The sequence below is a fragment of the Dendrobates tinctorius genome, unplaced genomic scaffold, assembly GCF_039654945.1.
Source record: "Dendrobates tinctorius isolate UK_male_01 unplaced genomic scaffold, ASM3965494v1 ptg000129l, whole genome shotgun sequence".
NCBI lineage: Eukaryota > Metazoa > Chordata > Amphibia > Anura > Dendrobatidae > Dendrobates > Dendrobates tinctorius.
The window spans coordinates 7,945,664-8,089,842 of NW_027361797.1; positions in this window are offsets into that span (position 1 = coordinate 7,945,664).

The following is a 144,179-nucleotide window of genomic DNA, read 5'->3' on the forward strand; positions in this document are numbered from 1 at the left end:
GTGTGTGTGAGCGGCGCAAACAACATTAATGAAACTTATTAATGGTGAACCACAAATGTTAATTTATTTTTTATCACAAAAAAAAAACTAAAAATTATTTTTTACGGCGTTTGGGGGCAGATGGTTTCAATTTGGGGGTGTGCAGGGAATATGCAACACTTGCAGTTGAAGACGGTGTTTGAGGGGAAGGGGCAACAAAACTTGTGGGGGAAGGTAGTCCAGTTAAGGGAATTAAACTTGGAACACTTGTAGGAGAGGAAATCTGTTCAGTTACATTAGTTGTAATGGCATGTCGCCGTAGGCTTGTGTGCCTGGACCGACTTTGGCCCAATGCCCGCCTTGATTGATTTCGCCTTGAAGTAGGGGCAAATATGGAATGTAGGTCCCCCGTCTGCTGGTATGGCTGCTGCTGCTGAGGTGGCGGCTGCTGCAGAGGCGGCGGCTGCTGCTGAGGTGGCGGCTGCTGCTGAGGTGGCGGCTGCTGCTGAGGTGGCTGCTGCTGCTGAGGTGGTTGCTGCTGCTGCTGAGGTGGCGGCTGCTGCTGAGGTGGCTGCTGCTGCTGAGGTGGCGGCTGCTGCTGAGGTGGCTGCTGCTGCTGAGTTGGCTGCTGCTGCTGAGGTGGCTGATGCTGCTCTTCGTTGTCAGTGCTCGTCCTTGCAGGAGGACTGGTGGCGGCAGTGATGGCCCAGGTTTGCAGAGTGGTGGTGGCAGGGCTACTACATGTTGTTGTAGCGGCAGGGCTGTTCCATGTTTGCCTAGTGGTGGCTGAGCTCCACGCATGCATGGGATTGGCGGTGGTGCTCCAGACAGGAGCAGCGCTTGCCATGGTGGTGTCGGTGAAGTGACCAGCTGCACTCAGACTTGTGGTGGTGTAACGGTGGGTGTCCTGGCTTTGAATAGAGGTGTCCGTGCAGTGGTATGCAGCACAAGTCGGTAGTGAGGTGAAGCGAGTCAATGGTGGCACAGGTGGAAAGGACACCACTGACTGCTGACCGTACCGATTATGCTGCATAGCCTGCAAGAAAGCATTGTTGCAGGCCTGCAGCACATTCAGCTGTTGATCAGGACTAAGGTGTTCCGCCATGCCCTTTTCAATCTTACTAAAAAAATGGTGTGCTGGTCTGTTGAGGTCGGCCTCCAGACGGTCAAGGCGCTGTTCTACAGAATTGAAGCGGTGTTCAAAGTGGTTAAAACCACGTTCCATGAGTGCAAAACCGCTTTCAACTCTGTCGGACAGTGACTTGAGGCTGGAATTAAATGTCTCGCTCAAATGCATAAACTCGGGCAAGACATTCCTGTCCAAGGCCCTCTGCCGCTGGCGGGTAGTGCCCGCATAACCAGTGGCAGAGACCAGGGACAGGGGAACACCTGATGGCCCAGCTTCCTGGTCACCAGCTGTGTGTGTGGCTGACCTGCAAGGTGCTTCCTGGCTGTCGGATGGCTGGGACGGGTCAGAGGACGTCCGAGGAAGGACCGCTCCAGGGCCAGGTTGCAGGGTGCTGCTCCAGGTGCTGTGGAAGAAAGGAAAATCATTACTACCATGCCTTTACAAGAAGCATCAGCTGTGGATTAGAAAAACACAGATTAATAAAAATAAAAACCCAAAATGTATAATACTTACGATCTTGTGGCAAGGACCGGTCTTAGGAACTGCAACGCGTGATAGTGACGGTATCTAGTTCTGGTCCTTGATGCAGATCCACTGCGAACCTGGCCCTCAGCACGAACATCACTGTTGAAGCGGTCCTTGATCGAACACCAACGTGTTCGGACTTTGTCCACTGTTGATAAAAAAAAACAGTGCCGTCAAGGACAACAGTCACTGCGGCACAATGTAGCAATACAATACTCAAAGCAGTCACTGTAGACCCCGATGACACTGTTGGGTTTCCTGCTAGAATACGCCAAGCACGAAACCCAACAGTGCCGTCAAGGACAACAGTCACTGCGGCACAATGTAGCAATACAATACTCAAAGCAGTCACTGTAGACACCGATGACACTGTTGGGTTTCCTGCTAGAATACGCCTAGCACGAAACCCAACAGTGCCGTCAAGGACAACAGTCACTGCGGCACAATGTAGCAATACAATACTCAAAGCAGTCACTGTAGACCCCGATGAAACTGTTGGGTTTCCTGCTAGAATACGCCTAGCACGAAACCCAACAGTGCCGTCAAGGACAACAGTCACTGCGGCACAATGTAGCAATACAATACTCAAAGCAGTCACTGTAGACCCCGATGAAACTGTTGGGTTTCCTGCTAGAATACGCCTAGCACGAAACCCAACAGTGCCGTCAAGGACAACAGTCACTGCGGCACAATGTAGCAATACAATACTCAAAGCAGTCACTGTAGACCCCGATGACACTGTTGGGTTTCCTGCTAGAATACGCCTAGCACGAAACCCAACAGTGCCGTCAAGGACAACAGTCACTGCGGCACAATCTAGCAATACAATACTCAAAGCAGTCACTGTAGACCCCGATGAAACTGTTGGGTTTCATGCTAGAATACGCCTAGCACGAAACCCAACAGTGCCGTCAAGGACAACAGTCACTGCGGCACAATGTAGCAATACAATACTCAAAGCAGTCACTGTAGACCCCGATGACACTGTTGGGTTTCCTGCTAGAATACGCCTAGCACGAAACCCAACAGTGCCGTCAAGGACAACAGTCACTGCGGCACAATGTAGCAATACAATACTCAAAGCAGTCACTGTAGACCCCGATGACACTGTTGGGTTTCCTGCTAGAATACGCCTAGCACGAAACCCAACAGTGCCGTCAAGGACAACAGTCACTGCGGCACAATGTAGCAATACAATACTCAAAGCAGTCACTGTAGACACCGATGACACTGTTGGGTTTCCTGCTAGAATACGCCTAGCACGAAACACAACAGTGCCGTCAAGGACAACAGTCACTGCGGCACAATGTAGCAATACAATACTCAAAGCAGTCACTGTAGACCCCGATGACACTGTTGGGTTTCCTGCTAGAATACGCCTAGCACGAAACCCAACAGTGCCGTCAAGGACAACAGTCACTGCGGCACAATGTAGCAATACAATACTCAAAGCAGTCACTGTAGACCCCGATGACACTGTTGGGTTTCCTGCTAGAGTACGCCTAGCACGAAACCCAACAGTGCCGTCAAGGACAACAGTCACTGCGGCACAATACAGAGCAGGGAAATACTCACTAAACGCCTTTTTGGAGGATGCTGTGGCGCTGTCCCAGCCATCCATCAACGCTGCGGCCACCTCATTCCATAGCCGCCGGGTCACCACATTGTCCTTGTACAGCCGGTCACGGCTGTCCCACAACGGCGAACGCTCCTGGACCAGGCTGATGAGCTGCTCATTATCCAGGTAGACGTCTTCATCCCGTTGTGGAACCTAGACAAAACACATTCATTAGAATAATCAAATTTAAATTGAATAAAAAGTTACAAAAAAAGAAACAAAAAAATGAGTAAAAATAGAAGATAAAAAATAAAGAACATTACAAATCATTTGATACTTACATTCCGTATCACCACCGGGACTTGGCTTCGCTGCTCCTGCTCTTCGCCCTCACTAGTGCCGTCCACAGATGATGATGACGATGTCTTAAGAAAGTTGAAAAAAACGTAAGAGATTTGGAGAAGCAGCAGATATACTTACCAGATGCACGAAAATAATCACCTCGCGGTCTGCTTGCGCCAATTCCTGCCGCGATGGGGAATACTCTGATTCTGAAGACATACTGCATGTAAAAATAATAAAAATCATTAGTACATACATAATTTAAAAGGACAGGCATATAATGTAATATACTCACATTCTTCGCTGATATAATGGGTTCTTGGTTGACTGTCTGCTCTTCAATCTCTCAGTGTAGTAGTGGCAGAGTTTTGGCAGGCACCTCCTTTATATAGCCTTTTTTTTTTTGACTTTAGAAGATTCTAACTAGGATAAAAAGTGGACACCACCCAAAAAACGCAGCGCTAAAAAATCGCATACCTGCGCATCCATAGGCTATAATGGCCATTTTTAGCGCAAAACGTGCGCATACGTGCGCATGCGCTTTTTTCCAGGGCCAAAAAATGCAACATGCAGCGTCTGGAAAATACCAACGCACACCCCAAAAAAACGCAGCGCATGAAAATCGCATACATGCGCTTACAAGCGCGCATGTATGCGCACCCATGTTAAATATAGGGGAAAAATCGCATGCGCACGTATGCGTTTTTTTCCAGCGCTAAAAAACGCAAATGTGAAACCAGCCTTAGACAGTTCTTTGGACTTCTTTCATTTCTCCATGCTCAATGTGGTACACACAAGGACACAGGACAGAGGTTGAGTCAACTTTAATCCATGTCAACTGTCTGCAAATGTGATTTAGTTATTGCCAACACCTGGTAGGTGCCACAGGTAAGTTACAGGTGCTGTTAATTACACAAATTAGAGAAGCATCACATGATTTTTCGAACAGTGCCAAGACTTTTGTCCACCCTCTTTTATATGTTTGGTGTGGAATTATATCCAATTTGGCTTTAGGACAATTCTTTTTGTGTTTTTTCATTTAAGACAAATTAAATGAAGATAATAATACCAAAGAATTTGTGTTTGCAATCATTTTCAGGAAGAAACTGAGTATTATCTGACAGAATTGCAGGGGTGTCAATACTTTTGGCCACAACTGTAGTATATATGTAGTATGCATGTTGCATGTAGTATATATGTAGTATATATGTATGTTGCATGCATGTAGTATATATGTAGTATGTATGTTGCATGCATGTAGTATATATGTAGTATGTATGTTGCATGCATGTAGTATATATGTAGTATGTATGTAGCATGTATGTAGTATGCATGTTGCATGCATGTGGTATATATGTTGTATGTATGTAGTATGTATGTAGTATGTATGTTGCATGCATGTAGTATGTATGTAGTATGTATGTTGCATGCATGTAGTATGTATGTTGCATGCATGTAGTATGTATGTAGTATGTTTTTTTTTTTTTTTTTACATTCAACATATTAGGCGGATGATGGGACTATTACTGTCCCATCATTGGCTGATGTGTCAATCACCGTCATGGTAGCAGGCATCGCCCGATGGGACTTGTAGTCCCATCGGATGATCCTGCACAGACCCCCGCAGCCTGCACAGACCCCTGGACAGTCGGTACAGACCACCGGCAGGCCGGCACAGCCCCCCAGCAGGCCGGTACAGACCCCCACAGCCTGCACAGACCCCCAGACAGTCGGTACAGACCACCGGCAGGCCGGCACAGCCCCCCCGGCAGGCTGGTACAAACCCAAGGCAGTCCGCACAGACCCCCGGGCAGTCCGCACAGACCCCCGGCAGGCCGGCACAGAACCCCGGAAGGTCTGTACACACCCCCAAGAGGCTTTACAAGGACAGAAAAGGGTTTTTCTTATTCCGATACCAGAAGTCCCATAGACTTGAATGGGACTTCCGGTATCGGAATCGGCGATACCCGATACTTTTTTCGCATCGGGCCGATACCATCCGATCCGATATTTTAGGATGGTATCGCTCAACACTAATTACCAGTAAAAGGTAAAGAAACTGCACCTCTCTGTGTCTTTCTCTCATTTATCTGCACCCCAACGTTTACAGCCATTTTTACTATTTATTTAACATCTTTGCCCTGGGACTACAGTCCTACCTGTGGAGGACTACAACATCATAGCTGTGCCCAACAACCATCCCAGAGAAGCAACACCGCAGCGCTGGTCACCTCTGACTAGAATACCACAGGTGGCGTCACGTATTTCACCATCTAATAACTTTATTTTCATTTTCACCACATAAAAACCACACAACTTTCCCCTAATTTATTACTGGACGCCTCTGGGCCACGGACCGGGTCACCGCCACCCTGACACCGCCCCCATGGAAGTCGATGAGCCCGGTACCGAGTACCCCCAGGCCCCGCAGGGCGCTCCATATATAGCATCCAGTAATCTTTAAGAGATTCTCTGATGAAGGTCCTATGCTGGACCAAAAACGTGTTTAGAATCTAAACTTCACGTGGATGCAAAATAAATTTATTTAAAAAAAATATTGAGTGCCACGTTCATTATCGTTTTTGGAACGGGCTGGATACCCTACTTGTGCACCTACAAGAGACTATATATTTGAGTGCCTTGTTGTTTCTACCATTTTGGAGCACTATTCTTGTAGTTTACGTATCCAAAAGAGGGCAGGTGAACCTTTAGAGGACGATCTAGTTTCTTATGTTCATTCTTATTCTCTTAAGGTTTTTGATTAGATAAGTATTGAAGTATTGAGTATACTAATATAAATCAATTAATCAGATGTTTCTGATAAATTAACCCCTTAATGACAGCCAATATGTCTTTTAACTGACCTGATATATAAGAGAATATCATCCCCATACAGGTGACAATCCAGCAGCTGTCGGCTGTACACTATAGCTGACAACTTGCTATATAAAAAATGATCTGTGTTGTCACAGTCCATATCTGTTTAACCCCTTAGTTGCTGCTGTCAAAAGTGACTACATCCAATAAATGGTTAATAGATTGTGGGGGCTTCCGCTTTAATCTAATTGACACACTGAGATCATGATTATGTGGTCCTGATGTTTGCCATAGCAGTTCATGGCCAAATAACGGCCTTAGAGTCTCCCCGCTATAGCGGTCAGTTCAGAAGATAGCGACATTTAGGTGGTAAACAAACACTTTTTCACTCCTGCTATGCCACTTTTCATTAATTCCTGAAAATCATCTGAAGGGTTAATAAACTACCTAACAGCAGTTTTCAGTATGTCGAGGGGTGCTGCTTTTAAAATGGTGTCACGTTGGAGGTTTTTCCAATATATAGGACCCTCAAAGTCATTTCAAACCTGTATAGGTCCGCAAAAAAATAAATTTTGTAAATTTCCTTGAAAAAATGAAAAATTACTGCTACAATTTTAAACCTCCTAAAAGGCTAACAAAATAAACTAGCATTTTAAAAATAGCACTGATGTAAGACAGACATGTGGGAAATGTTATTTATTAATGTTTGTGTTTGGTATGGATATTTGGATTAAAGGAATAATCATTCAAAGTTTGAAAATTGCAATTTTTTTTTACATTTTTGTCAAGTTTCTGATATTTTTGTAAATAAAAACAAAACATATGAACCTAAATTTAGCATTATCATAAATTATAATGTGCCACGAAAAAACATTCTCAAAATCACTGGGATTTGTTGTAGCATTCCAGAGTTATCACCGCATAATGTGACACTGGTCAGAATTTAAAAAATTGGCCCTGTCACTAAGGGGTTAAATATTTTAATATATTCACATAACAAGCCACAAAATGTTAATTGCTTATTGTTTTACCAAAAAATTGCAAAATATTTCTTCAGCTGATTGAATTTGTTGAGCATGCCACCTTAATGTTATTCCTTATTGTCTGAGAAGCAATCTGCTCTTTATTACAGATGTAAGCTATATTTAAATGACTGCATCACTTCGAAAATTGAAATAAGCTTTAAAATAAGAATCTTGGTTTACTTGATGCTTTACTAATTTAAAACAACAGATGTATTTCCATTTGTGATTTTCAACAAATCTGTCTGATGCACATATACAGTACTTCTGTCTATATTAGCAATGACTGTAAAAGTTTTCTTTAAATGTCAACAATATTTTATCAAGATCATTTTTTTGTTTTTTTGACTTTACAAAAGGTGAGGTGTTGACACTGATATTTCTCATTTTTTCTCAAGTCTGCATTACATTTTTGATTGAAGAATAAGAGCATATAGGTTGGTCTTAAAGTAATGTTTCCTTTTTATTTGCATGTTAGCTATAACAGATACAGAGAGCATATTACCACGGTTGAATAGAGCTAAATTTCAGCTACAAAATGTAATTTTTCCACATAGTGACCACCCTTGGTCATGCATTTGCATCCCTCTTATAAATCTGAACCTGCAGAAGAATGCCACTTTTTTACACCTGCATTGACACTTGCATCCCAGTGAAAAATATTGCTCATGTTTAGTACATCTTTGACTAGCTGAAACAGCAGTTTGGAGGCATGTGGTGCCCCCGGTGGAAGCCATAAGCGAGTGTCATGAGTCCAACACCCTGGCACTTTACAGATAAAACGAGAGTTCTGTGTGTAGGTGTATGATGGCAGTGTTGCTATTGGTACCTTCACTTTCAGACCAGTCCCATTGCACTTCTAACCAGGTCCATTAAACTTCAAGACAAGGACACCAGGTAAGTTCTTAAAAACAATGCCCTCTTTACTTGGCAACACACGAAAGCACACAAGGCAGCAGGCAGCACATTTTACTCCTTCTGTATCATACAGAGGTGTGCTCTTAACAATTTTTGGTGACTGCACTTTACATGTGGATGGAAACAAACAGTGAAAATGAGATAAGCCACCATCTTCCTGATGCAGGGACACATGGGTCAATACGTTATGCTGTGAACCCTGCACCCAAACAGGCCGCAGGTAGAGATGGGTGGATCCCTGGATGTCCAGGTCTGACGGTTTCGACCAAACAGTTAAAAAAAGTTCGGGTACCAGAACAGTACCTGGACCCCATTCACTTGAATGGGGGCCCAAACATCAAGTGTTTGCCACATTGTGATGTGCATGGCAGTGATGAAAACACTGCATCTGATCAGTGGTAAAATCATTACCGCTGGTCAGACAGCCATGGTTAACATGCTGTCAAATGACAGCATGAGCATGCAGCTGTGATTGGAGGTAAAAACTTTACCTCTGGCCACTGATGTCGACTGATGGAACTATTGCTCCCATCAGCAGACCCCTGCTGCTGCTAATAACAGCGAAAGCAGATGGCCGCTGATGGGATATTCATCAGTGGCCGCCTGCACTTTAAGTATGTTTTTTCATTTTAAATAAAATACTTTATTCTTGCTGTGTGTTTAATTACAATATAACTATAGGATCAGTAATGGAGAGGTGTCTTATAGACACCTCTCCATTTCTAAGCCATGGGCTTGATGTCACTGGACAATACAAAGGTGACATCAACTCCACAAATATGAACCCCACTTGCCACCACCCAGGGGTGTGGGATGAACCCTGCATAGCACTAGAACTGGTGCATCAAATAGATGTGCCTTTTCTGGGAGGCTGCAGGCTGCTTTTTTTAGGCTGTGGGGCTATATTTATGATCCCTTACCAGCCTGAGAATACCAGCCTCCAGCTGTCTGCTTTAGCTCGGCAGGTTGTGATAAATGGGGGTACCATATATCATTTTTAAAAAGTAATTATTTAAATAATTTAAAAAAATTGTGTGGGGACCCCTCTATTCTTGATAGCCAACTTTGCTAAAGCTGACAGCTGAGGGTTGCAGCCCACAGCTGTCAGTTTTGCCTGACTGGTTATTAAAAATACAGGGGAACGCATGCTGTTTTTTTATTTTAATTATTTACAGTGGGGAAAAAAGTATTTAGTCAGCCACAAATTGTGCAAGTTTTCGCAGTTAAAAAAATGAGAGAGGCCTGTAATTGACATCATAGGTAGACCACAACTATGAGAGTCAAAATGAGAATATAAATGACAAGAGTCCTGCAAATGGATCTGCTTATTTCTTATGATAATCTATTGTTTGCACCTTAATGTCTAGCCACTTATCATTATTTATACTTAAAGCACCCTTAATTTCATGGTGCTGTAATTGTAAAAGGGTCTTATATACATATAATACTGTACACATACAAAGTACAGTAAAGAAACAGTGATAGACTGGCACAAAGGAGGAGACCACACTACCATCACAGTTTACAAAGTACAGAGTACAGGGGATTATGACAGCAGGTAGATAATGGAAAATACGGTTACTATTGACCATGACATAAAAGGAGTAACATAGCTGACACACAACAAGAATAGCCCAAGCTTAGAGTCTGGGCATTTATCTTAAAAAAAGTATATGTATGACAGATTGTTCTAACCCTCTGCGTTGCAGCCAAGAGGAAGTCAACAAATGATTATTCAAATTCAGTTGCAATGCTCATCTCCAACAGGTCTTTGTAAACCATATCTCTCGCAAACTACTATAAATCTACAAGTTATTGAAGAGACACATTGAGGTACATGGTATTGTTAAAATAAAATTGTATATTTATCTAGCGGTGATCTTTAAATTATCAAGGCTATAGTTCTTCTAATTCTTTCTCAGCACACTCAAATCATAATTTTTCTTATTCTGACCCTTATTTTATTACATTGCACATTACAGAGTGTGCAGGTTTTATGCTCTCTTGGCCCATTTTCATTTTTGTAATTTTTAAAATGTAAAAGATGAAAATATATTTTTCACTTGCCTAAATTACAAAGGAAACGTGTCATCTTTAACTTTAGTCCTTTTAGAGATCATTTCAACTACAACTTGCTTAACTGTTCACAATAACAGCATTTTTGACCATCGGTGCCCAAACTCTTACATGTCACTGTATGTATATGTATATTAAAAAAAAATACTGTATGTTTGCCATAAACAAATGCATTTGACAGTACATTATGATCTGCATTTGCTAAAGCATGTTTAATATCTCTAAGTCTTAATTTATTATGTATCTCAGAATTGTGCATCACTTCTCAGAGCTTTGTGATTAATGTCCTGTGAAATGTTTTGATTTAATGCTGTACCTTTCTCGGAATTCTATTAACGTAAATAAACAAAATATAGTAGTGGTTCCACTTTTGATTATTGAGAGAAAAATAAGTGTAAAAATATCACAATAAATCAAATATTAGTCAAAGTGGGAGATATCTTCTGCACAAAACAATTCTCAAAAATGTGCAGTTTTAATCTTCATGTAAGACTCCAATGATGAAGATTTAATCATAACTTTGAAATATGCCCTATAGTGCAGAGATAAAGCACTTAAAGCAAAACTACAAGAAATAATTGGCTAGTTGTAGTTAACGTTTAAAGGGATTGCGTGATTTGTACAATGCATTTTTTTGTTAGAAGGGTGCAACGAAAAAAAGCTGATCAAAGATTGTTTTGCTGGAGGAACACCCAGGAAGGAAGTCAGTAGCAAGTATTTAATTACCCTATAGAACTAATCAATGTAAAGTAATGCATTAAATGATGTGATTTGAAAGTAAAAATAGTTTATTCAATGGCCGGTCTTGCCAGGTCCACCATTAAGGAAGGCACCCTAAGTAGAGTTTATGTATTATTTATAAAGGTTCTGAGAAACCTTCCTCACATCAATTAAAACAATGTCTGAGTAAGGTATCTACAAATTGTTTTTCTAAACCAGATAAACCTTTGATCAATATTCTTCTGTTCTATTTCATAGTAGCTATACTTGAGAAAAGTCCACAACTCCCAGGACCGAAACGCCGCTGTATGGGCAACTAGCCAGATGGGCTAATAAATAGCACTTTGACTGGATTTCTTTTGGTGTGCTGCTTTCATCTTGAGGACTATTTTTGAGGTTTGGTATATGCCTGGAAGGCTTGCAGCCGCATTGTTTAATCTTTGTGCTGCTTTTTCCTTTTTTCATATATATATATATATATATATATATATATATATATATATATATATATACTAGCTGAAGAGCCCAGCGTTGCCTGGGCATAGTAACCAGCTGTGGTTAGTTATAACAAATTATAATGATTATATAATAGGCAAAATTATTTGGTGAATTGGAACGCGCGGGGTTAAAATTTTGCCTCACAACATAGCCTATGACGCTCTCGAGGTCCAGATGTGTGACTGTGCAAAACTTTTTGGCTGTAGCTGTGAAGGTGCAGTTGCCAATCCCGGACATACACACATACATACATACATACACACCCACATGGTGCTTTATATATTAGACTAGGTGAATAGCCCGGCGTTGCCTGGGCATAGTAACCAACTGTGGTTAGTTATAACAAATTATAATGATTATATTGCATATAAAAACATTTCACATCATATATTCAACACTACAGATTTGCAACACAAATTAACTAAACGATTACCCAAGTATTGATAGTATTTTATTTTCCACTTTTCAAGAGCCGTTTGATAAACAACATGTGTATCTGTGTATCTAGTCCTATCCTGTGTGATACTGACTGCTGAGCCATGTATCTAATCCTATTCTGTGTGATACTGTCTGCTGAGCAGTGTATCTAATACTATTCTGTGTGATACTGAGTACTGAGCTGTGTATCTAATCCTAGCCTGTGTGAAACTGTCTGTTGAGCCATGTATCTATTCCTATCCTGTGTGATACTGTCTGTTGAGCCATGTATCTATTCCTATCCTGTGTGATACTGACTGCTGAGCCATGTGACTAATCCTCTCCTGTGTGATACTGACTGCTGAGCCGTGTATCTAATCCTATCCTGTGTGATACTGTCTGCTGAGCCGTGTATCTAATACTATTCTGTGTGATACTGTGTGCTGAGCCATGTATCTATTCCTATCCTATGTAATACTGTCTGCTGAGCCGTGTATCTAATACTATTCTGTGTGATACTGTGTGCTGAGCTGTGTATCTAATCCTCTCCTGTGATACTGTCTGCTGAGCCATGTATCTATTCCTATCCTGTGTGATACTGACTTCTGAGCTGTGTATCTAATCCTTTCCTGTGTGATACTGACTGCTGAGCTGTGTACCTAATCCTATCCTGTGTGATACTGACTGCTGAGCCATGTGTCTAATCCTCTCCTGTGTGATACTGACTGCTGAGCCGTGTATCTAATCCTATCCTGTGTGATACTGGGCTCCCCCTGCAGTCTGTATCAGAGGGTGGTCTGTGTTGGCACGGTAATAAATTGTGTTATTTCCAGCTTTACAGAAGGATGATAGCACCATAGAAATGATAAGAATAATAGGCAAAATTGTTTGGTGAATTGGAATGTGCGGGGTTAAAATTTCTCCTCACAACATAGCCTATAACGCTCTCGGTGTCTGGACGTGTGACTGTGAAAAATTTTGTGGCTGTAGCTGCGATGGTGCTGATTCCAATCCCGGACATACACACATACATACATACATACATACATTGAGCTTTATATATTAGATATATATACTGTATATAAATATATATATTCCACATCTCTTTATATCTTTTGTTCCAATATTTCAGTTGTTGAATCCAGGAATAAAATAACTGTTTGTGTGTCTTTTTTTCTTAGTTGAGAGCATTTACAAGGCTATTACTGTAAGTTCTATATCTCTATTTCACCTCCTCTAGACAATCATTTAAAAAAGGGCAAATGTGCTGTAAATGGATATTCATTTTAACAAGGTCACTATTTTTTATGTTGAACAATCTAGTTAGTTGGATTTACATATTTTCCTCCAACATAAAGAGGAATAAATGACTTATATTTTTAATGTAAATTGTACGTGAGCAGCATACTTAATATCAAGTGGCAGACAAAGCATTTTTTTCCAGTATCAGGCAAATGTTTATTATTGGCCCTTCAAAATTCTGGAGGAGAATTTTCCACTAAAAGAAAATTAAGGAACGACTGAAGAAGGAATGCTAGCTTATAAGGGTTGAGCAGAGGTTGACTAGATTCCAAAAATATCTGAGCAGCTGCTTACCTTCTTTTCATTATTATTTTTATCATCTTTTCAGTTTGCATTGGTTGAGATGTTCCCCTTTTTAACTGGAGTGAGAAGTTAAAACAATGAGAACATTGCTGTCATGATCCCAGTGTGGGTTGGACCTGCACGCTTGGGGTTAATGTCTGGAACCAGTGCTGGTGGACCTGCACTTCTGGGGTTAAATGTTATGATCTCAGTGCAGGCTCTTACCTGCACACCTGGGGCTTATTATTGTGGCCTCTCCTAGGTTCTGGGAAAGCTTTTTATAGCCTCAGGAAGCTCCAATCCCCCCTCAGTTATACTTTCGCCCTTGGCAGAGTGTGTTGACCCCTGAGTGTGTTTGTGCTGTGTTCTTGTTTGCCTGATACTTTGGTTTCGACTCGGTCTGTTCTCTGGATACTGCTTGTTGGATTCTGCTTGGTACCTTCTATGTCTGTTTGGCTTTGACCGCTGCCTGGCCCCGACTATCCATTCTGTCTCATCCCTGGTACTTTACTGCTATCTCTGTGTATGACCCCCGTTTGTCTGACCTGAGCATTCCTGTAGTTGTGTCCTGCCGATCTCTGGCAGCAGGACACTAAGCCCTGCCCCTTGCAGTCACATGACCGTAGGTCCTTCACTGCTTGCCAACTTCAGCATCTCCCAGTCCTGTTTGCCTGAGCTTCCCGGCCGTATCTGACTCCAGGCCCCCCTGCAGTGTGGGTGAGTCCCTGCTCAGTGGTGGCTGCACGCCGGCGCTGACAGGACCGTGACATTATAACTGACCATTAAGTTTTTTGGATTTTTTTTGTGCAGAGAATTATGGATCCCATGCAGTCTCTGACTGAACAGATGAAAAATCTAAGTCAGATGTTTCAGGGTTTATATCTAGAGAAGCAATCTCTTGCTCGTTCTCAACAGCAGGTTTCTGAGACAGTGCGGGGGGCTTTATCTGCTGGGTCTCTGGGGGCTGGGGCGAGTGATGTTGTTCTGGTGTCCCCGGAACACCTGTTAAACTGCCTGACTTCTTTTCTGGGAACAAAAAGGAGTTCAGGATCTTCATGGAGGGTTGCAAACTTTTTTTTAGTTTGAGACCATGTTCCTCTGGGGACGAAAGCCAGAAGGTAGAAGTCATTATGTCCTTATTAAGAGGGTCCTCACAAGCTTGGGCTTTTTCCCTTCCTCCCACTGCCCCTGAGAGAGTGTCAGTGAATGCATTTTTTGAGGCCCTCGGGCACATATATGATGAGCCGGACCGAGTACGATTGGCAGAGGACACGGTGATGAGTGTCTGTCAGGGGAAACACTCGGCTGAGTGGTTTTGTGCTGAATTCCACCGCTGGGCCACAGAGGTCTCTTGGGACGACGCCACGCTTCGAGGACTCTTTCGCAGAGGCTTGTCCGAAAGGCTGCAGGATGCCTTGGCATTACATCCCCCACCTAACTCTCTCGAGGACGCCATGACCCAGGCCATCCGGAGGGACCGCAGGTTGCGGGCCAGGGGGGTGATGCTGGTGGAGACTTCATTGTTCACCAGTGGAAAAGAGACTGTCTCTGAGCTCATGGATGTGGCCGCTCTCTCCCTGAAGGATAAGGAGAGAAAACGCCGGAGGGTAAAGCAGTTATGCTTCTACTGCGGTAAAACAGGACATTGGAAAAAGGAGTGTCCTGATTGCCAATCCTCGACCGGGTCAGCGGGAGATGACTAGGTCTGGGTAGTCAGCGGGGAGACTACTCAGACCCTCAGGTACCCTTTTCCTCATTTTCTAAGGTTTTGCTTCATGTGGAACTGTTAGTGGACGGTTGTTCTTTTTCCTCTACAGCCTTCGTGGAATGTGGATCATCCATTAATCTTATTGACTCCCAATTGGTCACACGCTGCAAGATAGGGACAGCTAGGCTCAAGGTTCCGATCAAGGTGGTGGCAATTAACTCTTCCCCCCTCACTAAAGAGGGAATTCTCTTTATGCCTGATTTGTTTTCGCTCAGAGTGGGCGGTACTCATGTGGAAAACTTAAGTTGTTTGGTTCTGGACAATCTACCAGCAGGGTTGGTGTTGGGCATGCCCTGGTTACAATGCCATAACCCAGTTATACAACCAGTTATTAACTGGAAAATGGGGGAGATTGTTCATTGGGGGTTTAATGATTCTAAGTTATGTGATAAATCTGCACTGCTAGTTGAACCTGTTAAATCGGTGTCTGTGTCATCTGTCGAGCTGGAAGGTATTCCAGAGTACATGAAAGACTTCGAAGATGTATTCTCTGAAAGCGAGGCCAAGACTTTGCCACCACATAGACCCTTTGACTGCGCTATCGAGCTAGTCCTGGGGCTAAATTGCCTAAAGCCCATCTGTTTAATTTATCTGGCCCTGAGTGCTTAGCTATGAAAGATTACTTTGCTGATTGTCTTCGCAAGGGACACATACGTCCCTCAGTCTCACCTGTGGCAGCAGGTTTTTTTTCTAAAGAAAAAGTTGGCGGTTTACATCCCTGTCTCGATTTTCGTGAGCTTAATAAGATTACGGTACGGAATACGTACCCCCTTCCGTTGATTTCCGATTTGTGAAACCAACTCTCAGGGGAAAAATGGTTCTCTAAACTGGATCTTCGGGGGCATATAATTTGCTAAGGGTCCGGGAGGGGGATGAATGGAAAACGGCGTTCCTCACGTCCGAGGGAATGTTTGAAAATTTAGTCATGCCGTTTGGTCTTACCAATGCCCCCGCCATATTTCAGAATTTCATTAACGTAGTATTCTCGGATCTCATTGGTCGTTTTGTTGTTATCTACTTAGATGATATTTTGATATACTCCTTCGACAGTCATTCTCATCTGAAACATGTACGAACCATTCTCCAAAGACTTACGGAAAATCATCTGTTTGCCAAATTGGAGAAGTGTTTTTTTTTTGTCCAGGAATTGTATTTTTTTGGGTTTAATTTAGTCCTATGAGGGTTTTCGCATGGACCCCAAGAAGGTGCAGGCCATTGTGGATTGGGTGTAACCCTGAGCTCTTAAGTGTCTTCATCGCTTCTTGGGGTTCACCAATTATTACCGCAAATTTATTTGGGGGTTTTCTCAGGTGGTCAAACCACTCACAGATCTAACATGCAAAGGTGCAGATGTGAGAAATTGGTCCTCGCTCGCAAAAAAAGAGGCCTTTGTGACTCTGAAAAAATGCTTTATGTCTGCTTCTGTGTTAGTACAGCCAGATCCGTCCAAACCATTTGTTGTGGAGGTGGACATCTCCGAGGTGGGGGTGGGGGCATTGTTGTCCCAAGGGCCTGCCACTCTCACCAACCTCAGGCCATGTGCTTTCTTTTCCAGGAAGTTCTCTGCTGCTGAAATAAATTACAATGTAGGCAATAGAGAGCTTCTTGCGGTCAAGTTGGCGTTGGAGGAGTGGAGGCACTTTTTGGAGGGGGCCAGTCACCGGGTTACTGTGATCACCGATCAAAAAATTTGTCATACATTGAGTCTGTTAAATGACTAACGCCCAGACAGGCTCATTGGTCACTTTTTTCCCCGTTTTCAGTTTACTATTACATTTCGTCAAGGGTCAAAGATTGTCAAGGCTGACACCTTATCTTTATCTCGCAGTTTTCATCCTGTGTCTTCCCGAGCCATCGTCCTCCATTCTTCACCCTGGGGTTGTGTTAGCAGGGATCTTGTCTGAATTGGAACAGGAGATTGAGGGGGTCCAGTCACTGGCTCCTGCGGCCAAGCCAGGGGGCAAGTTGTTAGTCCCAGAGCAACTTCGCCTCAAACTCTTGCAGGAGTTCCATGAATCCAAGCTGAGTGCTCACCCTGGTAAATCAGCAATGCGTCTGGTGGTGGCTAGGATCTTTTGGTGGCCTACCCTTGGTTCTGACATAAAAAAATTCATTTCTGGTTTTGGGGTCTGCGCTTGTTCTAAAAGCTCTCATAGCCGGCCGGCGGGGGGAGCTGATGCCCTTGGCAGTTCCCGAAAACCGTGGACCCACCTGTCCATGGATTTTGTTACCAATCTTCCTTCATCCAGGGGTAATATGGTGGTATGGGTAGTGGTGGACAGATTTTCAAAGCAGGCTCATTTTGTTCCCCTGTCCGCACTACCTTCAGCTGAGACTCTATCCAGATTGTTTGTGCAGCATGTGGTCCGGTTGCATGGGGTACCCCAGAATATGGTGTCTGATCGTGGTGTGCAGTTTGTGGCTAAGTTTTGGCGTGCTTTCTGCAAAAAATTAGGGATGTCTCTGTCCTTTTCATCTGCATACCATCCTGAGAGCAATGGTCAGACGGAACGCACTAATCAGCCTCTGGAACAGATCCTCAGATGTCTGACTTCTGCTAGACAGAATGACTGGTGTGATGTACTGCCATTGACTGAATTTGCCTTCAATAGTCGGGTGAGTCAATTCACGGGTATGTCTCCTTTCTTGATCAACTATGGGTTCAGTCCTCATTTTGGTGAGTTTTCTTGTCTGGATTTGGGGTGTCCCGGGGCTGAGGGCTCTGTTCAGCGATTAAAAAATATGTGGGCAGAAGTCCAGCGGAATAAATCTAGGTCTCAAGGCAGGTATAAGTTTTTCGCGGACAGGAAATGAGCACCTTCTCCCACGTTTCAGGTTGGATAGAAAGTTTGGCTCTCCACGCGAAACATTAAGTTGAAGATTCTTTCAGCCAAGTTAGAATCCAAATTCATTGGCCCGTACAAGATTGTGGAAAAAATCAATCCAGTGGTGTACAGGCTGTGCCTTCCACCCTCTTTCAAGATCCCTAACGTCTTCCATAGATCTCTACTGAAACCTTTTGAAGCAGTCCGGGGAGAGCCCGAGTCCGCTGCTCCTCTGGTTTTGGTTGAGGGGCATGTGGAATATGAGATTGATCATATCGTAGATTCCAGGTTGGCACGGGGGTCAGTACAGTACCTGGTTCATTGGAAGGGGTATGGGCAGGAGGACAGGTCCTGGGTGCCGGACCGGTTGATGCATGGGGATCGCCTGGTTCGGGCTTTCCATGCTAGGTACCCGGGCAAGCCTGGGGGTCCAGAGGCCCCCCATTGAGAGGGGGTACTGTCATGATCCCAGTGCGGGTTGGACACGCACGCTTGGCGTTAATGTCTGGAACCAGAGCTGGTGGACCTGTACTTCTGGGGTTAAATGTTATGATCTCAGTGCAGGCTCTTACCTGCACACCTGGGGCTTATTGTTGTGGCCTCTCCTTCGTTCTGGGAAAGCTTTTTATAGCCTCAGGAAGCTCCAATCCCCGTCAGCTATACTTTCGCCCTTGGCAGAGTGTGTTGACCCCTGAGTGTGTTTGTGCTGTGTTCTTGTTTGCCTGATACTTTGGTTTCAACTTGGTCTGTTCTCTGGATACTGCTTGTTGGATTCTGCTTGGTACCTTCTATGTCTGTTTGGCTTTGAGCACTGCCTGGCCCCGACTATCCGTTCTGTCTCATCCCTGGTACTTTACTGCTATCTCTGTGTATGACCCCCGTTTGTCTGACCTGAGCATTCCTGTAGTTGTGTCCTGCCGATCTCTGGCAGCAGGACGCTAAGCCCACCCCTTGCAGTCACATGACCATAGGTCCTTCACTGCTTGCTAACTTCAGCGTCTCCCGGTCCTGTTTGCATGAGCTTAACGGCGGTATCTGACCCCAGGCCCCCCTGCAGTGTGGGTGAGGCCCTGCTCAGCGGTGGCTGCACGCCGGCGCTGACAGGACCATGACAATTGCAAGATGTGAATAAATCTGCCGAAATTAGATTTTGGCAGGTTTATACAAATTCAGCAGGCAAGTTCAAATTGAATGAATTTGGTGCAAAATAACCCCTTGACCCCAAAGGGTGGCTTGCATGTTAATGACCAGGCTAATTTTTACAATTCTGACCACTTTCCCTTTATGAGGTAATAACTCTGGAACGCTTCAATGGATCCCGGTGATTCTGACAATGTTTTCTTGTGACATATTGTGCTTCATGATAGTGGTAAAATTTCTTTGATATTATTTGTGTTTATTTGTGAAAAAAATGGAAATTTGGTGAAAATTTAGAAAATTTTGCAATTTTCCAACTTTGAATTTTCATGCCCTTAAATCACAGAGATATGTCACATAAAATACTTAATAAATAACATTTCCAACATCTTTACTTTACATCAGGACATTTTTGGAACCAAAATTTTCATAGAATCGTAGAGTTGGAAGGGACCTCCTGGGCCATCTGGTCCAACCCCCTGCTCAAAGCAGGATTCGCTAAATCATCCCAGTCAGATGTCTGTCCAGCCTCTGTTTGAAGACTTACATTGAAGGAGAACTCACTGCTTCTCGTGGCAGCCTGTTCCACTCATTGATCACTCTATTACTGTCAAAAAGTTTTTTCTAATATCTAATCTGTGTCTCCTCCCATTCAGTTTCATCCCATTGCGTCTAGTCTTTCCTTGTGCAAATGAGAATAAAGATGATCCTTCTACAATGTGACAGCCCTTTAGATATTTGTAGACAGCTATTAATTCTCCTCTCAGTCTTCTCTTTTGCAAAATAAACATTCCCAAATCCTGCAACCTTTCCTCATAAGACAGGGTTTGCAGACCGGTCACTATTCTGGTCGCTCTTTTCTGATCTTGCTCCTGTTTGTTGATGTCTTTTTTATAATGTGGTGCCCAAAACTGGACACAATATTCCAGATGAGGTCTGACCAAAGAGGAGTAGAGGGCAATAATGACTTCACATGATCTAGACTGTATGCTTCTGTTAATACATCCTAGAATTGCATTTGAATTTTTTGCTGCTGCATCACACTGTTGACTCATATTCAGTCTGTGATCTATTAGTATACCCAAGTCTTTTTCACATGTGCTGTTGCTTAGCCCTATTCCTCCCATTCTGTATATGCTTTTTTCATTTTTTTTGCCCAGATGTAGTACTTTGCATTTTTTCCTGTTAAAAACGATTCTGTTAGTTGCTGCCCACTGCTCCAGTTTATTTATATCTTTTTGAATCCTCTCTCTCTTCTCTAGTATTAGCTTTCCCTCCTAGCTTTGTGTCATCAGCAAATTTAATCAGTTTACCCTCAATTCCTTCATATATATCGTTGATAAAGATGTTGAACAATACAGGGCCCAGGACAGAGCCCTGTGGTAGCCCACTTGAGTCATTCTTCCAATTGGATGTGCAGCCATTTACGAACACTCTTTAGGTCTGATCACTAAGCCAGTTATGAATCCACCTAACAGTTGCCTTGTCCATTCCATACTTAGTCATTTTTTCAATAAGGATTGTATGAGATACTTTGTCAAATGCTTTGCTGAAGTCAAGATATACTATACCTACAGCATTTCATTGATCCACCCAATCAGTGATTCCATCATAGAAGGAAATAAAGTTAGTCTGACATGACTTATTAGTTACAAACCCATGCTGACTCTGTTTAATCACTTCATTCTTATCCAGGTACTGACATACATGTTGTTTAATAATTTGTTCAAAGATCTTTCCTGGTATAGAAGTCAGACTCACCGGCCTATAGTTGCCTGGGTCCACCTTCTTCCCCTTTTTGAAGATAGGAACAACATTTGCTCTTCTCCAGTCTTTTGGGACTTCTCCTGTTCTCCAAGAATTTTCAAAGATAATGGAGAGGGGTTCAAAAATTTCTTCTGCTATCTCCTTCAGTACTCTGGGGTGTAATTCATCTGGACCTGGAGAATTGAATTCATTTAGGTTAGCTAAGTGTTTCCTCACTATCTTTCTGTTTATAGATATCCTGGATTCTTTTATTCCCTTAATAGGACAGTGAAGAACAGTTGATGTTACATTTCCTTTCTGAGAGAAACAGATGCAAAATAGGAATTTAAAAGTTCAGCCTTCTCAACATCCTGTCTTACCATTTCATCATTTTCATCCTGTAAAAATCCTATAGCATCTTTGACTTTTCTTTTACTTTTGACATATCCCCAAAATCCTTTATTATTGCTTTTGACATCTCTTGCAAGCCTCAATTCATTGTCAGCTTTAGTAATCTGATTTGTGCCCTGCAGGTTCTGCAGACATCATTATATTCTTCTTTAGATATGCCTCCCTCTTTCCATTTTATAAACATTTCGTTCTTCCTTTTTTAGCATGTGCTTAAGTTCTGTGTTCATCCATCCTGGTTTCCTTAAATGCTTCATATTCTTCTCTCTTTTTGGAATTGTTAACAATTGTGCTTTGAGAATTTCATTTTTCAAGATTTCCCATCCTTCCTGGACATTTTTGTCTTTAAGGATATCCAGCCATTGGATCCTTCCAATTCTCTTACTGAATCCCTTAAAATCTGCCTTTCTGAAATCTAACCTTGAAGTCTGAGTCTTCACAGGTCTTCCTCCTCTAGTTACCCAAAATTCTAAAATAGCATGGTCGCTACCTCCTAGGGTCCCAGCCACTTTTACCTCCTCAACCATTTCCTCCCTGTTTATAAGGATTAGATCCAAGGTAGCAGTTCCCCTTTGTTTTCTCCCCTAACTTTTGGAAGATAAAGTTGTCAGCAAGAGAGGATAAGAATTTCCTTGACCTGTTAGTTTTGCCTGAGAGAGATTCCCAACAAATGTCTGGATAGTTGAAATCTCCCATGACAACTATGTCATATTTTTTGGAGAACTTGGCCATTTGATGCATAAAGAGTTCATCCATATCTTCAGCTTGCACAGGTGGCCTGTAGTAAATGCCTACAATGGTGTCCTTTCCATTGTTCTCCTTGTATTCTTATCCAGTTTCCACAGAACTCCCAGTCTCTGAAGCTTCAATCTCTGTGCAGATATACGCGTTTCTAACATACAATGCAACATCTCTTCCTCGTTTATCAAGTCTGTTTCTTGCAAATAAGCTGTATCCTTCTAGTCTTATATTCCAATCATGTTTATTGTCCCACCAAGTTTCAGTGATTCCAATGACATCATATTTCTTTTCCTGCGTTAGTAGTTCCAATTCTCCTTGTTTGTTGCCCATGCTTTCTGCATTAGTATAGAAACATTTTAGTTTGTGATTGTTTTCTCTTTCTCCAATATTTTTATTATTTAGATTCTTTTGTCTTTGTTCTTCCTTTCCACTTCTAATAGCAGAGTTCTCAATAGCATTTGTCAGGTGTATGGCTTTTTATGGTCCTTTGCTTCCCTTCCCACGTTGTTCTAGTTTAAAGCTCTCCTTACAAGTGTAGCAAGGCGACTTCCAAATACTTGTTTTCCAGTCTTCGTAAGGTGCACCCCTATCTCTAGCAAGTAGTCCATCGTATAGGTAATTGACTCCGTGATCCAGAAATCCAAATAGTTGCTGACGGCACCATCGACGTAGCCAGTTGTTCACCTGCAGAATCTTATTCCACCTCCTTGTTCCATGGCCATCCACTGGGAGGCTGGAAGAGAAGACCACCTACGCTCCCAGTTCTTTCACTTTCTTGCCTAAGTTTTCAAAGTCTCTGCAGATGGTTTCCAGGTCGTTTCTTGCGGTGTCATTTGTCCCCACATGTAGTAGCAGGAATGGATAGTCATCTGTAGGTCTGAAGAGTCCTGATATCCTGTCAGACACATCTTTAATTTTTGCACCTGGAAGACAGCACATTTCTCTTGAAGTTATATCCGGTCTGCAGATAGCGGCCTCTGTTCCTCTCAACAGGGAATCCCCCATGACCACCACTCTCCGTTTCTTCTTCACAACTTTTTTCTTTCTCCATCCAGGAGGACTCTGAGGGCATACAAGGTTGCTGTTTGTGGGCAAAATCTTATCCTGATGTATTTCTTCATCGTTTTCCTGCGTGAGAGCCTGGTACTGGTTCCTGAGAGGTATGGGTGCTGACTGCCTCCTGATCCTCCTGCTTCTCTGGGTCACATGTCTCCATTCCTCTGTTTCTTCAGGTGCACTTCGAATTTCTTCTCTTTCTGTAACATGAAGAGATAATTCTGCTCTGTCTAAGAACTCTTCACCTTCCTTAATGATCTTCAACGTAGCTCACCTCTCTTCGAGATTTTGCAACTTTTCCTCCAACAGGGACACAAGCTTGCATTTGTGGCATGTGAAGTTTGGCTTTTCCACTGGTAAGTCTGTGAACATGTAGCAAGAAATGCAGCTCACCAAATGGCTCCTGGCCTCTTCCATATTGAGATTTCTTAAAAACGATGAAAGATGAGACAAAATTTGGCGCAAGGTTTTCCGATTTCCTCTTTTCAGCTGTAACGGCCAAAACCCAGTGATCGTTGAGCTCTCGGAGACTCTTCACTTATCCCAGAAGGCACTGTGAATATGCAAATGATCTCCTCAGGACTCTTCCCCTGGCGGGGCGTTTATACCATTCCGCGTGTGGTTAAATTGATAAAGCAGTTTTATTCTTCGGGTTAGTACGATTACAGCAATACCTCATTTATTTTTTTTATGTTTTGGCGGTTTAATGCAATAGAAACTATTATATACAAAGAATAATATTTTTGTATTGCTTTATTTTGAGAGCTATAACTTTTTTATTTTTCGGGTGATGGAGCTGTATGGGGGCTTGTTTTTTACAGGACAAGATGACGTTTTCAGTGGTGCCATGTTTACTTATATCTGTCTTTTTGATTGCGTGTTATTCCACTTTTGTTTGGCAGCATGATGATAAAGCATTGTTTTTTGCCTTTTTTTATGTTGTTCACTAAAGGGGTTAACTAGTGGTACAGTATTATAGGTCGGGTCATTACAGATGCAGCAATACCAAATATGTGTACTTTTATTGTTTAGATTTTTTTCATTCAAATATTTATTTAGTGATAGAATGAATATAGATTTTTTTATTATTTTTAATATTTTTACAATTATTTAACTTTTTTCACTTTATTCTAACTTTTACACTTTATCCCACTATGGGTCAATCATTGTTTGCTGGCTGATTGCTTTTATAGCATGCAGAAGAAGCAGCATCTGCAAGCTATAGAAGCTGTTAGCACTGCACTTACTGCACTGACCTGAGAGACTTCCTGATCATACACTGCGTATGACCGGGAAGTTTCTCAGCTCTGATAACCCAGATGTCGTCATGATGACATCGGGTTACCATGGCAGCGATCGGGACCCCGCGTCACGTCGCGGAGTCTCCGATCCAAAGGCAAGGGGGCTGTCAGCCCTCTGCCTGCTCCCTGAATTCTGTGATTGCATTCAATCACAGTATTTCAGGGGTTAAAGTGCTTGGAGCAGTCTGTGGGAATCAGCTGACACCCAGCCGTGATCCGTCGCACACCACCCGTGTGCGTGGAAGATCACTGAGACGTACTATTCTGTCCATGGTCAAATTGGCCCAGGACACATGGACGGAATAGTACATCTGATGTCAGAAAGGGGTTAAATCAAATCCTCCAGGAATGGTTGGAAAATAAAAAATATGTTATGCTCACCTCTCTTTTACCCTCTGTATAACTCTACCACTAACCATGGTCCTCTGATTGGCTCCTCTTTCTTCTCTATTCATCTGCCTTTTTTCAGCCCCACATAATTGGTGTCAAAGACATTCATTGTATGCCATGTGACCACATTTGGAGCAATGCATGTCATTAACATGCATTGCATCCTACATGATGGCATTGGGCAAAGTACAGAATGAGAGAGGCACAACAAGCTTTGTGAAGGCTTATTTTTTGTGGGGCATTTTTATTAGTACCATTATGGGATAGATGTGACTTTTTAATCTCTTGTTACAGCCTTTTTTATGGAATTGCCATGGCCAAAAAACGTAACTCTTGCATTCTTGAATTTTTTCTGTTTACAATGTATACTGATTGGATAATTGCTTTTATAGTTTGATAGATTGGACATTTCTGAGCGTAATACTACCATATATGTATTTTCTTTATATCTTTATTTTCAATGGGGAAAAACGGGGAGATTTAAACTTTTAGGGTTTTTTCATATTTTTTAAAACACTTTTTTTTATCTTTTTACTTATTGCTAGTCCCTTTTGTGTACTTGAATATGCAATTGTCTGATCATTTGTGCTATATAGAGTGATGCAACAGCATCGCTGCATATAGCAGAAATTGCAATTTCCTTTGAAGCCTGGCTACACGCAAGGTTTCAAAGGAGCTCATTAATGACAGGCACGGGGTCACTAGCTGACCACTGGCTGTCATGACAACCCATAAGAAACCCATGATCATGTCACTGGCACACTGATGGGCCGATTAAGTTACGCATGCACGTCGGCACATGTTAAATGCCGCTGTCCGAGATTGACAGCGGCATTTAGCAAATAAACATTTGAGCCTGGAGCACTGCTTCACCCATGATTGTTAGAGGCAGGTCCTGGCTCTAATACACAGCCATCACCTATTGAGTATGGGATGGGCTCGACATACACCCACTTTCGACATGCTCTTTACATGTACAGCGGTACAGCGGATGTTGTGAAGGGGTTACAGCTTGAATCTGAATGAATGTTATATTCAGCCTGAATTAATTTTATGGTATTTTCTGATGAAATTGAATTAATTATGGAATTTGATGTTCAGAATTTATTTTAGTGTCTAGTCTGAGATATGAATTTATTTTAATGTCCCATCCACTGCACATCTCTTTATCAGGTACAGACATTAGCAGAATTGTATGAAAACTTGTTCAAAGGAAAGTGAAGTACTTGACTATGGCAGTTAGTTAGATTTCAAGTTAATTTTTGGAGTTTTTTTTAATTAAGTTTGTGATTGGAATGAATATGGTCAATTACTCCAATATTTTGGCAGCAGTTTTGTTACATTTCCTCCAGCTTCAATGCAGAGAATGCAGGATAGATGATAAATGTATGATTGCTTGGGATTCCTTTACCCCTAAAACTTATGTGAACAATATATTATTGATTGCAAACCAAACATGCATCATCATGGAACAAGAAAATATACAGACTCAAAGCCAGAATTCAAAGCCATACATCGAGTGGTAATGGGTGAATATCACACACTTTTCTATTCGACATATAACAAAGCAGAATGGTGCAACACTTTCTACAGCTTATATGCAATGTATTAAATAACAGATGAGAAAAGGAAAAGGGTGTGATTTCATATAGGGTATTACAGCAGATCAATTGGAATCAGTTTATCTAAAATCCTGAGATCAATTTGTCCCAAAATACAATCTGCAATATTTTGTGAGAAACTCTGACACCATATTATCTCAGGAGATAATGAGATTAAGGCATCTGAGATCAATCTGTAATGCTAATTAAATTCTAAAGGTACTGTCACACTTAGCGATGCACCAGCGATCCCGACCAGCGATATGACGCGGTCAGGATCACTGGTGCATCGCTAAGTGGTCGCCAGTGAGCTGCCACTCAGGCAGATCTCACCAGCGACATCGCAGGGGTCGGGGGTCGCTACTTACCTGTCACACTAGGCGATCCTGACGTCCTCCCGCCCGGCTCCACGCTCGTCGCTTGTCTCTCCACAGGAAGCGCCGCAGGAAGCTGACGACGAGAAACAGTTCTGGACGTTCTCGCGCGATCAGCGATAACCAGCGGGGGAGCGGGTCTTAGGTAAGTATCAGACATAGCGATATCGCTAGCAATATCGCTATAATGTCACAAGTTATAGCGATATTGCTAGCGACATCGCTAAGTGTGACAGTCCCTTAAGAGCACACTGGTTGTTTGAAAAGGGGGCTGGTGCTTGAAATTATTGTCCTCTTTTGATTCCCATAGTTACCTCCAATGAAACATGTACTCATCATTACTTGGCCTAAAAGGGCTTCACAGGCAAGGACATTGCTATTTTTGTAAGATCGCCCTTAAATAAACTATTTATTGGATTATCAACAACATAAATGCAAGAGGTTCCGTTGCTGTGATGTGTGTTCAAGAAAGTCCAGCAAGTGCCTAGATTGCCTCCTAAAGTGAATTCAGCTACAGGATTGAATCATCAACAGTGCAGAGTGTGTTCAGGAATGGCAGCAGGCAGATGCCAGTGCATTTGCACTTATAGTAAAGTGAAGGCTTTTTGAGGGCTTTTGAGGCTTGCCTGTTGTCAAATAGAGCAGCAAATAAGCCTTTTGTTTTCTATGTTGAAGACCATTGTTTGGAACCTCTGGAAAATAATTGTCTACAGAGGAAAAGTTGTGTGCTTTCATGAGTCTTGTGTTCTGCCACCAGTAAAGAATATTGAAACTATTCATGTATCGGATTGCTTTTCTGTGATGAGTGATCACTAAAATGCTCGGGTACTAGTTATTCGAGCTGAGCAAATTGTAATGCTCGTGTGCTCGACCTGAGTAACAATTATAATGGAAGTCAATAGGAAGTGCAAGCATTTTTCCATCAGCCCCCTCCCCGGAGGTCTGGAGGGGATCTAAAAATTGCTGAAAACGATGTATAACGTGCTGAAATGGCATGGCAACAGCATGGGGAAGACCCCTGGAAGCATCTCTGAATGCCAGGTCGGTGCTGAGAATAATATTGTTAGAGTATTACACCACTTTTACCTACTGACAATAAAACATACAAAATGGCACTTAAAATGGATTTAACTAGAAACAATGTTAAGAAACATCCTTTCCAGGATAATGAAATGTAAATAAGACAAAATAAATAAGAGACAAAAAATGCTCACGTGCAGTGTTTTTGCCTCGTTTTTGCCCATCTGCATTGCTTTCAATGGTCAAAAAACCATTCAACACAAAATATAATTTTATCATTTTAATACCTTATGTGACTATGTGATGTGTGAGACATGATTAAATACATTGAAAATCACAATTATTTTTGTTTTGTAGGGCCATCAGCCGGTCATCACTGTGTCCATGCATGGGCTGTGTTTAAAAATGTGGTGACAGCATGCAGTATAGTTGTAGGGGGTACTTTATTCTGTTGATAAATTAAATAATTTAAATAGGTGGTCAAAACTAAAATGTGACCTTTCTGCAAAAGTTAAAAAAATTAACACCATCATGTGCCTAACAACAGAGGATGGGACAAGGAAAGCTAAGGAGATCCACATCCCAAAAGCAAACACCTGTAACAGGCCACTGCATTCAGGTGGTGGATGTAATAATATAATAATAATAATAAATTTTATTTCTATAGCGCCGACATATTCCACAGCACTCTACATTTCGGAGGGGATTTGTACAGAGAATAGACATTACAGCACAACAATAATCACATAGATTATAACAAATACCAAGAGGAAAGAGGGCCCTACTCGCAAGCTTACAATCTATGAGGAAAAAAACAGGATTCACCTGATGAAGGCTAATTTTATGTATAGCCGAAACGCGTTGTGTTTTTATGTCAAGCAATAAACTGGATATTCCGTGAAATATTCGGAGTAATTAATGAATCATCTGGAAGCGCTCCTTGACAAACTGGAAATCCTTTTCTGCATTCTCTGACGAATCTCCTACAAGGTAGTTCGTTCCACCTGTTTTGAGCTGCAGGCCAGCAGATCCAGACGATTACTCCAGTACCCAAACACAGGGTTATACACTGAGCAAGAAGACACCAAAAAGGTGAGAAGAATTTTTTATTTCTATCTAATATAATTAAAACTCTGCACTTAGATCTGCACCCCCCTTCTTTTCTGGATATTCCTTGAAATACTCGGAGTAATTAATGAATCAGCCGGAAGCGCTCCTTGACAAACTGGAAATCTTCCTCTGCAAGCAAAAAAATTTTTATTTTTTTCTTACAAAGTAAAATTTTCAAAATTTAAAAAAAATCCCAGTGCTTACAGACCTCAAATACTGCAAAGAAAAAAGGTTCATGATCATTTAGAAACAACAATACTAATGTTTTAACTCAGGAAGAGTTCAGAAATCAATATTTTGTGGAATAACCATGATATTTAATCACAGCTTTCATACGTCTTGGCATGCTTTCCACCAGTCTTTCACACTGCTTCTGGTGCAAAAATTTAAGCAGTTCGTCTTTGTTTGATGGCTTGTGACTATCCATCTTCCTCTTGATTACATTCCAGAGGTTTTCAATGGGGTTCAGGTCTGGAGAATGGGCTGACCATGACACGCCGCTCTCACCTGGTGGCGGGACCTCGCACCCGAAGTCACCACTTCTGATGTGTCCACTCTGGGGGTCCCGTCAGGTGCGCACGTGCACCTCTCGTACTTAGTTCCATGACTGCACAACGTTGCTAGTGCGCATGTGCACTCTTCTCAGTTCTAGCTGCAGCCTTGTTCTCTCTATGGTCCTGGAGGATCTGACCCAGAAGTCCCTGTGCTCCTGCCCTATATTAGGCTACCTCTTCCTATGGGAGGTGCCTGATTATTGTTGTGCTTCCTGGCTTGGTCTGCTTTGTCCTTGCCTGGCTGTGCACTGTATTCGGGTCCTCTGCCTTGCGCTCTTTTCCTGTACTCTGCCTTGTGCTCTGTTCCTGTATTCTGCTCTGCCGTGCTTCCAGCACACGCTTTGCCCCTGCACTGTGTTCTTTCGTGCCTCTTGGCACACGCTCTGCTCTCTGCTCTGTCGTGCCTCCTGGCACACCTTCTGCCTAATCTTGCACTCAGTCATGCTTCTCTGCACGCGCTCTGTCTAACCATGTACCCTGCGTGCTCCTTTGCACGTGCCCTGCTTTGCCCGCAATCCGGCGTGCTTGTCATTGCGCGCCATATGTGCTCCCATGAACTCGCCTTGCACTTTCCAGTATCTAGCACACTCCCATGTACGCGCCTTGTATTGTCCTGTACTCTCTGTGCTTCTGTACACTCGCCCTGTACTGTCCTGTATCCTGTGTGTCCCTGTGTCCACGCTTTGCACATTACCTGTTTCTAGACACATTCACTCGTGTCTCCTGTGAGCCGGCCACCTGGTACCAGCAGTCGTGGTACCTCACCCCCTTGGGCTTGCCCCTGACGCTCCCTGTATGGAGGGTGGTCCTCACTAGGTCAGCTTGCCCTAGGTAGGTTGGTGCCACGACCAAGAGGGTCCACTCCAGGAGTCATCACAACAGGTTTTTGATGTGGTGGTCTCTTAATATTTTCCAGAGCTGTAATTGTTTAATCTTTATGTGAATAGCAAACCTGTTGTTGATGCAAAAAAGTGCATTTTTTTACTTTCCTAGTGGAATAGTCTTACCTGTTTTTGCTCCCTAAATAAAGGATAATTTTTGAACACTTGTTAAAAAGCTATTTCTTCTTTATTTAGCCATGAAAAATGCTCTTAATAATATGCAACGAGGATCATTTTTGCATCACAAAGTGTGAAAATCAGATTGCTTCTTCTGTTTACATCATCTGTGCATAAATCAGCATTTTCCCTAAAAAAAGAACAATTTTTACAATTTCAGCAACCTAAAAAGTCAGTAAATGCAATGTGTTATTAATTTGACTTGGTTACCATTGTATTCCAACCATTTTCCTCTAGGAAGACTGTTGAGGATACTGCAGCATTAATAAGGCTGTGTTTTCAATAAAAGTATTAGAAATGATTGAATACAGTCCTAGGAGACCTCTGAGTATTATTCATATATTTTATGGGTAATTAGAATCTTTGCAACATTGAGTTTTGCTTCCAATTAATTTACTGCAAATCAATTTTTTGGGGGAAAATTTGTCGAAGCTCCAACAAAAATGTTTACCATATACATTACCTTTCATTCTCAACCCTCCAGACAAAACAAACATGGTAGCAGGACAGTTTTTCTGCACGAGGTTCACGGTTTAATGAATTAGCAATAGAAGTTAAACTGCTAGACATTCGTTAAGCTATTAAATGATTTTTGCACTTATCTTTTATGTCTGTATGTTTTATCTGCTTGTGCGACCTGTGATAAGATCTGAAGTAGTTCTAAATTTACAGAAAGGTTCATTAATATTATTCTTTTATTACTGAAATCTGCATCTTAAATTATGTAGATAATTGTGTATCTCAGTGGGATATATTTCTTCTCAGAACTTGTACTACAGGTGGTCACTTAATGTGCTACAAATGAATTTAAAAGGAAGTCATCTAATTATCATTAGTGAATATAAAATCCTTTTGATTATTCATAAACATAATAATTTGAGAAATTCAAAAATAGTCTATTAAACAAATTACATTACTTATAAAAACACTATAAAAGGACGTAACTCATTCTAACAAATGTCCAAAATGTGATCTTGGCTTTCTTAAATTTTATTTAGGTATATAATTACTGGGAGAACATTAAAAAAAAGTAGATTGGACAAGTTATGATGCTCATAATGGTGGTGCTAATTGTATATTTGTCACAAAGAATACTGAGACGGATATTATTTGAAGAAAAAGGTAACAAACTAAACTTTTGTAGGGTAGACTGATGAGTGCAATGTTTTCGCTGCCAACCTACTGAAACAAAGATACATTTGAAAAATTGCACAATAATATTAATGTTATATTGTAAGTTCTATATTTTGTCAAGAGAGAAGATAGTTGTTTAAAAGGGTCCATTTTGTTAATAAGTTGTTAACCAATAAACTGACATTAGGCATGTTATTCATATTTAAACTTCTGTACATCAGTTCTGTCCTTTGATAGGTTCTTTACTTCACATGGTAGCTCGGAAAACAAACCTAGCATAATCACCATTACCAAAATCTGACAGTAGAATCTGAGAAGTGAACTTAGAACATGGCTTCAGCATTTTTTTCTTTTCAATGCTGGAGTGGCACTTTAAACGTAAGTCCCCTGCCCTGGTCATATGCTCGCCCTCTGATATCTTCACTGTTTTTTGGCAATGCTTTTGTCCCACGGTGCCATCTTGTGACTGTAACTTTTGACTGTCGAGAACTCAGAAGCTACATCACAAACTCTCAATAGAAGTCTGTGAGAGCCAGAATGAGGCCAGAACAAGGCTCTTGTAAAATTGTTTTGAAAAGTGACATCCACACTGCTCCATGAAACACTGGAGCTGCAGGCAATTCACTTTTCGCAGGAGACTGATGGGAGCAGAGGCGAAAACAAATGAAAATGGGAAGGTGCGTATGGGACAGAGAACAAGGGACTTACATTTAAAGCACCACTCTAGCAGTGCAATAAAAAAATGCTGGAGTGGTGCTTTAAAGAAGATTTTATCTTCTTAATATTATGCTATCATATTATATAGCAATGTGTTCTTACAATTGCTCATTTTGCCCTTCTAGCCAGTAAATTCTTCTCTTATCTGTGCTCTATGAAGAAACAGGATGTCTTTTTTCCAAGCAAAAATCATTCTCACTGAATCTCTTGACCCAGCTGCGTTCTCCTCCCTTACACCAGAGACTTTTGAAGTGACTTATGACTCATTCAGGGAAAATTTACCTACTGTTTATACATAGAGCTTAGAAGGATTCAGCTAGTCAGTTTTTAATCATGGGATGTCATTGAAATAATGGAAAACAGAAGAATTAACTGTGTAAAAGAGCAAAATGAGCAATTGCAAGTACACAGTGCCACATAATATGATGATTGCAATATAGTAAGAGGATAAACACTTTGATGGGAGAGCTTCTTTAAGATAAGATACAAAAAACAATCAGAGTTTAATCAATATTGTGGTCAAGCAAAAGGTCAGGGTAATGTTGAGTTTATTCTTTACAGAAAACTAGGAAAAGGTTGGTGCTGGCAATTGACAAACTAAGTGTTAAGGTTAAAGATTATGAAGTGTTTTGAAACTCAAATTTGCAGGTTTTGTCAAATTTCCCCCCCAAAAAAAAAAATTCTAAATTTTACACAAATCTGAAAATCTGAATAAATTAAAAACCAGTTGAAACTGCCACTACAATAAAATTCAACATGAAGTTCAGGAGAAAATACTGAGCCTTGGGAGCTGCTGATTGGTGAAGTCCAGATGTATGCAAAGTGGGTGGAGCAGCATGTAGTCTAATTCATTAAAATTAGTCCAAAATTTAAAGAGAACCTGTCGGCAGGATTGTGCTTGATAACCTACAGACAGTGTCAGGTCGCAACCATTATAGTGATTAAGATGATACCTCTGTTGATGAAATCCATCTTGTGGTTGTTGTTTAATATTTATTTTCAATTTTGAGTTAATGATATGCTCGTGCTCCTTTGCGGTCTGTGGAGGAGCTTCATTTGGTGCTTTGATTAGGTATTCATAATGCAGACTGCTGACAGGTCACTGATTCCTCAGTGACCTGCCCCCTAGTTTACATAATGAATTATTATATGCATTTAAAAAAAATACATATAACCATGATATATGTATCTCATCTCATCCATATTGTGCATTTAATTATTCTTTTTGATGGTATCCATAAATTCTTTAAAAAAAATCAATTTGAAAATTGTGCTGGCCATGATTGCGCGGCAGCAGCTATCGGCGATCTGACAGCTGCTACTGCGCTGGTGCCGGCGGCACCATCTTGCTAGAGAGAAAAAAATTGCCTCTTCCAAGATGGACTGCGCAGTAGCATCAGATCGCTGATCATTAAAGATGAGCGACTTTGCCTTTTTTCGGGTCGAGTTGGGTTTCATGAAACCCGACTTTCGCAAAAGTCAGGTCGAACGAAATCGGCCGATTATCGTGAAAAGTCAAAGGCCGACTGAAACACGAAACCCAATGCAAATCAATGGGGAAGAAAAGTTGGCAGTGAGTGGAGGACAGGAAACACACCTACAGTGCCCATTTTAATGCCAAAAGCATCAATTCTTATTACTAGTGTTGAGCATTCTGATACTGCAAATATCGGGTGTCGGCCGATATTCGCAGTATTGGAATTCCGATACTGAGTTCCGATACTTTTAGCATATCGAATACCGGAATCGGAAGTTCCCATAATGCTATGAGCTAGTTTGATTTGATTCAGCAAATGACAATCCTCAGAAGTGTGGGCACATCCTGTTAGGCATGTAGGCATGTTAACTAATGGCATGGCTGTGATTGGCTGCTGAAATGATGTCATGATGCACTATAAAAGCCGCCGCCGCCGCCATTTCGGGTTCACTTTGCTGTGAATTCAGTTAGCGACAGGATGCTGTTCAAGACTCGGAGGGACAGTTAGAGATAGCGATTTTCCAAATAATATTGTGATTTACCCAGGCTACATTATCAATTAGTGTAGCTTTCTTTTGCCTTGCAGCGCTGTTCACAGCTGTCTGCAAGGTCTGTGTGAGTGCAGCTCACACTGTGTAGTGTGTCCTGCAGCCACGTCTGGTTGTGGGCCGCTCAGCGTGCGTCACTGTATCATACATATTTTTCTTTTATTGCTGCAAATTTTCCATTCATTCTCCTATTAGTGTGCATCCATCCCTATCCATATCCATTGGTTGCAAACACTATAGGAATAGACAGCGGAGCCTTTCTGCAGCCTTTCAGTGCTAGTGCCCAGTTATCTGCACTGTTCCCGGCTGTCTGAGAGGTCTCTGTGTGTGAGTGCAGCTCACGCTGTAGTGTGTCCTGCAGCCACGTCTGGTTGTAGGCAGCTCAGCGTGCGTCCCTGCCTCACACATATTTTTCTTTTATTGCAGCTCATTTTTCATGAATTCTTCTATTAGTGTGCATCCATCCGTATCCGTATACATTGGTTGGTTGCAAACACTATATAGGAGTAGATAGATGAGCTTTTTTTCTGGCTTGTGCATTGCAGCCGCAACCAGATTAGTATTAGCCTATTTTTTGGAGCCTCATCTATTGCATTGTAGGTTACATTCCTGCATTGTAATAGCTCCAAAAAGTTTGTGATACTATCGCTTTCACATCTTTGGTCACATCCTTTTTGAAAAAACAAAAAACAAAATAAAGTTCACCAAACACTCCACTTGACAGTTGTGTAGGCCACATTAGCTCATATTAGAGTGTAGTCCACACACTTTATAAATTTAGTGTTTCTTATACCTGTTAGCAGCTGTTCAGGAAAAAGCACACTAAGCCCCCCCTTTGTACTTTTCTGCCTATCTTTATCAGTCTACCAAGATGAAGAAGGCAGGGAGTAAGGCACGTGGTCGTGGGCGTGGAGTTGCAGCAGGGAGAGGATGTGGGGATTCAGCAGGGAGAGGACATGGGGATTCTGTGCCTGCTGCGGGCACCAGTGAGTCAGCATCCCCCAGCTTTACCAGGCAACAGTCCTTTATGCGCAGCTTTGTAGGACCTCGCCGTACCCCACTGCTGCGGGACGAACAAATTGAAGCCGTTGTCGGATGGATGGCAGCTAACGCATCGACTTCAATGACTTCCACATCCTCTCAGGGCCAGAGCACTGAAGAGCAACCATCTGTCTCTTCACCACCTGCCAAATTGCCCAGGCAGTCAGAGAGCCCTAGACAGGAGCCACCTCAGTCTCTACTTCTGTTCTCTGAATCTGTTGGCTTGGAAAAAGGGGCCAAGCAGCATTCAAGAATGTGAAGAAGAGGGAGTATGCAGTGATGCGCAACTGCTTTGTCCCTCTGAATCTGAAGAGGCGGGTGGGCCAGTGTCTATGGTCAGCACACCTCAGTACGCATCAGATGATGAGACTCAGGAGCCACTTTCTGCTGCGTACGGTGCTGGCGAGACTACCGAGGAGAAGCAGGTGTTTGAAGAGGGGAGTGTAGATGATGAGGTCCTTGACCCATCATGGCGTGAGGAACAGGAAGGTGGTGGGAGCAGCTCTGAGAAAGAGATTCCCCGAACGGCCAAAACAGGAGGGAGAGGGAGGGGCAGACTTGGTTGCCTGTAGCCTCCACTTCGGCACCCGTTAGGAGCATTCCTCTTCCAAAAGCCAAAACGGGCGCTCCCAAGACTTGCAGTGTGTGGTTCTTTTTTGACACAGTTGCAGATGACATTTGCTTTGTCAAATGCAAGCTGTGTCACCAGAAAGTCAAAAGAGGGAAAAGTGTCAGCAACCTCAATACCACAAATACGTGGAAACATGTGCGGACCAAGCACGTGGTGGAGTTACAAAGACAAACTGAAGACGTAGGTCAACCTACAGCACCACCTACCACCTCTTCAGCTCATGTTGTAGCCTCTTCCTCCAGCTCACACACAGCTAGTTCGGCTTCCTAACAGGATCGCCATGGAAGAACCTCTGGCACTGTTGTCCAGAGACCCAGTGACATTCCACAGACAGCACCACGTTCCCGTTCATCCTCACGCTCCCAGGCCACTCTACACCCATCAGTAGAACAGGCATGTGAGAAAAGGCGGGCATACTTGGCAAACCATCCCCGAGCACAGGCTCTGAATGCTGACATTGCCAAACTACTGGCCATTGAAATGCTCTCATTCAGGCAGGTGGAGACAGACACGTTCCGGAACTTCATGGCATTGGCAGTCCCACAATACACCGTGCCCAGCCGCTTTTATTTCAGCAGGCAAGCCGTCCCTGCCCTGCAAAAGCATGTGGAGGGAAAAATTAAACATGCGCTACTAAACGCCGTCAGTAGCAAGGTCCACCTGACCACCGATGCGTGGACCAGTAACCATGGACAGGGACGATACCTTTCCCTCACTGCCCATTGGGTCAATGTTGTGGAGCCGGGTACAGATCTTGAGAGTGGTGCTGTACGTGTTCTGCCAACTCCAAGGATTGCAGGAATCCAGTCTGTACACATTGACTCCTCCTCATACTCAAGTTCCTCAGAATCAGCGCAGCAGGAGCCTGTTATGACCGATATGAGCACAGCCGTGGCCAAACGTCAACAGGCCATACTGAAATTAATTTCTTTGAAGAATCGAAGCCACACAGTGCAAGAGCTCTGGAATGCCATCAAGCAGGAGAGCGACGTGTGGTTTGTGCCAGCGAATCTCCAGCCAGGCTTGGTAGTGTGTGTCAATGGCCAAAATCTGGTGGCAGCTCTGGGCCTAGGCAACCTCACTCACATCCCATGTCTGGCACATGTGCTCAACTTGGTCGTGCAGAGCTTTCTGAGGGACTATCCGGATCTTGATGCACTGCTGCACAAAGTCTGCATAGAGTGCGCTCACTTGCGGCGTTCCAGCATGGCAAGATCGCGCATTGCTGCTCTGCAGCACCGATTACGCCTTCCGGAACATCGCATCATATGTGACCTACCCACCAGGTGGAATTGAATGTTACATATGTTGGAGCGGTTGTGTGAGCAGCAGGCAGCAGTAATTGAGTACCAGCTGCATCAGGCGCAAACAAGTCGCACTGTGCGCCTGTCACACTTCAGCAACACTGAGTGGGCCTCTATGAAGGACATCTGCCTCGTTTTGCGTGCCTTCGATGATTCCATGCGGATGGCGAGTGTAGATGATGCTCTAGTCAGCATGACTGTCCCCCTTATCTGCCTGCTTCAAAAAACACTGCAAGCACTAAGGGAGGAGGTTTTGGAAGAGGTGGAGGATGAGGAGTCACAAATGCCATCTGCTTCTGGACAATCTGCGCTACGTGGTTCCTCACAAAGGCCTAGGCATGGGACACTTTGTGAGGAGGATGAGGAGGAGTCAATGGAGGACGAAGACATCTCTCCAGAGGAGGGAGGTACACAATGCTCTAGTCAGAATGTACAGCGAGGTTGGGGTGATGCAGAGCAGGCAGAGATGACGCCTCAAGCAGGGGACAGCATTTCTTTGGCAGTTGGGAGTCTGCAGCACATGGTTGATTTCATGCTGCAGTGCCTGAGAAACGACCGCCGCATAGTCCACATTCTCAACATGGCTGATTATTGGGTGTACACCCTAGTAGATCCTCGCTACTGGGACAACTTACAAAGCCTCATAACACCGTTGAACTGAGAGCGTAAAATGCGGGAGTACCAAGAGTCACTGGTGCATTCCATCATGTTCTCCATTCCACCCGAGAGCAGTGCTGCTAGTGCTTTACAAAGCAGCTCTGTGCGCCAAGGCAGTGAAGAAAGCTCTGCACAAAGAGGGAGCAGAAGCAGCGCCTCAGCACAAGGCAAGACCAGTATGGCCCAAATGTGGCAAAATTTTGTGTGCCCGCCACAAATGTCTACACCATCACACATGGCTCCAGTCAGCAGGAGGCAACGTTTCCGTCAGATGGTGACAGACTACATGTCTTGCCCTGTCAGTGTACTCCCAGTCGGCTCTTCCCCCTTCAAGTTTTGTGTCTCTAAGCTGGATACATGGCCAGAGCTTAGCCAGTATGCATTGGAGGTGCTGGGTTGCTCTGCTGCCAGTGTATTATCGGAACGCGTCTTTAGTGCCACAGGTGGTGTACTAACAGACCGTTGAATGCGACTATCCTCTAATAACGTTGACCGGCTTACGTTTCTAAAAATGAACAAGGCCTGGATCTCGCCAGAATTTGCCAGTCCTCTTCCAGAATAAATAATTGGTTGGCAATAGTATCCAGGTCTCCTGTTGTGTTCATATTTCTACCACCTGAACTGCAATCCCTGGGCTCCAACACCGCCAGTTGTTGCTCAGAAGTGCCGTCTGCACAGAGAAAAACACATGCTGCAGTGTTAGTGTGGTTCAGTAACACTAGCTGCTCCCCTGCTGTGTGTCCGGCAATGTCTACTGCTGCCTCCACATTCACACTACTACTGATTTCAAACTTGCTCCAATTAGGCCTCTGGCTCCACTCTGTCTCTAGTATTTCCCCTGGCCTCCAACACTGCCAGTTGCTGCTCAGAAGTGCCGTCTGCACAATCAACACTTGTTCCTGTGTTACTGGGGCTCAGTAACGTCAGCTGATCCCCTGATGTGTGTCCGGCAATGTCTACTGCTCTGTCCACATTCCCACTACTAGTAGACAGAGTGGAGCCAGAGGCCTAATTGGAGCACATTTAGAATCAGTAGTATTCTACAACAGATATTAAACTTGATGAAATTAGGCCTCAGCCTACACCCTGATTGACCCTGGGCTCCAACATCGCCAGTTGTTGCTCGGAAGTGCCGTCTGCACAGAGAAAAACACATGCTCCAGTGTTAGTGGGGTTCAGTAACGCTAGCTGCTCCCCTGCTGTGTGTACGGCAAAGTCTCCTGCTGCCTCTACATTCAAATTACATCACATATAAAACTTGCTGCAATTAGGCCTCAGCCTGCTCCATGATTGATCCTGGGCTCCAACATCGCCAGTTGTTGCTCAGAAGTGCCGTCCGCACAGAAAACAACACTAGCTCCTGTGTTATTGGGGTTCAGTAACGCCAGCTGCTCCCCTGCTGTGTGTATGGCAAAGTCTTCTGCTGCCTCTACATTCAAACTACATCACATATAAAACTTGCTGCAATTAGGCCTCAGCCTGCTCCATGATTGATCCTGGGCTCCAACATAGCCAGTTGTTGCTCAGAAGTGCCGTCCGCACAGAAAACAACACTAGCTCCTGTGTTCGTGGGGTTCAGTAACGCCAGCTGCTCCCCTGCTGTGTGTACGGCAAAGTCTCTTGCTGCCTCCACATTCAAACTACCTCATATTTTACACTTGCTCCAAGTAGGCCTCAGGCTACACCATGATTGATCCTGGGCTCCAACATCACCAGCTGTTACTCGGAAGTGCCGTCCGCACAGAAAACAACACTAGCTCCTGTGTTAGTGGGGTTCAGTAATGCCAGCTGCTCCCCTGCTTTGTCTACGGCAAAGTCTCCTGCTGCCTCCACATTCAAACTACCTCAGATTTTACACTTGCTCCAAGTAGGCCTCAGCCTGCTCAATGATTGATCCTGGGATCCAACATCGCCAGTTGTTGCTCAGAAGTGTCATCTGCACAGAAAAAAACTCTAGCTCCTGTGTTAGTGGGGTTCAGTAACGCCAGCTGCTCCCCTGCTATGTGTTCGGCAAAGTCTCCTGCTGCCTCCACATTCAAACTACATCCGATGTTACACTTGCTCCAAGTAGGTCTCAGCCTACACCATGATTGATCCTGGGCTTCAACACAGCCAGTTGTTGCTCAGAAGTGCCGTCTGCACAGAAAAAAACACTAGCTCCTGTGTTAGTATGGTTCAGTAATGCCAGCTGCTCCCCTGCTGTGTGTACGGCAAAGTCTCCTGCTGCCTCTACATTAAAACTACATCACATATAAAACTTGCTGCAATTAGGCCTCAGCCTGCTCCATGATTGATCCTGGGCTCCAATATCGCCAGTTGCTCCTCGGAAGTGCCATCCGCACAGAAAACAACACTAGCTCATGTGTTAGTGGGGTTCAGTAATGCCAGCTGCTCCCCTGCTGTGTGTACGGCAAAGTCTCCTGCTCCCTCCACATTCAAACTACATCCGATTTTACACTTGCTCCAAGTAGGCCTCAGCCTACACCATGATTGATCCTGGACTCCAACATCGCCAGTTGTTGCTCGGAAGTGCCATCCGCACAGAAAACAACACTAGCTTTTGTGTTAGTGGGGTTCAGTAATGCCAGCTGCTCCCCTGCTGTGTGTGCGGCAAAGTCTCCTGCTGCCTCCACATTCAAACTACCTAAGATTTTACACTTGCTCCAAGTAGACCTCAGCCTGCTCCATGATTGATCCTGGGCTCCAACATCGCCAGTTGTTGTTCAGAAGTGCCGTCTGCACAGAAAAATACACTAGCTCCTGTGTTAGTGGGGTTCAGTAACGCCAGCTGCTCCCCTGCTGTGTGTTCGGCAAAGTCTGCTGCTGCCTCCACATTCAAACTACATCCGATTTTACACTTGCTCCAAGTAGGTCTCAGCCTACACCATGATTGATCCTGGGCTTTAACACAGCCAGTTGTTGCTCAGGAGTACCGTCTGCACAGAAAAAACACTAGCTGTACACAGTGTAGGGGTCATTTTTGTCAATCTCAGTATTTATTGCCACAGTCAGAAAGTAACTCTCACTTGGTCAGTTTGGATTAGACCAGAATATAAAAAGCAGTAAATGGGTAATGTATCACAAGCGTAGAGCTGTATACACTAGTGTTGGGGTAATTTTTAAATGTACATCTAAATTGCAGGAGTAACCCACAGACTGTCACACACTCAGGATGGATCACACCACAATGTAACAAGAAGATCCGCAAGAAATAATCACATATGTGGGACAATGTTCCTGGTGTCAATGATACACTTATACACTTAGAGTGGTGGGTGGAGGAGGACTTCCTGGCAGAAAGGGTACAGTATCACCAGATACCAGGTATATATAGCATAGTTTAAACATTAAAAATGTATGTCTATATATTCAGGAGTAGTGTTGAGCCACCCCGCTAGTGTTCCAGTTTGTTTTGGTTCGTCGAACATGAGGCAATTTCGTCGAATGTTTGTCGAACGTTCGACGATCAACGTCGAACACCATTGAAAACAATGGTAGGCAAACACAAACACATACAGACACAAAGAAAACAATTACAAAACACCTTAAAAGGTGTTCCAAAGCAGACAAAATGCTCAGAATACAAATATAACATATGGAAAACGGCAACTACATATAGAAAAGAGGTGGAGGAGTAAAAGGAGGAGGAGGAGACACAGATATAGGAATGTCATGCCCTTATGAAGTCAAGAAAGGCTGGAATAAAAATGTAAAATACCAAAAAACAGTAAAAATCTGAAATCGAAGACGATCATATACCGTCGGACTTCCCACCATAAATTAGTCCAACTGTCGATCGGGCGGCATTATTCCCACGAACCTCCAAACAGCATGCATGAAGGCAAAGTGTTTGGTTTCCGGGGGCAGTATGGTTGCAAAGCTGAACCTTAAAGGAATGTCCAGAAGGGCACCACCAGGAGTGGAGCCTGCGGCTTAATTTGACTCCACCCGGGAAACCTCAACCATGCCAGTTACAGAAAAGATTGACAGATTGCAAGCTTTGTCAATTCTGTGGATGGTGGTGGATGTCCGTTTTTAGTTGTGCTAGTGATTTGTCAGCTTAATTCCGTTAACGAACGAGACTCCGGCATGCCCCCCCGCGGTACGCGTCAAGCTTACTAGAGGGACTCGTGAGGATCTGGCATGCGAGATCGATCAATAACAGGTCTGTCATGCCCTTACATGTCCAGGGCTGCATGCGCGCTACACTGAAAGGTTCAGCGTGAGTCGCTTACAGGTGCAGATAACCCGCTGAACCCCGTTGGTGATGGGGATCTGGGATTCCTATTCTTCCCCGCGAACGAGGATTTCCCAGTAAGTGCAGGTCAACCTGAATTCCGGAATTAGGCCTAACCGGCATTCCAGAAAAAATGAAAAAATTAAGTGTCCAAACCACAGGTGCTGTAGCTTGCTTAACAGCTGGGCTCCTCTGCTGAGTAGCACGCAGTTCTTACATAAACAGGTGGCGTAGCTTGGTTCACGGGTGGGCAACTCTGCTGAGTAGCAGACAGTGCGTACCTAGACAGGCGGCATAGCTAGGTTCACAGGTGGGATCCTCTGCTGAGCAGTAGACACCGGTACTAGTCCCAAAGTATTCACTGGGCTAAATGGAGTTAAAAAATCGTTCTTACATAAACAGGCGGCACAGCTTGGTTCACGGGTGGGCTCCTCTGATGAGTAGCAAACACAGTTACTAGGCCCAAAGTATTAACTGTGCTAAATGCAGTCAAAAACTGGTTCTTTCATAAACAGGCGGCATAGCTAGGTTCACTGGTGGGCTCCTCTGCTGAGTAGCAGACAGTGCTACAAGGCCCAAAAGGATTTTCTGGACAAGATGCGGTAAAAAATAAATAGAAACACACACGGTGTATCTCCTTGACAGGTGTACTACACCGCTTGCTACCACACCGCTACTAGGCCATGAAACAGTGTATTAACATTGAAAACCATTATTAATGTGAAAATGAAGTTACGCTTTTGGTGAACGAACCGTTCTCGAACGGAACCTCGAACAGCCGAATTTTAAGCAAAATTGCAAAATGTTCGAGTTCGACGAATGGCTCGAACACTGCCCAAAACAGCTGGAATTTTAACTTGGTGAACAGGTCAACTCGAACACCGTTCATCTCTAATCAGGAGGCAGACTCAGACATTCTCAGGCCCAGTATGGATTCGACAAGATTGTAGAAAGTTGAGAAAGGGTACAGTATCACTGGATAACAGGTATATATGTAGCATAGTTTAAACATTAAAAACCTATTTCTATATATCAGGAGGCAGACTCAGACAGTCTCAGGCCCAGTATGGATTCGACGTGATTGTAGTAAGTTGAGAAAGGGTACAGTATCACTGGATAGCAGGTATATATAGCATAGTTTAAACATTAAAAATCTGCATGTATATTTCCGGAGTCCGACAAAGACACTCACAGCCTTAGTATGGATTAGACAAGAATCAAAAAGTAGAAAAAGGGTTATGTATACAAAGCGTACACAAGTATACACTGTTGGGGTATTTTTCAATCTTCATATATATTTCAGTCTCCGTAAGACAGTCCTGACTCTCCGCAAGAGGAAACGAGATGGATACAAGTACCGTCGGAAAGTCGACTGATTGCAGAAATTTTGGAATTACTATTAGTAATCATGGTAAAAACTAGCGGGAGAATTCTCAGAGGCGATGCTGATCCTCAATTACTATGTCTGTGGAGACAGCGAAAACAGTTCTTGTGAAGAAAGGTTTGCTGTATCTCAGTACCCTGGAACCCATCACCGTTACTCATCTCCATCAAATTGTGATCACAGGGACAGATGTAGGCATTGTCCTCACTGCCTATAATGATCTGTCAGGTAACTTTGGAGTGCAAAAGACACAAGCCAAAGACCGTAGGCGATTCTATTGGATTGGCATGAGAGGACACATTTAAAAATTTTGGCAGGAATGTCACACGTCTGTGAGTTGGAAAACCGTGAAAGCTGATGATAAACCACCACTGCATCTCATTGTGAGTCTACGTCTATAACAAATGAAAGCCATTGATCATCTGAAGATAGAGCCCAGCAGGACAGGGCATAGCTACGTCTTAACCATCATCTATCATTTCACCAAATTTGTATTGGCAGTCCCAGTGAAGTATTTAACATGCCAGGATACACAGTGGTGGAGCAGGGAGAGGTAAGTATTGCAAGTGCTGGTGCCCTGAGCAAGCAGGGGGGGCCCACTCGTTGGCGGCAGTACTGGCACAGGGCCCCTCATAGTACGCCGGTGTGTCTGACGGCTGGTGTGCACCCCCATCGCCAGAGACACTTGATTCTACTATGAGGGACCTTGTGCCAGTGCCATTGTCAAAGAGTGTGCCCACCCACCTGTTCAGGGCAATGGCACTCGCACGGGTGCGTGCGCCAGGTGGTGACCCCGGCCCTGTGGGAAGAGTCAGCCCAGTTAGGGAGGTGGAAAAAAAGGCATATGTTGATGTTGGACATTCAGCAGCTGCAAATGGAGTAATTGGAGAAGTCCGCGGAAGAGGAGGACAAAAGCAAGCCATTTTTCTGGCAACCTACGTGTCAGCAGGGGAGGGTGGGACAAAACCCTTTGAAACCCATGCATGGTTCATTTTAATGAAGGTTAGATCATCAACATTTTGGGTCGACAGACAGGTCCTTTTTTCTGTCAGGATTGATTCAGCAGCACTGAAAACTCGTTCAGATAACACACTAGCAGCAGGGCAAGCGAGCTCCTGTAAGTCATATTGTGCCAATTCAGGCTAGGTGTCAAGTTTACTGGCCCAATAGTCAAAGGGGAATGACCGGTGAGGGAGAACATCGATATGGGAGGAGAAGTAATTTGTTACCATTGTTGACAACTGCTGTCTCGTGTCACTTTCAACCGATGCAGTATTACCAGTCATGTGAGCGGTACTTGAAAAATCAGTCCACAACATGGTCATGAAACCCCTGTGTCCAACACCACTTCGGCTGTGTGCACCACGAACACCTCTTCCATGTTGCCCCCTACGGCTTGTTGGAAAATTATCACCGCCGCTGTGTGCTGGGAATGCCTCAAAAAAACGGTTTACCAGAGTTGCTTGTTTGTTAGCCAATATTAGCTCTAGGTTCTCCTGTGGCATGATGTTTTGGAATTAGCCATTATAGCGTGGATCCAGGATGCTGGCCAACCAGTAGTCGTCATCGTTCATCATTTTGACAATGCGGGGGTCCCTTTTTAGGATCTGCAAGGCATAATCAGACATGTGGGCCAATGTTCCAGGTGTCAATGATGCACTGCGAGTGCTGGGTGGAGGAGCACTTTCTGGCAAATCAACATCCCTCCAGTCACGCACAAACCCTGTACCTGACCTTGCCATGCCAACTTTTTTTCTTGCCCCCTGAGAAGCATTCTCCTCCCCAAAATAATCATCCCCATTATCCTCCTCCTCCTCCTCTTCCTCTTCTTCCTCCACCTCGTCCACGAGACTTCCCTGAGCAGACAATGGCTGACTGTCATGAAGGCTTCCCTCATCCTCTTCCTCCTCGGCTGCAGACGCCTGCTCCTTAATGTGTGTCAAAGTTTTCATGAGCAGACACATAAGTGGGGTGCTCATGCTTATGATAGCATCGTCTGCGCTTACCAGCCGTGTGCATTCCTCAAAACACTGAAGGACTTTGTAGAGGTCTTTCAGCTTCGACCACTGCACACTAGACAACTCCATGTCTGCCTGCACACTGCCAGCCCATGTATCCTTCCACAAATGAATTACAGCCTGCCTCTGTTCGCACAGCCTCTGAACCATGTGCAGGGTGGAGTTCCACCTTCTTGCAAGGTCGATAACTAGGCGTTGCTTGGGAAGGTGGAGCAATCGCTGCAGCTTCTGCATACAACTGGAGTGTACGGGCGACCGGCAGATGTGCGAGCACAGTCTTCACACCTTATGGAGCAGGGCTGTTAACTCCGGATAATTATTGAGGAAGCACTTCCCCACCAGGTTCAAGGTGTGAGCCAGGCAAGGTATGTGTCTGAGTTTTGAAAGGGCTATGGCTGCCACAAAATTCCGGCCGTTATCACTAACTACCTTGCCTGCCTCAAGATGTAGACTGCCCTGCCATTACTCAGTTTGTCGCTGCAAGTAGTCGGCCAGTACCTCTGCGGTGTTTGTTGTCACCCAAACACATCATCTTCAACACAGCCTGCTGACGCTTACCACTAGCTGTTCGACAGTGGGACACCTCGTGTGCAACACTGGCAGCTGTGGATGGAGTGCTCGTGCGACTGCGCTCTGTGGACGAGCTTTCACTTCTGGAGGAGGAGGGTCGAACGCCTACAGCCAACTGTTTCCTATACTGTGGACTAGGCAGCACTGTCCCACCGCCGCTGTCCCCTGTGGACCCTACATCCACCACATTAACCCAGTGCGCAGTGATTGACACGTAACGGCCCTGGCCATGCCTACTGGACCATGCATCTGTTGTGAGGTGCACCTTTCCACTCACTGATTGCTTGAGTGCATGACCAATGCGGTCTTTCACATGCACGTGGAGGGCTGGGATGGCTTTTCACGAAAAGAAGTGCCGACTGGGTAGGTCATAGCGTGGTACTGCGTAGGCCATGATCTCGCGTAAAGCTTTGCTTTCAAGCAACTGGTAGGGCATCATCTCTAACGAGATTAGTTTGGCAATATGCGTTCAAAGCCAGTGTACGCGTATGAGAGGATGAGTGCTTTCTTGTCCTACTCAGAGTCTCCTGTAGGGTGAGCTGGACTTGAGAGCTGCATATGGTTGAACTAGCGGTTGACATGGCGGACTGAGAGAGGGTTGGTGATGGTGATGGTGTTGGTGGTGTTGCTGATGGCCTAGATTCAGTCTTTCGCAGCAATAACATTGTGATTCCATGACTGCTTCGCCCTTGCGACGACACCGCGACATTTGCTGCTGGTGGTGTGCTAACTGGTGGGCTTACAGTGGGGGAAGCGTTGTATCATTGCTGACTACCTTCATTCGGAGCAGGTGCACATGTGGTACGTGAGGTTTGGTAGTCCGTCCACGCTTGCAAGTGCATGGTGGTTAAATGTCTAAGCATGCAACTGGTATTCAAATTTCTCAGATTTTTCCCTCGGCAAAAGGTCTTTGCGCACTTCTTACAGATAACTTTTGCTTGATCATTAGGATTTTGTTCAGAAAAGTGCCACACTGCACTCTTCCTACTATGGAAGACATTTTGAGACCTTGCACGCTGTGCTAATTTGACTGTCTGGCCAAGCTGTCCTGCAACCCTTTTGGTTTTTGTAACACGTTTTTGGACTGCTACGGTCCTGCCAGATAACAGCTGTTGCGATGTCGTTGCCTGCTGCGGATCCTCCTCCTCCTCTTTTGAGCTATTGGCAGCGGCACCCTCTTCCCCCAATGGATGCCAATCTGGGTCAACAACTGGGTCATCCATCACCTCCTCTTCAATTTCATGTGCACCTTCCTCTGTGTCACCATGTAAGGTGGTATAGCATGCGGGAAGGGGCACCTGAGTTTCGTCAGGGTCTGATTCTGCCTCAGTACACTGCGAGGACAATGTAGTGCTCTGAGTGAATGTACCAGCAGAAAAATCTAGCAGTGGCTGTGCATCAGTTCACTCCATGTCAGATTCATCTTCGACTGGGGAATTCACGATTTGACTTGCTAACCCAGACATGGTATGTGAAAAGAGCTCCATGGAGTAATCGGTAGTGTGGCCTGCCACATCCTTCACTTTTGGTAGGGGTGAAGGACACAAGGAAAGGTATGATGTAGCGATCGAAACGCGTCGCTTATGTCGCTCCTGTGTGAGCTAATGCAGTCTTGGAGCCTAATTCGTCCATTATCCATGTTGGAATAAATTTGGAAACTTGATTCTTGTATAGAGCTGGATTTTCTTCATTTCTTCATTGAATTGACCATTGCAGGATGGTGTTCCGTGCTCCTACCTAGTCGGTGAGCTGGCTTTACAATTTTATGTGACCGGAGAAATTACACCTCAATGTATCAGGCTGAAATTGGATGGTGTATGACAAGGTGGAGGGTGTCTATAGGATTGGTGAGAATTTGGATCTCACTAGAGATTTGATGACGCTAAACTATTGTCTCAGGCACAGGAAGGATTACACCTCAATGTATCATGCTGAAATTGGATGGTGTATGACAAGGTGGAGGGTGTCTATAGGATTGGTGAGAATTTGGATCTCACTAGAGATTTGAGGATGCTGAACTATTGTCTCAGGCCCTGGAGAGATTACACCACAATGTAACAGGCTGAAATTGGATGGTGTATGACAAGGTGGAGGGTGTCTATAGGATTGGTGAGAATTTGGATCTCACTAGAGATTTGAGGACACTGAACTATTGTCTCAGGCCCTGGAGAGATTACACCTCAATGTAACAGGCAGAAATTGGATGGTGTATGACAAGGTGGAGGGTGTCTATAGGATTGGTGAGAATTTGGATCTCACTAGAGATTTGAGGACGCTGAACTATTATCTCAGGCCCTGGAGAGATTACACCTCAATGTAAAAGGCTGAAATTGGATGGTGTATGACAAGGTGGAGGGTGTCTCTAGGATTGGTGAGAATTTGGATCTCACTAGAGATTTGAGGACGCTGACAATGATGCTCTCAGTCCAAGTATGGAAGCAGGCAGCCTAATAAGCAAGACTGCTGCACACACAAAAGGGTGGAAAAATGAACGCTTGGTAACTGTGCAGAAAAGAGGAAGAAAAGTATTTTTGCTTTTAAAAAAGCAGTTTGAATAGCAGTTTGCAAACAGCAATGCAGCTATCAGGGAGCCTTGTAAGGCAACTTAATAACCAACAGAGCTGATGCACAAAAATAGAGCCTCCCCTGTCACTGCACACAAAGTGTTGTGTTGTAAGTGGAAATCGCTAACATCAGAAGCAGTTTTTTGGTTCTTCTTCCCTGCCTAACGCTCTCCCTATAGAATCAGATTCAGCAGCAGCTCTCCCTATGCTAAGATCGGCAGAAGTAAAATGGCAGCCGGCGTGCACGCCCTTTTATAGCCCCTGTGACGCCACACAAAGCAAGCCAATCACTTGCATGCCCTTCTCAAAGATGGTGGTGACCGATGCCCATGTCATCGCGTTGCCCACAGTGTGCGTCCTCCATCATTGCCTGAAAAAGGGCGCTGGAAGCATCTTTTGAAACGCAACTTTGGCGCTTTGGTCGCCGACCTCGTGGCCGACCTCACGTTATGGTCGGGTTTCATTTCATGAAACCGGACTTCAGTGAAAGTCGCCGACTTTTGAATATGACCGACCCGTTTTGCTCAACTCTAGCCACCATCTCGCAATTTAAATTTCAGGTCATAGAACACGTCCCTATGCCAAGATGGGGAGGTGACCAGATACGCAGTCTAAAAAAATGTGAGGCCTACTGGATCCATGAACTTCAAACTCTCTCTCCTAAAGGCCTCAATAGGGACTATGATCTCCTCTCATTCATCTAGATGTCCCCCCTTTTTTTATCCATTACTCTAGTTCACACATTTGGTTCTCAGGATATTGTTATAGTGGAGGTGTTTTACATCTGCTAGTCTTTTCAGCTTTGTGATCCGTTTAATCTCTATTTTATATATTTGGTTTACCAAAATTATCTAAAATATCTAATTGTTTTAGTTTTTTGCCCCATTGAATGCCTATTCAATATGGCGGTGGAATGCAAACGTCACATCCACTTACACACTTTTGATATGTGCGCCCAATAGTCCCTTCCCTTACCAACTCTAGTAGAGTCCCAATGCGTCCTCCCCATCTGACAAGCGGAGGTTGGCGCGTCGGTGTAGGAGTGACTTGTAAACTATCTAGGTAAGTCTTTAATCCTCCTTTCCAGGGTTTAATTTAATTACTATGGGGCCGCAACCATTTGACCACTGGGCAGTATACCACACTAGCCATTGCCACTAATGTATATAGATTACCATCTTCTTATATAGGGAGGTATTACCTACCATTACACATTTTAAGCTATATACTGACCTTTATTTAGCATATTTAGCCCTGATACCTTTGGGTTATATTCCTCTTCAGCCAATGCCATTAATGACATATACTACCATGATTCTGAGAATAACAGCTCATCACTACATATGTTGAGCTATATACTGTTTTATATATTTCTTACAGGTTTAACATATCTCAATTGGGCAGTATTAACCCGTTCATAACTGTCTTATTATACAGGTAAAATATTTTAGACTTTTAGCTTCTCAAATTGGAGTCGCCAGTGAGTAACACTTTTGTAACATATACTGAGAAATGTACCATTTTTTCACTACTTACAGGCTTTACCTGCATCTATTTTGGGCTTACATAACCCATTCGTGTCCTCTTTAATCTAGAGGTACAATACTTTTATTGTCCTTTAACATACTCATCCTTAGCTATTTATATATCTAAAAGTGGCTTACAACTGGCACATTCTCTTTACTTTATAGGCACATATAGCCTTACATCACCCCCTCATTCAAGCAGTCGAGTAGGTACCTCAACCCATCCCCTCTACCCTCTTTCCATCCCGTGTTATGAGATTTCTTGTCTTACCCTTCCTAATTTTATTAGGATGACTATGATTTTGTTTTTCATTTCATTATTCTTATATTTTGACACTTTGCTGTCAGACTGGCGAAGGTCCAAGTGGGACTGAAAGTCTCCTGTTATTTTGAGTGACTGCAATAAAAAACGTACTGAATTCCTCTATTAAGTTGAGTGCCAAGTTTTTTGTTACTATACTTTAGGCCTGGAAACCTACTTGTGCATCACAGTTGTGCTATGATATATTTCTTATCATGCTCCACTATATTAGGCCTAATTATTTGAAAGTGGAAATCTGGCCTTCTGATTTGTCACTGAAAAACAATTTTAGCACTTATGATTTTGAGTAGCTAATTGGACCTCATGGCTGCACCACTATATTAGGCCTAATGATTTTTAAGTGGAAATCTGGCCTTCTGATTTGTCACTGAAAAACAATTTTAGCACTTATGATTTTGAGCAGCTAATTGGACCTCATGGCTGCACCATTATATTAGGCCTAATGATTTTTAAGTGGAAATCTGGCCTTCTGATTTGACACTGAAGCACAGTTTTAGCACAAACGATTTGGAGTAGCAAATGGGGCCTCCGGAAACTGCCACACAGTTTTTGTACAATCTACTTCAATGCTGGAAGATCGATTTCACACAGCACAGGATCCTATCTATCTCACTGACAAGTTCACTTTTGGCACCAGGATTAGTGCATGAGCGACCTCTCTGCACTGTGACACTGAACAAATGGTGCCAACAAAACAAGATGTCCGCTTTTTATATGGCCAGGGATGTGTGACTTCGGCAGCCAATCACAGAAGACTGTCAGGAAAATATGCGTTATTGCAGAACTTCCTGCTGCATCGCCTCGGTTTGTGAAGAACATACTGCCTCTCCCCCATTACATTTGTTTAGTGTAGCATTGATATTAATAATAATAATAATAATACTTTATTTTTTATATAGCGCTAACATATTCCGCAGCGCTTTACAGTTTGCACATATTTTCATCACTGTCCCTGATGGGGCTCACAATCTAAATTCCCTATCAGTATGTTTTTTTGGAGTGTGGGAGGAAACCGGAGCGCCCGGAGGAAACCCACGCAAACACGGGGAGAACATACAAACTCCTTGCAGATGTTGTCCTTGGTGGGACTCGAACCCAGGACTCCAGCGCTGCAAGGCTGCAGCGCTAACCACTGAGCCACCGTGCTGCCCTATTCTCATGCTGCAGTCCTTCCCCCAGTCTGCCTGTGTAATTCTACCCCCCTCTTCCCCCTCCCTTCCTCACAGCAGCTGGCCAACACTTATGACTGGTTAGAAGCAGTTCTTCCTGCCAAGGACCCACATTTTTCTCTGTCTATTCAAAATCGAATTTAATAACACAGAATAATCATAGCGGCAGGACAAATATATTTCCAGAATCGGTGTAATTAAAGCTATTCACAGCAGCGTTTTGTAGCTTATGTTGATGCCAGAAGCCAAGAAAGGGATTTCTGCTCGCCCGCACCACCCAGACATGTCATGTCTGGTCTTGAATGAAAGATAATGTCATAATAAGAAAAATGATACCCCTATTGTCTCTTTCCAAGGTTTCCACCCAGAGTTATGACAAATAGAAGTTTCTATGAACTTTTTAAAAGGAGGCGTATATCCTCTAGCTCAGCCTCCCCAGTGAGGTCAGCAAGGGAAAGGTATACAGTGGGGAAAAAAAGTATTTAGTCAGTCAGCAATAGTGCAAGTTCCACCACTTAAAAAGATGAGAGGCGTCTGTAATTTACATCATAGGTAGACCTCAACTATGGGAGACAAACTGAGAAAAAAAAATCCAGAAAATCACATTGTCTGTTTTTTTTTCATTTTATTTGCATATTATGGTGGAAAATAAGTATTTGGTCAGAAACAAGCAATCAAGATTTCTGGCTCTCACAGACCTGTAACTTCTTCTTTAAGAGGCTCCTCTTTCCTCCACTCATTACCTGTAGTATTGGCACCTGTTTAAACTTGTTATCAGTATAAAAAGACACCTGTGCACACCCTCAAACAGTCTGACTCCAAACTCCACTATGGTGAAGACCAAAGAGCTGTCAAAGGACACCAGAAACAAAATTGTAGCCCTGCACCAGGCTGGGAAGACTGAATCTGCAATAGCCAACCAGCTTGGAGTGAAGAAATCAACTGTGGGAGCAATAATTAGAAAATGGAAGACATACAAGACCACTGATAATCTCCCTCGATCTGGTGCTCCACGCAAATTGAAGATGAAACGTGGCTGGGTCTTTCAACATGACAATGATCCAAAGCACACCACCAGGGCAACGAAGGAGTGGCTTCGTAAGAAGCATTTCAAGGTCCTGGAGTGGCCTAGCCAGTCTCCAGATCTCAACCCTATAGAAAACCTTTGGCGGGAGTTGAAAGTCCGTGTTGCCAAGCGAAAAGCCAAAAACATCACTGCTCTAGAGGAGATCTGCATGGAGGAATGGGCCAACATACCAACAACAGTGTTTGGCAACCTTGTGAAGACTTACAGAAAACGTTTGACCTCTGTCATTGCCAACAAAGGATATATCACAAAGTATTGAGATGAAATTTTGTTTCTGACCAAATACTTATTTTCCACCATAATATGCAAATAAAATGAAAAAAAAAACAGACAATGTGATTTTCTGGATTTTTTTTTCTCAGTTTGTCTCCCATAGTTGAGGTCTACCTATGATGTAAATTACAGACGCCTCTCATCTTTTTAAGTGGTGGAACTTGCACTATTGCTGACTGACTAAATACTTTTTTTCCCCACTGTAAATCTATGATGCTTGTTTAGGAAGTTGTCTTTTGCCTGGAGAATCAGCTACAGCCAGCTGTGCATTTGTACCCTTCATTCTGGGAAGATTCTCCTCCTCCCTCATCCACACGGCATACCAATGACTGAGATGTGTAAGTTCTTATTTTAATCCATTTTATTTCTAAATATCTGTATATAATGTATTTTGTCTCTTTTGTAACATGTTTTGCATCTTTGTAAACACTGTCTATATTTTCTGGAGTATATCTATAAAATTTACTAGTTTTGTTTTCCTTGCTCTATGACCGGACAGCCACATCCTCCGCGCTAAATAGCGCAACACTGTGGGTTGGCTCCTGACCCGATATTGGTTTAAATGTCAAGCGAGGAGCTGCTGGTAGCAAAGTGTTCTGGGGGGATTTGAGAGACCCTGGCAGTGACGGAATGGAAGTTTATGTTTGTATTTCCGGCCTGACACTGGGAATATACATACTGCCCTCACTGCAGTGTGCCCAATAGCCAGTACCCGGCAAGGCAGCCATTCTGGTGACTACTTATTCTAGGTGCAGTTCACTGACTGATCTGAGGGTAATGGGGGTGCCAGAGAGCTGCAAGTTCCTAACTGGAGCTAGAAAGTGGAATAATCATGAAATTCCTGTAACACTCGCAATCTTAGGTAAACAGGCACAAATAATTTGCACCCTGGAGTAGCGGAATGAGCCAATGACTGGACTTTAGGGATATTCTCTTCCAGTTCTGAGGTTACCATAGAAACCACAATATCTTGAGGAATAATGGAAGATGGAGGTTCTGGAGGAGAAAATAAATCGAGACTACGAGATAATGCATCAGCTTTCACATTCTAAAACCCCGGCCTGATCGTAATAGAAAAATTAAACCCAGTAAAAAAAACAAGGACCCTCTGGTCTGACTAGGAGTTAACATTTTAGCTGGTTCAATGTAAGCTAGATTCTTGTGATCAGTGGCCATAGTAACTGGATAAACCGCCCCTCCAAAAAACATCTCCATTTCTCAAAAGCCAATTTGACAGCAAGTAACTCACAATTTCCAAAATCATAATTTATTTCCGCAGATGAAAATTTTTTGAGAAAAAAGCACATGGATGCAGGTTAATCACAGTTTGGGACCCCTGCGATAACACTGCCCCTACTCCAACCTCTGAGGCATCCACCTTCACAATGAATGGTTCTTGGAGATCAGGTTGTATCACAATGGAAGCAGATATGAAACAATCTTTAGATTTTTTAAAGATTTTATTTAGAAAGCCCCTTATGTGTAATGTCAGTAAGAGGTTTAGTAACGTGAGAAAAACCCTTGATACATTTTTTATAATAGTTATTGAATGCCAGAAATGCTGCAAATCCTTTTGATCAGAAGGTTAAATCCAATCAATTATGGCCTTCTCAGGGTGCATATTAAACCCTACTGCTGACAAGATAAACCCCATAAACCCCAGGAATTAAATTTCCTGAACAGAAAACTCACATTTCTCAAATTTAGCAAATAAAGAGTTCTCCATCAACTTTTGTAACACAACACGGTCATGTTCCTGGTGAGAAAACTAGAATATCATCCAGGTAAATCACAACATATCTTTCATTGCAATTAGAGAAAATATTATTCATAAAATGTTGAAAAACAGCAGGTGCATTGGATAATCGAAATGACACGGCAAGGCTTTGATATAGACTCTGATGTTAAAAACGCCATTTTCCGCTCATCATCCTTCCTGATGGTTATCAAATTGTAAGCCTCTGTAAGATCAAGTTTAGAAAAAACCCTGGCCCCCAGAAGTAGATGATATATAGTGCAAGTTTTCCCACATACAAAGAATGGAGAGGTCTGTAATTTTTAATGTAGGTACACTTCAATTTTGAGAGCCAGAATCTTAAATTAAAATCCAGAAAATCACATTGTATGATTTTTACTTAATTTGCATTTTATTGCATATAGCAAGTATTTGATACAATAGAGAAACAGAACTTAATATTTGATACAGAAACATTTGTTTACAATTACAAAGATCAGATGTTTCCTGTAGTTCTTGATCAAGTTTGCACACACTGTAGCAGGGATTTTGTCCCATGGCTCAATACAGCTCTTCTCCGGAACTTTCAGGTTTTGGGGCTGTCACTTTGCAACATTGAATTTCAACTCCCTCCAAAAAAATTCTATTGGATTCAGGTCTGGAGACTGGTTAGGCCACTCCAAGACCTTGAGATGCTTTTTATGGAGCCACTCCTTAGATGCACTGGCTGTGTGCTTTGGGTCATCGTCATTTCTATTTTCAAGACTCTTTCTGAGGAAAGGAGTTTGTTGGCCAAAATCTTGCGATACATGACTCCATCCATCTTCCCTTCAATACAGTGCAGTCGTCATGTCCACTTAGCAGAAAAGCACCCCCAAGCTTGATGCTTACCTCACCATGCTTCGCAGTTGGAACAATGTGCTTGGAGTTGTACTCATCTTTCTTCTTCCAGCCCATAATTCTGGGCTGATACCTGCCCTTTCTTATAAACATCCTTACCTGATGAGGTGAGATCTTGCATGGCAACCCAGACAAAGCAAGGTTGAGTCATTTTGTGTTTCTACCATTTTCTAATAATTGTGCCAACAGTTGTGGCATTCTCACAAAGCTGCTTGCCTATTGTCCTTGTAGTCCATCCAAGTCCTTTCAAGGTCTACAATTTTGCAATTTTGCATCTGTTGTACTTAGACAGCTCTTTGGTCATGGCCATGGTGGAGATGTTGGAGTGTGATTGATTGAGTGTGTGGACATGTCTCTTTTATACAGGTAATGAATTTTCAACAGCTGCAATTAATACAGGTAATGAGTGCTGAGTATAGGAGGGCTTCTAAAACAAAAACTAACAGGTTTGTGAGAGCAGACCCCAGCAGACCTTTCAAACTAGTGGAGCATATTTGTACAGTTTTTAGACATTTCTTGCAACAACTGGGGCTTCATTTAACAATCTCCTTCTGACACATCTGACAAAGTGCCTCAATGGACTGTCAGCATCCTAAGCTTACCATTGCCTTTTCTCTATAGTTGCTCACCAAGAGCCGGGTGCCATAGGTGGGGGAAGCCAGCCCTGAAAGCACCGAAGTCGCAGCTGCTATAATCCTGGCAAGTCAGCGGAAGGGTAAGACTCTGTAGTTTTGCACCATCTTGGGTATTTTGCTGGGATTGTTTTATATATCATTGTCTGTTTGGTAAATGTTCGGGTGGTAGATGTCACTCCTACGCTACTGCTGATGAATCCACAATGATTTCCAACAGATAAAATTTATTCATAAAGCAGGATTACAGGGTCAACGCGTATCGAGGCCACTCAGGACCTTTTCATCAGGACAGAAACCTCTTCATCAGGACAACCCTCTTCATCAGGACAATCGTTTTGCATTGTTTGGTCCTTCTAGTAACTGATGTCCTTGCAGCAGCTGATATTTAAGTTAAGTTATGCCAGTTACATGTTGCTTTGTAGCAACTATATAATGTGAGTGGATTTCTATCCTTGCCACCTTTTTGTTACCAATTAAGACCCTATTTTGCTTTCTTTATTTCCCAGTTTTGTTGTTTGCATTGTCTGTTTGGTGGTTCCATAAATTATTGTCTCCCTGTTTTACCTTCACCCTGTGTTGTCAGAGTAGCATTCTGCCTATTGGAAAGGAGTGCAGGTGTTCAGTAGGATGAGCCCTTGTCCATGTGGTCTCAGACCAGCGGATGAGAGTACCCACTGACGTCATGTCTCCACAGGGTCTTTCTAAACTAACTGGCCCTAACACCAACTTCAGAACCAGTCCTGAATCAATAAAGTTAGCAACAGTCCCACAGTCAATGAATGCCTATGTAACTAATGCATGTTTCTCAAAGGATATCACAGTGTTTATCAGTACTTTATCAGAGAAAGAAAAAGATACCTGGGAGTCTGGGTGACCTGCTGGGCCATCTCCCAAACTCAGATGATCTCCCAATGGTTTGCTAGCCTGAGGATGAGTTGGGCAATTTTTGAGAAAATATCCAGAGTGACCACAGTACAGAGTCCAAGATCTTGTTTATGTGTTTTCTCCACAACATGAAGACTGGTAAGTTTAACCTCAAATGGCTCCATGTCTGGTAAATAGATCTGTTTCAGAGAAGTAGAATGGGCAGCCTACTGTTCACCATGTCTATCACGGATTCTGCTGTCCATTCATATGGTCTGGTTTGGTTTCCACAGGAGAACAAAGGGCATCATGAAGGACCAGAGCATCCTTAAGTGTTTCAGAAAGTCCTTTGTGCAACTGGCACCTGAGAGCTGCATTGTTCCACAGAACTTAAGTGGACCACTACCGGAACTCATTACAGTAATCCTTGGCTTTGCTACCCACCTGTGCCAGGTTCATGATCTTAGCCTAAGCTACCTAGATTCTGTTGGGTTTGTCATATATCAGATGTAAACTGTCAAAAAAGGTGTCAACAGAAAACAGTGAAGGAGCTTGTAGGGACAATGAAAATCCCCAGGTCTTAGGACCATTTCTTTATAGGGACATGATTTTTCCCACCTGCTGGAACTCTTCCCCTGATAACCGGGGGCACAGGGTAAAAAATAACCTATAGCTCTCCCTGAAAACCTTAAACTGGTCGTTCTCTCCTGAAAATTTATCTGGGAGAACTATTACATGTTCGATAAAGACCACATGTACATCAGAGGGTACTGACGTCACAGCCACTGCCAGCAGTGGAGGGATATAGGAGGACAACATCAAATTAGTTATCTGACCCTGCAACTGACATTGTGATGACGTCAGACTCTGGAATTCCTTAGCCAGATACTGAGTCATCTGCATCAAATTCGCCACCTGGTGCAGTGTGCGTGAACAGTCACCATTCTGGCGTAAAAAACACAAGCTGACCAGACGTAATCTGATATAAGTCACTATTCACAGACTAGCCGTGAGACAAAGTAGTCAAGAGGTTCAAGGTCAAAAGCCAGGAAGGTACATAAAACACAGAAGAAAGAGACAAAGGCATAGTCAGGTAATGTTCCAAATACCAGGAGGATATCAGATAATAGCAGATGGGATTAAACAGACAGAGGGGTTAAACTGAATGTACATCTGGCAGGGTTCTGGGAGTAACAGCTAAGTTAAGTAGCCTGGCAATCACCTGGGATAATGAATACCTGGAGACAGCCTCTCAGTCTCAGATTGGATGGCCGAGCTGTCAATCAACACACTGACAACTCAGCATGCCCCTGCACCAGACTGGACGATGGAGCTATCTATCAAAGTAATGACAGCTTCAGCACATGCTTGTACCGACTGGATGGCTGAGCAGTTAGTAACTGCATCCCAAACACAATGAGGGGTTGACCCATGACATCTACCTGCTGCTTTCACTGCCTTCACCCTTAAGGCTGTGTGCACACGTTGCATTTTTTTTGGGTTTTCGCGGCGTTTTTCCGCTGCTGAATTGCCGCGAAAATGGAAAGAAAATGCATCCCATGCAATCCTATAGGATTCTGCAATGCTGTGCTAATGCTGCAAATTTTTCCACTGCCGAATTACATAGCAAAAAAAATATGCAGCAGGCTCATTCTTTTTGCGGAATCGCGGCGATAATGCACCCATAGGAATGCATTGATCAGCTTACTTTCCGCATATGGCTATGCCCGCCATGTGCAAAGTAAGCGGATCATGTGGGGATGGTACCCAGGGCCTGGAGGAGAGGAGACTCTCTCTTGCGAGCATGACGTCATCTCAGGTCCTTCTCGCAAAACATTACTGGGACCGGAAGATGCCGGGAGCGCCGCAGAGCAGATTGGGGGCCGTCGGAAGATGAGAATAACAATATTTTGTTTTTTTTATTATTAGAACATCCTATCACATTTCCAAGCGATGCTTGAAATTTCTTGGAATGCGCAAGCATTCCGCAAGTGAAAAACGCTTGCAAAACGTTTGTCTTTCGCGGGAAAAATACGTGCGAATTCGTATATGTTTTACCCGCGGCGGCAGTTGCGGAAATTTCCGCAGCATTTCTGCACGTGTGCACATAGCCTAATGGTCCTTGTTTTAGACCCCTCAGATAGACTGTGCTACAGCATGTAATGTGATATTAGCAAGACATTGGTGAAACATGCACGGCTGACATTGAGCTCAATCTCTGACTAATGTAATCTGCAGCAGTGTGTGAAATTACATTAGGCATACTTTTTCTTTTTGTGATGCTCACAAAACAAATTGCAAATTGTTGAAATTAACTAAGAAGTCAATTTGCAGTAGATCAATTCTCTGATCTCTACTCATCTTTAATTATGATGAATGTCACATTGTAGGAACTTCCGATTATGATGTACTGCAGTATGCCACTTATTAGGCACAAAATAATGGTCTAATGTTACCAACTAAAAGGTGGTATAAAAAAGGAAAGCCTTTTGTGTGCTAAATGAAATAACATCCACCATAGTGATAGATTTAGTGTTTTAACTCATTGGCTCATCTAAATTTATACTGTTTAAATGTTAGACAGTACTAGTTAAACTGCTCCATTATACTTTGTAATCTATATGTCCACAATAAGGAAGTTATGAGTTGTAGTCAACATCAATAAATAGCAAAGCCCATTTGGAAACATATCTGGAATGCTTTACTAGGAAAGTACGCCATAATTCTTTCACTAAAACATCCTGCAGCAACCTAACTCAAGGCTGCTTGAGCAAGTACTGTTTGCACTGTCCTAATTACTGTTTGTTTCATTTCTGAAAAATCATAGTCTGTATATAGCAATGCTGTATCTGGATCAATGCCTAATTAACATCACATTTACGCTTTTTCAGATGTCTGTTTTTAACATCTGTGATCTGTTCATGTACATTTTTTACTTTGCAGATCATGTGTTTGCAAAAAAAGTCATGGAGACATGTCCGTTTTTATCCAAATCATGGATCAAAATCACTTTTGCAAGTGTATAAGTTGATTAAAAATTCCTGAGCACACATTGACATCCATCATCTAGTTTTCATTCCAGTTATACTAAGGGTATCTGCGCACGTTACAGATTTGCTTGTGTAAAAATATGCGCAGATTCTGCATCTCTTGGCAGAAAACGCAGTTGAAAATCTGAATGGTTTTGATCCATTTTTGGTATGGATTTGATGCAGATTTTCAGGTGGTTTTCTCTGCGGATTTTTCTGTGCATTTGTAAGCTAAATAAAGATAACTTATTTAATTAAAAATAAAATTGTGATGTCATTTCCTTGTCCAACCTCTTTTTGTTTCATTCTCCACTTTGGAAAGATGAGCACAGAGATGAGCACACAGCAGCCATTACAGCTCCGCAGGCCCTATAGAAACATGCTTTTAGGATTGGTGTTGAGGGAACCCAGCCTTATTTGTGGGGGGCCCCTGACTGGCCAGCAGGTGTTAAGGTGTTGCATCTCTTTTTTCCTTCCAGGTGCAGTGAAAGGGTTAAAAGTAAAGTCTTGTATTACTTGGTGGTAGGTGCTCATTGGCTGAGAATTGTCCTTCCGGTGCTGGTTCCTCCCATTCCAAGGGGTATAAATTGTGGAGTTTGAGGGAGCCCAGCCTCTTTGACTGGAAGGATCGAGAGCTGAGCTACCTGGTGGTGAGGCAAGGATGGCAGACTTAGAAGCAGCGATTCGCGATAGGATTAGCAGGGAGGGAGTGGGGTGGATCGCGGCGCTGATGCAGGAGCCGCGGGCCGTGCAGGAAGGAGAGGCGGGTCCGCTGGTGGCTAATAAAGCTCCGGGCAGCCTACGGTTGGGGCACGGGCCACGCCCCCCCAAGCGATGGAGCCCGGCTTCTTCTTTGCAGCTGGGTCAGGCACGCGACACAGCCGCAGCTGTGAATAGCGCAGTAAATTTGAATTCTGAGGGGAAAAAGGGGCAGTTTGCGGCCCCGCCCCCTAGAAGTACAGGGAATAAAAGGAGCGGGAAAGTGTCCAAGCGAGGCCACCCTGCGTTACGGCCCCAGTTTATAAAACGGACCAAAGGTACTGAGATGGTGATAGCTACTAGTGGGCACAGTGGGGGAGAGGTATTGGCAGTGTTGATTTCTATGGATTCTGCCACACTAGGGTGTGGCCCATCTTAATTGTCTGTGGCCGAATTGGATGTCTGGGAGAGATGGTACGTGCACGGAGAAAAGAATACACAAGACAAGGTGTATCATGTCAAATGATTCTTCTCTATCTTTAATCCGAGATGTACAGTTTTTATAACAGAAATCGAGCTGTCTCATTGTGTTACAACATAGGTTCTTTTCCAAATTACTGTTTACCCCAAATAGCAAATTAGTAATGATCTCTTATGTCCTATATCTGCTACATAATCATTATGCACATAAGTATCGCTTTCTAGCCCGGTCCACCCTAGTCCACCCAGTCCACCCAGTTTCGCTGAAGCCTAGGTGGGTTATACAATACAGAAATAATTCTCAGAAAATCAGAAGCATCTTAAAGCTACATGATTCTTAAAGCTATATGATTCTAATATTTGAGCAAAGCATCCATATAGTGGTACAATTTTTGATTCTTGTATATATTCATATGACATATATTCTCCCCTTAACAGTCCCTCCTTTGGATATATGCAAAATCAAAATTTCTAATCTCGTCAAACCTATCGATCTGTCCTCCCGGCCTACCTATGTCAGCAATGCTGGAACCTAACTAACTAATCTTCACCGTATATACGAGACGACCCATCTCTAGTAGATGGACCCCCTCCTAACGGACTTTGCACAGGAGGAAGTCAGATCCTGGACTCTCCCTCGTTGGTTTGCTTCAGGCAGGCATATTCCAGAGGTGGTGCTCACATGATTTCATAGGGACATCTTTCATAAAGGGGATCTTCAAAATCGGCATGCATGGTCATCACTGTGGTTTCCATAGTTTTCATCATCATCTTCTTAAGGCATGGAGCTAAGCAGCATAGAATTAAGGCAAAAATAATTAAAACACATAAAATAGCTATTCCAAACTTTGTGAGTGCGCTTTGCCAGCCATCCCACCACCCAAACCAGGTATCCCATTGATCATGTACTCCAGAGTTTCGTGCTAACTCTTCTGATAGGTCAGTGGGGCCTTTAAGTGCTCTTGATATACTTCCGGTGGGGGCAGTATAATTGGGTATATGCGTGCAGCAGCTGGAGCCTATCATTTTGCAGACTCCGCCTTTTTCTGCTAGGATCATATCTAGGGCCGTCCTGTTCTGGAAGGCCATGATGGATGTGGGGCCCAACTGTTCAATAAGTCCCCGTATAGCATCTCTAGTAAAATTAACAAACCTCTGCTGATTATAGCATAAGTAATTTATCCATTTTACATTCTTGTTTACCCCAATCATGGGAATAATTGATTCAAAACCAGCTGCTATCTCATTTCTGGCTTTAAACTCATTAGGTACCCCCTGTGGAACCCCAATGGAATCTATGTAAATATGGGGGTGAAAAGAACCTTGGAGTTCCCTTTTTACCCTTTTTGGAAGATGCTTTTCATGGAGTACTTGATCCCAGCCGGGTAGATCAAATATATGGAAGGGCCTTAGGCGCTTTTATCATGGTACACTATCCTTTTTCATGGAACAGTGAGTCTTGGCCTGATTGTCATGTCCCCACATAACCAATATACATCGGGCAATTGGTAAATTTGGCCTACTAACAAGGAGTCGTTATATAGGCTACCTTCTTGGACCTGAATGACTTGATAATTAGAGTAATTAGATGGTAGGTTGTTCACCTGTCTACCAGAGGCATCTCGTTGGAAGCAGGTATAGTTACCTGGGTAAGGGGTGATCCCATGACCAGTTGGTTCGGTATTTTGGTGAGGTGGGTATAGGTGGGCTATGGATTGGCATTTCTGTGAATCACCTGATTGATTATTCATGTATAGAGAGAGAGTACACAGGAATCCCTTCTCATCTACCCAGGGGTTAATTGGGAAACGTACTGTGCCTAAATGGGGTCTGGCAGTGGTGCAAGCTAAACATGAGGAGCGATTTGCATTAGTGGCAGTATATCTCACCCACTCGAGCCAGATATTGGAGTCAGAAAACCCTGTTTCTATGGCAAGTTCTTCTTCATATGTCAAATCTAATAGGAACTTGGCTCCTGGTACTGGTTCATCTATCTCTTCAGTTGATGATCTGGATTCAAGGTTTCTCAATCGGAATTTACCCATTTTGTCACCCTCCCCGGCTCTACCAGCTTTTGTACTTGAGCCTAGTACATATAACCCTTGGTCATTCTCTGAGGGGTTGTCAATAGTAAGGTAGAGAATTATGCATCCCTCCCTGGAGCAGTGCGTGGCAGGGATGGGCAGGCCTGGAAAGGCTCTCTGGCCTTTAGAAGGGGCTTTGGTCAGGGTCATGCGGGATAATAGACTGGCTCCCCACTTGTCCCTTCTAAGGCTGGGATTGGTCGATAACCCCAATCGTGTTCACCGGTGTTCCATCCAACAAGTGCCCAATCCTCACAGTTTGACCCTTCCCCCCTTTCAGCTGTGGTGACACAGATGAATTGAGTGCCTAACCAAATATCGAACTGTCCCATGGGGCCTGGGCAGTCTACTATGAGGCAATAGTCAAATTGATATGTTACCCTGGGGGTGGAAACATTATACCAGAAAGTCACCATACCCTCCTCATGAGTGATTGTCCCTTGGAGGCTGACTACTGGTTGAAATAATTAAAGGATAAGTATCAGGCGGACGAAGAGTGGCAGTCGCCACTGGCCTCTGGATCTGGGACCTTCTTGCAGTGTGAAGCGTGGATCCATGTTGGCTTGCCTTCAAGCTTAACAGCTGTGGTAGTAGTCAGCAGGACCTGGTACGGGCCGTCGTATCTGGGTTCCAGGGTACGTCGGTTGAATCTCTTAGTGAGGATCCAATCACCGGGCTGGATCTGGTGGGTTCCTTCTAAGTCCTGTGGATCTGGGATGGATGAAAAAACTCGAGAATGTATTTTAGTTAAGTGCTTGGTTAATTCAATCACAAACTTAGTCAAAGTGTCATACTGCATAGACAACTGTTGTGGGAAATACAGTCCTAGTCTTGGAGCACTACCAAACAGGATCTCGTATGGACTAAGCTTGGTGGGACCAGCTGGTGTATGTCTGATACTGAACAGTACAAGGGGAAGACTCTCATGCCATGGTCTCCCTGTCTCCTGTGCAGCCTTTAGCATTTTACACTTCAGTGTTCCATTCATCCTCTCAACCTTGCCACTGCTCTGCGGGTGATATGGAGTATGTAGGGCCAACTCGGTCCCGAGGGCCTCCCATATCTCCTTTGTGAGATTGGCTGTGAATGTGGGCCCTTGATCACTTTCTATGGTCTCTGGGAGCCCATACCTGCACACTATCTTGGAGAGAAGCTTCCTAGCAGTGGTCTTTGCCGATTGGTTCTTGATCGGGAAAGCTTCTGGCCATCCCGAGAATATGTCTATCACCACTAAGGCATACTCAAAACCCCCTGAGTGTGGCATTTGTATGTGATCTACCTGTATGCGCTGGAAAGGGTACAGGGGTCTGGGTGTGCATTTCTGGGGTGTCTTTTCTGTTTTCCCTGGATTGCATCGGGCACAGATAAGACATCCTTTTGTGATGTTGGCGGCTACTGTTGAAAAGCCTGGTGCATGGTAGTACTGGCAAACAAGGTTGTGCATCTTGACTTTGGACTGGTGAGTTGTGCCATGGGCCCATTTGGCCACCATAGGGTAGAGGACTCTTGGTAGGCAGGGCTTTCCATTGGTCCTTCTCTTCTTTGGATGCTTGTTTCTGGAGTGTGGAGAGTGTCTTATCCCAGGGTTCCTTCTTTTCCTCTGCTTCTGAGTCCTTGAGAGAGAAAAGATGAGCTGCTTCTGTATCCAGTGGTAGTAAAGCTGCTTCTTTTGCTGTGACATCAGCCAGTCTGTTGCCCACTGCTTCTTTTGAAGTTCCTCCAGTGTGTGCTTTTACTTTTACCACCGCAACTCTTTCTGGCATCAATAAAGACTCCATTAATTCTTGTATGGCTTTGTGGTGTCCGACAGGCATTCCATTGGATGTGATGAAGTCTCTTGCCCTCCAGATTGGTCCATAGTCATGACAAACACCATGAGCGTACCGTGAGTCAGTGTATATTATGGCTGTGCATTGGGCAGACATCTTGCATGCTTCTGTCAAGGCTCGCAGTTCTGTTTCCTGGGCAGAGACGGATGGGGGTAATGGTTGTGCTAGTAGCACAGTATCTTTTATGACTACTGCCATACTCGTGTGAAACCGGCCTTCTTGGTCTGCATACCGTGATCCATCCACAAAGAGCGTCAGGTCAGGATTTTCCAAAGGCATGTCAGTGACTGAGTCAAAACCGGAGGTTTCCTGTCTCATCAGAGCGAGACAATCATGCTGGGCCATTTCAGAGTCGACTACCACTTCCACTGATGTGTCAGAGATGTGGTCTTCACCCTCTTCTCCCCCTGGCAGGGGTAGGAGAGTAGCTGGGTTAACGATAGCACACCTGGAGATGGTAACGTTGTCTGGAAGCAAAAGGGAGCATTGGAGAGGTAAGTGAGGGGCTGCAGACAGGTGCTTTGGCTGTGTCTGAGCCAGGATGGCAGTAATGTCATGAGGTGCCATGATCTTCAGTTGGTAACCCAGTATGACATCAAATGTCTTGTCCAGGAGTAGGTGGGTTGCAAACACAGCTCTCATGCAAGTTGGGGCCCCACGGGCCACTGGGTCCAGTCTGGCAGAGTAATACCCAAGAGGGCGTTGTCTACCTCCATGGAGCTGCATCAGGGCTCCAGTTGCATGGCCTTCTTTCTCCATGACGAACAGGCAGAATAGCTTGTTGTAGTCTGGTAGTCCTAGGGCCGGTGAGGATGTGATGGCAGTCTTTAGCATGTAGAATCCATCAATGCCTTCCTTGGTCAGGCTCAAGGGATCTACCTTGAGGCAGTCATACAGAAGTTGCATGTGCAGAGAGGCATCAAGGATCCAGGGACGGCAGTAGGAGACAAGGCCATGGAAGGTCTGCAGCTGTGGGGGCTGGGTTGGCAGGGGTATATTCTGCACAGCTGCTTTCCTGTCCTCAGTCAGGTGTTTGGTTTGGTGGGAAATGCAGTGTCCCAAAAATACAACTTTCTCCTTGCAGAACTGTAGTTTGTCCTTCGATGACTTGCATTCATTATGTGCCAGGAACTGTAGTAAGGAGATGGACTCTGTCTGAGCTTCTGTCAGAGTGTTATCACAGAGGAGGAGGTCATCCACATATTGTAGGAGAATGACCGTGGGATGTGTCATCTTCCAGGGGTCCAAGACAGTCATCATGGCTTGGGTGAACATAGAGGGGCTGTTTTGTGCCCCTAGAGGCTTCACAGTCCAGGCATATTGCCGATCCTCATGTGTGAAAGCAAACAGATACTAGCAATCAGGATGTAGGGGCACACTGAAAAAGGCATTTGCTAGGTCAATCACTGTGAACCACTTGGAGGTGGGTGGGATTGAGGAAAGCAGTGTGTGTGGATTAGGCACAATTGGTGTGTTCAGTACTGTGGCTTCATTGATAGCGCGTAAATCATGTACCATGCGGAACTTAGTAGGTTGTCCCTTAGGTGTTTTCTTCTTTACTGGAAAGAGAGGAGTATTGCAGGGTGACTTGGTGGGTGTGATGGCTCCATTTTCTATGTAGATTTTCAGTTGCTGTGAAATAGCAACAGATTGTGAGATGGAGAGCGGATACTGTGGTTTCCTGGGCAACAGTGCTCCTGGTTTCAATTCTACCTTTACGGGGGGAACCTTGAGTCTGCCAATGTCTTCTTGGCCTCATGCCCATAGCGAATCTGGGATCATTGCCATAAATTCAGGTTCTACCTGATCCATGGGCACGCCCTGGTCATTGCACTGCAGAGAGAAAAAAGCATATAATTCTGCTGAGTGATCATAAGAAAATGGAGTCCTAAGAGTCACTGTCCCGCCTTCGTGAAACAGAATATTAGCTGGAAATTTTGACAGCAGATCTGACCCTAGCAGATTGACGGGGCAGGTGGATGAGACTACTAATTGGGACAACATGGTTTGTGTTGGCTGGAGGCTTACATGGAGGGGTCTGGTCATTGGTGTGTACCGAGTATTTCCATCCACCCCCACACAAGGCACTACTTCATCTGTGAGACAGTCTGGGTCTGGTAAGTCAATGTTCCTAATTACACTTCTGGCTGCACCGGTATCCACCAGGAAATTGAGGGGTCTGCCCTCAACCTCTAACTGGATAGTAGGTGTTGGTCCACTCGGTTGTTTTGTGGAGTGCATGAGTAATGGGGTGGTCCCTGGGTGTGCTGTCGCTGTTCTGGCCCTCTCCTGAGTGGAGCTGATCTGCAGTTCCTTTTTAGGTGTCCTACTTTCCCACAGTTGAAGCAGGCACCCTTAGGTCTCTGTGGTCTGAGGTTGCCCTGGGACGGGTCCTGAAACAACAGAAGGGTAGTACGGGGTTTAGCTGGCTGATTTAACTCTAATCCTTTTGCTACTGTATGTAGTACTTCTGATTCTAGCCTGCGGTATTTTGGCCTGGTGGTCTGTGTACTGGTTCTCTGAGACCCTGCACAAAGGCCTGCACGCAAATTTGGTGGTGGACTTTGTCCAGGAGATCAAATCCTAAATCAGTAAACATTTGGTTTAACCTGTGGTAATATTTTTCCATGGATTCGCCTTTCTCTTGCATTGTATCATGAAAGGAAGTGGCTTGATCTATTTGACAGTCCTTGGCCCAGAGCTGGAGCTTTTCTAGGAAGTCCTCCCCAGATGGTAAGGAGTGATAATACTCAGGCATTCCACTTATGGGTCTCAGAGCTGGTTCCATTACGGGCCAAAATGAATCAACTGCTTTGATCTCAACCAACCCAATCAAATCTATCCATGAGGCTGCATGGGTTTTGTGTATGTGACTCATTTTCCTATAGAAAGGCATATGATGCCCTTCTGGGTCAGGTAAGCTGTTAACTAGAGTGGCAGCTTCCTGTGGTTTCCAGCTCACATATCGGGTGCTGCGTCTGGAAGGAATTAAAATGTAATTGGTGGGAGCTATATGCCTAGTTTGGCGTGGGTAGAAACCATCTATATATTCAGACCTATCTGGGGGACTGCTATCTACGTACATAGGCAAAGACCTCCTTCCTAAATTGCCTGACGCTGCTATACTGCTGCTTGTGTCTGCATCCTGCGGTAAAGATGTGGTTGTGGGGAAACAGGTTTCTAGTTTTTCCTCCTTATCCTCTCCCTCAGTTTCACTGTGCTCACCATTTGTATATATGCCAGTATGCCAGATACTGCAGGAGCTAAAATGGCTGCTGGATGATGTGTGCCCTTACATGAAATGGCTACTGGTATAGGTGTGGGTGTAACTGTGGGTGTGGCCTGCCTCAAGACAGCCTCTGGGACATGGGGTGTGCCATCTGCATTAAGGACTGGGTAGAAGGAAGTAGATTTGTGTGGGCGCGGTACCCCACAAACGGCACATGTGTCCCTCCAATCTGGGTTCTGATTTTGGCAGACTGCACATGTCCACCCCTCTGGGGAATACGGAGGTGGTTTGTGCAGTGCAGGTGCAGCTGCCAAAGCCAGAGTCATTTTATCAAGAGGTGGCTTATACGTTTATTCACCAGTGGCAGAATCACATTCTTCAACCCACATCTGTCTCTTAATTTCTCTCGCTGTCCTATACCACGCCTCATAATCCCTCAAAATATTATTATCCCGTAACAGTCCTTTCTTAGTGATTAACATACTTTTCCATTCTATCTCATCAAGTCTCCCTCCTCGGGTTGTAGACCCCGTAAGTTTCAGGAGGAGCTTCGCATTTTTAACATACTGTTTGCCTTCTCTTTGTGCCACTACCTCTTGAGCAGAAAAATAATTAGTCTTAGACTCGCTGTGACCCATGTTTATAACTTAATTTTCAACCACTGTATTTTTAACAGAAATCTCATAAACTTTTAGATTGCCGTTATTATAAATACACCTGAAGGGTTACTGTGCATGTGTGTATATTATAAAACAACTTATTACACTCTATATAATATAATATTATACCCTCCGGACTGAATACAGATAGTTTAGTGTGATTGTTAAACACTTTGAATTCAGGAAATGCAGCTGAAGTAGCAGTCTAACCAGTATAACCAGTATGGCAGTATATTGAGTATGAGAGCTGCGGACAGGCGTGTCTCAATAATACATCAATTCTACAAAACATGAAAACCATTATGAATAGCAATACAATAATCAATGTATTCCTTATCTCTTTCACTGTTCTTTTTTACCAAGGCAACTAGAGCTTTTTTTTTGTCACTTTAGCTGTAGTAAATAGTGGTAATCAACTTTAGATGGGTGGTTGATATTTCAGCAGAGGGGGGGAAATAGTTATCAGTTATCGCCTCTTTCCTTAAAACTATATATGCCATGTCATTAATGTCACCGGGCCCAGTTTATACCGTGGGCGTATGGCCGGACGTGAGCACCTATATGTGTATATATATATATATAACTTCTTCGACCGTCTAAGGTCGGAACCAGGGTGATTACCCCATGAAAACACCCCTTTTGCACTCTGCTCTGTATTTCTCTAGTAGCCCTAGTGCAGTATGAAATAGCTTTTAACAGATACTAGACAGAGTCTAAACACACCCTCCAAATTGGTTAGACCGGACAATCCACACAGATACAGACAATTAAGGAATTATATATCTGACCGGGTCCACAGGCTCAGGACTTTCAAATGTGGTCAGTTAAGGGTTCAAAGAAGACAGCCAACTATCTCCTCCCAGCCGGACGTGAATACAGAAGGGTTGGTAAGATGATATATTTTCTCACCTGGTCTCGAGCTGCAGCCTCGTCCCGCTGAAAAGACGTCTGTCCTGGGGGAGATTTTGTTGCGGCTGTGATCGTCTGGTATCGTCCTGAGCCCCGCTGTTTGAGCGCTACCTGTTGATTTCTATGGATTCTGCCACACTAGGGTGTGGCCCATCTTAATTGTCTGTGGCCGAATTGAATCTCTGGGAGAGATGGTACGTGCACAGAGAAAAGAATACACAAGACAAGGTGTATCATGTCAAATGATTCTTCTCTATCTTTAATCCGAGATGTACAGTTTTTATAACAGAAATCGAGCTGTCTCATTGTGTTACAACATGGGTTCTTTTCCAAATTACTGTTTACCCCAAATAGCAAATTAGTATTGATCTCATATGTCCTATATCTGCTACATAATCATTATGCACATAAGTATCGCTTTCTAGCCCGGGCCACCCTAGTCCACCCAGTCCACCCAGTTTCGCTGAAGCCTAGGTGGGTTATACAATACATAAATAATTCTCAGAAATTAAGAAGCACCTTAAAGCTACATGATTCTTAAAGCTATATGATTCTAATATTTGAGCAAAGCGTCCATATAGTGGTACAATTTTTGATTCTTGTATATATTCATATATTCATATGCCATATATTCTCCCCTTAACAGCGGCAGCTCACGAAACACGGCATAAGGTGGCTAATAAAGTCATTAGAATGGGGGATACTCATAGTGCCAGTTCATCAGCTAGTGATGAAGGCAGGCACAGGGAAGCAGGTGATGGACAGCAAGGGGCCATACAGCAACAAGGCAGAGGCCAGTTGTTAGGGGATGGTGTTAGGAGGGGAGAAAAAGAAAATAATCAGCAGCCGGTCCCTACGCCTCTCATTGTGGACGCAGTGCTATCGCAGCCTGGCCCTACACAAATGCCACTAAATGTGCAGACGAATTTGCCCCCTTTGCCTAGGGCTTTGCAGGCTTTTTTACTCCCTCCAGAAATGGTGGCAGCCGGTTCTGGAATTACCTCACAGGTAGCCGGGGCGGTGTTGTCACTGGCACGGAATCAGTAACAGTCGGGTGTAAACATAGAGGATATGACAACCAATTTATCTTTGTTCAGCAATTTGGGAGCATGGGCTATATCACAGCAGCAGGGTCTGCTTTCGGCCTCCTCAGGGGGTGTAGTTCCTTCATCCTCAGCTCCTATGGGAATTTCTGTTGAACCTCTAAGTCGCAGGGGTGAAGTGAGAAGATGTAGCAGAGCGTCGTCCTCCTCCTCTGATTCAGGAAAAGGGAATGTTAGATGTCATAGTCGGCACAGCCATCGTAGGAAGAGGAGATCTGTGTCCAGGTGCAGTCACCAGTCAAGGTCTTCTTGGCATCTTCATCTGGTTCGCGAGGAAGGAGTCGTGCATCAACTCGTCATTCAGCTGATATACAAAGGGAGCAGCAGGGAGTGCACAGTGAAGTGGTTGAAGTTCCATCGGGAATTCCGGTTACAGAGGTATTGAGCGGTGAGTTTAATTATACGGGAGCCTGGGGGGTGGAGGTGACAGATTCATGATGATGGATAACTTGAGGAGCATTTTGGGGGTGAAATATTGGTTGTGAACCCTAAAATAATATCTCAATTTAAAGGTTCCAATCCTTCTCTTCCTGATGCAAGATCTGATATTCACAGGGGTGCATTTTACTGTGTGGTAGCCCCTTTGGGTTCGCATTTGGAACAGGAGACCTTGGAAGAAATTTGGGCAAATGAATATGTAGATATTTGGACTCTTGTTTCTACAGAGCAAAATACAGTTGATCATGAGCGGCGACAAAATGACAGGGTTTTTGAACACCGGCAGAAAGTGGCAAAAACTATTAATTGGCTGCAAGCTTTCTTTGTTTTAGGCAGTGTTATGGGAAGAAAGCACTCCAAGCTTTGTTGTGAATTGTTTTTATATATGAATACAATTTATAATTCATATAAGAAGCATGGCGGGACAGCGTGGTGGAGGTATGATGAAGATTTTTGTCGGAGACTTGCCATTAACCCGCAGTTGGGTTGGGGGGTTAAAGCCATGGATTCATGGTTACAGCTCATGATGTCGCAGAGGAGTAGTCAGTCCTTTCATTACGGGGCCCCTAGCCAGCAGTAAGACTCGGGGCCAATTGGAGTGTGGAGACCAGGTACCTGCTGGCTGTTTAACAATGGTCATTGCAGGTTCTATGAATTGTGCAAATATAAGCACGAGTGTTCAACTTGTGGAGGTTCGCATGCAGTCCCAAAGTGTCTGCGGAGTAACACAAAAGGTGGTGTTGGCAGAAGAGCAGCATAGCATGAAATTAAGGACTCTGGTGAAAATTAGCGTGATGGAGCCATGGTTAAGCAGGTACCCCAATGAAGTGGCTGCAGTGCAGTTGAGAGTAGGTTTCAAGTATGGTTTTTTCATTCCTTTCAAGTTTTCCAAAGTTTCATCGTTTTCGTCAAATTTGAAATCAGCAAGGAAGCTTCCTTTAGTTTTGTTATCAAAAATAAAAAAGGAGGTGTCTCTGGGTCGTATGGAGGGGCCATTTAATTCCCCCCCTTTTTTCTAACTTCAGGGTGTCCCCTTTGTGTATTGTTCCCAAAAAGGAGCCTGGGGAATTCAGGCACATTAATCAATTGTCGCAGCCCAAAGGCTCGTCAGTAAATGATGGGATTAGTGCTGAGGAATCATCAGTGGTATATGCTTCTTGTGATGGAGCGATAGTTTTGGTACGTCAGGCAGGGCATGGGGCATTATTTGCCAAATCAGACATTGCATCGACCTTTCGCCTGCTAATTGTTCACCCGGATGGTCATCATTTATTGGGATGCTGTGTAGATGGAAAATATTATTATTAGAGTTGAGCAAAAAAAGTCGCCGACTTTCGCTAAAGTCGGGTTTCGCCGATCAAAACCCGACCATAGCGTGAGGTCAGCCATGCGGTCGCTGACCCGAGCGCCAAAGTCGCGTTTCCCATAATGCTTCCAGCGCCTTTTCTCAGCCAATGATCAAGGACGCACACTGTGGGCAATGCGATGACATGGGCAGCGGCCACCACCATCTTAGAGAATGGCATTCAAGTGATTGGCTTGCTTTGTGTGGCGTCACAGTGGCTATAAAAGCCCTGACCGCTGACCGCCATTTTACTTCTGCCGATGTTAGAATAGGAAGAGGTTGCTGCCGCTGTTTATCAATAGGGAGAGTGTTAGGCAGGAAAGAAAAAAAAATCTGTGCTTCTGCTGATAGCGATTTTCACTGTACAGTTAGTGTGGAGTGACAGGGGAGGATTTTTTTGTGTGCAGCAGCACTGGTGGTTATTAGGCTGCCTTATTAGGCTACCTGATAGCTGCATTGCTTTGTGCACACTGCTGTGCAGACTGCTTTTTTCAAAGCACTCCAACTTTTATTCTTTTTTTTCTGCACAGTTACCAAGCATTCATTTTTTCACACACCATATAGAGGTGTACGCTCCTCACACACTACCGTGTACCGGCTGGTATCACGGACAAATACATGCTATCTGTGTGTGACTCCGGAAACAAATTGATGGAGATTTACATTTTTCCATACATACACCGTATAGAGCTGTCCGCTTCTCAAACAGTATTGTATATCTGCTGTTTGGATTATGGCCAAATCTATACAGAGACAGCGTGTGTGTGAGACTCCAGAAATACATATACGGACATTTCCATTTTTCCATACATCGTATAGAGTTGTCGCTTCTCAAACAGTTTCGTATATCTGCTGTTTGGATTACGGTCAAATCTATACAGAGACAGCGTGTGTGTTTGAGTCCGTAAATACATATACAGACATTTCCATTTTTTCATACACCGTATAGCGCTGTCCGATTCTCAAACAGTATCGTATATCTGCTGTTTGGTCTACGGTCAAATCTATGCAGAGACATTGTGTGGGTGTGAGTCCGTTAATACATATATGGACATTTCCATTTTTCCATACACCGTATAGAGCTGTCCGCTTCTCAAACAGTTTCGTATATCTGCCTTTTGGATTACGGTCAAATCTATACAGAGACAGCGCGTGTGTGACTACGGGAAAAATAGATGGAGATTTTAAAAATTTCCATACATACACCGTATAGAGCTAATAATGAAAAAGTTTCCATCTTCCAATTATACAAAAATGCATTCAAGGCATAAGAACAAGGATAAACGGACATGCCCCATCACAGCGGAAAGACACAGCTGAGCTAAATGACACATGCCGCTCCAGTGATTCTGTTGATCTGCCATGCTGTTTCAAAATAGAAGTGTGGATGTGGATTTAGTCCACCTTCCCCATTCGTACACCTGATTATTCTGATAGACATTAACGTCACATTGGAATTTGCTCTTTAAGCGCTTAAAGAAATTAAAAACATGTCTCAAATTACTATAAAAAAAAGCTGATGAGGGTGGCCTGACAGTTGTAATGGATACAGAAGTGAACAACGACAGAGCAAAGTCCAGCAATAACGTGAGCAATCCAGGATGCTGTTAAAAACGAATCGAATTGATTCTGGACCGTGAAGAAGGCGGGTTTTACCGCTGAAACGCGTAGTCCTATCTGCACTACTTTCCTGCGTTATTGCTGTTTTGAACTGCTTGGACCATTGTATTTTAATGGATTTGTGAATAAAAAGAAAGACAAAAAATTTTTTAACAGCATCCTGGATTGCTCACATTATTGCTGGACTTTGCTCTGTCGTTGTTCACATTTGTATGGATGGACTCCTACATCCAGATCCGGGCACAACGGAGTTAACCTGGTCAGCTGAGGTCCCAGGTGGTTCACAAGAGTGAGCTGGTCTACATTGTTGGATTAATGGATACAGAAGTATATCAACAACAAATTGAAAGCCTGATAAAGATGATTCTACCTATGTTCGATTAGCCGCAGATCCTACAAATAAATTCCAACAGGAATTATTTAGATTTGTTGATGAGGGATTTGCACTTGGGGTATTAACTAAAAGTCAATCTGAATACATTAAAGTTGAACACCCAGTGGTTCCAATTTTGTACGGTTTGCCAAAAGTGCATAAAAATGTGAATCCTCCCCCAATGCGCCCAATAGTATCGGGCATTGGTTCCCTTATGGAACATTTAAGTCATTGGCTTGACTCCCTTTACAGCCCCTGTGCATTCGCAGGTTTTCTGAGGGATTCAAAAGAAGTTTTTAATCAATTGTCTAAAATCATATGGGAAAAAAACTTTCACTGGTTAGGATGTGACATTATTTCTTTGTACACATCCATACCGCAACATATCATGATCGAAGCGGTTCAATTCCATCTGGATAAATATAGTGATTGTTCCAAGGATTTAAGTGACTACATCATTTTGGCAATTTGTTTTATTTCAAAGCACAATTATTTTTTGTTCAGCCATCATTATTATCTCCAGTGTAAGGGAGTACCAATGGGGGGGAAAACACTCACCTTCCATCGCTAATTTGGTTATGGCATATTGGGAACAAAGATTTTTATATCCTGTAGAGAATGTGTTTGTGCCCGACATTTTCTGGTATGGCAGATACATTGATGACGCTCTTTATTTGGGGGGCGATGTGTCTGCCATACCGGAATTTGTTGGGTATTTAAACAATAATGATTGCAACTTGCGTTTTACTTATCAGTTGAATTCCACCTGTATTTCTTTTTTAGATTTGAAATTACAAAGTATTCCTGGCTCTCCCATCATTACTTCTACACATTGTAAGCTACTTGCGGGGAATAATATCTTACATGCCAGGAGTAATCATCCCCAGCATACTATAAAAGCAATTCCGGTGGGGGAACTTACCAGAATTACCAGAAACTGTAGTGACACATTGATGCTGACACAAGAAATTCATTCTTGTTGTTATAAACTCAAAAAAGAGGTTATCCTCATTGGGCATTGGATCGAGCTAAAAAAATTGTGAATAATAAAAATAGAGAGGATTTATTGAATTCGCAAAAAATATGTGGTCATAATAGTATGGATAATACAAAAAATAAAAAATTGGTGTGTTCCATTAATTTTAGTCCACAATTTAATGCCACTTAACAAATTATTTGTAAAAATATAGGAATTTTACATGCGGATGATACTCTGTCAGCTATTTTGTCAGAGGGTTGCTATATAGTGGCTAAAAAAGCAGCCACATTAGGTAATATAGTTTCTCCCAGTTTTTCAGATGTGTAAAGCAATAAACGCACCTGGCTACAATTTATCAACTGCAATACTAAGAATGTTGTATATATAATCATGTGCACAGATTGCAAACTGAATTATGTGGGTTGTACCACAAGAAAGTTAAAAATAAGAATTTCTGAACACATAACTGACATCATTTCTCTTGGCAGCTCCAATCGGAATATATCTTTTGCCTCCAAACATTTTATTTTCCAACAACAAAGAAATATATCTTTGCTTCAAGTGATGTGAATTGAGAAAGTATGTGTTCCTTTGAGAGGCGGTGATCTTAAAAGACGCCTTATGCTGAGAGAAGCTTTCTGGATGTTTCAGCTTAAAACCTGTGTCCCAATGGATTGAATGCACGCAAAGAGATTATGTTTCAGTATTGATATACACATATATTTTTTTTTTCTCTTTGTTGCACATTGGAAGTGCTCATGTATATATTTTGCCATACCTGGTAATAAATCTTATATTAGATTATTTTTAACTATTGCTTGTTTTTTGTTTTGTTTTGATTTTTTTGGTATGTAATTTTATTGTGATTATACACCATGTGTGTTGTAACTTGATTGGTGGGTGGCAGTATATATCTCCCATTATGTTCACCCCAAAGCAGCTTGAAAAAGAACATATTGTTCGATATGCATTGCTCTGTCTTTCCGCTATGATGGGGCATGTCCGTTTATCTTGTTCTTATGCCTTGAATAAATTTTTGTATAATTGGAAGCTGGAAACTTTTTCATTATTGATTTACTCCACGTGTGGCTTCACGAAATATCCGAGCTTCCACGCACCACTACTAGCCAAGACAGCAGGTGAGCTGGTTACCTTTAGTTTTTGACCATATAGAGCTGTCCGCTTCTCAAACAGTAACGTATATCTGCTGTTTGGATTACGGTCAAATCTATACAGAGACAGCGTGTGTGAGACTCCGGAAATACATATGCGGACATTTCCATTTTTCCATACACTGTATAGAGCTGTCCACTTCTCAAACAGTATCGTATATCTGCTGTTTGGATTACGGTCAAATCTATACAGAGACAGCGTGTGTGTGAGTCCATAAATACATATATGGACATTTCCATGTAGATTTTCATTTTTCCATACATACACCGTATAGAGCTGTATGCTCCTCACAAACTACCATGTACTGGCTGGTATCACAGACAAATGCATGCTATCTGTGTGTGACTCTGTAAAAAAATAGGCAGAGATTTTCACTTTTCCATACATACGGATAGAGCTGTCCGCTTCTGATACAGTACCGTATATCTGCTGTTTTGATTACGGTAAAATCCATACTGAGACAGCGTCTGTGTGTGACTACGGAAAAAAAATAGACTTAGATTTTCATTTTTCCATACATACACAGTTTAGAGCTGTCCACTTCTGATACAGTACAGTATATCTGCTGGGTGGATTGCGGTCAAATACATACTGGGAGAGCGTCTGTGTGTGACTCCGGAAACAAATATACAGAGATTGACATTTTCCCCAAAAACGTATACAGCTGTACACTTCTGATACAGTACAGTATATCTGCTGGTTGGATTAAGGTCAAATACATACTGGGAGAGCATCTGTGACTAATGAAATATATACGGAGATTTAACGTTTTCCCTACACCTTATACAGCTGTACGCTCCTCATAAAGTACAATATATGCTGTTATTTTGGTACATTTTCCCAAACATGAAGTATGGTGGAAGAGGCCGTGGATGTGGGTCGGGGGGCATCTGGTACTGATGGTGGTGGTGGTGCATCTGCTGGTTATGCCAAAAGCACAATAGCAGCTAAGGCAGGAAGGGTTGAGCCTGCAGCATTGTCAGGCACAAAAAGGGCTATAAGGTTCCCTTCTCTGGGAGTAAGTAAACCGCTTTTAAAGCCAGAGCATCAGGAACAGGTTTTGGCTTACATTGCCGAAAATGGTGTGAATTCGCTTTCTGGCCTACCTCTGCTGAAAGTGGTGGAGCTGGTTAGGTTGACGGAGGGGTTGCGGGTTCTCTTTCTGGGCTAGCTCTGGTGGTTACTGGAGGGAATGGAGATGATCTGATTAACAGAGGCTTGCCACCTGATAATGTGGATGACGATTGGAGATCTGGGGTTTCAGACTGGATTTAAGACAGCCGACTCCCTCTATCCCTGCTTGTGATTTTTACCTGCCTCCTGAGGTCTTAGCTTCCAGCTCAGTCCCTGCATGCTCAGCTAAGTGTTCTTTTGCTATTATGTTCACATTTCATCTGGTTTTGTCTATTTCAGTTTTGTGTGGGTCAGCCAGCTCTGGCTGGAGCTGTGCTTAAACACCATTCATATGTTACTGCTTGTGCCAGTTTATTTTTGTCCCTTATTAGATTGGCCTCTTTTTGCTCTGCTTTCAGAATATACCAGAGTGCTGATATAGTGGGCGAAGTCGTGCGACTTCAGTATTTTTGCATCAGACGTGTTGGACCTTTTTGCAGGGTTTTTGCGTGATTGCAGACAGTGTCTTTCCTTTCCTGTCCTGTCTAGTCAGTGTGGACCCCATTGCTTGCTCAGTCTATTTTCCTACCTTCGTTTGTGTTTTCATCTTTTCTCACTGACAATATATGTTTGGGGGCTATCTATTCCTTTGGGGTCTGCTCTGGGGCAATTTCGATTTCCCCTTTCTTGCTTTTGGCTTGGTTAGCTCTCTGGCTGTGCTGAGGCGTCTTGGATCATCGTAGGCACGCTCCACTGCTACTGATAGTTGTGTGGATAAGATCAGGGGTCTGCAATCCGCTTAGTTACCAACCTCTCTGGCTTTCTGTGGCTTAGCTTGGGCTTGCTCTCCTCCTCGGTGACCCAATTCATAACATGAAACAGTCTCCAGCTCTATTGCCTCCTCTTCTGAAGTTTCAAAAACTGCAAGCACTGAGTCGTTAGTGCATTCTTCTGGTCAGGAACAACACCTTTCCTTGTGTCCTTCACCCACACCAAAAGTGAAAGATGCAGCAGGCCACACTTCAGATTACTCCATGGAGCTCTTTTCACATACCATGCCTGTATTATCAAGTCAAATCCTGAATTCCCCAGTCCAAGATGAATCTGACATGGAGTGCACTGATGCACAGCCACTGCTAGATGATTCTGCTCATATATTGACCCAGAGCACTACATTTCCCTCGAAGTCTACAGTCAGAATCAGACCCTGATGAAACTTAGGTGCCCCTTCCCGCATACTATACCACCTTATACGGTGACACAGAGGAAAGTGCAAATGAAATTGAAGAGGAGGTGATGGATGACCCAGTTGTTGACCCGGATTGGCATCCACTGGGGGAAGAGGGTGCCGCTGGCAATAGCTCAGAAGAGGAGAAGGATTCGCAGCAGGCATCGACATAACAGCAGCGGTTATCTGGCAGGCCCGTAGCTGTCCAAAAACCTAGTAAAAGAAGCAAAAGAGTTGCAGGACAGCTTGGCCAGAAGGTCAAATTAGCACAGCGTGCAAGCCCTGAAAATTTATACCGTAGCTGTCCAAAATCCAATTGATGAGGCAAAGGTTATCTGTAAGAAGTGCGGAAGGACCTTTAGTCGAGGGAAAAATCTCTGAAATTTGAATACCAGTTGCATGCTTAGACATTTAACCACAATGCACTTGCAAGCGTGGATGGACTACAAAACCTCAGGTAGCACATGTGTACCTACTCCGACTGAAGGTAGCCAGCATCGCTCCATCGCTTCCCCCACTGTAAGCCCACCGGTAAGCACACCACCAGCAAGAAATGTTGAGGTGTCATCGCAAGGCCAAAGCAGTCAGGGAATCACAATGTTTTTGCAACAAAAGACTGAATCTAGGCCATCACCACCACCACCATCACCAACCCCCTCTCAGTCTGTCGGGTCCACCGCTAGTTCCCCCATATGCAGCTCTCGAATCCAGCTCATCCTACCAGACACACTGAGTAGGACAACAAAGTACTCATCCTCTCATCCGCGTACACTGGCTTTGAACGCCTACATTGCCAAACTGATCTCATTAGAGATGATGCCCTTCTGTTTGGTTGAAAGCGAAGCATTCCGAGAGCTCATGGCCTAAGCTGTCCCATGCTATGACCTACCCAGTCGGCACTTCTTTTCTCGAAAAGCCATCCCTGCAAACCACCAGCATGTGAAAGACCACATTGTCCATGCACTCAAACAATCAGTGAGTGGAAAGGTGCACTGTTATGAATGGGTCACCGAGGAGGAAAAAAACCTAAACATGCTAAGCCCAGAAAAACCACAGAGGTTGGTAACTATGCAGATTGCAGATCCCTGATCCTACCACACAACTAGCAGCAGCCATGGAGCGTGCCTACGATGAACCTAGATGCCTCGTCACGGCTGGAGGACTAAATAAGCCTAAAGCAAGAAAAGGGAAATGTTATGAGCTCATTTTGTCCTTCACCTTTGATGTCCAGTGAACTCCCTCTGCTGGTGAAAGGAGGTAGTAAAATTGATTTGGATGGGAAAAACCTGTCATCTGAACAGGTGGAGTGTGATTGGACATCCGGAATCTCTGAGTGGATATAAGGCCGCCGACGCCCTGCTGGGTTGATGGTGATCCTCTCTGCTCTGAGCTCTGGCCTCCAGTTTAGTCCTGTCTACTAAAGCTAAGTTTTTGCTCTGCTGTTGTTCTATGAGATTTTGTCTGGTTTACTTAGTGTTTGTGTTCAGCCAGCCCTGGTTGGGACTGGCTGAACTCTATTTTTTATTTCTGATCAGTTGATCTCTTTGCTCTGTTTTCAGAATATACCTGAGTGCTGATATAGTGATTTTGAAGTCTAGTGACTTCAGGGCCTTTTCTATCAGAGGTGTTGGACATTATTTTTGGCAGGGTTTTTGCGTGATTGCAGACAGTTGCTTTTCTTTCCTGTCCTATCTAGTTAGTGAGGGCCCCATTGTTTGCTCAGCCTGTCTTTCTGTCTGTGTCTTCATCTGTTTTCACCGTCAATACATGTTGGGGGCTGTCTATTGCTTTGGGGTCTGCTCTGGGGCAGTTTAGATTTCCCCTTTCTATCTTTAGGCTTATTTAGTTCTCCGGCTGTGAACGAGGTGTCTAGGACCACCGTAGAAACACCCCACGGCTACTGTTAGGTGTTGTGAATAGGATCAGGGGTCTGCAATCCGCTAGCTACCAACCTCTCCGGTTTTCTGGACTTAGCTTGTATTTTTGTTTTTTCCTCCTCCGGTGACTCATTCATAACAGAATCACCAGCCATACCGCAGATTCTAGGGTACTCAATAGCAGGAAAAAATTGTAAAAAAAAAAAGTCTCAGAATTTTTTTTTTATGTATATTTTTTCCTCTTTTTTCTCTGGGGCCGAAGGAGGAATTTTCTTAATGGAGATCATGCAATTGTCTGATGGTGTGGAGCAGCTGGCTGCTGAAGTGCGGGGAATTTCTGCCTATCTTGCTCATTCACATGCTGCTGAACCAGAGATTCCTACTCCTGATGTGTTTTTTGGGGATCGGTCTAAATTTTTGAATTTTAGGAATAATTGTAAATTGTTTCTTGCCTTGAAGCCTAGCTCATCGGGGAGCTCTGAGCAGCAGGTTAAAATTGTCATCTCTTTGCTAGGTGGCGATCCCCAGGATTAGGCGTTGTCTTTGACACCTGATGACCCTATTCTAACTAATGTGGACGCATTTTTTCAAGCATTGGGGTTGTTGTATGATGAACCTAATGCTATTGATCAAGCTGAGAAAGCCCTGTTGGCATTGAGCCAGGGTCAGGATTCTGCAGAGTTATACTGTCAAAAATTCCAAAAGTGGGCGGTCCTTACTACCTGGAATGATGGTGCCTTGGCAGCTCTCATTCGGAAGGGTTTGTCAGAAACCGTAAAAGATACTATGGTGGGATTTCCTGTTCCCTCTGGTCTTGACGATTCTATGTCATTAGCCATTCAGGTTGATCGGTGTTTACGTGAACGTAAAAGTACACGAGAAATGTTGCCACCTGTTGAACAAATGTCTGAACCTATGCAATGTGATAGAGTTTTGTCTAGGGCGCAACATCAGGAGTTCAGAAGGCGTAATAAGCTGTGTTTTTCTGTGGAGATGCCTCTCATATGATTTCTGTCTGCACTAAACGAGAGAAACGTTTTGCACACACATTTACTGTGGGAGGTGTTCAACCTAAGTTTCTTCTGGCAATTACTCTGATCTGCTCCCTGTCCACATTTTCCGCTAAGGCTTTTGTGGATTCGGGAGCGGCTCTGAACCTGATGGACTTGGATTTTTCTAAACGTTGTGGGTTTCCTATGACACCTCTGCGGACGCCTATCCCTTTGAGGGGTATTGATACTACTCCTTTGGTGAAGAATAAACCTCAGTTTTGGACCCAGGTGGTAATGCGGGTCGCCCCAGACCATCAAGAAAATTGCAGATTTTTGGTGTTGCATAATTTGCATGATACCATTGTTCTGGGATTTCCCTGGTTGCAAATCCATAATCCAGTTTTGGATTGGAAATCTGTGTCTGTGGTGAGTTGGGGTTGTCAGTGTGCTCTTGGTGACGCTCCTGTTTTCTCCACCTCTCCCCAGTCGCATGATGTTCCTGACTATTTGGCTGATTTTTATAATGTATTTAGTGAGAATAAGTCTGCGTCTTTGCCTCCTTATAGGAGCTATGACTGCAATTGAGTTGAGCCCTGGGTGTAAATTTCCCAAGGGTTGACTTTTCAATTTATCTGTACCCGAGCACGAGGCTATGCGATCCTATATTAAGGAGTCATTGGAGAAGGGTCATATTAGACCATCCTCTTCTCCCTTGGGTGCTGGTTTTTTTTTCGTGGCCAAGAAAGATGGTTCATTAAGGCCTTGTATTGACTATCTTTCCCGCAACAAAATTACTGTTAAATATCAGTATCCGTTACACCTGATTTCTGATCTATTCTCCAGAGTTAAAGGTGCTTGCTGGTTTGCCAAGCTTGACCTCAGGGGGTGTATAATCTTATTCGCATTAAGCATGGGGATGAATGGAAGACGGCGTTTAATACTCCAGAGGGACATTTTGAGTACCTGGTGATGCCTTTTGGGCTCACGAATGCCCCTTCTGTCTTCCAGTGCTTCATGAATGATATTTTCCGGGACTTTGTGGATAAATTTTTGATCATCTATCTGGATGATATTTTGATGTTTTCCAGGGATTGTGACTCTCATGTGGAACATGTTTGGACTGTGTTGAAGGTCCTCCAGAAGTTTTTGGGTTTTGATAATTTCTATCGTAAATTTATAGGTAATTTTTCTGGTATTGTCAAACCACTGACTGATCTGACCAAAAAGGACGCTGATGTGCTGAATTGGTTTTCCTGAGGCTGTCTCAGCATTTCAGGAGCTTAAGCGGAGATTTACTTCAGCTCCGGTTTTATGGCAACCTGATGTCTCACTTCCATTTCAGGTGGAGGTAGATGTTTCTCAGATTGGTGCTGGAGCTGTTTTGTCCCAAACAGACCCTGTGACTTCTAAGATGAATCCCTGCGCCTTCTTTTCTCGAAAGTACTCCCCATCTGAACGCAACTATGACGAGTGGAATCGGGAATTGTTGGCAATGAAATGGGCATTTGAGGAGTGGAGACATTGGTTGGAGGGAGCTAGACAACAAGTTGTGGTCCTCACCGATCACAAGAATTTGATTTATCTGGAGTCGGCCAAACGCTTGAATCCTAGACAGGCTAGATGGGCCTTGTTTTTCACACATTTTAATTTTGTGGTCTCTTTTCTTCCGGGCACTAAGAGTGTTAAGGCAGACGCCCTTTCTAGGAGTTTCTTTGCCGATTCTCTTAATATGACAGAACCTACTACCATCCTAGGTGAGGGGGTAGTTCTTTCTGTCATTTCGCCCGATTTGTGACATGCCCTGGAGGAATTTCAGGATGATAAACCTGATCGTTGCCCTATGGGAAAATTGTATGTTCCTGACCAGTGGAGAAAGAGAGTGATGTCTGAAATTCATTGCTCTGCCTTGGCTGGTCATCCAGGTATTTTTGGTACCAGAGATTTGGTGAGTTGGTCCTTTTGGTGGCCTGCCTTATCTCATGATGTCAGGAATTTTGTACAGTCCTGTGGGACTTGTTCTCGGTCTAAACCCTGTTCTCCTTCTAGTTGGTTGCTGATGCCCCTGCCGGTGCCCAAGAGGCCATGGACCCATATCTCAATGGATTTTATTTCTGATCTTCCTGTCTCTCAGAGAATGACTGTTATCTGGGTGATTTGTGATAGATTTTCGAAGATGGTCCATCTTGTACCACTCCCAAAGTTGCCATCTTCTGCTGAATTGGTGCCCTTGTTTTTACAACAGGTGGTTCGGTTACATGGGATTCCTGAGAACATTGTGTCCAACAGAGGAGTTTAGTTTGTTTCTAGATTCTGGAAAGCCTTTCGTTCCAGTCTGGGAATTCAGTTATCCTTCTCCGTGTTTCATCCCCAGACCAATGGACAGACTGAGAGAACAAACCAGACCTAGAAGTCTTATTTAAGATGTTTTATATCTGCTGATCAGGATGATTGGGTCTCATTTTTGCCCTTGGCTGAATTCGTGCTGAACAATAGAGCTAGTTCTGCCACTTTGATGTCACCCTTTTTCTGTAATTTTGGGTTTCATCCTCGATTCTATTCAAGGCAAGTGGAATCTTCCTCCTGCCCCGGTGTGGACACTGTGGTTGAGAGAATGTAGCAGATATGGGACCAAGTGGTGGATAAGTTGTCACTCTCTCAGGAAAAGGCCCAGCGATTTTCCAACCGGCATAGGACCATTGGTAACCGGTTTAAAGTGGGTGATATGGTTTGGCTGTCGTCTAAGAATATTCCTATGAAGGTTGCATCTCCAAAATTTTAGCCAAGATTTATTGGACCTTATAAGATTTTAGAGATTCTTAACCCTGCTTCTTTTTGATTGGCCCTTCCAGTTACGTTCAAGATCCATAACGTATTTCACAAATCTCTGTTGAAGAGGTTTGTTGAGCCAGTGGTTCCTATGGCAGCACCTCCTGACCCTGTGTTGGTTGAAGGCAATGTGGAATATGAGGTAGAGAAAATATTGGATTCTCATTTGGTTAGACGGAGACTCCAGTATTTGGTCAAATGGGGAAGGGTTATGTCCAGGAGGATAATTCTTGGGTCTCTGCCTCTGATATTCATGCCAATAGATTCGTTCGTGCTTTTCACCGGGCCCATCCTGATCGGCCTGGTGGCGTGGATGAGGGTTCGGTGACCCCTCCTCAAGGCGGGTACTGTTGTGAGTTCATTTTCTGGTCTACCAGTCAGGCTCCCTCTGGTGGTAACAGGAGGTAGTGAGGCTGATTTAATCAGTAGAGATCTGCCACCTTTGCTAAACTTTGTGGTTTTTCCATGATGCCTCTGTGGACGTCTATTCCTTTGAGGGGTATTGATGCTCCTCCTTTGGTGGAGAATAAACCTCAGTTTTGGACCCAGGTGACAATGCGAGTTGCCCCAGACCACCAAGAAAATTGTAAATTTTTGGCGCTGCATAATTTGCATGATACTATTGTTCGATGTTTTCCCTGGTTGCAAACTCATAATCCAGTTTTGGATTGGAAATCTGGGTCTGTGGTGAGTTGGGGTTCTCAGTGTGTTCTTAGGGACGCTCCTGTTTTCTCCACCTCTCCTCAGTCTCATGATTTTCCTGATTATCTAGCTGATTTTTCTGATATATTTAGTGAGAGTAAGTCTGCATCTTTGCCTCCTCATAGGAGTTATGACTGTGCAATTGAGTTGATGCCTGGGTGTAAATTTCCCAAGGGTCGGCTTTTCAACTTATCAGTACCCGAACATGATGCTATGCGATCCTATATTAAGTAGTCGTTGGAGAAGGGTCATATTAGACCATCCTCGTCACCTTTAGGTGCTTGGTTTTTTTTTGTGGCCAAGAAAGATGGTTCATTAAGACCGTGTATCGATTATCGTTCCCTTAACAAGATGACGGTTAAATATCAGTACCCGTTACCTCTGATGTCTGATTTATTCTCCAGAGTTAAGAGTGCCTGCTGGTTTACTAAGCTTGACCTCAGGGGGGCGCATAATCTTATTCGCATCAAGCACGGGGATGAATGGAAGATGGCGTTTAATACTCCGGAGGGACATTTTGAGTACCTGGTGATGCCTATTGTGCTCACTAATGCCCCTTCTGTCTTCCAGTCCTTTATGAATGATATTTTCCGTGACTTTGTGGATAAGTTTTTGATCATCTACTGGATGATATTTTGATCTTTTCTAGTGATTGGGATTCTCATGTGGAACACGTCCGGACTTTGAGGGAGAATTCCCTGTTTGTTAAGGGATCGAAATTCCTCTTTGGTGTGCAGAGGATTTCATTTTTGGGATTTATCTTGTCTCCATCGACTATTGAAATGGACCCAGCCAAGGTACAGGCCATTTATGATTGGGTTCAGCCTACTTCTTTGAAGGCCCTCCAGAAGTTTTTGGGTTTTGCTAATTTTTATCGTAAATTTATAGCTAATTTTTTTGGTACTGCCAAACCATTGACTGATTTGACTAAGAAGGGTGCTGATGTGCTGAATTGGTCTCCAGAGGCTGTTTCTTCCTTTCAGGAGCTGAAGCGGAGGTTCACTTCTGCTCCGGTTTTGCGGCAACCTGATGTCTCACTCCCGTTTCAGGTAGAGGTGGACGCTTCTGAGATTGATGCAGGAGCTGTGTTGTCCCAAAAAGATCCGGTAACATCTAAAATGAATCCCTGTGCTTTCTTTTCCCGAAAGTTCTCCCCATCCGAACGCAACTATGATGTGGGGAATCGGGAACTGTTAGCCATGAAATGGGCATTTGAGGAGTGGAGACATTGGTTGGAGAGAGCTAAACATCAAGTCGTGGTCCTTACTGACCACAAGAATTTGATTTACCTTGAGTCGGCCAAACGCTTGAATCCTAGACAGGCTAGGTGGGCCTTGTTTTTCACATGTTTTGATTTTGTGGTCTCTTTTCTCCCGGGCACTAAGAATGTCAAGGCAGACGCCCTCTCTAGGAGTTTCTTTGCTGATTCTCCTATTGTGACCAAGCCTGCTACCATCTTAGGTGAGGGGGTAGTTCTTTCTGCCATCTCGCCCGATTTGAGACGTGCTCTGGAAGAGTTTCAGGAGGACAAACCTGAGCGTTGTCCCATTGGAAAATTGTATGTTCCTGACCAGTGGAGGAAGAGAGTAATGTCTGAAGTTCATTGCTCCACATTGGCTGGTCATCCAGGTATTTTTGGTACTAGAGATTTGGTGAGTTGGTCTTTTTGGTGGCCCGCCTTGTCTCGTGATGTCAGGAATTTTGTGCAGTCCTGTGGGACTTGCTCCCGGTCTAAACCTTGTTCTCGCTCTAGTGGGTTGTTGATGCCTTTGCCAGTGCCCAGGAGGCCATGGACCCATATTTCAATGGATTTTAATTCTGATATGCCTGTCTCTCAGAGAATGACTGTTATTTGGGTGATTTGTGACAGATTCTCTAAGATGGTCCATCTTGTACCATTCCCTAAGTTGCCATCTTCCTCAGAGTTGGTGTCCTTGTTTTTGCAACAGGTGGTTCGCTTGCATGGGATTCCTAAGAATATTGTGTCTGACAGAGGAATTCAGTTTGTTTCTAGATTTTGGAGGACTTTTTGTTCCAAGCTGGGAATTCAGTTGTCCTTCTCCTCTGCGTTTCACCCTCAGACCAATGGGCAGACGGAGAGAACAAACCAGACCTTGGAGTCGTATTTGAGATGTTTTATTTCTGCTGATCAGGATGATTGGGTTTCATTTTTGCCCTTGGCCGAATTTGCTTTAAATAATAGAGCTAGTTCTGCCACTTTGATGTCTCCTTTTTTTTGTAACTTTGGGTTTCATCCTCGATTCTCTTCAGGGCAGGTGGAGTCTTCTGCCTGCCCAGGTGTTGACACTGTGGTGGAGAGAATGCACCAGATCTGGGACCAAGTGGTGGATAAGTTGTCTCTCTCCCAGGAAAAGGCCCAGTGGTTTTCCAACCGGCATAGGACCATTGGTCCCCGGTTTAAGGTGGGTGATATGGTTTGGTTGTCATCAAAGAATATCTCTATGAAGGTGGCTTCTCCAAAGTTTAAACCTATATTTATTGGACCTTACAAGATTTTGGAGATTCTTTATCCGGTCTCTTTTCGATTGGTTCTTCCTGTTACATTCAAGATCCATAACATGTTTCATAAGTCTCTGTTAAAGAGTTTTGTTGAGCCAGTAGTTCTTGTTGTGGCACCTCCTGACCCTGTATTGGTTGAAGGTAATGTGGAATATGAGGTTGGGAAGATACTGGATTCTCGTCTGGCTAGACCCAAAATGCTGATGATCTAGCCTTCAATAAAATGAACCATGCATGGGTTTCAAAGGATTTTGTCCCACCTTCCCCTATTGACACATAGGTTGCCAGAAAATGACTCGCTTTTGTCCTCTTCTTCCTCCGACTTTTCCAATTCCTCCATTTGCAGCTGCTGAATGTCCAGCCTACACATCAACATATGCCATTTTTTCAACCTCCCTAACTGGGCTGCCCCACCCCAGGGCCGGGGTCACCACCTTGCGCACACGGGCAAGTGCCGCTGCCCTGAACAGGTGGGTGGGCCCACTCTTGGGCGATGGCACTGGCAAAGGGCCCCTCATAGTATAAAGTGTCTCTGATAGTGGGGGAGCCCACTCGCCATCAGACACACCGGCATACTATAATGGGCCCTATGCCAGTACCGCCGCCCACAATTGGGCCCCCCTGCTTGTTCAGGGCCCCAGCACTTGCAATACTTACTTCTCCCTGCTCCAACGCTTTGTAGTCTGGGCAGTTAAATCCTTCACAGGGACGGCCACTACAAATTTGGTGAACTGAACGATGATGGTTAAGACATATCTATGGTCTGTCCTGCTGGGCTCTACCTTCAGATGATCAATGGCTACCATTTGTAATGGACATCGACTCACAATCGGATGCAGTGGGGCTTTATGATCAGCTTACACAGTTTTCCTAGTCACAGATGTGTGACATTCCTGCCACCATTTTTCAATGTCTCCTCTCATGCCAATCCAATAGAATCGCCCACGGCCTGTGGCTACTGTCTTTTGCACTCCAAAGTGAACAGTCAGATCATGGTAGGCAGTGGTAGGCAGTGAGGACCATGTCTACATCTCTCCTTGTGATCACAATTTGATGGAGATGAGTAACGGTGATGGGATCCATGCTACTGCGATACAGCCACCCTTTCTTCACAAATGAACCATTTTCACTGTCTCCACAGACAAAGTAATTGAGGGTCAGCATCACCTCTGCAAATTCTCCCGGGAGGTTTTCCCAAGATTAGTAATTCCCAAATTTCTGCAATCACTCAACTTTCCGTCTGTACTTGTATCCATCTAGTTTCCTGTAGCGGAGAGTCTGGACTGGCTTACTGAGACTGAAATATATATGAAGATTTAAAAGTACCCCAACACTGTATACATTTCCCTTTTTCTACTTTTTATATTCTGGTGTAATCCATATTGAGCCTGTGTGAGTTTGTGTCTGACTCTGGTAAAATATAAGGAGATTTAAAACAACCCCAACACTGTATGCAGCTGTAAGCTTGTACTACATCACCCTTTTTCTACTTTTTATATTCTTGTCTAATCCATACTGAGCCTGTGAGTGTCTTTGTCTGACTCCAGAAATATAGATGAAGTTTTACAATTACTCCTAGACTGGATGCACCTTGTATCTGCTGATACAGTACCTTTATTCAACATTTTGGATTACGGTTAAATTCATACTGACTGAGTGAGCGTCTCAGGGTGACTCCTGAAATACTGTATATATGGAGTGTGTATAAAAGCCCTCACCGCCGACCGCCATTTTTCTTCTGCCCATCTTTACAGTAGGGAGAGGTTGCTGACGCTGTTTATAATTAGGGAGACACTTAGGCCTGTAAGCAGAAGTCCTTATGTGCTTGTGCTGAATGCAATTGTTGTGTACAGTTAGTGTGCAGTGACAGGGGAGGATATTCTTGTGTGCAGCAGTGCTAGTTATTAGGCCGCCTGCCAGTGACAGGGAGGATTTTCTTGTGTGCAGCAGCGCTGATTATTAGCCTGCCTTCTAGCAGTATTGCTGTGTGTACAATGCTGTGCAGACTGCTTTTTACACAGCACTAATACTTTTATTCTTTTTTCTGCACAGTGAACGAACGTTCTTTATTTCCCACACCTTATAGAGCTGTACGCTCCTCACACACTACCATGTACTGGCTGGTATAACGGAGAAATACATGCTGACTATCTGTATGTGACTCCGGAAATATATAGGGAGATTTACATTTTCACTTATACTATATACACCAGGTATCTGCTGATACAGTACCTTTTGTTCTAAATTTTTATTACGGTATAATCCATACTGAGTGAGCATGTGTGGTTTACTCCTTCAATATATACGGAGATAAAAATTTTACCCAAATCCATACTGAGTGTGCGTCTGAGGGTGATTACGAAATATATACAGAGATTTAAATTGTACCCTATAATATATATATATATATATATATATATATATATATATATATATATATATACTTGCTATCTTGTTATCCAGTACATTTTTTCAACAATTTGTATTATGGTCAAATCCAGACTGATTGAGCGTCTGAGGGTGACTCCGGAAATATATAACGAGATTTAAAATTAGCCTGATACAGTACCATTTTTTGTTATTTAGATTCTGGTGTAATCCATACTGAACCTGTGAACGTCTGTCTGTTACTCCGGAAATATATTTGGAGATTTAAGATTACCCCAACACTGTATACAGCTGTACGCTTGTGATACATTACCCATTTACTGCTTTTTATATTCTGGTCTAATCCATACTGAGCCAGTGAGAGTCTGTTTCTGACTCTGGAAATATATACAGAGATTTACATTGACCCCTACAATGTATACAGCCGTACGCTTCTGATCCATTACCCTTTTACTGCTTTTATATTGTGGTGTAATACATACTGAGCCTGAGACCATCTGTGTCTGCCCCCTGAAATATATACGGAGATTTAGAATGTTTAAACTATACTATATATACCTTTATCTGGTGATACTGTATCCTTTTTCTACTTTTTATATTCTTGTCTAATCCATACTGGGCCTGAGATCGTCTGTGTCTGCCTCCTGAAATATATACGGAGATTTAGATTGTTTAAAGTATACTATATACCTGGTATCTGGTGTTACTGTACCTTTTTTCAACTTTCTATATACTTGTCGATTCCCTACTGGGCCTGAGAGCGCCTGTGTCTGCCTCCTGAAATATATACGGAGATTTAGAATATTTAAACTATGCTCTATATACCTGGTATCTGGTGATACTGTACCCTTTTTCAACTTTTTATATTCTTGTCTAATCCATACTGGGCCTGAGAGCGTCTGTGTCTGCCTCTGAAATATATACGGAGATTTAGAATGTTTAAACTATACTATATATATCTTGTATCTGGTGATACTGTACCCTTTTTCAACTTTTTATATTATTTTCTAATCCATACTGAACCTGTGAGCATCTGTGTCTGACTCATGAAATATATACAAAGATTTACAATTATCCCTAGACTGTATACAGCTGTATGCTTCTGATACAGTACCATATATCTGCTGGTATTTTGGGTCCATTTTCACAAAAATTAGGAAGTATGGTGGAAGAGGCTGCAGATGTGGGCGTGGGGGGGCCAGATGGTACTGATGGTGGTGGTGGTGTATTTGCTGGTAGTGCCAAAAGCACAATAGCACCTAAGGCAGGAGGTGTTGAGCCTGCGTCATGGTCTGGCTCCGGAAGGCCTGGAAGGCTCCCTTTTCTGCGAGTAGGTAAACCGCTTTTAAAGCCGGAGCATGGTTTTAGCTTACATTGCCGAAACAGCCTCCAGCTCTATCGCTTCCTCTTCTGAAGTTTCAAAAAATGCAATCACGTCAGTGCAGGCTTCTGGTCAGGAGCAACCCCTTTCCTTGTGTCCTTCACCCCCACACAAAGTGAAGGATAAAACAGAAAGCAAAAAACACAAATATCCTGAACTAAAAGTAAAAAATATACTGCAAATAATGCATAAAGGTAATAATAATAATAAGGGTATTTAGTAAACATAATTTTGATCAAAATAATGTACAAGCCATCCCGCCACGTCACGGCAACCCTTGTGGGACAGTCCCTACTCTAGTATTTAAAACCTTATCACTTGCCAAGTGGCGTGAATGTGAATAAGGGTCGAGCGGCTGAACCACTTGTAACAGCTTAGGCCAGACTGGATGGCTTTCCCAGCTCAGAAAAAGGGCGGTCACACCCCTATATGCACTGAATGCACAATGAAATGAATAAAAAACAAATCTGAACTGAGACAAGTAAGTTAATGTGTATGCACAATGTAAGTGCATTTTAACACATGACCATTAACCAGAGAAAACAGAAAGCAAAAAACACAAATATCCTGAACTAAAAGTAAAAAATATACTGCAAATAATGCATAAAGGTAATAATAATAATAAGGGTATTTAGTAAACATAATTTTGATCAAAATAATGTACAAGCCATCCCGCCACGTCACGGCAACCCTTGTGGGACAGTCCCTACTCTAGTATTTAAAACCTTATCACTTGCCAAGTGGCGTGAATGTGAATAAGTGTCGAGCGGCTGAACCACTTGTAACAGCTTAGGCCAGACTGGATGGCTTTCCCAGCTCAGAAAAAGGGCGGTCACACCCCTATATGCACTGAATGCACAATGAAATGAATAAAAAACAAATCTGAACTGAGACAAGTAAGTTAATGTGTATGCACAATGTAAGTGCATTTTAACACATGACCATTAACCAGAGAAAACAGAAAGCAAAAAACACAAATATCCTGAACTAAAAGTAAAAAATATACTGCAAATAATGCATAAAGGTAATAATAATAATAAGGGTATTTAGTAAACATAATTTTGATCAAAATAATGTACAAGCCATCCCGCCACGTCACGGCAACCCTTGTGGGACAGTCCCTACTCTAGTATTTAAAACCTTATCACTTGCCAAGTGGCGTGAATGTGAATAAGGGTCGAGCGGCTGAACCACTTGTAACAGCTTAGGCCAGACTGGATGGCTTTCCCAGCTCAGAAAAAGGGCGGTCACACCCCTATATGCACTGAATGCACAATGAAATGAATAAAAAACAAATCTGAACTGAGACAAGTAAGTTAATGTGTATGCACAATGTAAGTGCATTTTAACACATGACCATTAACCAGAGAAAACAGAAAGCAAAAAACACAAATATCCTGAACTAAAAGTAAAAAATATACTGCAAATAATGCATAAAGGTAATAATAATAATAAGGGTATTTAGTAAACATAATTTTGATCAAAATAATGTACAAGCCATCCCGCCACGTCACGGCAACCCTTGTGGGACAGTCCCTACTCTAGTATTTAAAACCTTATCACTTGCCAAGTGGCGTGAATGTGAATAAGGGTCGAGCGGCTGAACCACTTGTAACAGCTTAGGCCAGACTGGATGGCTTTCCCAGCTCAGAAAAAGGGCGGTCACACCCCTATATGCACTGAATGCACAATGAAATGAATAAATAAGCTGTTACAAGTGGTTCAGCCGCTCGACCCTTATTCACATTCACGCCACTTGGCAAGCGATAAGGTTTTAAATACTAGAGTAGGGACTGTCCCACAAGGGTTGCCGTGACGTGGCGGGATGGCTTGTACATTATTTTGATCAAAATTATGTTAACTAAATACCCTTATTATTATTATTACCTTTATGCATTATTTGCAGTATATTTTTTACTTTTAGTTCAGGATATTTGTGTTTTTTGCTTTCTGTTTTCTCTGGTTAATGGTCATGTGTTAAAATGCACTTACATTGTGCATACACATTAACTTACTTGTCTCAGTTCAGATTTGTTTTTTATTCATTTCATTGTGCATTCAGTGCATATAGGGGTGTGACCGCCCTTTTTCTGAGCTGGGAAAGCCATCCAGTCTGGCCTAAGCTGTTACAAGTGGTTCAGCCGCTCGACCCTTATTCACATTCACGCCACTTGGCAAGTGATAAGGTTTTAAATACTAGAGTAGGGACTGTCCCACAAGGGTTGCCGTGACGTGGCGGGATGGCTTGTACATTATTTTGATCAAAATTATGTTTACTAAATACCCTTATTATTATTATTACCTTTATGCATTATTTGCAGTATATTTTTTACTTTTAGTTCAGGATATTTGTGTTTTTTGCTTTCTGTTTTCTCTGGTTAATGGTCATGTGTTAAAATGCACTTACATTGTGCATACACATTAACTTACTTGTCTCAGTTCAGATTTGTTTTTTATTTTTTTTACAAAGTGAAGGATGCGGCAGCCCACACTTCAGGTTACTCCATGGAGCTCTTTTCACATACCATGCCTGGGTTATCAAGTCAAATCCTAAATTCCCCAGTCCAACATGAATCAGAGATGGAGTGCACTAATGCACAGCCACTGCTAGATGATCCTGCTGGTACATGCACCCACAGTACTACATTACTCTCACACTATACAGAGCCATAATCTGACACTGATGAAACTCAGGTGCTCCTTCCCGCATACTATACCACCTTACACGGTGACACAGAGGAAGATGCAGATGAAAGTGCCGGTTCACTGATCAGGTGGGGGGCATACTCGTGGGCGACGGCACTGGCACAGGGCCCCTCATAGTACGCAAAAGTGTCTCTGCCGGTGGGAGGGCCCACTCACCGTCAGACACACTGGCGTACTATGATGGGCCCTGTGCCAGTGCCGTCACCCACGAGTGGGCCCCCCCTGCTTGCTCATGGCCACAGCACTTGCAATAATTACCTCTCCCTGCTCCACCTCCGTGATGTCTTCTGCATTTCCTGACAGTGACATTCAGGTCAGAGAGTGCGATGACATCACGTCTGTTTGCCCTCTGCCTAAACAGTCCAAGTGCAGAGAGCTGGAAGATGGCGATGCTGAGGAGTCTAGAGTAGAGCAGTGCCCAGTGAGGAGAGGTATTTAATTTTTTTAAAGGTTGTTCGCAATTTTTGGGAGCACTATACACTGGAGAATGATACATGAGGCCCATCATACACTGGAGCATCATCCATGAGGCCCATCATGTACTGGAGCATTCCAAATGGGGGACATCAGACACTGGAGCAGCATTTACGGGGCCCATTATACACTGGAGCATTAGAAATGGGGCCCATTATATATGGTGCATTATTTGGGCCCATAAGACACTGGAGCATCATCCATGGGGACCATCATATACTGTAGCATTATGTGGAGCTCATCATATACTGTATGGAACATTATATGGGACCAATTATTCTGTATGGAGAAATATATGGGGCTCATTATTCTGTATGGTGCACTATGTGGCGGCCATAATACTGTATGGAGTAATATACCGTCCGTTTTTTGAGCGATTGTAGAATTTAAAACAGATATCAGTCATGTCATGTAAGCAGTGAAGTATTTTTCATTGTACTATACCAATATTTCTGTGCCGTATCAGAGCATCATGAATTGTGGTATGTATTAAAGGGGCGCACTGACACTCTTTGGCCCGGGGCACACGAAAACTTGGAGCCAGCCCTACCCCCCCACAACTTTAGCCAAATAACCCCCAGTTTTCAATGCATAAGTATTATTATAAAATAAATTAAGGTTGACAAGCTTAAGTAATAAGAATTGATGTTGTTAGCATTGAAATGGGCACTGCAGGTGTGTTTACTGTCCTCCACTCCCTGTTGACTTTGCATCCCCATTGACTTGCATTGGGTTTCGTGTTTCAGTCAGACCTCTGACTTTTCCCTATAGTCAGCCGATTTCGTTCGACTCGACTTTTGAGGAAGTCGGGTTTCATGAAACCCGACTCAACCCTATGAAAGTCAAAGTCACTCATCTCTAATTATTATGATGCGTGCCTTCCCATGAGTTGTTCTATTTCATGTAGGTATTTTGAGCAATTCAGCAGTTTTTTGGAATGGGTTACAAAAAGTGAAGCTGGGTCACAGAGGGTAATGCATTATTTGGATGACTTTTTGTTTGTAGGCCCAGCCGAATCGGACAGTTGCAGTAAAGAATTGAAAACATTTCGTGAGCTTATGTTTCATTTTGGAGTTCCTTTGAAGGAGGAGAAAATGGTTGTCCTGTCACTTGCCTTTCTTTTTTAGGTATTGAGATTGACAGGGTTGACATGGTTTTTCGTTTACCACGTGAAAAAATAACGAAACTTTTGGGTTTAATAGATGGATTCCTGTCGGCAAAAATGGTGACTTTGGTTCAAATGCAATCCCTTCTGGGTTTGTTGGCATTTGCGTGTCATGTAATGCCTATGGGCAGAATTTTTTCTCGGTGTTTGGCAATGACCACCAGGGGTTTAAAGCTTCCCCACCACAAGGTCCGTTTGAGTTTACCTTTGCTTGAAGATTTGCGGGTTTGGAGAAGTTTTTTGCTTAAGTATAATGGTTGTACTTGTTTTCAGGATGCAGAAAAGTCTTGTCAGGAATTGTCACTTTTTCGGATGCAGCTGGCTCCGTGGGGTTTGGAGTTATTTTTTGTAATCAATGGTGCGCGGAAAGATGGCCGAGTAGTTTGGTTAAGAATGATTGGACAAAAAACTTGACTCTTTTGGAATTTTTTCCATTCGTTGTGGCTTTGGGTATTTGAGGTGATCAGCTGCGGAATTCTCGTATTTGTTTTGGACTGATAACGAAAGCGTGGTTCACGTGGTGAATCACTTGTCGTCTTCTTCCATTCCGGTCATAAAGCTTATTCGTTGCCTTGTTTTGGAATGCCTGCAATTGAACATTTGGTTCACAGCTCGGCACGTCCCAGGTATAGAAAACGCCATGGCTGATTCATTGTCACGTTTCAATTTTCAGAAGTTTTGGGAGCTGGCTCCAGACGCCAATCAGAAAGGAATGCGGTGCCCAGAGCACATTTGGAAAATTCCGGAAACCTCCTAATGCTGCTGGTCAGGGCCTCAGTAGCTCCATGGACATGGAATGCATATGGTAAGGTGTGGAGGGAATGGTGGGGATTCGTGGGAGACCTACCGGTGGGCTCGTCTTGTGAGGCTAGATTGAAGTTGACTATTGTATATGTGCAACGCTTGCATGATGAGGGTTTTTCGTCAATGCTCACCAGAAACAGGCTATCGGGTTTGGCTTTTCATTTTAAGTTGAGGGCATGGGAATATGTCACAAAATGTTTCATTTTGCGGCAGGCTTTGAAAGGTTTGGAAAAATCTAGGGTTCCAAAGAGGTTGAGGCGGCCTATTTCTTTTTTGTTGTTAGCGAGAATTATTGACTGCATGAAAGCAGTTTGCAGCTCTGTTTTTGAGTCCATTCTGTTTTCGGCAGCATTTGGAATTGCATTTTTTTGGGGTTTTGCGAGTTAGCGAGTTAGTGGCACCGTCATTCCAGGAAATTGGGGGTTTGCATCATACCGATGTATCATTGTGTAATGGGGGAATACGTATTCGTATTTGTAGGTCAAAAACCGATCCAATGGGTAAGGGGTTATGGTTTACATTGGCTTCAATTCTAGGCCAGGTATGCCCTATTGATTTGATTATGAAGTATTGGTTATAAGACCAGATAGTCTATCCTTTTTTGCGCATGCTGACGGTTCCTCGTTAGCTAGATTTCAGTTCTCAGCACTGCTGTGAAAAATCATTATTTATCTGGGTCTGCCATTGGGAGACTTTGGTACGCATTCATTAAGAATCGGCGCAGCGATCGAAGCAGCTTGCGCGGGCCTCAGGGATGAGGAAATTATGACGATTTCCGAATGTTTTTTCTGGTACATTAGGCCAGAATTGTTAACTCTATAATAACCTTTTTGCATTTAATTTCAAGTCCCATCGGGCTATGCCTGCTACAATGACAGTGATTGACACATTAGCCAATGTTGGGACAGTAGTAGTCCCATCATCCGGCTAATGTGTTGAATGTAAAAAAAAACCATACATACTACATATATACAGTACTATATACATACTACATATATACAACATTCATACAGCATACATACATACATACTACATACATACTACATTTATACTACATTCATACAACATATATACATACATACATACTACATATATACTACATTCATACAACATACATACAATACATGCATACATACATACTACATACCACATATATACTACATTCATACAACATACATACATACATACATATTACATACATACTACATATATACTACATTCATGCAACATACATACATACATACTACATACATACTACATATATACTACATTCATACAACATACATACTACATACATACTACATATATACTACATTCATACAACATACATACATACATACTACATTCATACAGCATACATACATACATACTACATACTACATATATACTACATTCATACAACATACATACATACTACATACATACTACATATATACTACATTCATACAACATACATACATACATACTACATATATACTACATTCATACAACATACATACATACATGCATACATACATACTACATATATACTACATTCATACAACATACTGTACATACATACATACATACATACTACATACATACTACATATATACTACATTCATACAGCATACATACATACATACTACATACTACATATATACTACATTCATACAACATACATACATACATACTACATACAATACAATCATACTGTACATTCATACAATACATACATACATATAGACATACAGTACATATAACATAGAGTACATACTCACCATCACTTGTCACTTTGATCCCCGAAGCCAGTGTCATCACACTGTAAAAAATATTAAAATAACAAACAACCGATATACTCCCTGATCCGCAGAAATCCACGAGTGTCCCACGACGATGTCCTGCAGTGCATCACTGAGAGGTTACTATAGTTCACTGGTCTCACTTTATGGCAAAAGCTGCGTGGGAACTTTCTCACACAGCAATGCCAAAAGCGAGACTAGGGACTATTTTTTTACAGTGGCAGAGGAATACAGTGCGGAAGGATACCTACCTCCCGTCATTGTATTCCTAGGGCCCCTTGAGAGCGGTGGCATCAGCTGATGCTGCTGTTCTCCACGGGAGATCGTCGTGGGACACTCGTGGATTTCTGCGGATCAGGGAGTATATCGGTTGTTTGTTATTTTAATATTTTTTAAAGATGACACTGGCTTCGGGGATCAAAGTGACAAGTGATGGTGAGTATGTACTCTATGTTATATGTACTGTATGTCTATATGTATGAATTGGATGAATGTATGAATGTATTGTATGTAGTATGTATGTAGTATGTATGTTGTATGTGTGTAGCATGTTTTATGTATGTTGTATGTATGTAGTATGTACTATGTATGTATGTTGTATGAATGTAGTATATATGTAGTATGTATGTTTTATGTATGTTGTATGAATGTAGTATATATGTGGTATGTATGTAGCATGTAGTCTGTATGTATGTTGTATGAATGTATTCTATATGTAGTATGTATGTAGCATGTATGTTGTATGTATATTGTATGAATGTAGTATATATGAAGTATGCATGTAGTATGTAGTATGTATGTACAGTATGTTGTATGAATTTAGTATATATGAAGTATGTATGTTGTATGTATGTATGTATGTTGTATGAATGTAGTATATATGTAGAATGTATGTAGTATGTATGTATGTTGTATGAATGTAGTATATATGAAGTATGTATGTAGTATGTATGTATGTTGTATGAACGTAGTATATATGTAGTATGTATGTATGTTGTATGAATGTAGTATATATGAATTATGTATGTAGTATGTATGTATGCTCTATTAATGTAGTATATATGTAGTATGCATGTAGTATGTATGGGTTTTTTTACATTCTACACATTAGCCGGATGATGGGACTACTACTGTCCCATCATTGGCTAATGTGTCAGTCACTGTCATTGTAGCAGGCATAGACCAATGGGACTTGTAGTCCCATCGGACGATGCCTGCATACACACACAACCCCCGGCAGGCCCGCACAGACCCCCGGCAGGCCCATAAAGACCCCCGGCAGGCCCACACAGACCCCCGGCAGCCCGCACAGACCCCCAGCAGGCCCGCACAGACCCCCGGCAGGCCCATAAAGACCCCCGGCAGGCCCACACAGACCCCCGGCAGCCCGCACAGACCCCCAGCAGGCCCGCACAGACCCCCGGCAGGCCCGTACAGACCCCCGGCAGGCCCGTACAGACCCCCGGCAGCCCGTACAGACCCCCGGCAGGCCCGCACAGACCCCCGGCAGCCCGCACAGACCCCCTGCAGGCCCGCACAAACCCCCGGCAGCCCGCACAGACCCCCGGCAGGCCCGCACAGACCCCCGGCAGCCCATACAGACCCCCGGCAGGCCCACACAGACCCCCAGCAGGCCCACACAGACCCCCGGCAGCCCGCACAGACCCCCGGCAGGCCCGCACAGACCCCCGGCAGGCCTGCACAAACCCCCGAGAGGCCCGTACAGACCCCGCCCGCACACACAGACACGCACAGTGTCCGCCCACGCACCGCCCACACTCTTCCCCCCTCCTGAACCGAATGTGCAAGTGAAGAAAGGGTTTTTTTAATTCCGATATTTCTGTCCTATTGACTTAAATGGAGTTTCCGGTATCGGAATCGGCGATACCCGATACTTTTTGGGTATCGGTCCGATCCAATCCGATCCGATATTTCTCAATGTCAAAAAGTATCGCTCAACATTAGTGTTAATATAAAAGAGAAGTTTGGTTTGTAAATGATTACTCCCAAATAAAGTTATAATTTGAATGGTGGTTAGTGTTGCTTTCTTTGCGGCGGGGGGAAAAAGAGGGGCAAATTTATGAGGTATGGACAGCCTACATATTCTGCATAGTCGCAGAGAGTAGGCAAGCTAAAGTATATGTAAATAATATTTTACATGTCTTTCTTTTTTCACTGTGTTGTGCCGTAAACCAATTGTTTTATCTTAAGAGGAGCAGTCCAGAAGGAGAGACAAAAAGCTGTGGTTGTACCCTATAGTTTTGTAGCCAAGTGAGAAGGGTAACTCTAATGTGTTACAGCGAGATTTAAGGAGGTAAGTCAATCGTATGTAAAGATAGTTTCCTATGTAAAATGTTTCCCAAAAAAATATCACCATATGTTACCTAACCATTTTTTTCATGTCAATTTTTTTTTTTTTACATATATCTCGATAAATTTATCGCTTTTTGCCGCATACCCATCCAAGAGTTTGACAGGCTGTTGCTGATCTTATCACCTGAGGTCAACTATTTCAGTACGGTCATGAGAAAGGCGATCTCTGCTGAGGAAAGGCTGCTCGTCATCTTGCAGTAAGTACATTTTTTTTGTGTGTATGTCAATCATTTTTGTTGACGTTTCTAATCATCTTTTTTTTTCCTTTGCAGATTTCAGGCTACATGAGAGAGCTATACATCCCTACACCTCTAATTTAGAGTTGGTAAATCCACCATTTCACAAATTGTGAGTTTCACATGTAACTTGACATGGCAGAGGTTACAGCCCATCATGATTCCTTCCCCACCCGAGGAGACTTGGCTGCAGGTCAAAGCAGTCTTTTTATTCTGTGGCCAATTTCCCAAACTGCATAGGTGCCATTAATGAAAAACATGTAAGGGTTCAACAACTACCACAATCAGAATCACGCTTCTTCATTTATAATTATCAGATGTATTTTTCTATGGTCCTGATGTTGGTGGCAAATTTGTTGCCATTCATATTGCTGCTTATGGCAGTACTGGGGACTCTCGGGTGTTGTGAACATCACAAATTGGTCTGCAAATTCTTCAAGATTGCGGAACGCTTCCAGCCCCACGACCTTTGCCGGGTTCCACACATCCAGTTCCCTTTGTGATGGTATCGGATGGGCATTTCCCTTAATGACCAACCTGCTGCACCCATACCTATGAAGGGGACTGGATGCCCGGAGGAGGATTTTTAATTATCAGCTGAGTCATGCATGCAGATATGTGGAATGCACCTTTGGAATCATGAGTAATCAGTGGAGGATCTTTCACACACCCATCCAGTTGGATACAGACACAGTTGACGCTGTGATTAAGGCCTGCTGTGTACTCCATAACTATGCTCTTAAATACAGCCCTGAGGTAGATGAGGAGTCACAGGAGCCAGTATTTACTCCAGTGGTCAACATGGGTCTGGGAAGGTTATCCAACTCTTGTGCGTGTGTGCAAGAAACCTTTACTGACTATTTTATGAGTCTAGAAGGTGCCGTGAACTGGCAATACTCCTGTGTTGGTGATGTGCAGCCTGACCAGCAGAGAAGGATGGAAGAAAATTGAAAAAAAGGAAGATACCTAAGAAATTTTTTTGGGGGGTTTTGCAAACAATGTTGTTAATTATCTATTTTCATGTTCATAAATAAACCATAACTGAATGTTCATTTTTTATGTTTTATTTATTTTATTTGAATTTCTTTTAATTATGAGTGATGGGAGAGGGAGTGTTACATGACTCTCCTCCATCACTGCTTTCTAACTGTATCAGCTTCTATGATGCTGATAAGTTGAATGCACCATTTGGGGGGAGGGGCGGTGCCAGGACCCTCTTACTCAGGGGCCCAATAGTGGCAGGCTGGGTGCCCCTGGAGAAGGTGGGGCCCTAGGCGGCTGCCTGGTTTGCTTGCCCGTAACACGGGCCGTGATCGTAATGTAAGTACATGACAGCCATAACAAGGCTAGAACATGGCTATCATCCATTTTAGATTGCATTGTTACTGATTCTGCTCAGTCACAAGTATCGGTCAAAAGATGGTGTTGTAGGGTAGGAAGGTCGCCAGGAATAAATTTAGATGGCGGCTGTTCAGTATGTCACGGTAAATACATTTGTATCACCACTCCAGCACTGTAATAAAATGAGCTGGACTAGTGGCAAAAGTATTTGTTATTCAGCACAAGAGCCCTTGTACATACCCCTAATGTGAATGTTGCTAAAAAAACTAAAATATTTTCAAAGATAACTTTATTTTATCAACAATAAGAACATTAAGACAATGTCATTTTTTTCAATATGAAAACATTTTTTTTTATATTTTTGGCCAAATAAGTAAATTCTTTGACCACAAAATGTTACCTTGAATGTTACCTTGCTTAGAAGAAGGTGTTTTGTCTCTTGGTGATGAAGCGGGTCTTGTGCTAGCAATGCAAAACTTTATGTGGCCGACTTTGATCTTTGAATCATGGAACTGCTTGATGGCTTGTCTGCGACACGTGTTGGCAGGAATCACCTCAACTTTCAAAATGTGAATGGAGTGGGCGCAAGCACGATGGCATGCACCCATATCACGGTAGCAGAGGGTCTCGACATCCGCTGTGGTCAGATCTCTGTATCCCCAGATACCAAAGATGGATTGTTAATTTAAAAACTGATACTCAGGGCAATACCCATACCTGGGACCTGTATCAGAACTAAACCTTTCATTGTGTGATGGGCCCAGCCTTTGTGCACTAGTTGAGTCAGAATAGTAAGAAAACGTGCTGGCTGGTCTTGGGTATCGCTGTTCTTGTTCACGTATTGGTGGTTAATGTTTCGGCAACACTAGTGACCCCCACCAAAAGATCGTTTAAACTACCGATTGGTGCTGGGTCCTCAAATGCTGCCATCATAGAAAGCACAGCAGCCATGAATGATGTCTGCCTATCCCGTGACAGTAAGCGAGTCTTGCTGTCAATTTTTTGATCAACTCTAGTGTTTCACTAGCCAGTCTTGTAGCCTCAGTCTCTTTTTAATGTTTTTTTTTTAGTTTTTTTGAGGGGGTCTCAGTTGTTTCCACGGGATTGGTACTGTAGCTCTGGATGTGCTCGCACTTGGTGCACTTACTGCAGCTGCAGAAGCAGATGTGCCAATTTTTGCTTCTGCATCTACAGTTGTGTCTGCTGCCTCTTCAATGTCGGCGTCTTCGGACTCAGGAGGAAGAATGTTCCCTTCAGTGCTGTGTAAATAAAAGAAAAAAAGTCTTCACTATTAAGGCTAAATATATCTTTAAATAATATCATTATTGTTATCATTAGTTTTAAAAACTTACCTCTGTAATGTCCTGCTTGTTAACATAGACAGCATCTCTTCATAGAATGGGAACTTCATTTAAGGTGGTGATGAGCCACTCTGGGAATATTTAGAATTATATTTATTGAACCTGTCCCTTACAGACAGCCACCATTGTCAAACATCACGACCTAAAATATAAAAATACAACCCACTATGATCATTCTCAGTCCATTTTTAAAGAAATATTATTAATTTTTAATTAACATTAAAAGATAATTACCAATTTGCAACTGCAGTGTACTTGTTTATGGCTCCCAGACCGGATAGAGATCTCTGAAGATTTTAGTCCAGCAATCATCACGATGGTATTTATCCTTATAGCAGGGTTCCCCAACTCCAGTCCTCAAGGCCCACGGACAGGTCATGTTTTCAGGATTTCCCTTGTATTGTACAGGTGATGCAATTATCACCTGGGCAATACTAAGGAAATCCTGAAAACATGACCTGTTGGTGGGCCTTGAGGACTGGAGTTGAGGAACCCCGCCTTATAGGACTCACACACCGCATCCTATAAAGCTGGTATGTCCTTTACCTATAATGTGTGCCATAATGTCATTTCATACCATATTCCAATTTATGTTTACACACACAAATATAATTTGAAAATAAATAAACAAAAATAAATATACATATACAGTACACACATAGGCTGGGCCATTTTTATGGCTACACCTAAATAAAATGGGAATTTTAGGTGAAATCAACTTCCTGTTTGTGGCCCATTAGTACATGGGAGGGGGGAAACTTTTCAAGATTGGTGGTGACCATGGCGGCCTTTTTGAAGTCAGCCATTTTGGATCCAACTTTATTTTTTCAATGGAAAGAGGGTTATGTGACTCATCAAACTTATTGAGAATTTCACAAAAAAAACCTATTCTATTTTAGAATTTTGGATAACTAGAGGCGGAAGACCTGTGAAGACTCAGACGTCAAGGTTAGATTTCAGAAAGGCAGATTTTAAGGGATTCAGAAAGAGAATTGGAGGGATCCAATGGCTGGATATCCTTAAAGACAAAAATGTCCAGGAAGGATGGGAAATCTTGAAAAATGAAATTCTCAAAGCACAGTTGTTAACAATTCCGAAAAGAGGGAAGAATAGGAAGCATTTAAGGAAACCAGGATAGATGAACACAGAACTTAAGCACATGCTAAAAAGGAAGAAAAAAATGTTTATAAAATGGAAAGAGGGAGGCATATCTAAAGAAGAATATAATGCTGTCTGCAGAACCTGCAGGGCACAAATCAGATTAGCTAAAGCTGAAAATGAATTGAGGCTTGCAAGAGATGTCAAAAGCAATAATAAAGGATTTTGGGGATATGTCAAAAGTAAAAGAAAAGTCAAAGATGCTATAGGATTTTTACAGGATGAAAATGATGAAATGGTAAGACAGGATGTTGAGAAGGCTGAACTTTTAAATTCCTATTTTGCATCTGTTTTCTCTCAGAAAGGAAATGTAACATCAGCTGTTATTCACTGTCCTATTAAGGGAATAGAAGAATCCAGGATATCTATAAACAGAAAGATAGTGAGGAAACACTTAGCTAACCTAAATGAATTGAAGTCTCCAGGTCCAGATGAATTAGACCCCAGAGTACTGAAGGAGATAGCAGAAGAAATTTTTGAACCCCTCTCCATAATCTTTGAAAATTCTTGGAGAACAGGAGAAGTGCCAGAAGACTGGAGAAGAGCAAATGTTGTTCCTATCTTCAAAAAGGGGAAGAAGGTGGACCCAGGCAACTATAGGCCGGTGAGTCTGACTTCTATACCAGGAAAGATCTTTGAACAAATTATTAAACAACATGTATGTCAATACCTGGATAAGAATGAAGTGATTAAACAGAGTCAGCATGGGTTTGTAACTAATATGTCATGTCAGACTAATTTAATTTCCTTCTATGACGGTATTACTGATTGGGTGGATCAAGGAAATGCTGTAGATATAGTATATCTTGACTTCAGCAAAGCATTTGACAAAGTCTCTCATACAATCCTTATTGAAAAAATGACTAAGTATGGAATGGACAAGGCAACTGTTAGGTGGATTCATAACTGGCTTAGTGATCGGACCCAAAGAGTGGTCGTAAATGGCTGCACATCCAGTTGGAAGAATGTCTCAAGTGGGGTACCACAGGGCTCTGTCCTGGGCCCAGTATTGTTCAACATCTTTATCAACGATTTAGATGAAGGAATTGAGGGTAAACTGATTAAATTTGCTGATGACACAAAGCTAGGAGGGATAGCTAATACTAGAGAAGAGAGAGAGAGGATTCAAAAAGATTTAAATAAACTGAAGAAGTGGGAAGCAACTAACAGAATGGTTTTTAACAGGGAGAAATGCAAAGTACTACATCTGGGCAATAAAAATGAAAAAAGCATATATAGAATGGGAGGAATAGGGCTAAGTGACAGCACATGTGAAAAAGACTTGGGTATACTAATAGATCACAGACTGAATATGAGTCAACAGTGTGATGCAGCAGCAAAAAAGGCAAATGCAATTCTAGGATGTATTAACAGAAGCATACAGTCTAGATCACGTGAAGTCATTATTTCCCTCTACTCCTCTTTGGTCAGACCTCATCTGGAATATTGTGTCCAGTTTTGGGCACCACATTTTAAAAAAGACATCAACAAACTGGAGCAAGTTCAGAAAAGAGCGACCAGAATGGTGACCGGTCTGCAAACCCTGTCTTATGAGGAAAGGTTGCAGGATTTGGGAATGTTTAGTTTGCAAAAGAGAAGACTGAGAGGAGACTTAATAGCTGTCTACAAATATCTAAAGGGCTGTCACATTGTAGAAGGATCAACTTTATTCTCATTTGCATAAGGAAAGACTAGAAGCAATGGGATGAAACTGAATGGGAGGAGACAGATTAGTTATTAGAAAAAACTTTTTGACAGTTAGAGTGATCAATGAGTGGAACAGGCTACCACGAGAAGTGGTGAGTTCTCCTTCAATGGAAGTCTTCAAACAGAGGCTGGACAGACATCTGACAGGGATGATTTAGCGAATCCTGCTTTGAGCAGGGGGTTGGACCAGATTGCCCAGGAGGTCCCTTCCAACTCTACGATTCTATGATTCTATGATTCTATGAAAACAATGGTGTGCTTGGTTTTAATGTATCTTTATTCTTTCATGAGTTGTTTACACGTTTATGACCACTTAAAAAATGTGTTCAAAGTTCTGCCCATTGTGTTGGATTGTTAATGCAACCCTCTTCTCCACTCTTGACACACTGATGGCAATAAAACAAAAATAACTCTTGACACACTCATCTCTGGCAATAAAACAAAAATAAAAAGCAATATCTGTCACATGTCCATCATTCTGTCCCACAGTGCAGAGGAGTGTTCACCGCAGTTCACCAGTAGAATTTCACTGCTGTGAATTTGAACTGCAGTGAACTCGCCTCACACTGTCTGGTAATGACTTTACCGCAGAACAGAGGCAAATGTTTGCTGCGCTGTCATGCACATGACAGTGTTACAATCAAACAGTGTTCAGGTGGCCAAACCCAAACAGAAACACAGACTTCCTGGTGAAGTCCGTGTTCGGTTTCTGTGCCCAAACAGTAGATATTAATTACTGACGCCAAACTTTACTTTTCGTGTTCGATCATCTCTACTTAGGAGGGTTGATGCTACTGACAGATTCCCTTTAAATGTGCTCTCATGACATCCAGCATCTCTGAACTTGTCTCCCATCAAGCACATCTAGGATGCTATTGGTCGTCTGAATCAAAGGGAGATGTCATCAGCAGAGCTTGATGCTTTGTGTACCCAAGTGCATTAAGCATGGCACCACATTCCTCAGACAACCATTGATGACTTTATTATTATCATGTCAAGATATGTTGCAACATGGATTTCTGCATGTGCAGCCCATACTCAATACTGATATTTAGGTTTTGTGTATTGCTTTGGAAACAAAACTCTTTAATTACACTTCACACTAAACGATGTTCTAAATTTTCAGTAAAATTAAAAAAATTACAAATTGATCTTTTTTATTGTGATTGGAACAGACTGTTATGTTGCTGCCTTATAAGTTGAGCAGAACTATTGAATTTTACCAGCAAAAGAATTTACCTGCCTGTGGTCCAGACCCAGGTTGAAAAATGCATTTTATAAATGATTAACTCAGGTCAGGGGGTCATGATGATTGCTTTTTGTGGCTGCCATGTTGACTAGACCATGATTAATGTAAAATTGGAATTTGATTCCTGATTCAATCACCCTTTCCGACCTTGTGAGGTAGTGATAAAAAGTAACACTGCAATAGTCTTTCATGTTCCCAGTCCTAGGCAGTGGTCAAATTATGTGCAGTTATCCAATACCTGTGCAGAACACACCAGAAGAATTCACACAAGTCATTTCATGTAAAATCATAATTATCACCAAAAATGAGGTTAATGGTAAATCTGACTAACAGAGAAAATATTCTCCATGAATTGAATGCTCCTTTGTATGCTTAAGCATAATATTCATAAGAATAAGTAAAAATTCTTATACTTATCTAACCACTCAGCTGTACAGCCCCACTGGTCTTCACCCCCACTGTTCCCTGATGCATCTTCTGATACGGCCACAAGCACTCAATCACTGGGCCTCTTCATGGTAGGTGAGAACTTCAGACTCTGATAATACGCCGGACGTTTTTGTGCAAGTGCGCATAAGGTCACAGTGTCATGACATTACAATGTGTGGCGTGACCTTGTGTAGTACCATCCTGGGCTCCAGCAGTTGCCATTTTGTTGAATTATAATGCCATTTTTGTGAATGCAGATTTTTGTAATATTTCAGCTAAATTAAGTTCCAATCGAATATATTCGTTCATCTCTGTAAAATAGTAATCATGAAATGCATTTTTTTACTTAGCCTTGTGTGTTCAAACCTGTACATAGGACCTAATAATGTGCAGGGGCCTCCAGGGGGAACCCAGTCTAGTCAGAAAGAATAAAATCCTGATTTTTACAAACAATGAGGACAATGGTAAAGGAATAGAAATCCATGGATATCTTGAATTTATTTTGCCCAATCTTTGTCATGGGTCTAATGGGGAAATTAACACTAACCAATGTCCCTAATATATCTTGATTTCATCAAAAAGCAGTTTGATGGTAAAGAAATTAGTAATCATGGAAGCCATGGATTAAAAAAAATCTTTTAGCCTGTTGTGGCCTCAGCTGCATATTGGTTCAATCCTGAACAGATAACATACAGGATAAATCACACCAGTCAATGCACAAAAAATTCCTAAGCTTTATGAAAAATAATACATGAAAGTTATAATCTCGGAAGTAAAGGATTATTTTTTAAGTGTTATTTTTGTCAGCAAAGCAATAATTTACCTAAAAATGTTAAGATATAGCTGTCGTTTAAATTTTTACTTTATAAATGATTAGTACATGCAAAAATAAGAAACTTTTAAATATATCTTATCAGATAATTTCAGTTCTTTCTCTATCAGGAGTAGTGTTGAGCATTCCGATACCGCAAGTATCGGGTATCGGCCGATACTTGCTGTATCGGAATTCCGATACCGACTTCCAATATTTTTTCAATATCGGAATTCGGCATCGGAATCGGAAGTTCAGTTGATTGACGGCCTGACGTCATCATGATGCGCGGTGTGTGCGCATCATGATGCGCCGTCATTTCGGGCCTTCCGGGGGTCTCTGCCGGCCTGCCGGGACTACAAGTCCCATCGGGCGATGCCTGCTACCATGACAGTGATTGACACATTAGCCAATGATGGGACAGTAGTAGTCCCATCATCCGGCTAATGTGTTAAATGTTAAAAAAAAAAATACTACATACATACTACATGCTACATACATACTACATGCTACATACATACTACATATATACTACATACATACTACATACATGCTACATACATGCTACATACATGCTGCATGCTACATACATACTACATACATACTACATACATACATACTACATGCATGCTACATGCATGCTACATACATACATGCATGCTACATACATACTACATGCATGCTACATACATACTACATGCATGCTACATACATACTACATGCTACATACATACCACATACATACTACATACATACTACATACTACATATATACTACATGCATGCTACATACATACTACATGCTACATACATACCACATACATGCTACATACATACTACATATATACTACATACATACTACATGCATACTACATGCATACTACATACATACTACATGCATGCTACATACATACTACATGCATGCTACATACATACTACATGCTACATACATACCACATACATACTACATACTACATATATACTACATGCATGCTACATACATACTACATGCTACATACATACTACATGCTACATACATACCACATACATACTACATACATACTACATACATATTACATGCTACATACATACTACATATATACTACATGCATGCTACATACATACTACATGCTACATACATACCACATACATACCACATACATGCTACATACATGCTACATACATACTACATGCATACTACATACATACTACATACATACTACATGCATGCTACATACATACTACATGCTACATACATACCACATACATACTATATACATACTACATACATACTACATATATACTACATGCATGCTACATACATACTACATACATACCACATACATACTACATACATACTACATATATACTACATGCATGCTACATACATACTACATATATACTACATGCATGCTACATACATACTACATATATACTACATGCATGCTACATACATACTGCATGCTACATGCATGCTACATACATACTACATATATACTACATACATACAATACATTCATACAATACATACATAGACATACAGTACATATAACATAGAGTAACATACTTACCAATACTTGTCACATTGTTCCCCGAAGCCATTGTCTTTTCCGGAATAAATATTAACATAACAAACCACAAAAATACTCACCCACGATCCGAAGCAGTCCACGAGTGTGTCCCATGACGATCTTGGGTAGAGAACTGCAGCATCAGATAATGCTGCCGTTCTCTACGGGCTGCAGGAATCCAATGACGGAAGGTAGGTATCCTTCCGCTCTGTATTCCTCCGCCACTTAAAAAAAAAAAGTCCCTAGTCTCACTTTATGCCATTGCTGTGTGGGAATTTCCCACACAGCAATGGCATAAAGTGAGACTAGGGACTTTTTTTTTTTTTAAGTGGCGGAGGAATACAGTGCGGAAGGATACCTACCTTCCGTCATTGGATTCCTGCAGCCCGTAGAGAACGGCAGCATCAGCTGATGCTGCAGTTCTCTACCCAAGATCGTCGTGGGACACACTCGTGGACTGCTTCGGATCGTGGGTGAGTATTTTTGTGGTTTGTTATGTTAATATTTATTCCGGAAAAGACAATGGCTTCGGGGAACAATGTGACAAGTATTGGTAAGTATGTTACTCTATGTTATATGTACTGTATGTCTATGTATGTATTGTATGAATGTATTGTATGTATGTAGTATATATGTGGTATGTATGTAGCATGTAGTATGTATGTAGTATGTATGTAGCATGCATGTAGCATGCAGTATGTATGTAGCATGCATGTAGTATATATGTAGTATGTATGTAGCATGCATGTAGTATATATGTATGAATGTATGTAGCATGTAGTATGTATGTAGTATGTATGTGGTATGTATGTAGCATGTAGTATGTATGTAGTATGTATGTAGCATGCATGTAGTATGTATGTAGTATGTATGTAGTATATATGTAGTATGTATGTAGCATGTAGTATGTATGTAGCATGCATGTAGTATATATGTAGTATATATGTAGCATGTAGCATGTATGTAGTATGTATGTGGTATGTATGTAGTATGTAGTATGTATGTAGCATGCATGTAGTATATACGTAGTATGTATGTAGCATGTAGTATGTATGTAGCATGCATGTAGTATATATGTAGTATGTATGTAGCATGTAGTATGTATGTAGCATGCATGTAGTATATATGTAGTATGTATGTAGCATGTAGTATGTATGTAGCATGCATGTAGTATATATGTAGTATGTAGCATGTAGTATGTATGTAGCATGCATGTAGTATATATGTAGTATGTAGCATGTAGTATGTATGTAGCATGCATGTAGCATGTACTATGTATGTAGCATGCATGTAGTATATATGTGTTATGTATGTATCATGTAGCATGCATGTAGCATGCATGTAGTATGTATGTAGTATGTATGTAGTATATATGTGGTATGTATGTAGCATGTAGTATGTATGTAGCATGTAGTATGTATGTAGCATGCAGTATGTATGTAGCATGCATGTAGTATATATGTAGTATGTATGTAGTATATATGTAGTATGTATGTTGCATGTAGTATTTATGTAGTATGAATGTAGCATGTATGTAGCATGTATGTAGTATGTAGTATGAATGTAGCATGTATGTAGTATGCATGTTGTATGTATGTAGCATGTAATTTTTTTTTTTTTTTTACATTCAACACATTAGCCGGATGATAGGACTATTACTGTCCCATCATTGGCTAATGTGTCAATCACTGTCATGGTAGCAGGCATCGCCCGATGGGACTTGTAGTCCCATCGGACGATGCCTGCACAGACCCCCGAAGCCTGCACAGACCACCGGCAGGCCGGCACAGCCCCCCGGCAGGCCGGCACAGCCCCCCGGAGCCTGCACAGACCACCGGCAGGCCGGCACAGCCCCCCGGCAGGCCGGCACAGCCCCCCGGAGCCTGCACAGACCCCCGGCAGGCCGGCACAGCCCCCCGGCAGGCCGGCACAGCCCCCCGGCAGGCCGGCACAGCCCCCCGGAGCCTGCACAGCCCCCCGGCAGGCCGGCACAGCCCCCCGGCAGGCCGGTACAGCCCCCCGGCAGGCCGGCACAGCCCCCCGGAGCCTGCACAGACCACCGGCAGGCCGGCACAGCCCCCCGGCAGGCCGGCACAGACCACCGGAGCCTGCACAGACCCCCTGGCAGGCCGGCACAGCCCCCCGAAAGGCCCGTACAGACCCCAGAGAGGCTGTACAAGGGCAGGAAAGGGTTTTTCTTATTCCGATACCGGAAGTCCCATAGACTTGAATGGGACTTCCGGTATCGGAATCGGCGATACCGATACTTTTTTTAAAGATCGGCCGATACCATCCGATACGATACTTTGAAGTATCGGACGGTATCGCTCAACTCTAATCAGGAGTGATTATTTTCAAAATTTTCAATTCACGAGTAAAATCTGTACTGGCTGAAGACAGACTTTACCTTATTCAAATAGGAGATGACAGTTGGTATTGATAAGATTCTATGTACAGTATATGGAAGATATAAGCTCTGACTCTGTCCTTCTTGTCATCTTCCCCTCTTTGTAGAGTCTTATCAGTACCACCTGTTATCTCCTATCTACGGTAAGTAATGTAATGTTCTGTCTTCACTGAATACATATAGATCAGTCCTGGCTGAGAAAGAAGGATATTTATCTGCTAAGATATACTACAAAGTTGCTTAATTTCTTTTTTACTATGGATACATGAAATTAAAATTAAAACAACATATAGCTATAAATATTTCCATAGATATATCTAAAGATATATAGCCATATATATTAAAAAAGGGAAGAAAATGGCATTGGCTCCCGCGCAATTTTCTGGTTATTAAAATAGGGGGAACCCCCAAAAAATGACGTGGGGTCCCCCTATATTTTTTAGCCAGAAAGGCTATGCAGACAGCTGCGGGCTGATATTCATAGCCTAGGAAGGGGCCATGGATATTGCTCCCCCCAGCTACAAATATCAGCCCGCTCCCGCCCCAGAAATGGCGCATCTATAAGATGCGCCAATTCTGGCACTTAACACCTCTCTTCCCACTCCCGTGTAGCCATGGGATATGGGGTAATATAAGGTGTTAATGTCACCTTGCTATTGGAAGGTGACATTAATCCTGGTTAATAATGGAGAGGCGTCAATAAGACACTGATCCATTATTAATCTTATATTAATAAAGGGTTAAAAAAAATACCACACACATAAGAATAATTTTAATGAAATAAAACACAACACAGTTTTCATCTTTTTATTTAACTCCCAGATCCAAGCGATGCCCTCGTCTCCTAGAAAAAAACAAAAAATAATAAACCAAGCGTGTACTCCCTGTCCAATGCAGTCCAATTAATAACGAGGGTCCCACGATGATCTCCCCTATAGAACAGTGACATTAGGTGATGTCACTGCTCTATGGGGCCTCCCAGTGATGAACTGACAGGAGTCAATGCCTCCTGCAGTCCATCACTGAGGTTACCTGACTTCAGAGTCTCACTTTACAGCACTGCTGTGTGAGAATTAGGGCTAGGGTTAGGGTTAGGGCTAGGGTTAGGGTTAGTGCTAGGGTTACAGGACCTCTTTCCCGGCGGAGGGATACACAGCAGAGGATTACCTCCGCCTGTCATTTCAGTGCTGGAGCCCCAGGAGAGCGGTCGCATCAGCTGATGTGGCTGATCTCTGCGGGAGTTCATCGTGGGACCCTCGATATTAACTGGATTACGGTGGAGAGATGAGTATAGGTTGGTTTATTATTTTATCTTTATTACAGGAGATCGATGGCTTCGGGGAATTAGGTGTGTGCGGTGAGTACGTACTCTAAGTTATGTGTTTTATGTTCTGTATGTTATATGTACTGCATGTTCTGTGTGTTATATGTATGTTTTGTATGTTATATGTTCTGTGTGTTATATGTATGTTTTGTATGTTATATGTTCTGTATGTTATATGTATGTTCTGTATGTTATATGTTCTGTATGTTATATGTATGTTCTGTATGTTATACGTTGTAAGTTCTGCATGTTTTATATATATCTATGTTGATATATATGCTCTGTATGTTATATGTTGTATGTTCTGTATCTTACATGTTGCATGTTCTGTATGTTATATGCATGTTCTGTATGTTACATGTTGTATGTTCTGTATGTTATGTTATATGTTGTATGTTCTGTATCTTATATGTATGTTCTGTATGTTATATGTTGTATGTTCTGTATCTTATATGTATGTTCTGTATGTATTGTTTTTTTTTACATTCAACACATTAGCCGGATGATGGGAGTACTACTGTCCCATCATTGGCTAATTTGTCAATCACTGTCAGGGTAGGAGGCATCGCCCAATGGGACTTGTAGTCCCATCGAACGATGCCTGCATACACATACACACACACATACATTACATACATACATACACAGCCCCGCAGACCTCCCGACAGCCCAATGAGCCCCGCACAGACCCCTGACAGCCCCACACAGACCTCCAACAGCCCCGCACAGACCACCGACAGACCCACACAGACCACCGACAGCCTAATGACCATCGCACAGGCCCCGCACAGACCCCTGCCAGACAGATGAGCCCCGCAAACCCCCGCACCCACACATATCCCGCACACACATACACAGGCAGTCATTGCCCACACACCATGTACGCACACAGTCACCACCCACACTCCCCCCCTCTTCCCCCTCCCAATCTGCAGTGTTTCATCCACAGCAAAGCCGCAGATCTTTTTGAGACCTGCGGTTTTGCTGCGGATCAATGCAAGTCAATGGGTGCAAAAACACTGCAGATCAGCACAAAGAAGTGACATGCTGCGGAAATGAACCCGCAGCTAGTCAGCATGTGCACACTGTTTTTCACATTCCATTGACTTTAATGGTACTGTACAAGGCAGCAGGATCTGCTGCGGCCCCGCAGGGCCAAATCCGCTGCAGATCCACGGTAGAATTCTCAACATGTGCAGATACCCTTATTCCCTCCACTTTGTGTACTTGGTGTACGTAGCGGAGTCGTGTGTGTACTTGGTGTACAGAGTGGAGCTGCATTTGTATAGCGTGTGCGAAGCAGAGCAATGTGTGTATGGGGTGAGCGAAGCGTAGCCATGTGTGTATGGAGTGTGCGGAGCTGTGTGTACGTGATGTACGGAGTGGAGCCAAGTGTCTGCGAGGCATACAAAGCAGAACCATGTGTGTATGAGGTGTGCGGAGCCGTGTGTGTACAAGGTGTATGGTGGGAGCATTCATACCGCCCAACGGTTCCAAATCCAGCAGGGACAGTCCCGATTTTGAGACTCTGCCCTGCTGTCCTGGCAAAGAGATTACTTTTCCCACGGACACAAGAGTACACGACAGAGCCCTGAGGAGCATTTTAAAACTCGCACATGATAGTCCACCGGAAGTGATGTGCTTGAAGCTGACAGGAAATGAGGTAATTTCATGAGGAGATTGTGACGGAACCATGGAGGCACTTCAGGGAATGCTTCAGATCCATCACCATGTCCTCCTACGACAGCACGGACAGCAGGATCGCCTTGGAATCGGGGATGCCGGCCATGTAAGTGGATCATGATATGTCCTGCTCCAGGAGGCTCAGGTGGGCATTACAAAGGGAGCTGGGCTGCTATAGTTTCTTTATAGAATCTTTCTTTCTTTCGCTTTCTGTTTCTTTATCTGTTCTTTCTCTCTATGTTCTTTCTTTGTCTCTATTTGTTCTTTCTTTCCCCTCTTTCTTTCTTTCTTTCCACTCTTTCTTTCTCTCTGTTCTTTCTGTTTATTTCTTTACTTCTTTCTTTCTCTCTGTTCTTTCTCTGTCTCTCTGTTCTTTCTTTCCCCTCTTTCTTTCTATCTCTCTGTTCCTTATTTCTTTCCCCTTTTTCTTTCTCTTTGTTTCTCTCTCTGTTATTTCTTTCTTTCCCCTCTTTCTTTCTTTTGCTCCCCCTCTGTTCCTTTTTTATGTCTCCTCTGTCTTTCTCTCTTTCCCCTCTTTCTTTCTCCCTCTCTGTTCTTTCTTTCTCTCTCTGTTCTTTCTCATTCTTTCTCTCTGTTCTTTCTTTCACTCTCTGTTCTTTCTCTCTCTGTTCTTCCTTTCTCTCTCTGTTTTTTTCTCTCTGTTCTTTATTTCTATCTGTTCTCTCTCTGTTCTTTCTTTCCCCTATTTCTTTTTCTTTCTTTCTCTCCCTGTTCTTTCTTTCTCTCTTTGTTCTTTTTTTATGTCCCCTCTTTCTCTCTCTGTTCTTTCTTTCTCTTTCTTTCTTTTTCTCTGTTCTTTCCCCTCTTTCTTGCTCTCTCTTTTCTTTCTATCTGTTCTCTCTCTGTTCTTTCTTTCCCTTCTTTCTTTCTCTCTGTTCTTTCTTATTTCTCCCTCAGTTCTTTTTTCTCACTTTGTTTTTTTCTTTCTTTCCCCTCTTTCCTTCTCTCTCTGTTCTTCCTTGCTCTTTCTCTCTCTGTTCTTTCTTTCTCTCTCTGTTCTCTCTCTGTTCTTTCTTTCCCCTCTTTCTTTATCTCTCTGTTCTCTCTTTCTCTCTCGCTCTCCTTTCTTTCTTTCTTTCGCTCTCTGTTTTCCTTTTTCTCTCTCTGTTTTCTTTTTCTCTCTCTCTGTTTACTTTCTTTCTTTTCCTCAGTATCAGTCAGTGAGCCCACAGTACCAGCCACTGTGCCCATAATGTTAGCCATTGTGCCCTCAGTACCAGTCAGTGTGATCAGCAGTGCTAAATGGGTGTGGTTGGGCGAGGATATGGGTGTGACTAGTTGTGAAAGGGGTGATGTTGGGGCGTGGCCTAAAATTTGCCGCAGAACGTTGCATGAACTGCAACCTTTGTCCCTCTTTCCTTTCTTTAAAAGTTGGGAAGTTGCTATTTTTCCTCCTACCTTTGTTGCATAATTGTCACTGTTATTTTCAATTTCAGTAGAGAATTGACACGGCTGGCTTTCATAGGAAGATCATTTTGACAAACAATGAGGTTTTTAGCAGACCCCTGGCTGTCATGAAAACATTCGCACCTTGAAATCATGTCATGGGTAGAGATGAATGAACCTTTAAAGGTTCAATTCGGCAAAAGTCTCGATGTTCGCAGAACTGTTCATCAAACATACCTGAACCTCATTGAATTCAACGAGAGGCAAAACCAAACGCATAGACAAAAACTTAAAGGGAATCTGTCACCAGTTTTAGCCAATATAAGTTACAACCATCACCTTCCAAGACTTGTGTTCAGCATTCTACAATGCTGTATATCTGCCCCAACTCGACCTCTAAGAGAGGAAAAATAACTTTTATTATACTCACCTGCGAGGCGGTCCGGTCAGAGGGTTGTCACTGATTTTGGTCTGGCACCTCCCATCTTCATGCGATGCCATCCTACTGCTTACAAATTGAGCACAAAATGTTTGCTCTTTTCCTTGCTTCTGCAGTTGTAAAGTTTATGATAGCCTTTCCTGATTGACAGTGCAATACCATGGGATGTGATGTGATAGCTGTAAAATATTAAGTGGAAACCTGCTGAGTGGTTCTTGAGGTCAAGTCAGTTTTATCTGCCTGATCCAATCTTCTGCAATATAATAAATGGCAGTTGCCATTTTCATGCAAAGAAAATCACAAATTGGTGGAATTTCCATTATTCAGCAATTTCCTTAAAAATGTAGACAAGTTTGATGTGCATCGAATCGATTCACTCCTCTCGAAAATATGTTTTCATTTACTGCACATAATTATTAAGGTCTTTAAAATGCCTTAAAAAGGCAACACTTCAAAAGTATTCCCCAAAAAATTAACACTTAAATTGTTATATAGCAGTCATAAGAAAGCAATGACAGTTTGCGAATAATAAAGGAAAATTGTTTCATTAACAATTATAATTTGTTTTTTCATTGTTTCTCCCAAATTTTCACTGAAATTTTATAGAAAATATAATATAAATACAAAATTAAAAGCTAAGCCGATAAGACTCATGTTTAGTTGATTTCCCTACTATATCATTAAACATGGAGAAATTTCACTTAAAAAAAAATTGATTAAAATAATGTATTTAAGGTAACTTAACTATATCTTACTTTCATAAAAATTGTTACAGTCCAAAGCAAGATGCTCACTTCCTTTCCTGAATGTTTTTTTTTCTCTACTTAATTATGCTAAATTACATATTTTCCTCTTACAGTAATAACTCGCTTTCACTTGTATCATCTTTAAGAGCCGAAATGTTCACAAGCAGCTGAAACATATGTGGGAATTTGTAATGAGTTTTAATCACAAATACCATCAGTTTTCATCATACCCTACATATGTTAAATTTTTTCAGTGCTGGAATGAGCTATTATTCACTTGTTCTATTTGGAAGTGTTACCTATACTATGATGACAGCACAATTATGAACAGATAGATGTAATATTAAATCAAATTTCCACTCTTCAAAAATAGTTTTAAAACAATGTATTACAAGATTTATTTGTATTCACCAATGTACAGTATGTACGATAAAAATTAGAGCTGAACATATTTTCTGACATTATGGTACTTTGAGCCCTTTATTGCACGTCAATTATTTATCATTATGCTGGTAGCATATTGTCTTTATTGTAACCATTTCATCCGTCTTTGTCAGTGATCAGAACAGCCTCTAGTGTAGACTGAGGAGGGAGATGGGCAGAAGTCACAGGACAATGGAGAACACAGCTCAGCAGGACAAGATAGGAGGCTTTAATCTGACAGGCATGACAGGGAAGGTTAGAGAGTGTGTGTGTTATTCTATGTGTATGAGTTTGAGTGTATGTGTTTCTATATATATGAGTGCATGTTTTTACGTGTATGAGTATATGTGTGTTTCTATGTGTGACAGCAGCATCTAAGAGGTTAAAATTTGGCGTACACCATTGCAGGTACCGATAGTTGTCTTCTGATATCCCCATAGTATGTAGGCCTTTAGATCCAGCTATAAACAGGTTCAAACAGGCAAAGTCAGTAAGACTGTGACAGGTGTAGGGCACTGCAGTACATGAATATTGCAATGCATGAGATCAATGATCAAAGGGTCCCACACTGGGACTAGGTAAAGAGTAAAAAAAGTTAAAGAAGATATGTCATGAAAAAATGTGAAAGCAAGAAAAATAATTTGGAAAAGTAAAAGCATTCTGTCAAGGAGAATACCAGTATGTCACAAAACAACACCCATTGCTTCCAATCATCAGGATAATCACGCAATTGACTGTGGAATGATGGATGAGGCCATGGCTGTTTAAACTATAAGACCAGTTAATATGGATCTCACAGTAAGCATATAGTATATATACCTCCAATTCAAACATATGTAATATATACAGTATGTATACCCCAGTACAGTCAATAACAAAAGGAACTAGCTGCACGACCAAGCATTTGTACACGTCAATTGGACATCTATTACAGAGTATTGCTTCAGGACTGTGGTTTGTACAGCAAGAGGAATTCAGCTATTTTATTATATTTTTTATATTTTTAATCTAAAATCTAGGCATTGTTTATAAAAATCTACCAAAATGTAAAAAAATGGACAAAACAATTAAATTTAAACAATTACATAAAATATAACGGATAAACAGAGCAAATTTACTAAAACTGATGCGCACAATTGGCTTTGTCTCTTATGAAGGGGAGCTCTTTGATTTTGGGGAGGGTAATGGTACAGAACCACAGGACATTTTGTCTCCCAGGACAAATACTTAATATAGCTTGTGTGAGGCTACTTTCACACTTGCTTTGTTTTGCAGCGCATTTTTCCCGCAAAAAAACGCATGGAAAAAACGCATAAAAACGCATACAAATGCTGCGTTTTTTTCAAGCATTTTTATGAGCATGCATGAAAAAAACGCAGCATTTTTATGCGTTTGTATGCGTTTTTAGTGCGTTTTTACCGCGTTTGCGTTTTTTCCAACATTAGTTGGCCCCTCACACTAACCCAAACCATGACTTTACTAACCCTAACCCTAACCCTTAACCAAACCATACCCTAACCCTTAACCAAACCACACCCTAACCCTAACCCTGACCCTAACCCTAACCCTTAACCAAACCATACTAACCCTAACCCTAACCCTTAACCAAACCCTACTAACCCTAACCCAAACCCTAACCCTAACCCTAAACCCTAACTAACCCTAAACCCTAACCCTTAACCAAACCATACTAACCCTAACCCAAACCCTAACCCTAACCCTAAACCCCCTTAACAAACCCTAACTCTAACCCAAACCCCTAATTTCCATTGTCTAACCAATGGTCAACAAAAAAACGCATGCGCAAAAAAACGCATACATGAGCATGCCAATGCGCACATATGCGCACCCATAGACTTATAATGGGTGTCTTGCTGTAAAAAAACGCATTGCACGCATGCGTTTTTTGAGACAAGTCGGATGCCCAAAAAATGCAACAGGATGCATTTTGTGCGCCCGAGCGCACACCACAAAAAAACGCATGCTCGTAAAAACGCATACAAACGCATGTGTATGCGCACATAAGCGCATCCCATGCAAAATATAGGAAAAAAAAGCGCATGCGTTTTTTAGCGCTAAAATACAGCGCAAAAAAAAGCAAGTGTGAAACCAGCCTGACAAAGTCACTGATAAGTTACTGGAGGGGAGATACTGTATATATTACTGTGGTTATTGACTTCTGTGATATAAAACCCAGAAGTTTTTCTCCAGCACATTAAGTGCTGCAAGGGATTAACAGCTAACTAGTTTGAAGGGCTGTTTTTTTGTGGACAATCATAGAGTGGTTGGGAGGTCGTCTACCTTATCTCCACCCCAGGGAGTAGTCTGGGGCTTAAATAGCTGGCCTCAAGAGGTAGCCTTTGTTCAGTAGGGCTGGAGAGAGGATTTCCAGTGTTTTGTGTCTTGAGATGGAAAAACTGAACCATTGTTTGGTTGTTATCCTGAGCTGGTGGACTCCCGCCGATCCAGAAACTGTACCTCATTTTGTTTTCTTGTTTTACTCAAGGGTCTGTGTTTATTTTCTCTTCATGTTGGTTTATGCCACATGTACAATAATCCAACAGAAGATTTAAAGTGACAGTGTACATGTGTCTACATCCATGTGCAGCTGAGTGAGCCAATCTACCACACTAGATATTTGCTAAATTATTAACTGAAGTAATGTCCACATACCTCCCCTGCAGTGACTCCTCAGGGCTGGTAAGGGGATGTGGCTATTTTTTTTTGAAAATTATGGGATCACCTACTATGATATCTACTTCCATGGAGGTCTCAGCCAGGAGATATTACTGTCATGTTTCCTATCAGGATTTTTTTATCTATCCACTGAGAGGATGTAAGGCAATTTGTTACGTTTGCCACTTACTCACGGCTCTGAAAATATGTCTTTCATATTGGTCATATCTATGCCACTCATTAAAACTTCAATTCATAATCTCTAAAAGGACAACAAAGGATTTTCTGTTCAAACTCATGTTAGAAGTGATAGATTACCTCCACTAGCCATAAATCTGTCACCTCCCCCATTCTCCTACAAGCTTAGGAAAAAGGAAATCCTGTCTGTGATCTACCAGATAGCCAGCTTTAATTACCTGTTCACATCAGGGGGGTCCCCTTACACCGGGTCATCTGGAGTTTATAGCATTGCTTCAACATTAACTATTCAACTATGAAAGGACTTGTAGATTTTACAATGATCTCTATAACATATTCCTTGGTTGTTACCAAGTAAAGTGACATGTTAGATTTTGGTCTGTTCAGTAAGATGAAAAATGGCTTTGATGGGAAAGGGTTAAACAGCTTGAAATGGGTTAAACACAGTTTTAGAAGACCTCAGAGTATTATTCAAGAATTTTCAGGGATATTGGAGGCTTTACAATATCTGCAAATTAATACATCTTTACTTGAATTTTTCGGAAAATCTCGGCAAAGTTGCTGAATTCACATTTCAAAAGATTATTTAATCTCTAAATGGCATTTATTTATATTGTTACTGCATGTACAGTTGTGGCCAAAAGTATTGACACCCCTGCAATTCTGTCAGATAATACTCAGTTTCTTCCTGAAAATGATTGCAAGCACAAATTCTTTGGTGTTATTATCTTCATTTATTTTGTCTTAAATGAAAAAACACAAAAAGAATTGTCCTAAAGCCAAATTGGATATAATTCCACACCAAACATAAAAAAGAGGGTGGACAAAAGTATTGGCACTGTTCGAAAAATCATGTGATGCTTCTCTAATTTGTGTAATTAACAGCACATGTAACTTACCTGTGGCATCTAACAGGTGTTGGTAATAACTAAATCACACTTGCAGCCATTTGACATGGATTAAAGTTGACTCAACCTCTGTCCTGTGTCCTTGTGTGTACCACATTGAGCATGGAGAAAAGAAAGAAGACCAAAGAACTGTCTGAGGACTTGAGAAGCCAAATTGTGAAGAAGCATGAGCAATCTCAAGGCTACAAGTCCATCTCCAAAGACCTGAATGTTCCTGTGTCTACCGTGCGCAGTGTCATCAAGAAGTTTAAAGCCCATGGCACTGTGGCTAACCTCCCTAGATGTGGACGGAAAAGAAAAATTGACAAGAGATTTCAACGCAAGATTGTGTGGATGTTGAATAAAGAACCTCGACTAACATCCAAACAAGTTCAAGCTGCCCTGCAGTCCGAGGGTACAACAGTGTCAACCCGTACTATCCGTCGGCGTCTGAATGAAAAGGGACTGTATGGTAGGAGACCCAGGAAGACCCCACTTCTTACCCCGAGACATAAAAAAAGCCAGGCTGGAGTTTGCCAAAACTTACCTGAAAAAGCCTAAAATGTTTTGGAAGAATGTTCTTTGGTCAGATGAGACAAAAGTAGAGCTTTTTGGGCAAAGGCATCAACATAGAGTTTACAGGAGAAAAAAGAGGTAATCAAAGAAAAGAACACGGTCCCTACAGTCAAACATGGTGGAGGTTCCCTGATGTTTTGGGGTTGCTTTGCTGCCTCTGGCACTGGACTGCTTGACCGTGTGCATGGCATTATGAAGTCTGAAGACTACCAACAAATTTTGCAGCATAATGTAGGGCCCAGTGTGAGAAAGCTGGGTCTCCCTCAGAGGTCATGGGTCTTCCAGCAGGACAATGACCCAAAACACACTTCAAAAAGCACTAGAAAATGGTTTGAGAGAAAGCACTGGAGACTTCTAAGGTGGCCAGCAATGAGTCCAGACCTGAATCCCATAGAACACCTGTGGAGAGATCTAAAAATGGCAGTTTGGAGAAGGCACCCTTCTAATATCAGGGACCTGGAGCAGTTTGCCAAAGAAGAATGGTCTAAAATTCCAGCAGATCATTGTAAGAAACTCATTGATGGTTACCGGAAGCGGTTGGTCGCAGTTATTTTGACTAAAGGTTGTGCAACCAAGTATTAGGCTGAGGGTGCCAATACTTTTGTCTGGCCCATTTTTGGAGTTTTGTGTGAAATGATCAATGTTTTGCTTTTTGCTTCATTCTCTTTTGTGTTTTTCATTTAAGACAAATGAAATGAAGATAATAATACCAAAGAATTTGTGTTTGCAATCATTTTCAGGAAGAAACTGAGTATTATCTGACAGAATTGCAGGGGTGTCAATACTTTTGGCCACAACTGTATGTTAAAAAGTTATGCTAGCCATTATTTAACTTTGAATGAAAGCATTGACAATTTTATTTTAATGGTAAATCTCTTTACTTTTCTACCAAGACTGTAAATGTAAATGTTCCATTTTAGTGGTTGTATGGGTACAGTAGTTTCTGGCTGATTTAATCAACACATTATTTTTTTTTTAATATATAGTTTCTAAAGTTTAATACATTAATGGCAGCCTCTAATATCTGGAATAAGCTTTATTGAAAGGCTTATAGCTTACAATGTTTACATTAAGTCTTGTGATTTGCTTCAAGTAATACAAGTAAACACTGATATATTTAATACCTGAATATCAATGCCCCATCGCAGCAGGGTTTTTCTGTCCCGGTGTGTCTGTTTTCTGTTTTGAAAAAAAAATACAATTAAAATTTAATGACATATTCTGAAAAGTTTTTTTTTTCTTCTCACTCTGTTTGTTGCCTACTGTGCTGCTTTCAGTTGTTTGATCCTGGTCAATATTAAAACAGTATCGTAATAGCTAATTACATGACCGGAAAGTATATGCTGACATCCTTTTTACTTAAGTGAATATCTCCAAAAAAAATAAGACAAATAATTTCTTGATTTTAAAAAGCAACAAAAAGTTGAAAAGATAAATCAGTATCTGTTCATAACATCTATTTAAAGCTTAAAAAGTTCATACAAGTACAATGTAATGCTGTTTTATAAGAAAATCAACAGAACACTGGTTGATAGGATCTTTAGGTACATATTATCTATCTGTAGACTTTGGATATATTTCTTTCTTATGCCTCTACAGGTTCAGTAATCTCAGACTACTTTGATGATGAGATGAAGACTCTTGGACGCCATACTAACTGTTGCAAAACTCTGTGTTTTTCTGATACCAAAGCTGTAATTCAGTCTATGGCTATAACCTTTTCCATATAAATGCAGCAAAAATCATCATATAAATCCTTATAATAGTCCAGGTCTGCACAATATACTGCCTGCAAGCCACATGCAGCCCACCAATGGTTCACTTGTAGCCTGCAGATCTCCTGGAGACTCTGGTCCTCATCTTCTTATATCTAAATGTATTTGAGTGATTCAGACGTGAATATATTTTAATATATGAATGCCAGGACAGGGGCAGAGGAGCATTTATCAACACTCACCCCAATGAGCAGCAGCATGATGAGGTTATCATGATGCTGACCTCATCAAACTGCTGCTGTAAGCACAGTGCTGAGTGCCACATAGCGGTGGCAAAGACGCAGTAAGCGCTCCATGGAAGAGCCAAAAATTACATGTTCTGACACAGTAGATGGAAGGGGAGGGAGTATGGTGCAAATTTTTACTGTAATGGTACATTATAGGGCAATTTGGGGAAAATTGTGAGAGAGGGCACAAAATTGCGAGTAACACTGCATTCGTAGGGTAGATAAAGAAAGCAGAAATGGTGACAGATGATATTCTTGGAAATCTGACACATTTCCACCCTTCAGAGTTTCTGGGATACAGTTATTGACAGCACAATACAGTACAGGGGTGTGCTGAAGCTGTCAGTGTTTAAGCGGGAGAATCTCAAGGTTTGGTTGCCTTGTGCTATCAGGGCTTTTGAAAGATTAAAAGAATGCTTCACGTCTGCACCCATTCTGATCCAACCTGATCTCCAAAAACCGTTCATTATGAAGCAGATGCTTTGCAGATCGGAGTGGGGGCAGTTTAATTGCAGGGGCCCAAAACGCTGACTAACCTGCATCCATGTGCTTTTTCTAAAACATTTTCACTGATGGAGAGAGCTTGTGATGTTGGGAATCGGAAGTTACTTTCTGTCAAAATGGCCATTGAGAAATGGAGGCATTTTTGGAGGGGATGGTTCATCCAACTAAAGTGGCCATTAATCACAAGAATCTAGCTTACATTGAATCAGCTAAAAGATTAAATCCTAACCAGGCCAGATGGTCCTTGTTTTTATCTTGGTTTAATTTTTCTATTACATTCAGGCCGGGGTCCAAGTATGTGAAAGCTTATGTATTATCTCATAGTCTAGATAAAAATTTTCCTCCAAAACCTCCATCCTCCATTATTCCTCAGGGTTTTGTGGTTTATATAACCTCGGAATTGGAAGAGGAGATTCGTAAAGTCCAGTCGTTGGCTCCTTCCGCTACCTCAGGGTCCAAATTATTTGTGAATGCTTACTTAGATTGTGGGTGTCCCAGGAATTTCATGATTCCATCTTAAGTCATCATCCTGGGATTACTGCTACACGGAAAGCCATTGCTAGACCTTTGCCCATGTACAATGATTTTAAAGATTTTGTATCTGCTTGTGAAGTATGCGCACACGCTAAAGTCAGTCATAGCCAGCCAGCTGGGTTATTGGCTCCAATGCCAATTCCAGGAACACCATGGACTTATTTTCCATGGGTTTTATTGTGGATTTGCCTCTGTCTGATGGGAAAACTGGCATCTGGGTGAAAGTTGACCAGTTCAGCAAACAAGCTCATTTTGATTACCTAATGCAGAGACAACCTCCTGGTTGTTTATTTCTCATATTGTAATGTTACATGGGATCCCTCTGAACATTGCGTATGATAGGGGAATACAATTTGTCTTTAAATTCTGGAGAGCTTTTTGTAGTAAACTCGGGATTGACTTGTCATTTTCATCTGTTTACCACCCTGAAACCAGTGACTAGACTGAAAGGACAAATCAATCTTTGGAACAAATATTAAGGTGCTTTGTAGCAGCTTGGCAGAAGGACTGGTCTTCGCTTTTACCTCTTACTGTGCTTGCTTTTAAATTAAATTAATCTACTGGAACCTAACTGTTCTTCTGTAATTATTGTTTTCATCACCATTTTGGTGAATTTTCTAGGATGAGTTCTGAATGCCCTGTGGTGGAGGTCGCTGTACAGAGACTTGGGTATGTCTGGATGAGGGTTCAAAAGAATATTGGGACTGCTCAGATTTGCCAAAAACAGAAGGCTGATGGAAGATGTTTGGTGGGTCCTGATTTTAAGATTGGGGATAAGGTTTGGTTGTCAAATGGGTCCACAGTTTATTGGTCCATAAGAGATGCTAGAAGTCGACAATCATTTGGTATTTAGATTAAAGCTTCCTCCATCCATTCACATCCCTAATGTGTTCCATAAATCGCTTTTAAAGGAGTTTATCCCTTCAACACATTAGCCGGAAGATGGGACTACTACTGTCCCATCATTGGCTAATGTGTCAGTCACTGTCATTGTAGCAGGCATAGCCCGATGGGACTTGTAGTTCCATCGGACGATGCCTGCACACACACACAAACCCCGGCAGGCCCGTACAGACCCCTGGCAGGCCCGCACAGACCCCCGGCAGCCCGCACAGACCCCCGGCAGGCCCGCACAGACCCCCGGCAGCCCGCTCAGAACCCCGGCAGGCCTGTACAGACCCCCGGAAGCCCACACAGACCCCCGGCAGGCCCGCACAGACCCCCGGCAGGCCCGCACGGACCGCGCATCATGATGACATCATTACAGCAGCCAATCACAGCCATGCCATTAGTTAACATGGCTAACACGACTGGCTCATTGCATTATGGGAACTTCCGATTCCGGTATTCGATATTGTAAAAATATCGGAACTCAGTATAGGAACTCCGATACAGCGAATATCGGCCGATACCCGATATTTGCAGTATCGGAATGCTCAACACTAATAATTATGTAAGGTCCAAATATCAATGTCATTAGTCTACTCATCATGAGGTTTATTACTTTTATCTGATTAATATTACCACCTGCCGTTAGTCACCCTTAATCAGCATTGTGTCTGGTACTAACAGCAGCTTGCAGGGGTAATTCTGCTAGGTCGTATTGACACAGGGAGAGGTAAACTCACATAACATGTCAAAGTTCCTTTAATAAGAAAAGAGTGTCTTTATATATGAGAGTAATGTATTAGAGGGTTCTCTGAATATCCTATCACTATATAATCTGGACCCTGGTTAGCACTCATTGTCAGAGCGAGCTTATGCTTCTTGGCTGGAGGTTGTTAGTGGTTGTTATTGGAAAAGGTGTTTGGTGGATTTATGTGACTCTTGCTAGGTCTTGAGAGTGTGATACTTCAATTTCTTCTCCTATTTTGGTTTAACCCCATCCTCCACTCCCTGGTGCATTCCTCTGTTATCTGTGTCAGTATATTTTTATATTTGCTATTAGAGTTGAGCGAAATGGGTCGGTCAAATTCATAAGTCGCTGACTTTCGCTAAAGTCGGGTTTTGCCGATCGAAACCCGACCATAGCGTGAGGTCGGCCATGAGGTCACCGACCCGCGCGCCAAAGTCGTGTTTCCCATAATGCTTCCAGTGCCTTTTCTCAGCCAATCATCAAGGACGCACACTGTGGGCAACGCGATGACATAGGCAGCGGCCACCACCATCTTAGAGAAAGGCAATTGTGTGATTGGCTTGCTTTATGTGGCATCACAGTGGCTATAAAAGCCCTGACCGCCGACCGCCATTTTACTTCTGCCAATCTTAGCATAGGGAGAGGTTGCTGCCACTGATTCTCAATAGGGAGAGCAATAGGCAACAAAGAAAAAAAAATCTGTGCTTCTTCTGATAGCGATTTCAACTGTACAGTTAGTGTGCAGTGACAGGGGAGGATTTTTGTGTGTGCAGCAGCGCTGGTGGTTATTAGGCTGCCTTATAAGGCTACTTGATAGCTGCCTTGCTGTGTGCACACTGCTGTGCAGACTGCTTTTTTCAATGCAAAAAACTTTTATTCTGATTTTCTGTTCAGCTACAGAGCGTTCATTTTTTCACACACCGTATAGCTGTGTACGCTCCTCACACACTACCGTGTACCGGCTGGTATCACGGACATATACATGCTCTCTGTGTGTGACTCCATATAAAAATAGATGGAGATTTTAAGTTTTCCATACACACACAGCATAGAGCTGTCCGCTTCTCAAACAGTGTCGTATATCTGCTGTTTGGATAACAGTCAAATCTATACAGAGACAGCGTGTGTGTGAGACTCCATAAATACATATACGGACATTTCAATTTTTCCATACACTGTATAGAGCTGTCCGCTTCTCAAACAGTATCATATATCTGCTGTTTGATTACAGTCAAATCTATACAGAGACAGCGTGTGTGTGTGACTCCGTTAAAAAATAGATGGAGTTTTAAAATTTTCCATACATACACCGTATAGAGCTGTCTGCTTGTCAGACAGTATCATATATCTGCCGTTTGATAACAGTCAAATCTATACAGAGACAGCGTGTGTGTGTGACTCCGTAAAAAAAGACGGAGATTTAAAATTTTCCATACATACATCGTATAGAGCTGTCCTCTTGTCAAATAGTATCATATATCTGCTGTTTGATTTCGGTCAAATCTATACAGAGACAGCATGTGTGTGTGAATCCGGAAAAAATGAGACGGAGATTTAAAAATTTCCATGCATACACCGTATAGAGCTGTACGCTCCTCACACACTATCGTGTACGGGCTGGTATCACGGACAAATACATGCTATCTGTGTGAGACTCCATAAAAAAATATACGGGGATTTTCATTTTTCCATACATACACCGTATAGAGCTGTCCACTTCTGATACAGTACCGTATATCTGCTGTTTAGATTACGGTAAAATCCATACTGAGACAGCATCTGTGTGTGACTCCGGAAAAAAATAGAAGTAGATTTTCATTTTTCCATACATACAACGTATAGAGCTGTACGCTCCTCACACACTACCGTGTACTGGCTGGTATCACGGACAAACACATGCTATTTGTGTTTGACTTCATAAAAAAATTGACGGAGATTTAAAATTTTCCATACATACACCATAAACAGCTGTCCGCTTCTCAAACAGTATCGCATATCTGCTGTATGGATTACGGTCCAATCTATACAGAGACAGCACGTGTGTGTGGGTCCGTAAATACATAGACGAACAATTCCATTTTTGCATACACCATATAGAGCTGTCCGCTTCTCTCACAGTATCGTATATCAGCTATTGACTCTGTCAAAAAATAGAAAGAGATTTTAAATTTTCCATTCTTACATCGTATAGAGCTGTCCGCTTCTCAAACAGTATCATAAATCTGCCGTTTGTCTCATGGTCAAATCTAGACAGAGATAGCATGTGTGTTTGACTCCGTAAAAAAATAGACGGAGATTTTAATTTTTCCATGCATACATCGTATAGAGCTGTCCGCTTCTGATACAGTACCATATATCTGCTGGTTGGATTATGGTCAAATACATACTGGGAGAGCATCTGTGACTAAGGAAATATATACAGAGATTTAAATTTTTACCTACACCTTATACAGCTGTACGCTCCTCATACAGTACCATATATCTGCTGGTATTTTTGTTACATTTTCACAAACATGAGGAAGTATGGTGGAAGAGGCCGCGAACATGGGCGGGGGGAATCTGGTACTGATGGTGGTGGTGGTGCATCTGCTGGTTATGCCAAAAGCACAATAGCAGCTAAGGCAGGAGGTGTTGAGCCTGTGTCATTGTCTGGCACAAGAAGGCCTGTAAGGTTCCCTTTTCTGGGAGTAGGAAAACCGCTTTTAAAACCGGAGCATCAGGAACAGGTTTTGGCTTACATTGCAGAAACAGCCACCAGCTCTATTGCTTCCTCTTCTGAACTTTCAAAACCTGCAAGCACTGATTCATCAGCGCAGGGTTCTGGTCAGGAAAAACACCTTTCCTTGTTTCCTTCACCCACACCAAAAGTGAAGGATGCGGCAGCCCACACTTCAGATTACTCCATGGAGCTCTTTTCACATACCATGCCTGGGTTATCCAGTCAATTCCTGAATTCCCCAGTCCAAGATGAATCTGACATGGAGCACACTGATGCACAGCCACTGCTAGATGATTCTGCTGGTACATTGATCGACAGCACTACATTGCCCTCACAGTCTACTGAGCCAGAATCTGACCCTGATGAAACTCAGATGCCCCTTCTCACATACTATACCACTTTACACGGTGACACAGAGGAAGGTGCAGATGAAATTGAAGAGAAGGAGATGGATGACCCAGTTGTTGACCCAGATTGGCATCCATTGGGGGAAGAGGGTGCTGCTGGCAATAGCTCAGATAAGGAGAAGGATCCGCAGCAGGCATCTACATCGCAGCAGCGGTTATCTGGCAGGCCCGTAGCTGTCCAAAAATGTGGAACAAAAAACAAAAGAGTTGCAGGACAGCTTGGCCAGATGGTCAAATTAGAACAGAGTGCAAGCACTGAAAATTTATACCATAGTAGGAAGAGTGCAGTGGGCACTTCTTTGTCCAAAATCCTACTGATGAGGCAAAGGTTATCTGTAAGAAGTGCGGAAGAACCTTTAGCTGAGGGAAAAATCTCAGAAATTTGAATACCAGTTGCATGTCTAGACATTTAACCACCCTGCACTTGCAAGCGAGGACTGACTACAAAACCTCAGGTACCACATGTGCACCTACTCTGACTGAAGGTAGCTAGCAACGCTCCATCGCTTCCCCCACTGTAAGACCACCGCCACCTGTAAGCACACCACCAGCAATAAAGGTTGAGGTGTCGTCGCAAGGCAAAAGCAGTCAGGGAATCACAATGGTTTTGCAATGAAACACTGAATCTAGGCCATCACCACCAACACCATCACCAAACCCCTCTCAGTCCGTCGAGTCCACCGCTAGTTCCCCCATATGCAGCTCTCAAGTCCAGCTCACCCTAGCAGACACTCGTAGTAATGCGAATGTGGACAGAGCAGGAGACATTGCCGGACACACATCAGGGGATCCACTGACGTGACAGAGCCCCTGTAACCCAGGAACAAGTGTGGATTGTGCAGGCGCCACTTCAGAGCAGCAGCTGGCAGGGTTGGAGGCCAGGGGAAATACTAGAGACAGTGGAGCCAGAGGCATAAGGGGAGCATGGTTAAAAATCAGTAGTAGTGTGACTGTGTAGGCAGCAGGAGACTTTGCCATCCACACAGCAGGGGAGCAGCTGGCGTTACTGAACCCCACTGACACAGGAGCGAGTGTTTCTATCTGTGTGGATGGCACTTTCAAGCAACAACTGGCTGTGTTGAAGCCCAGGATGAAGCATGGAGCAGGCTGAGGCCTGATGTTTTTGGCATGTAGATGCAGCAGGAGACATTGCAGTCTACACAGCAGGGGAACAGCAGATATCACTGAACCCCACTAACACAGGAGCTAGTGTGCTTTTCTCTGTGAAGACGGCACTTCTGAACACCAACTGGCGTTGTTGGAGCCCAGGATGAAGCATGGAGCAAGCTGAGGCCTGATGTTTTTGGCATGTGGAGGCAGCAGGAGACATTGCCATCTACACAGCAGGGGAACAGCAGACATTACTGAACCCCACTATCACAGGAGCTAGTGTGTTTTTCTCTGTGAAGACGGCACTTCTGAACACCAACTGGCGTTGTTGGTGCCCAGGATGAAGCATGGAGCAGGCTGAGGCCTGATGTTTTTGACATGTGCAGGCAGCAGGAGACATTGCCGTCCACACAGCAGGGGAACAGCAGAAGATACTGAACCCGACTAACACAGGAGCTAGTGTGTTTTTCTCTGTGAAGACGGCACTTCCGAACACCAACAGGCGTTGTTGGAGCACAGGATCAATCATGCAGCAGGCGGAGGCGAACTTGCAGCAGGTTTTATATAGGTTGAAGACTACTACTGATTGTAACCGTTCTCCACTATGGCCTCTGGCTCCACTGTCTCTAGTATTTCCCCTGGCCTCCAACCCCACCAGTTACAGCTCTGAAGTGGCGTCTGCACAATCCACACTTGTTCCTGTGTAACTGGGGCTCAGTCACGTCAGTTGATCCCCTGATGTGTGTCCGGCAAGGTCTCCTGCTCTGTCATCATTCACACTACTAGTAATGGGAATGTGGACAGAGCAGGAGACATTGCCGGACACACATCAGGGGATCAACTGACGTGACTGAGCCCCAGTAACACAGGAACAAGTGCGGATTGTGCAGACGCCAATTCTGAGCAGCAACTGGTGGGGCTGGAGGCCAGGGGAAAAACTAGAGACAGTGGAGCCACAGGCCTAAGTGGAGCACGGTTAAAAATCAGTAGTAGTTTGAATGTGGATGGAGCAGGAGATTTTGCCGTCCACACAGCAGGGGAGCAGCTGGCGTTACTGAACCCCACTAACACAGGAGCTAGTGTTTTTCTCTGTGCAGATGACACTTCTGAGCGACAACTGGCGGTGTTGAAGCCCAGGGATTATAGTTCAGGTGGTAGAAACATGAACACAACAGGAGACCTGGATACTGTTGCCAACCAATTATTTATTCGGGAAGAGGACTGGCAAATTCTGGCGAGATCCAGGCCTTGTTCATTTTCAGAAAAGTATGCCGGTCAACGTTATCGGAAGATAGTCGCGTGCGACGGTCTGTTAGTGCACCACCAGCGGCACTAAAGACGCGTTCCAATAATACACTGGCAGCAGGGCAAGCCAGCACCTCCAATGCATACTGGCTAAGCTCTGGCCATGTATCCAGCTTAGAGACCCAAAACTTGAAGGGGGAAGAGCCATCTGGGAGTACACTGACAGGGCAAGACATGTAGTCTGTCACCATCTGACGAAAACGTTGCCTCCTGCTGACTGGAGCCGTTTGTGATGGTGTAGATAATTGTGGCAGACACACAAAACTTTGCCACATTTGGGCCATAGTGGTCTTGACTTGTGCTGAGGTGCTGCCTCTGCTCCCTCTTTGTGCCGAGTTTCCTCCACTGCCTCGACGCACAGAGCTGCTTTGTAAAGCACTAGCACCACTGCTGTCGGGTGGAATGGAAAACATGATGGAATGCACCAGTGTGTCTTGGTACTCCTGCAGTTTACGCTCCCGGGTCAACGGTGGTATGAGGCTTTGTAAGTTGTCCCGGTAGCGAGGATCTAGGAGGGTGTACACCCAATAATCAGTCGTGTTGAGAATGTGGGCGATGCGGCGGTCGTTTCTCAGGCACTGCAGCATGAAATCAACCATGTGCTGCAGACTCCCAACTGCCAAAGAAACGCTGTCCCCCGCTTGATGCATCATCTCTGCCTGCTTTGCATCACCCCACCCTCACTGTACATGCTGACTAGAGGATTGTGTACTTCCCTCCTCCGGAGAGATGTCTTCCTCCTCCATCGACTCCTTCTCATCCTCCTCACAAAGTGTCCCCTGCCTAGGCCTTTGTGAGGAATCACGTGGCGCAGACTGTCCAGAAGCAGATGGCATTTGTGACTCCTCATCCTCCACCTCTTCCAAAACCTCCTCCCTTAGTGCTTGCAGTGTTTTTTGAAGCAGGCAGATAAGGGGGACAGTCATGCTGACTAGTGCATCATCTGCACTCGCCATCCGCGTGGAATCATCGAAGGCACGCAAAATGGGCAGATGTCCTTCATAGAAGCCCACTCAGTGGTGCTGAAGTGTGACCGGCGCACAGTGCGACTTGTTTTCGCCTGATGCAGCTGGTACTCCATGACTGCTGCCTGCTGCTCACACAACCGCTCCAACATAAGTAACGTTGAATTCCACCTGGTGGGTAGGTCACATATGATGCGATGTTCCAGAAGGCATAATCGGCGCTGCAGAGCAGCAAGGCGCAATCTTGCCGTGCTGGAATGCCGCAAGTGAGCGCACTCTATGCGGACCTTGTGCAGCAGTGCATCAAGATCCAGATAGTCCCTCAGAAAGCTCTGCACGACCAAGTTCAGCACATGTGCCAGACATGGGATGTGAGTGACGTTGTCTAGGCCAAGAGCTGCCACCAGATTTCGGCCATTGTCACACACTACCAAGCCCGGCTGGAGATTCGCTGGCAGAAACCACACGTCACTCTCCTGCTTAATGGCATTCCAGAGCTCCTGCGTTGTGTGGCTTCGATTCCCCAAAGAAATTAATTTGAATACGGCCTGTTGATGTTTGGCCACAGCTGTGCTCATATCGGTCGTAACAGGCTCCTGCTGCACTGTTTCTGAGGAACTTGAGTAGGAGGAGGAGTCAATGTGTACAGACTGGATTCCTGCAATCCGTGGAGTTGGCAGAACACGTACAGCGCCACTCTCCAGATCTGTACCGGCTCCACAACATTGACCTAATGGGCAGTGAGGGAAAGGTATCGTCCCTGTCCATGGTTACTGGTCCACGCATTGGTGGTCAGGTGGACCTTGCTACTGATGGCATTTAGTAGCGCATGTTGTATTTTTCCCTCCACATGTTTTTGCAGGTCAGGGACGGCTCGCCTGCTGAAATAAAAGTGGCTTGGCACGGTGTATTGTTGGACTGCCAATGCCATCAAGGTCAATGCCGGAAGGTGTCAGTCTCCACCAGCCTGAATGAGAGCATTTCAAGTGCCAGTAGTTTGGCAATGCCAGCATTCAGAGCCTGTGCTCGGGGATGGTTTGCCGAGTATAGCCGCCTTTTATCCCATGCCTGTGCTACCGATGGCTGTAGAGTGGCCTGGGAGTGTGAGGAGGAACATGGTGCTGTGGGTGGAAGTTCACTGGGTCTCCAGACAACAGTGCCAGAGGTTCTTCCATGGCGATCCTGTGAGGAAGCCGAACCAGCTGTGTGTGAGCTGGAGGAAGAGGCCCCAACACGAGCTGAGGAGGTTTTAGGTGGTGCTGTACGTTGGCCTACGTCTTCAGTGTGTCTGTGTAACTCCACCTTGTGCATGGTCCGCACATGTTTCCACATATTTGTTGTATTGAGGATGCTGACATTTTTCCCTCTTTTGACTTTCTGACGACACAGCTTGCATTTGACAAAGCAAATATCATCTGCAACTGTGTCAAAAAAGGACCACGCACTGCAAGTCTTGGGAGCGCCCGTTTTGCCTTTTGAAAGAGGAATGTTCCTACCGGGTGCCAAAGTGGAGGCTACAGGCAACCAAGTCTGCCCCCTCCCTCTCCTTCCTGTTTTGGCTGTTCGGGGAATCTCTTCCTCAGAGCTGCTCCCACCACCTTCCTGTTCCTCACGCCATGATGGGTCAAGGACCTCATCATCCACACTCCCCTCTTCAAACACCTGCTTCTCCTGGGTTGTCTCGCCAGCACCATACGCACCAGAAAGTGGTAACTGAGTCTCGTCATCATCTGATGCGTACTGAGGTGTGCTGACCATAGGCACTGGCCCACCCGCCTCTTCAGATTTGGAGGGACAAAGAAGTTGTGCAACACTGCATACTCCCTCTTCTTCACATTGTTGAATGCTGCTTTGCTGGCCCCCTCTTTCCAAGCCAACAGATTCAGAGAACAGAAGTAGAGACTGTGATGGCTCCTGTCCAGGGCTCTCTGACTGCCTAGGCACTTTGGCAGGTGGTGAAGAGACAGATGGTTGCTCTTCGGTGCTCTGGCCCTGAGAGGACGTGGAAGTCATTGAAGTCGATGCGTTAGCTGCCATCCATCCGACAACGGCTTCAATTTGCTCCTCCTGCAGCAGTGGGGTACGGCGAGGTCCTACAAAGCTGAGCATAAAGGACTGTTGCCTGCTAAAACTGGGGGATGCTGACTCACTGGTGCCCGCAGCAGGCGCAGAAACCCCACCTCCTGTCCCTGCAGAATCCCCATGTCCTCTCCCTGCAGAATCCCCACGTCCTCTCCCTGCTGAAACTCCACGCCCACGCCCACGTGCCTTACTCCCTGCCTTCTTCATCTTGCTAGACTGATAAAGATAGGCAGAAAACTACAAAGGGGGGCTTAGTGTGCTTATTCCTGAACAGCTGGTAACAGGTACAAGAAACACTAATTTTATGAAGTGTGTGTGTGGACTACACTTTAATAGGAGCTAATGTAGCCTACACAACTGTCAAATGTAGTGTTTGGTGAACTTTATTTTGTTTTGTTTTTTGAAAAAAAACTAAAAGGATGTGACCAAAGATTTGAAAGTGATAGTGTCACAAACTTTTTGGAACTATTACAATGCAGGCAGGTAACCTACAATGCAAAAGATGAGGCTCCAAAAAAATTGGGTAATACTAATCTGGCTGCAGCTGAAGGGCACAAGCCAGAAAAAAGGCTCCTCTATCTACTCCTATATAGTGTTTGCAACCAACCAATGTAGATGGATACAGATGGATGCACACTAATAGGAGAAAAAAAAAGGAGGTGCAATAAAAGAAAAATGTGTGAGGCAGTGACGCACGCTGAGTGGCCTACAACCAGATGTAGCTGCAGGACACACTACTCAGCATGAGCTGCACTCACACACAGTCAGAGACCTCTCAGACAGCCGTGAACAGTGCAGAGAAGTGGGCACTAGCACTGAAAGGCTGAAGAAAGGTTCCGCTGTCTACTACTTGTGTTTGCAACCATGTATATGGATACAGATGGAAGCACACTAGATAGAAAATATGAAAAATAAGCAGCTAGAAAAGAAAAATATGTATGAGGCAGCAGTGACCCACTACACAGCGTGGGTCTGCACTCACACAGCCCTTGCAGACAGCTGTGAACACTGCTGCTAGGCAAAAGAAAGCTACAGTGGTGGTTTAGGTAGCCTGGGTAAAGCACAATATTTTTTTGAGAATCGCTATTTCTAACTGTCCCTCACAGTCTTCAACAGCAGCCTGTCCCTAACTGAATTCACAGCAGAGTGAACAGAAATGGCGGCGGCGGCTTTTATAGTGCGTCATGACATCATTTCAGCAGCCAATAACAGCCATGCCAATAGTTAACATACCTACATGCCTAACAGGATGTGCCCACACTTCTGAGGATTCCCATAGGCTGAATCAAATCGAGCGGGCTCATAGCATTACGGGAACTTCCGATTCCAGTATTCGATATGAAAAAAGTATCGGAACTAAGTATCGGAATTCCGATACAGCGAATATCGGCCAATACCCGATACTTGCGGTATCGGAATGCTCAACACTAATGATGACTACTGGTTGGCCAGCATCCTCGATCCACGCTATAAAGGCAAATTACACAACATCATGTCACAGGAGAACCTAGAGATAATATTGGCTAACAAACAAGCAACTCTGGTAAACCGTTTGTTTGAGGCATTCCCAGCACACAGCAGCGGTGCTGGTTCTCCCACGAGCCGTAGTGGGTAAAATGGAATAGGTGTTCATGGTGCACACAGCCAAAGTGGCATTGGAGATAAGGGTTTAATGACCATGTTGTGGAGTGATTTCTCAAGTATCGCTCACACGACTGGTAATACTGCATCGATTGCAAGTGACAGGAGACAGCAGTTGTCAACTATGGTTACAAACTACTTCTCCTCCCATATCGATGCTCTCCCTCACAGGTCATTCGTTTTGACCACTGGGCCTGTAAACTGGACATGTGGCCTGAATTGGCACAATATGCCTTACAGGAGCTCGCTTGCCCTGCTGCTAGTGTGCTATCTGAAAGAGTCTTCAGTAGAGTTGAGCGACTTTTGTTTTTTTAGGGTCGAGTTTCGTTTCATGAAACCCGACTTTTCTAAAAGTCGGGTCGAGCAAAATCGTCCGACTATATGGAAAAGTCGGAGGTCCGACCAAAACACGAAACCCAATGTGTTGTGAGTTCATTTTCCCCTTCGTCACTGAGGTCTGGTGAACTCCCTATTCTGGTAAAGGAAGGTAATGAGCCTGATTATCAGGCACCTGAGCCTAATGAGGATGACTGGCTGAATGGAGTCACGGACTGGATATAAGGCTGCCGACGCCCTTCTGCCCTGCGGGTGATTTCTCTGTGGACTTCTAGGACACCAGTCTGATTCCTGCTCCTCTAAAGCTAAGTTTTCTGCTTTGCCTGTTAGCATTTGTGTTTTGTTTTTGTTTTCCTTGCTTTTCTGGATTCTGCCATTCCCTGCTGGGGTGAGCTGAATCTCATTTTGCCGGTTGCTCTGTCTTCAGAATATTCCTGAGTACTGACATAGCTTTTTTGAAGCCTTGCGTCTTCAGGGCCTTTTTCACTGTCAGTTGTTGGCTCTTATTTTCATAGGGTTTTTCACGGATTGCAGACAGCAGCCTTCCTGTCCTTTCCTATCTAGTTAGCTTTGGCCCCGTCTTTGCTCAGTCTATCTTTCTGTCTGTGTTAGTGTTTTCATCTTGCTTCACCGTCATTATATGTTGGGGGCTGCCTATTGCTTTGGGGTCTGCTCTGGGGCAGTTTAGATTTCCCCTTTCTTTCTTTTGGCCTATTTAATTCTCCGGCTGTGATCGAGGGGTCTAGAGCATCGTAGGAACCCCCCACAGCTACTGTTAGTTGTTGTGGATAGGATCAGGGGTCTGCAATCCGATAGCTGCCAACCTCTCTGGTTTTCTGGACTTAGCTAGCATTTCTGTTTTTGCCTCCTACGGTGACTCAATCATAACAGAATCACCCGCCATACCGCAGATCCTAGGGTACTCAATAGCAGGAAAGAATTGTGTTTAAAAAAAAAAAAAAAAGTGTGTGTATATTCTTTCCTCTATATCTCTGAGGCCGTAGGGGGAATTTTTTTCTCTCAATGGAGATAAAGCAATTGTCTAATCGTGTGGAGCAGCTCGCTGCGGAAGTGCGGGGAATTTCCGCCTACCTTGCTCGTTCGCATGCTGTTGAACCAAAGATCCCTACACCTGATGTATTTTTTGGGGATTGATCTAAATTTTTGAGTTTCAAAAATAATTGTAAATTATTTTTTGCCTTGAAGCCTAATTCGTCAGGGAGCTCCACGCAGCAGGTTAAAATTGTCATCTCTTTGCTGCGTGGCGATCCCCAGGATTGGGCGTTTTCTTTGAAACCAGATGATCCTATTCTGACTAATGTGAACGCATTCTTTCAAGCTTTGGGGTTGTTGTATGACGAACCTAATGCTATTGATCAGGCTGAAAAGACCCTGTTGGCATTGAACCAGGGTCGAGATTCTGCAGAGTTGTACTGTCAAAAGTTCCGAAAGTGGGCGGTCCTTACTACCTGGAATGATAATGCCTTGGCTGCTCTCTTTCGGAAGGGTTTGTCAGAAGCCGTAAAAGATACTATGGTGGGATTTCCTGTTCCCTCTGGTCTGGACGATTCTATGTCATTAGCCATTCAGGTTGATCGGCGTTTACGTGATCGCAGGATTGCACGAGAGGTGTTGCCACCGGTTGAACAGACGTCTGAACCTATGCAATGTGATAGAGTTTTGTCTAAGGTGCAACGTCAGGAGTTCAGAAGGCGTAATAAGCTGTGTTTTTTCTGTGGAGATGCCTCGCATATTATTTCTGTTTGTCCTAAACGAGAGAAAAGCTTTGCACACACGTTTTCTGTTGGTGGTGTTCAACCTAAGTTTCTTCTGTCAATTACTCTGATCTGCTCCCTGTCCACATTTTCCGCCAAGGCTTTTGTGGATCCGGGAGCAGCGAAAAACCTAATGGACTTGGATTTTGCTAAACGTTGTGGATTTCCGATAACACCTCTGCAGACGCCTATCCCTTTGAGGGGGATTGATGTTACTCCTTTGGCTAAAAATAAACCTCAGTTTTGGACCCAGGTGGTCATGCGGGTCACCCCAGACCATCAAGAAAATTGCAGATTTTTGGTGTTGCATGGTCTGCATGATGCCGTTGTTCTGGGGTTTCCATGGTTGCAAATTCATAATCCAGTTTTGGATTGGAAATCTGTGTCTGTGGTGAGTTGGGGTTGTCGGTGTGCCTTTAGTGAGGCTCCGGTTTTTTCCACCTCTCCTCAGTCGCATGATGTTCCTGACTATTTGGTGGACTTTTATGATGTATTTAGTGAGAATGAGTCTGCGTCCTTGCCTCCTCATAGGAGTTATGACTGTGCAATTGAGCTAAGCCCGGGGTGTAAATTTCCCAAGGGTCGGCTCTTCAATTTATCTGTACCCGAGCACGAGGCTATGCGGTCCTATATTAAAGAGGCTTTGGAGAAGGGTCATATAGACCATCCTCTTCACCCTTAGGTGCCGTTTTTTTTTTTTGTGGCCAAAAAGGATGGTTCTTTAAGGCCTTGTATTGATTATCGTGCCCTCAATAAAATTACTATTAAATATTAGTATCCGTTACCCCTGATTTCGGATCTATTCTCTACAGTTAGAGGTGCTTGCTGGTTTACCAAGCTTGACCTCAGGGGGCGTATAATCTTATCCGCATTAAGCAGGGGGATGAATGGAAGACGGCGTTTTATACTCCGGAGGGACATTTTGAGTACCTGGTGATGCCTTTTGGGCTCACTAATGCCCCTTCTGTCTTCCAGTGCTTCATGAACGATATTTTCCGAGACTTTGTCGATAAATTTTTGATTATCTATCTGGATGATATTTTGATCTTCTCCAAGGATTGGGATTCTCATGTGGAACATATTCGGACTGTGTTCCGGATCTTGAGGGAGAATTCCCTGTATGTCAAAGGATCTAAATGCCTTTTTGGAGTACAGAGGATTTCATTTTTGGGATTTATTTTGTCTCCGTCAACTATTGAAATGGACCCGGCCAAGGTACAGGCCATTTATGATTGGGTTCAGCCCACTTCTTTGAAGGCCCTCCAGAAGTTTTTGGGTTTTGCTAATTTTTATCGGAAATTTATAGCAAAATTTTCTAGTATTGCCAAGCCATTGACTGATCTGACTAAAAAGGGTGCTGATGTGTTGAATTGGTCTCCGGAGGCTGTTGCTTCCTTTCAGGAGCTGAAGCGAAGATTTACCTCCGCCCCGGTTTTGCGGCAACCTGATGTCTCACTCCCGTTCCAGGTAGAGGTGGATGCTTCTGAGATTGGTGCAGGAGCTGTTTTGTCCCAAAAAGATCCGGTAACATCTAAAATGAATCCCTGTGCTTTCTTTTCCCGAAAGTTCTCTCGATCTGAACGTAACTATGATGTGGGGAATCGGGAACTGTTGGCCATGAAATGGGCATTTGAGGAGTGGAGACATTGGTTGGAGGGAGCTAAACATCAAGTGGTGGTCCTCACTGACCACAAGAATTTGATTTACCTAGAGTCGGCTAAACGCTTGAACCCTAGACAGGCTAGGTGGGCCTTGTTTTTTACACGTTTTGATTTTGTGGTCTCTTTTCTTCCTGGAACTAAGAATGTCAAGGCAGACGCCCTCTCTAGGAGTTTCTTTGCTGATTCTCCTGTGGTGACCAAGCCTGCTACCATCTTAGGTGAAGGGGTAGTTCTTTCTGCCATCTCGCCCAATTTGAGACTTGCTCTGCAAGAGTTCCAGGAGGACAAACCTGAGCGTTGTCCCAGTGGAAAGTTGTATGTTCCTGACCAGTGGAAGAAGAGAGTGATGTCTGAAGTTCATTGCTCTGCATTGGCTGGTCATCCAGGTATTTTTGGTACTAGAGATCTGGTGAGTCGCTCTTTTTGGTGGCCCACCTTGTCTCATGATGTCAGGAATTTTGTGCAGTCCTGTGGGACTTGCTCCCGGTCTAAATCTTGTTCTCGCTCTAGTGGGTTGTTGATGCCTTTGCCGGTCCCCAGGAGGCCATGGACCCATATTTCAATGGATTTCATCACTGATATGCCGGTCTCTCAAAGAATGACTGTTATTTGGGTGATTTGTGATAGGTTTTCTAAGATGGTTCATCTTGTACCACTCCCTAAGTTGCCATCTTCCTCTGAGTTGGTGCCCCTGTTTTTGCAACAGGTGGTTCGCTTACACGGGATTCCTGAGAACATTGTATCTGACAGAGGAGTTCAGTTTGTGTCTAGATTTTGGAGGACTTTCTGTTCCAAGCTGGGAATTCAGTTGTCCTTCTCCTCTGCTTTTCACCCTCAGACCAATGGGCAGACAGAGAGAACAAACCAGACCTTGGAGACGTATTTGAGATGTTTTATTTCCGCTGATCAGGATGATTGGGTTTCATTTTTGCCCTTGGCCGAATTCGCTTTAAATAATAGAGCTAGTTCTGCCACTTTGATGTCACCTTTTTTTTGTAACTTTGGGTTTCATCCTCGATTTTCTTCAGGGCAGGTGGAGCCTTCTGCCTACCCAGGTGTTGACACTGTGGTGGAGAGAATGCACCAGATCTGGGACCAATTGGTGGATAAGTTATCTCTCTCCCAGTA